This window comes from Odontesthes bonariensis, chromosome 24 (genome assembly GCF_027942865.1).
Source record: "Odontesthes bonariensis isolate fOdoBon6 chromosome 24, fOdoBon6.hap1, whole genome shotgun sequence".
In the NCBI taxonomy this organism is placed as follows: domain Eukaryota; kingdom Metazoa; phylum Chordata; class Actinopteri; order Atheriniformes; family Atherinopsidae; genus Odontesthes; species Odontesthes bonariensis.
Genome location: NC_134529.1, coordinates 10,983,255 through 11,114,485, shown reverse-complemented (window position 1 = coordinate 11,114,485; position 131,231 = coordinate 10,983,255). Strand labels below are relative to the sequence as shown.

The 131,231-nt window shown below is 40.4% G+C and overlaps 9 protein-coding genes across 17 annotated transcripts; 8 read left to right on the top strand and 1 right to left on the bottom strand.

Annotated features, from left to right (window-relative positions):
• Positions 1–23,164: 23,164 nt before the first annotated feature.
• apobb.1 (apolipoprotein Bb, tandem duplicate 1) lies at positions 23,165–39,042 on the top strand. Its single transcript, XM_075459796.1, has 29 exons — positions 23,165–23,219; positions 23,530–23,562; positions 23,763–23,875; positions 23,965–24,110; positions 24,220–24,367; positions 24,463–24,615; positions 24,761–24,885; positions 24,993–25,078; positions 25,480–25,924; positions 26,056–26,170; positions 26,651–26,797; positions 26,901–27,112; positions 27,202–27,397; positions 27,492–27,671; positions 27,784–27,987; positions 28,076–28,243; positions 28,337–28,542; positions 28,620–28,802; positions 28,891–29,021; positions 29,112–29,322; positions 29,414–29,586; positions 29,949–30,109; positions 30,187–30,299; positions 30,391–30,764; positions 31,323–37,349; positions 37,444–37,555; positions 37,649–37,672; positions 37,778–37,964; positions 38,050–39,042. The coding sequence occupies exons 1-29, from the start codon at positions 23,165–23,167 to the stop codon at positions 39,040–39,042; spliced, it is 11,421 nt and encodes a 3,806-aa protein (XP_075315911.1).
• A 10,341-nt stretch (positions 39,043–49,383) lies between these two features.
• On the top strand, positions 49,384–63,324 carry LOC142375167 (apolipoprotein B-100-like). Its single transcript, XM_075459096.1, has 26 exons — positions 49,384–49,438; positions 49,774–49,818; positions 50,460–50,572; positions 50,673–50,818; positions 50,950–51,097; positions 51,504–51,656; positions 51,919–52,043; positions 52,182–52,267; positions 52,371–52,821; positions 52,913–53,027; positions 53,130–53,276; positions 53,402–53,613; positions 53,697–53,916; positions 54,053–54,226; positions 54,310–54,513; positions 54,606–54,773; positions 54,919–55,124; positions 55,303–55,470; positions 55,573–55,694; positions 55,814–56,015; positions 56,138–56,310; positions 56,432–56,607; positions 56,712–56,827; positions 56,927–57,300; positions 57,410–62,103; positions 62,206–63,324. The coding sequence occupies exons 1-26, from the start codon at positions 49,384–49,386 to the stop codon at positions 63,322–63,324; spliced, it is 9,912 nt and encodes a 3,303-aa protein (XP_075315211.1).
• Positions 63,325–64,607: 1,283 nt separating this feature from the next.
• LOC142375170 (rho-related GTP-binding protein RhoB-like) lies at positions 64,608–67,406 on the bottom strand. Its single transcript, XM_075459105.1, has one exon. The coding sequence runs from the start codon at positions 67,242–67,244 to the stop codon at positions 66,618–66,620; it is 627 nt and encodes a 208-aa protein (XP_075315220.1). The 5' UTR covers positions 67,245–67,406; the 3' UTR covers positions 64,608–66,617.
• Positions 67,407–67,502: 96 nt separating this feature from the next.
• Positions 67,503–87,037, top strand: pum2 (pumilio RNA-binding family member 2). 8 transcript variants are annotated; one of them, XM_075459100.1, is made up of 23 exons: positions 67,503–68,109; positions 70,164–70,527; positions 71,368–71,436; positions 72,218–72,323; positions 72,809–72,996; positions 73,341–73,510; positions 74,089–74,383; positions 74,460–74,553; positions 74,715–74,822; positions 74,963–75,108; positions 75,696–75,816; positions 75,982–76,122; positions 76,227–76,532; positions 76,722–76,949; positions 77,033–77,300; positions 77,425–77,554; positions 77,645–77,779; positions 77,895–78,032; positions 79,143–79,268; positions 79,552–79,623; positions 80,537–80,658; positions 82,168–82,360; positions 84,438–87,037. In XM_075459100.1, exons 2-23 carry the CDS (start codon positions 70,177–70,179, stop codon positions 84,567–84,569), a joined length of 3,639 nt encoding a protein of 1,212 aa, XP_075315215.1. In that variant the 5' UTR covers positions 67,503–68,109; positions 70,164–70,176; the 3' UTR covers positions 84,570–87,037. The 8 variants fall into 8 exon arrangements, with proteins under 8 accessions (XP_075315215.1, XP_075315217.1, XP_075315219.1 ...); XM_075459098.1 differs by lacking the exon at positions 67,503–68,109 and adding an exon at positions 68,254–68,404 and having other exon boundaries at positions 76,230–76,532; XM_075459099.1 differs by lacking the exon at positions 67,503–68,109 and adding an exon at positions 68,254–68,404 and having other exon boundaries at positions 77,645–77,773.
• Positions 87,038–93,221: 6,184 nt separating this feature from the next.
• On the top strand, positions 93,222–101,175 carry laptm4a (lysosomal protein transmembrane 4 alpha). The gene is made up of 7 exons (XM_075459049.1): positions 93,222–93,455; positions 95,656–95,776; positions 97,524–97,600; positions 98,618–98,740; positions 99,342–99,437; positions 99,549–99,647; positions 100,235–101,175. Exons 1-7 carry the CDS (start codon positions 93,327–93,329, stop codon positions 100,307–100,309), a joined length of 720 nt encoding a protein of 239 aa, XP_075315164.1. The 5' UTR covers positions 93,222–93,326; the 3' UTR covers positions 100,310–101,175.
• Positions 101,176–101,734: 559 nt separating this feature from the next.
• matn3a (matrilin 3a) lies at positions 101,735–107,196 on the top strand. Of its 2 annotated transcripts, none has more exons than XM_075459134.1 (6): positions 101,735–101,982; positions 104,214–104,789; positions 105,791–105,916; positions 106,323–106,421; positions 106,621–106,690; positions 106,774–107,196. In XM_075459134.1, the coding sequence occupies exons 1-5, from the start codon at positions 101,808–101,810 to the stop codon at positions 106,674–106,676; spliced, it is 1,032 nt and encodes a 343-aa protein (XP_075315249.1). In that variant the 5' UTR covers positions 101,735–101,807; the 3' UTR covers positions 106,677–106,690; positions 106,774–107,196. The 2 variants fall into 2 exon arrangements, with proteins under 2 accessions (XP_075315249.1, XP_075315248.1); XM_075459133.1 differs by lacking the exon at positions 104,214–104,789 and adding an exon at positions 103,034–103,534.
• Positions 107,197–111,270: 4,074 nt separating this feature from the next.
• On the top strand, positions 111,271–112,602 carry ttc32 (tetratricopeptide repeat domain 32). The gene is made up of 3 exons (XM_075458976.1): positions 111,271–111,436; positions 111,655–111,821; positions 112,296–112,602. The coding sequence occupies exons 1-3, from the start codon at positions 111,321–111,323 to the stop codon at positions 112,421–112,423; spliced, it is 411 nt and encodes a 136-aa protein (XP_075315091.1). The 5' UTR covers positions 111,271–111,320; the 3' UTR covers positions 112,424–112,602.
• A 1,769-nt stretch (positions 112,603–114,371) lies between these two features.
• On the top strand, positions 114,372–118,628 carry LOC142375076 (uncharacterized). Its single transcript, XM_075458997.1, has 21 exons — positions 114,372–114,391; positions 114,477–114,565; positions 114,632–114,727; positions 114,801–114,925; positions 115,018–115,161; positions 115,235–115,318; positions 115,386–115,550; positions 115,619–115,715; positions 115,785–116,002; positions 116,083–116,239; positions 116,307–116,515; positions 116,600–116,717; positions 116,795–116,994; positions 117,064–117,178; positions 117,246–117,415; positions 117,480–117,568; positions 117,645–117,775; positions 117,862–118,051; positions 118,127–118,268; positions 118,352–118,469; positions 118,540–118,628. Exons 1-21 carry the CDS (start codon positions 114,372–114,374, stop codon positions 118,599–118,601), a joined length of 2,739 nt encoding a protein of 912 aa, XP_075315112.1. The 3' UTR covers positions 118,602–118,628.
• A 3,916-nt stretch (positions 118,629–122,544) lies between these two features.
• LOC142375084 (uncharacterized) lies at positions 122,545–126,807 on the top strand. The gene is made up of 21 exons (XM_075459005.1): positions 122,545–122,564; positions 122,650–122,726; positions 122,808–122,903; positions 122,983–123,107; positions 123,200–123,343; positions 123,414–123,497; positions 123,565–123,729; positions 123,798–123,894; positions 123,964–124,181; positions 124,262–124,418; positions 124,486–124,694; positions 124,779–124,896; positions 124,974–125,173; positions 125,243–125,357; positions 125,425–125,594; positions 125,659–125,747; positions 125,824–125,954; positions 126,041–126,230; positions 126,306–126,447; positions 126,531–126,648; positions 126,719–126,807. The coding sequence occupies exons 1-21, from the start codon at positions 122,545–122,547 to the stop codon at positions 126,778–126,780; spliced, it is 2,727 nt and encodes a 908-aa protein (XP_075315120.1). The 3' UTR covers positions 126,781–126,807.
• The last annotated feature ends 4,424 nt before the right edge of the window (positions 126,808–131,231 follow it).

Genomic DNA, 131,231 nt, shown 5'->3' with positions numbered 1-131,231 from the left:
CTGATTTCAGTTGTGACAGTCCACTTTATGAAAACACAGAAACATTTTGCATTGTGTTTTAACTCAATTGTGCAACCTTTGCAGATTTGCGTGTGCAAAATGTATTTGCATATTTGCAGGAACACCTCAACAATATTGAGTGAAAACGTGTTTAAATGTAATCAGGTTCATCTGTAATGTTACAAGTGAAAGGACACGATTACGCTGTAATCAGTCAAATCACATGTAACACAGATAAGCTACATGTGCTATAAAACTTGCAGCCTTCTTATCACTTTTGTTCTACTGCATTTTTTATTGCTCTGTGATGATAGTATCAGTGCTGAGCAGACTTTCTCAGAAGTTTCTAGCTGAAGTTACTGTAGGTGAGTTAATGAAAATGCTTTGATAGTGGTATTTTAGTTTGACTGCGTTTATTTGCCAACAATCATTCTGTACATGTTAATGTCTCAAACCGTCTGCTGATAACAACACACCACTGACTCCTGATACTTGATTTGTGTTGATAGCATCGAGTATGACTGCACCTGTTGATAGTTTTTGTTTTTTAAAATTAGATTAAACCCTGTTAATAATCCGTTATTGACAAAGAGATTTTTTTCATTTGATGGCTGCTAAGAATTGCTTAAACACTGAAAATTCATGAGCACCTCTTAAAAATATTGAAAATGTAATGAGTAATGTAATCAGATATGCAAATGATGGCACAGTTTTATGCCTCATATTTACCCAAAAGTCTCCTCTTTTGAAGTGCTCCGATCACCCGTGTGTCTCCCCAGTCAATGACTTATCATTATTTACCCTTCCTGGTTATGAAAGTCTGTACACATTGCAGATGATTACGTAGACAGTTAATGTGCTGTTTCGAGCATCTTCTAAAAATGGTCTGGTTAAACAATGTTTTAGTTGATTAGGATTAATTATTACCATCAGTTAAGCTTTCTTTTTTGACATGTTTTTATATCCTTAAGTAGAAATATTTCTACACTGTTGAACAATACAGAGACCAAACTGCCTGCTGGAACTTCCTTACTCCTTGATTAATGCAACAGGCTTTTGATTTATCTCTATAATAAATCCATAAACCGATTCTACATTGTACAGAACTCAGCTGCCAGACTTTTAACAAGAAACATGAAATATGACATGGTTAATTACACTGATTTTTGGCTTGCTTGAACTGGCTTAATGTATGTCTTTGAACTGATTTTAAGATTTTACTTTTCACGTTCAAGGCTCTTAATAGGCCTCCATAGTAGCTTAATATCTAATAACCTGGTTTTACACAGGACTAAAAAGTTGTGACTCACGCCAAACATTACAAACATATCAAATGTTGAAAGTGAGACATTTTACTATTTCATGAAAAAATAATAGCTCGTCTTGAATTTGACGGCCGCAACACAAATTTTAAAAGTTAGGTTGGAGCCAACAGAAGGTTGGAAAAGTAAGTGGTGTTTAAAATAAAACAGCTCAAGGAACACATCACAAGTATTTAGTTTAATTGGCAACAAGTCAATGGTATGACTGGGTATAAAAAGAGTACCTTAGGAAGGCAACATCTCTCACAAATAAAGAAGAGCATAGGTTTATCAATTTTTTGCAAAACTTCCCTTTGTGAGACAAAAAATGAGTGCCTATGGAACTGACAACTTGCATTGTTAAACACAAAATACAACAAAGAAGACTCAGGACTGTTGAGCAGCTCGAATCTTATATCGGACAAGAGTGGGACAACATTCATATTGCTGTATGAGATTTGCAAATTATTGCATTCTGTGTTTATATACATTTTTGCTTATGTGTCATAAGCAAGTCTTTGTGGTGGTACTCAGAGATCCTCTTGTGGAATACTCTTATTCAGGCCTGAAAAACTGGAGGTGAAATAGTTTTTTGCTGAGCCAAAGTTGAGGAATGATCTGATGGTTTTTCCTTACTTTATTTGATTTAGTTTACTTTCTGGATTTTATATCATAAAGCTTTTTCTAATTTGATTTATTCAATTTTTATCTAAAATTTCCATGCATTGTTTTATATTGCTTGTTGTTTGTATAATTATTGTTGTATTTACTGGTTTCCTCGAATTGATTGTTTTGTAAAGCACTTTGTAGCATAGGTTTTCAAATTGTTGTATAAATAAAGACAACTATTATCACTGCTGCAGTTGTTTGTGATGCTAAACCAAATTCAGGACATTCCAACACTGAAAATCCTAAAGTAGCATGGTAGCACTCACATAAAACTTTAGGACAAGTTTTTCTAATCTTAATTTTACCATTTTATTGCAGCCATATAAATAAAAGGAAATGCTTTAGCGTTGTGTCCTTTATCAGAGCATGAGAGAAATCTGGAGGTCGTGTTTACATTTATATGTAAAAATAAAATTAGATGGAAATTTATTTCAAGAGAACAATTCAAGGATTCATCAATCTCAATCTGTGATGGACCAACAACCTGTCCAGAGTGTGCGCCACCTCTCGCCCAATCGCAGTTGGGATGTGCTCCAGCACACCCATGGCCCACGAACTGGATTAATGGGGTCTAGAGAATGGATGGACAGATGGAATGTTGTATTAAATACAACTGTGAATTTCCTGTTGGCATAACCTATCAAAGTACATCAGTATCCAAACAAGGAATCCCTGATTTTGTGTGGTTGTTTCATACCCTTGACACTGTTGATATCAAAGTATAGATCTATGTTATAATATGTTTCCCATATGTATGGAAGGTTAGGAATTCACCATTTAGCATTTCTGAACTGGTACAACATAGTAAAACTATGCAGATGACACTCAGATCTACGTGTCACTGACGGCAGGAGAACACGGGCCTGTAGATACAATGGGCCTCATGCAAGAACCGTTCGTACGCGCAGATTTGTTCTTAAACCGTCCGTACGAGTGATTTAAGAGAATTTGCGCATTCACCAATCTTTTCATATTTTACGTTTTCTTTCAGGTACGAACAGAATTTACGAGTGATCCAGACCTGTCGTAGGAGTTTCGTAAAATAGTCCGCTGTTATCCAAATCAAGTTTGCTTGACTAATGGATTGTATATTTAATTACTTTGAAGAAAAAATATATAAATAAATATACATTATACCCCATAATTATGCTGACATTATTCTGTTTGACTTAAATTATGCACTAATTGAAGGTTCATTTGAATCTGTATATAACAAGGTCAATGGGAAGTGTAACCAGCGGCTGTCTTGCTACTTTTGGATGCTTTAGTGCGTCAGGCTCTTGAAGAGAGCGTGTGGAGACAGAGGAATGGCTGACATCGCGATTAAGATTGCCAAGGACTGTGCTGCTACAAATATGCAGCTTGCTAGAGCCACAACTCCAGAGAAAAACACGCCGATCAAACCCAATTCCACCACACGTCCAGGTCCTCACCACCCTTGGATTTTTGGCCACTGGAACCTTTCAGAGGGAGATTGGAGACAGATCGGGGGTGTCCCAGTCCTCTGTGGGTCATGCGCTCTCCTTGGTCATCAAAGCTCTCATCAGTTTATCACCCATGGTACATGAAATTCCCATACACCGCTGTCCAACAAGTACAAATTAAGAGGGACTTTCATGCCGTGGCTGGACTGCCAATCATAATTGGAGCACGGGACACATATACGCATCAAAGCACCCGTGCTGTCGTGGAGCGCACTGAGCTGAAGGCCAGGTGGGTGTGTCTTGATACAGCGGGGGGCAAACTGCTCTATAGCCCAGAGAAGGCATGCCAGATTAGCACAATATTGCCATGAACGAGGGTCTCCTACTACCTGAACCAGCACAGGCAGACCAGAAGGTGTGGTGCCAGAAGACCCCCCTCATGGACCACCCCATCAAAGTGCCATCATGATGAGGCAACAACTGATTGCACGGCTTTAGTTGCAGTCATTGAGCGCCTGCCCAGGGCGAGACTTTTTTTTTTAAGCCATTTTCATATCAAACCGTTTATTTTTTATTTCGGTGATATTACGAACTACAGGTGACACTGAATTAACATTAACTCGTAATTGCTTCCCATTTCTTCGCTTTAGCAGGTCCCGTAATTACATTACATTACATTACGGTCATTTTGCAGACGCTTTTAACCAAAGCGACTTACAATAAGTGCGTTCAACATCGGTAGGCAAAAGAACTTCAGGTCACAAGAAATCATAAGTGCATTTCCTTCCAATACCAAACAGCTAAGAGCAAAACTAGTGCTAGAGTAAGTGCGATAACCAACCAGCCTCTCACCAACTGCACACCAGTCACAGCGGGGTGGGGATGCAAACCCTGGTTCGGGTAGGGGAAGAAAGAAAAGAGGTAAGAAAAGCAGGAATGGGATGCAAACCCTGGTTCGGGTGGGGGAAGACATAAAAGAGGTAAGAAAAGCAGGAATGGGATGCAAACCCTGGTTCGGGTAGGGGAAGAAATAAAAGAGGTAAGAAAAGCAGGACTGGGATTCAAACCCTGGTTCGGGTAGGGGGTAATGAAAATATAGAGGGTGCCAGTGGTGGAGGAAACAATAAGTGCGTAAGGAACTAGGACGGCGCAGGTGCTGTCCTAAGAGGGCGGATCAGGGTAAGGCAAGGCAAGGCAAGGCAATTTTATTTATAGAGCACAATTCATACACAGGGCAATTCAAAGTGCTTTACAGCTACATAAAATCACAAGAAGGCAATAAAACCATTAAAAAGGAATACAAAAAATAAAAGAAAGAAATTAAAAAAGAAAGAAATTTAAAACCCATTAAAATAATCATTAAAGGAGCACTAGGTAGCATTTTCACCTAAAATTATAGCCTTCAGGAGTTTAACAAAGGTTAAACAAGTCAAAGGTAAGCGAATGAAGCCTGTCTCGCTCCCAAAAGGGGTCTGTATGCTGAAAATCCCATATGTAACTTCGGCAGGAGCGACCCGCTTCTGAAGTGTCGTGATGCGCGAGAAGAGTCGTTTGTGTTTACGGCACTTGGCTAGGTACTGTATGCTAGCTGTAGCTGTAGCTATGTGTTCGCTTGCGTTGAAGAGTCAACACCAAGCGTTTCATATTCTGCCTTTCACAGACTGAATATGAAACGTTCGATGTTGGCACTTCCCATCTTTGTGAAATTTCTCCAAGCGTGATCTTGTTCATCTACCATAGTGATCTGCGTTTTAGATCGTGAAGAGACAGGTGATGACGGTGCTCTAATTCCTCCTGAGTTCGAGACGTAGCCTAGCTTCAGAAATACACGGACTGACCTGATTAGAATAAGAATAGCGTTTTGATCCGAACAAGAATTGTTATCTACAAATGAAAATGGATTAATTTGTGATTGTAATCGGAATAGTGTAGAGCTAGTCTGCGTTTATTGCAGCGTGTGTTGGTAGTGCCTGCGCGCATCTGTCTAAGATGTAAGTTTTGTAAGTGTCTTCTAATACAAAGGAATCACTCCACGAATACACCATGATGAGGGAAGAATCCCATTCAAGATCAGCAACAGTCCATCCATACATCCATACATCCATTATCTGCCGCTTGTCCGGGGGTCGGGTCGCGGGGACAGCAGCCTGAGCAGAGACACCCAGACGAGCTGTCCCCGGCCACTTCCTCCAGCAACAGGATTATAGCATATTATCTTGAGTTCTCTCTACAGAAAATCTCTGATTATAGTATCTTACGTGGGCAGTCTACACTTGTGAATTAGATGACCTAACTGCACTGACTAAATAACACAACGGCAGCATTCGCCACGATGTTTAGTTAGTGGATGTGTATAATACAAAGGTGGGCATTTTTACGACAGTGTAGAATTTCAGTTTGACCAATAGAGATCGCTATACTGCCGCTAAACTACCTTGTATCCCTTTAAGTAATTAAAAAGTGAAGAGTGCAGATAAAATACTTTCAGGTGTCGTATGCACAGCTAAACAGAACTGTTTTCAGCCTGGATTTAAACATTGTCAGAGTTGAGGCCTGTCTCACATCTTCTGGAAGACTGTTCCAGATTTTAGGAGCATAAAACTGAAACGCAGCCTCACCTTGTTTAGTCCTGACTCTGGGCACCAGCAGGAGACCCCTCCCTGAGGTTCTCAGAGCCCGAGTTGGTTCATATGGCTCTAACATGTCAGAGATGTACTTTGGCGCTTGACCGTGAAGAGACTTGTACACAAGCAGAGCTGTTTTAAAGTCTATTCTCTGAGCGACAGGAAGCCAGTGCAGAGACCTGAGCACTGGACTAATATGGTTGTATTTCCTGGTTCTAGTCAGGACTCGAGCAGCAGCGTTCTGGATGTACTGCAGCTGTCTTATAGCCCGTTTAGAGAGCCCAGTGAGCAGGCCGTTACAGTAGTCTAACCTGCTGGAGACAAACGCATGGATCAGTCTCTCTAAGTCTGGTTTAGACACTATTCCTTTGATTCTGGCAATGGTTTTTAGATGGTAAAAAGCTGCTGATGTTACAGATTTAATGTGGCTGTTAAAGTTCAGGTCTGAGTCCAATATTACCCCGAGATTTCTAACTTGATAGTTAGGTTTTAGAGAGAGAGTCTCAAGGTGACTGATAACACTTTCTCTTTGTTTCTGTGGGCCACAGACAATGATTTCAGTTTTGTCTGAGTTTAGCTGGAGGAAATTGTTTTGCATCCACACACTGATCTGTTCGATGCAGCGACACAGTGTATCTACAGGCCCGTGTTCTCCTGCCGTCAGTGACACGTAGATCTGAGTGTCATCTGCATAATTGTGGTAGGACACATTATAGCTGCGTATTAGCTGGCCTAGTGGAAGCATGTACAGATTGAACAATACGGGTCCCAGGATTGACCCCTGGGGAACCCCACAGGTCATAGCCATTTGGTCTGAGACACAGTTACCAATTTCAACAAAATATTTCCTGTCCTCCAGATAGGACTTGAACCAGTTTAAAGCACGACCAGAGATTCCCACCCAGTCTTCTAACCTCTGTAATAAGATCGCATGGTCAACTGTGTCAAAGGCAGCACTCAGGTCCAGCAGAACTAAGACTGTGACTCTACTTGCATCTGTGTTCAGGCGGATGTCATTTGTCACCTTGATCAGAGCTGTCTCAGTGCTGTGGTGGGGCCTAAAGCCTGATTGGAAAGTATCAAAAGCATTGTTAGACAGGAGAAAGTCACTAAGCTGTTGGTATACAACTTTTTCTAGGACTTTGCCTAAGAATGGCAGGTTTGATATGGGCCGGTAGTTGTTCAGTACTGTGGCATCAAGATTGCTCTTCTTTAGAAGAGGCTTAATGACAGCAGTTTTTAAGGCCTTTGGAAATGTTCCAGTCTGGAGTGAGATGTTGACTAGATGAGCAAAATGTGGTAACAAACTGCTCAGCACAGACTTTAGGAATCTAGTGGGCAACTCATCAAGGCAGCACGTTGATGAACTCAGACTGCAGATGGTCTCTTCGACTGTTTTGTCAGTAACAGGTGTCTAGCTGGCTGCAGAGTAGTTATTTGTGTTGTGGAAATTATTGCATTTTTAATGCCTTGAACTTTGTCATTAAAGAATATTGCAAACTCATTACACTTGGATGTAGAAATGAGTTCTAAAGGCAGTGAAACTGGAGGGTTTGTTAATCTGTTTACTGTAGCAAACAGGACACGAGAGTTGTTACTGCAGTTTTTGATGATTTCAGAAAAATAACTCTCCCTTGTTCTACGCAAAGTCTGGTTGAACAGGTGGGTTTTCAGCCTACGGCGAAAGTTGGGCAGCGACTCAGCTGTCCTGATATCAGTCGGGAGATCGTTCCACCATCGGGGTGCCAGAACAGAGAAAAGCCGTGACCATGTCGATCGTGCGCAGGGACCCCTGAGTGACGGGGCAGCCAGGCGCCTGGTGGCCGCAGAGCGAAGTGGTCGGGCGGGGGTGTAGGGCTTGACCATAGCCTGGAGGTATGAAGGAGCTGTTCCTTCCACTGCCCTGTAGGCTAGCACCAGAGTCTTAAACTGGATGCGAGCAGCTACAGGGAGCCAGTGTAGAGAGCGGAGAAGGGGAGTGGTGTGGGAGAACTTGGGGAGGTTGAACACCAGACGAGCAGCAGCTTTCTGAACTAGCTCCAGAGGTCTGATGGCAGAAGCCGGGGCGCCAGCAAGGAGGGAGTTGCAGTAGTCCAGGCGGGAGATGACAAGAGCCTGGATGAGCACCTGTGCTGCCTTGTCAGTGAGGAAGGGGCGAATCCTCCGGACGTTGTAGAGGAGGAATCCGCAGGAACGGGTCACTGATGCGATGTTTGGCGAGAACGACAGTTCGTCATCCAGGGTCACACCCAGATTCCTCGCGGTCCGGGTTGATGTCACCACAGAGTCATCCATGGTGATGGCCAGGTCTCTGAATGGGCAGGCCTTCCCCGGGAGAAACACCAGCTCAGTCTTGTCCAGGTTGAGCTTAAGGTGGTGCATCGACATCCACCCCGAGATGTCTGCCAGGCACGCAGCAATGCGTGCTTCCACTTGGGTGTCAGAAGGGGGAAAAGACAGAATCAGCTGGGTGTCGTCTGCATAGCAGTGGTAGGAAAAGTTATGGGAGTGGATGACAGAACCAAGAGATGATGTGTAGAGGGAGAAAAGAAGAGGACCCAGGACCGAACCTTGGGGAACCCCGGTGGTGAGCCTCCGTGGCTTCGACACAGACCCTCTCAGTGTGAACTGGTAGAAGCGATCTGTCAGGTAGGATGAGAACATGGAGAGTGCAGAGCCAGAAACCCCCATTCCCTCCAGGGTAGAGAGAAGGATGTCGTGGTTCACTGTGTCAAATGCTGCAGACAGGTCCAGGAGAATCAGGACAGAGGAGAGAGAGTTAGCTCGAGCAGTTTGGAGTGACTCAGTTACTGCTAGGAGGGCCGTCTCAGTTGAGTGGCCCACCTTGAACCCGGACTGGTAGGGATCCAAGAGGTTGTTCTGGTGGAGGTAAGAGGACAGTTGTTTGAAGTTCAAGAGTTTTGGACAGAAAGGGTAGAAGGGATACCGGTCTGTAGTTCTTGATCTCTGAAGGGTCAAGAGCTGGTTTCTTTAGAAGAGGAGTGACTCTGGCAGTCCTGAAAGCAGAAGGAAAAGAGGCTGATGTCAAAGATGTGTTAATGAGGTGGGTCAGGTAAGGAAGAAGATCAGGTGCAGCAGAATGAAGGAGAGGGGAAGGGACTGGGTCAAGGGAACATGTGATGGGGCGGCTGGATGTTACAAGGTGGAGGACCTCATTTGCAGAGAGGGGAGAGAAGTGGGACAGAGAGGGAGGTGAGGGAGAAGGTGGTAGGGAGGGAGGAGTGGGAGGGCGACAGGTGTGGGTGGTGTGGACAGCTGGGAGGTGAGGGAAGGAAGATCGGATATCGTTAACCTTCTTGTCAAAGAAGTCGGCGAAATCGTCAGGGAGGAGGGAGGAGGAGGGGAGAGGGGATGGGGGTTGGAGGAGGGATGAGAAAGTTTGGAAGAGTTTTTTGGGGTTGGAAGCAGAAGTTTGAATTTGGTTACAGAAGAAGGCAGTTTTTGCAGCAGAGAGAGAGGAGGAAAAAGTGGAAAGCAAGGACTGGAAGGCAAGAAGGTAATTCCACTGCTGACACTGCTAAAAATGACAGATTTTCCTTTTTGGATCTCTGAAAGCAGAACTTCAATCTCAGAGCGCCTAAAGTTGTTCTTTTTGCGCCTTGATGCCATTCTCATGACTCAACACTCAACACTTCCTGGCACAGGAGCGAGGAAGCACAGCCTTATATGGTATTATTTTGGGCGTGGAGTATGCAAATCTACTATCCTCGTGCAAGTGCACTTAGATACGCACGAGTGGGATTCATCATTTACGCAGGTCGTTTACACACTTTTTCCGAAGTTAAAGGTGGGGTATGAGATGTTTTCTGGAGCATTTTTTATCATATTGTCTGAAAACCTCCTCACGACCCCATTGCACCCACTAAAATAGAATGTTTGGAAAAAAATATATATTTTAGTCCATTGTAGAGGGTGTAGCAAGAGGAAATGTCTGACCAATAGAAGTAATGATGAGAGTTACTTCTATTGGATTCTGACATACCAATCAACCGTCAGCCCCCCTCACCCCTCCCCCCTGCGCGTTCACAGACTCGTGACTCGTTCATGTGTTTTGAAGGCGTGGTTTCGAGGGGTGGGCTGAAGGAAGAGGCAAGGTTGTGTATTTTCAAAAATATAGCTTGCAGGAACCGTTTTTCCAAGATCTCATACCCCACCTTTAAGAGCGTATGTTGAATCTGACGTGGCGTGTTCGTACGAGACCTTCGTAAGAAAAAAGTGAGAGAAATTTAGAATAAAAATACGAAAATGTTCTTGCATGAGGCCCATTGTGTCACTGCATCAAACAGATCAGTGTGTGGATGCAAAACAATTTTCTCCAGCTAAACTCAGACAAAACTGAAATCATTGTCTAGCCTGGGAAATCCCATGCTGCTTTGCGCTCGATTTCATTCTCACTGCAAAGTCAGCCTGGAAACCACCGCCCTTATTTTTGCCAGAGTTTGGGAACCAATCACAGAACGGGGGGGCGGCGGCAGCAAGCCGATGACGACGTCCATGCGCTACACCGAAGCTTGTAGAGTGTTAATCCAACATGACAGCGGACACAACGTTACCGTTCAATGCAGCCTTAGAAAGTGTTTCGGAGTAGATTCACCCTGGGGTCATTTGAACCGTGACATCCAGCCAAGTAGCCCACCCGCAGTTTTTTTGATATTGGCTGAACACCAGCTGAGTTACAGAGTTATCCCGAATAGCTTCGTACAAGCGCTAACGGACCCTGGCAGTATCTCCAAAATTACCACACTAAAATCACATGTCATGACACCAAACTTCTACAGTAGTACAAATATGGTCTGTACTCACAAAACGATGCATTTGGAAGTTTGTACATAGTCCAGGAGTTTATTATTATCAACACAAGCCTAATAGCTTCTCTGCTGCTAAAGCTGCGTCGACGTCACTTCAGGGAGCTGGGAGCTTCAATGTAAGATGAGGGTTGATCTACTACTGTAGACAACAAAGCAAGGCTGCTCAATTTCTCCATTGATAAAATAAATTCACAACTCTACAACATAAAAATTCATGTAGAATATAGCATATAGGCATACTTTGTTGTTAATTTAAGTAGCTTAGAGCGCAAGTTTACTTTTATTTTACTTTTTTTTCTTCTTCCTCGTCGAATTTCTGTCGTCATCTGGTATAAGTGATACAATTGGCTATTAATCGCGCGCAAAGCAGCATGGGAAGAACCTGACGTCATTTGATAGACATTCGTAGCGCCCAATAAACGGCTCCAGGCATTCGTAAACCACGCCTCAAATACGAGAAAATGCACACCTAGTTCCCAGACCACCATCTCATCGAGATTGTGGACGCGTCAGCCAGGCTAATCATTGTCTGTGGCCCACAGAAACAAAGAGAAAGTGTTATCAGTCACCTTGACACTCTCTCTCTCTAAAACCTAACACACATTAAATCAGTAACATTAGCAGCTTTTTACCATTTAAAAAACATTGCCAGAATCAAAGGAATAAGGTCTAAACCAGACTTAGAAAGACTAATCCATGCATTTGTCTCCAGCAGGTTAGACTACTGTAACGGCCTCACTTTTAAATCAATTAATTAATGATTATTTTTATCATTCTTTGGAATGATTTTATTGCCTTCTTGTGATTTTATGTAACTGTAAAGCACTTTGAATTGCCTTGCCTAAAATGTTCAGAAATGCAGATATCATCAGTTTTCTGGAACGACTTTCTGGTCATGTCTCCCTAATGCTCAATTTCTCTGTTGACCAATTTACTGTAAAGACTAATGGGGAGATTAGAGTTGGGTTTGTTGCACAAATTTGTGCTTGTAAAATAAATAAACTGCACCATTCTTGGTCTTCAAATGTGTTTCATGGGGTTACATGCTGCCATTCCGACATACTGACGGTATGGCGGGATGTCGCAGTGGCGTCATGTCTGAGTGACGGGATGTCGGAATGCCTACCTACGGTTGCATACCGTTTCATGGTAGAAATTAGCTTAGCACATTCGTGCAAAATGTATATTACAGCCAACTGAGACTATCTTGGTAACTTTGTGTACATGAGTTTCATGCAAAAATTGTGAATCTTCTTTTTATCTGGTATGTAAACTTTGACCTGTCTTCATGGAACTGATCTATCAGTGCAGTTAGGTTTGGTCTAAACTGCTATCTGTCCGTTCCTGATAAAACTGGAGAACAATATGGCTTCAAGCTAACATCTTTATGACACAGCGATACCCTGTGCATGACTTCATTGTGTCTGGACTTTCAGCCAGTGTTTGCTCAACCAGATTGACTAATAGGTCAGTAAACTGTAGGAGAATGCATGATGTTTTTAGCAGCGATACAGAATAGTCTTTTTATTTTACTTGTGTTCGTACTAACAGGTGGCATACTAACCACATAAAAAGATGCTGTCAATATGCACAAATGGCATATATGTGTAGAATATAGCTTGGTCTATGGTGTGTATATCTCTGTCTTTCACTATAACAGATTAATGTGAAAATGAACAACACTCAACTTACTTAGAAACTCCCTTTTTGTTGCTAATTTGGTGTATAATGTGATTAACACTTTTTCAGTTTGGGTAAAAAACAGTGACGGGACAACTGCAGAATTTATTTTATGGAAAAAAATCACATGATATCTATTTTATAATTATATGATCTATCTTTTCCCTTTTTTTCATATATAAGTAGCAAAAGAACAAATGGAAAGAACGCAAACAAACCTGCAAAACAATTGACTTGACATAAGGTTTTAATTTAGCAAAAGACCTAAAAATAGTCTTTCTATATATACAAATAAGCATTTTTTGTCACTGAAGCCAATTTTCCATACATTAACAACATGCATCTTGGCCCAACCCTTAACAATTTCTCCTAAACCTGCACAATACTTCATATATGTCTCAAAATAATCTGATTTGTTAATCACACAGGCAGCACTTCTCACTCACAAAACACATCTTGTCACTTATAACCCGCTGACCCAAATAAAACTAACAAGAGAGAGCTTTACATACATAATGAACTTCTGTTTTTGAATAGTGAATGATTTTAATTGAAAAGATTTCAATTAATAGAATAATGAAAAAAGTGATTCCACAAAAAAGAAAAGCATCAGCAGCATCCTATGATCAGGATAGTGAGGGCATCACTTGTCATGTCCTCTCCCGTTCGATGCCTCCCAATCAGTTGTCCTTCATCTAAGTTTCTGTTGAATTTGAGGGCAGCAACACATCTCAAAAAAATTGGAACAGGTCCATATCTGCCACTGTGGAGCATTACCAGTTCTGGGTCTTCTTTGTTTCATGATGCTCCAAATGTTTTCAGTTGGTAAAAGGTCTGGACAACAGGGAGGCCAGTCCAACACCCAGACTCTTCTACTGCAAAGCCATGCTGTTGTAATAGATGCGGTATGTGGTTTAGCACTGTATTGCTGAAATATGCAAAGTCTTCCCTCAAAAAGACATAATTTAGATGGGAGCATATGTTGCTCTAAAATCTGTGTATACCTTTCATTATTAATGGTGTCTTCACAGCTGTTCAGGTTCTCAGTTCCATAGACACTAATGCATCATCAGAGATGCAGGCTTTTGAACTAAGCGCTGATAACAAGTTGAATAGTGCCACTCTTTTTAAGTCCAGAGGATGCAGCGTCCAATGTTTTCCAAAAGAATTTCACATTTTGATTTCTCTGATCAAAGAACAGTTGTGCACTTTGCCTCCATCCATTTGAAACGAGCTTTGGTGCAGAGAAGACAGCAATGTTTCTGGATCATGTTCACATATTGCTTCTTCTTTGAATGGTAGGACTTTAAAGTGATAGTTCGGAGTAGATTCACCCTAGGGTCATTTGAACCGTGACATCCAGCCAAGTAGCCCACCCGAAGTTTTTTCGATCTACTGTAGACAACAAAGCAAGGCTACTCAATTTCTCCATTGATAAAATAAATTCACAACTCTACAACATAAAAATTCATAAAAAATCATGTAGAATATAGCATATACTTTGTTGTCTACAGTAGTAGATCAACCCTCATCTTACTTTGAAGCTCCCAGATCAAGGAAGTGACGTTGACGCAGCTTTAGCAGCAGAGAAGCTATTAGGCTTGTGTTGATAATAATAAACTCCTGGACTATGTACAAACTTCCAAATGCATCGTTTTGTGAGTACAGACCATATTTGTACTACTGTAGAAGTTTGGTGTCATGGCATGTGATTTTAGTGTGGTAATTTTGGAGATACTGCCAGGTTCCATTAGCGCTTGTACTAAGCTATTCGGGATAACTCATTAACTCAGCTGATGTTCAGCCAAGATCGAAAAAACTTCGGGTGGGCTACTTGGCTGGATGTCACGGTTCAAATGACCCTAGGGTGAATCTACTCCGAACTATCACTTTAACCTCCATTTGTGGATGGCACGGTAAAGTGAGTTCACACACAATGATTTCATGAAGTGTTTCTGAGTCCGTGCAGTCCATGGCAGAATCATGCCTGTTTTTAATGCAGTCCCACCAGAGAGCTCAAAGATCATGGGCATCCAGTATTGATTTTCAGTTCAGTGGGCACAGAGATGTCTCCAGATTCTCTTAATCTTGTGGGTTCATTTTGATCAGTAGATCATGAACATTCAAAGCCTTCCCAATTTTATAAAACATATGGGAAACAGATGCACTTTTATGCTGGAAGACACTTTCTCACTTTCACCATTTGATATGCTCTTTGTGTTCTAATATGAATGAAATGTTGGTTTACGAGATTTGTATATCATGGCATTCTGTTTCTATCTACACTTTAAACAGCTTCAAAACTTTTTTCAGATCTAGGTTGTAGTTTCGATACATTGTACTGTTAATACTTAGGGACTACAACTATTTCTTTTTCCATTTGATAAAGTTAGAACATAAAAGTAAAAGTTATTAGTTTGAGTTAGTTTTGAAGCTGAACCACAATTTCTAACATACTGAAAGCCTGGTCATCATGTTTTCCATTTAAGTGAGATCATAATGCAGCATTCAGAACTTTTTTAGGAAACTACTGAGAACAAGCCATGCTGTAGGGTTGTCAAATGTGATTTAGGTATCTTCAGATAAGCACTCACTATCCAGAGTGAAGCGTACAGTTGATAACATCTGAACTACTGTATGTCTCACAAACTGTCATCTGCACATACAGTTTGAAATGCGTTTTACAACATAACATAAATCAGTAATAGAGCGACAGTACAAAAAGAAAAGGCGTCAGTGGTCTCAGCAGATTAAACCATTGACCTTTACACCAAATGACTGATTGGGCAAGAGTCCTTACAGCTGCTCAGTAGATCAATGTTAAAAATCACTTTCAGGAGTTTTCTTCTTTTTTGGTAATCATCTAGTATTAACAAGATTGGATGAATCTAATTTGAGTCCTGTTTTTTCTTTTTTCAGCTTCATATTTTCATCAGCGGTCTTTGCCAGACGTTAGCGGCTGATTACAACAGAGGCAAACAAATGGAGTGGCAGTTTATCAAATCTCTGACGAAACAACAGAGTCCAGGCTACCTGCGGCCCACAGTATTATAATCCAGAGGTGGTTACTGAAATAGAAGAGATTGCTTTTCTTCATACAAGAAGACATTATGAAAGAGACCACACTGTGCTTTGGACGTTTTTGCCTTTTGTTCTGTGCGGTAAAGGTGTTTTGCATATAAAGAAAAAAAAAAAGATCTGCTAAATTTTAAAAGCCCAAAGTTAATTTCAAATGGAGTTTTACTCTCCACCAGAAAACACAGCTACTTGTTGGCAGTCCAGGCTTTGCTTTATATATTTATCAACATCACCAGATGATAATTCTGATGCCCATCTACTGGCAAGTTTCACAGGCCCACAAAGAATCAATCTATCAATCAAGCTTTATTTGAAACACTCATACAGACAAGTGCAGTAAAACAACAATAATAGAAAAAGAGAGATGATAGACAGTGCAGGACTGACGCACTCCTGTGACTTCCTGCATTTTTTGACCATTACCACCTGCTCCCATTCATCTGCTTTTTCATGCAATAGTTTAATTCATTCTGTACCTTCTCCCATCTTCCATTTAATGTATTACCCCTCGCTTTGTTACATAAAAAAATGATCCAGATGTGAGACTCACCTAGCTTTCTTTTTAAGGCTTGCTTTAATCTCCTCAACTTCACTTGTTGACTTCATCATTGTGGTTAACGATAACAGAATCCGTGCCAGTGCCACATTGGGACAGGTTATTTTTTTTTTGCCACACACAGCAATGCCCTGGCTCCTGTGTGATTTGCATCAGTTTCCATAGAACAAGCAGGTCCAGTGTGATCCCAGTTGCAATGTAGTCCTCTACCTCACCCTAACATTCCAAATTAAGAACATCTGTCCTCCTCCCCAAAACATGCCCAAGCGAGAAGTGAGAAAGTTCTGCTGTAATGTGTTGTATTTACATGTTACCAAGGAAACCAAGTGGTGTCCATGACAGTTCTAACAGTAACCAAGTAATGTTATTGCTTGAATCCAAACAGCTAGTGACAACATTGTGTAGAGGAACATCTCTTCCTGCCTCAACTCTGCTGCTCTTTCAAAAGTAGTAGCACCGTTGAGCTGCCTGTGCATACGTTGTGTTGTCCTTGAGGTGCACTAAGCGGCCGTGAACCTTGTCAGAAAATATTTGGAGACATTCTGCTGCGTCTAACTTTTTCACTGGAAAATCAACGTACATGTAATTATAGGTGACATCACTGCACAGATGTTGTCTCTAAATGTCCTGGTACTTTTGATTTTTGTAAGAGTTTAAATCAAGATTTTGCCACAAGAAATGCTGAAAATTGAGAGTATGAGCCAACACATAATGGGCCACAATTTGAGAATACTTTTCCCATCTGACAAAAGAAACAGAATAAGATGTGAAAGAAAGCAGCTTTAATGGGAATGTGCCAGCAAATGAACTAAATATGGACTATTGCCCCAATATCATACCACGCAATAACAACAAAAAAATGCTAAAAATTGAAAGCTAACATTTTCAACAGATTTAAGAGAAAGTTAGGGGGGTGTAATTTAGAAACTCACAAACTGTTGTGATAAATTTATCAAACACTTCTTTCAAGTTTTCTTCTTTGAATACTGATGAGGGAAACACAGGTCATCAAGGATTAAAATATTGATCTGTTGCTGATTCTCACATAGAATTAAACCCTTGTTATGATCTCTGTCCAATAAGTCACTGTTAGTTAATGACTTCATAATTTCACACAATTTAGATTTTCTTTTTCTGACAGAAACATGGTTAACAGAGAGCACAAGTGCTACTGTTCTTAATGAAGCAGCCCCCCCAAACTTTAGTTTTATGGATAAATGCCGAAATGGTAAGAAAGGTGGGGGTGAGGCCTTATTTAAAGATACAATCCAATGTAAAGAGATCTCATTTGGTGATTTCACTTCTTTTGAATATCTGAGTTTTATTTTAAAGGGTGTTCCTAAAATCCTGTTCTTAATCATTTACATACCTCCAGGATACTGTGCAAGTTTTATTGATGATTTTTCTGAATTATTGTCTGTTATTTCGACTGATTTTAACCATTTTATCTTGACCGGGGATTTTAACATTCACATAGATAATATGACGGATGGTAATGCCAAAGAATTTTCTTCTGTGCTGGACATGTTTGGTTTGTGGCAACATGTAACAGAACCTAGCCACCTTCGAGGTCACATTCTGGACCTGGTCATTTCTAAAGGTGTTGATATTTCTTCTGTTGTGGTTATTGATTTGGCCTTGTCTGACCATTTTTGTATTTTATTTGATTTACATATTACTCAGAATGTTCAAACAACCAGCTTCTCAGTTAAGAAGAGGAACATTAATGAGAACACAAGTGCTCAGTTTAGGGAGGCCATAGCTATGTTACCAACAATGAGCGCAGAGTCAGTTGAAGGACTGCTGGATCATTTTAACTTGAAAATTTTTAATGTAATGGAAGCTGTTGCACCGATAAGAATCAAGAGCACCTTGATCAAACAGAAAACTCCATGGAGAAACACCACTACGGTCAAAAACCTGAAAAGAGAATGCAGGAAAGCTGATCGTAAATGGAGGAAAACAAAGCTTCAGATTCACTATGAGCTGTACAAACAAAGCCTGCGCAGTTATAACAATGAGCTGTGAAAGGCCAGACAGCTGCATTTATCTGAAATCATTAATAAGAATGTCAACAATTCTCGAACTCTGTTTGCTATGGTTGAAAAACTCACAAATCCTCCTAAACAGTCAAACCCAGACCTCCTCTCCACTGAGAAATACAACGAATTTGCCAACTTTTTTAGCCAAAAAATCAAAACAATTAGACAAAACATTCACGCAACACAGACAAACAAGAGAACTAATCTGTGTCTAAAACATAGAAATAACTCTGACGTTATGTCACAATTTAATATTGTTAATTTAAAAATCCTAGAGGAAACAGTTCGGTATCTGAAATCAACAACTTGTTCTCTGGACATAATACCATCCGACTTTTTAAAAACTGTTTTTACCTCAGTAGAAAGTGATCTCCTACGAATAGTTAACAGCTCACTGGCATCAGGCATTTTTCCCAAGTCACTAAAGACAGCTGCCATTAAGCCACTCCTAAAGAAGAGAACTCTAGACGCCTCTATGATGAACAACTACAGACCTGTCTCTAATCTCTCTTTTATGTCTAAGATTACTGAGAAAGTTATATTTAACCAGCTCAATGACTTTCTGAATGAAAGTGGAAGTCTTGATAACTTTCAATCAGGCTTCAGACGTCATCACAGCACTGAAACAGCTCTGGTCAAAGTGTTAAACGACATTAGGTTGAATACTGATTCTGGTAATGTTTCAGTCCTGGTTCTGTTGGACCTCAGAGCTGCGTTTGATACTGTAGATCACAGAATCCTGTTGCACAGGCTGGAAAACTGGGTTGGACTTTCTGGAGCGGTCCTTAACTGGTTCCGGTCCTACTTAGAAGGCCGGAGTTATTTTGTTACTATTGGCAGCTATGAATCTGAGCGAGTGGCCATGACTTGTGGAGTCCCCCAGGGGTCAATTCTTGGACCTCTTCTGTTTAACTTGTATATGCTCCCTTTGGGTCAGATATTGCAGAATTTTAACATCAATTATCACAGTTATGCAGACGATACACAACTTTATGTGTCTCTGTCCCCAGACGACTGCAGCCCAGCAGACGTACTGTGTCAGTGTCTGGTGGAAATAAACACCTGGATGAGAGAGAATTTTCTACAATTAAATGAAGACAAAACTGAGATCATTCTGTTTGGGAGCAAAGAGAAGAGGGTCAGCGTTGGTAAATATCTTGAGACTCGGGACCTTACAATCACTGACCAAGTTGGTAACCTCGGAGTGTTGATAGACTCAGATCTGACTTTCAGCAGCCACATCAAAGCTGTCACCAAGGCAGCTTTTTACCATCTCAGAAACATCAACAGAATTAAAGGTTTCCTCTCCCAAAAAGATCAGGAGAAACTCATCCATGCATTCATCTCCAGTAGACTCGATTACTGTAACGCTCCTTTAACTGGACTTCCCAAAAATAGCATTAAACATCTGGAGCTCATCCAGAACGCTGCTGCTAGAGTTTTAACCCGGACTAAGAGATCTGAACACATCACACCAGTTTTAAAATCCTTACACTGGCTTCCAGTCAGTCACAGAATAGATTTTAAAAGCCTGCTGATGGTTTACAAATCCCAGAACGGTTTAGGCCCAAATTAGATCTGTGATATGTTCAGAGAATATAAACCCAGCAGAGCTCTTAGATCCAAGGACTCAGGTCAGTCCAGAGTCCAGACTAAACATGGAGAAGCAGCATTTAGCTGTTATGCTGCAAACAAGTGGAACAAACTGCCAGTGGAGATTAAACTTTCACCAAATGGAGACATTTTTAAATCCAGGTTAAAGACTGTTCTCATGTGTCTATGCATGAAATATATTTTAACTTAGAAAAAAGGGAAAAACGGAAGCGCTACGAGGATCCAAGTCTTAAACACAGGTGCTCAAACAGTCTTTGTGGGTGGTAAGTATCATAAAAGAAAAGGCAGGAAACTGTGGCACTCCGGTTTCATTATTTTTTACTTATCTTTAAGGCAAAGGACTGACCGACGCGTTTCGACCTTTCACGGTCTTTGTCAGGGTGCAGTCATTCAATCACAAGACACAATATATCACAGCTGTTAATTAGTCATTGGTGGTGGGCGTGGCCCATCCACTTAACCAAAGTGAACAGGTAGTTGTGAGACTTAGTTGCACAAAGCATTAACAAAATTCAAGTTGCACAAAGCATGAATAAAACAAGTTTACACAAAGCACCAGTCATGACTGAAAACTAATGTTCAGTTAAGTATGAGATTAATATACACAGATCATAACATTTTTTAGTTGTGGGTCCACTGAGTAACAACAAGCACTACACTTTCTTTGAAGGCTAATATTCACACACTGGTATAGGGCACATTCAGAAGAACAGATCTATCAAGGAGGTTTTTGTGTGTTTTTTTGTTTTTTTGTCATAAGAATGGTAAATAGTCCACTTCATCATTAAGTCCTGGTGGTTTGGTAGCCTGTAAAGTAACAATCCAAAATGTTTCTCTTTGTAGAAGTTTTTTTACTCTGTCTCCTCCTCTTATATTAGGAGGTACACTCTAAAGAACCACTGCTCTTAGGGAAGATGGGCTTCCATGCCCTGCCTCTTCGTAATGCACAGCCATAGCATAGTTCTGGTTTATTGTGCGAATTGCAGTCTTATGTTCCCCGAGGCGGTCTTTGAATCTTCTTTTAGTTCTTCCAATGTAAAAGTGGCCACAGGGGCATTCCAGACGGTAAACTACACATTTGGTGTTGCAGTTGGCAAAGTGGTTCATTTTGTATGTTTTTTGTTTGAATATGTCTACAAAGGTGTTGCTTTTGGAAATGTTCTCACAGTGGCAGCAATGTCCGCAGGGGTAGGTGCCCTTTGGTTTCTGGAGCCATGAAGTTCTTGGGGCAAGATGACTTTGGACCAGCTTGTCCTGTAAAGTAGGTGCTCTCCTGGAGGCAAAGGAGGGTAGATTAGGAAACAGTTCAAGCAGCATTGGATCTCCATGTAAAAATATTCCAATTATTTTTGATGATATTGCATATTTGGTTGTACTGTTTACTGTACTTAGTCACAAAATAGACATTTGAATTGTGCGGTGTTCTTTGTGTTTTTTGTAGGAGATGTTTTATGTCCATAGATTTCACTCTTCTGTATGCTGTTTGCAGATTATCCTGTTTGTATCCCCTCTCCCTAAAGCGTAGGGTCATTATATTTTAACTTATCTAGACTGTTGCGTGTTTTTAAATTCATTTAAATGATTTAATTTGTTTCTCTTTATATTCTTTTATGTATTTTTAATGCTTCTTGCACTCCCTGCTGCAATGCTTTTATTTTATGTAAAGCACTTTGAACTGTTTGTACATGAAATGTGCTATATAAATAAATTTGATTTGATTTGATTTGATTCAGACTGTATGTCTCAGGTGGTGAGTGAGTCTTGTCAGCCTTGAGGACACATGTCAGACTGTCTGCAAAAAGCTTGTGTCACCATCAACAAAACCATAAGAATAATCCAATATTATGTGCACCCAATCCCCCATCTTTATGTAACTGTAAAAAAAACTTAAAAAAATTTAAAAAAACTGATAGTTTCACCTAAAGCCTTAAAATGCTGCATTCAGAGACTTTCTTTTCATGTCTGTACTTTTAAATAAGCTGATGGGGATATAGTCCAGCAGGCCATTACACAACATACACCCTGTGCACCATGTGCTGTTCCTGCCACAGAATGAACTGCAGCCCCAATTCAAACAGCAAATCAAACTCAGCATGGACCTTTGAATCTTTGTTGATCAAAGTTCAGTCTCCTAAACCCAAAAAGTTTGGCAAATGTTTTCTCTGTCTTCATTTTGGACATTGGAAGCAGAACAACAAGCATCTAGCTCATATACCAGAGGCAATACTGTGAGTATTATAACTATGGTTATTCTTATTAGAAATAGTCACTTGAAAAATAAGTGAGAAGAGTAAGATTTAAATGTGTTCTGTTTACTATTAAATAAGTACTTATAAATGTTGTAAAAATGTTTGTCTTATTGATCCCAGATAGATAAAAAGTAGTTTTCTGGCTGATGCTGGTGCACGTCAGCATGTTTTAATAATTTGCACTGTCATAAAATGACCAAACCAACAATAAAGGACCAATCAAACATTGTCTAACAGAGGAAATACTGCTGTATGGTTCTGTTTTGTCTTTGGGTCAATATTATCAACAAATAAAGCAGCTGATAAGTCTATCTTTTTTGACCACTAGAGGAACTTTGTGTTGGGAACATGCTTTGATCACTCAGTGATCACTAATGAGTATCAATCAGTGACCTAATTCAAACTGCAGCTGTTGGCTTTATTGACTGAACTTCAATTTTTGCAGCAAACATTTTAAGAATATCTTCTTCCTCCTTGTGAACTTGATCTAATCTGTGTAATATTCCATTTGTTCAATCCGAGAAATGATTCTAACCTGATTTTAAAGTCAAAACTGTTTATTTTTTTCGTCTGACCCTTGGTCACATGAACATTAACAAATGATAATTGCAAATATGAATAGGTTATTAGCCAGCTAGAACTAGCCAATATATAATCAGAAAGGGTCAAATAAATGTGTGCAATATAACTGAGCAAACAATCCTAATGGATGTCTAGATGCATTGATGCAGGATAAAAAAGACCAGAAAAGACCAATAGGAGTTACCCTAAATGTTCTTAAAATGAAAATAAAAATCTCCACACAAATTTAAGTAACCAAAAGGACATCTGTAACCCAGTTAAAAGGAGAAACCCTCTCAGTACAATTTATCAGTTTTGCACGTAAGCTTGGATCTATAAGTATCTTTCTAAACCTTTTGCCTTTGTCCCTCCACAGAGGAGGGTGTAGTGGACTTTGAGCATTCAAAGCTCTGTCTGTGCCTCCCAGTCCACTGACAGAGTCCAGCTGAGAGTATAAAACGCTCAAGCTCAGGCTGAGACATCAGTCTCGTCCGAGTACTCGCCAACCCCAAGGGAGAGAGCTTTAAGGAACCCATCATGGGAGACTCAAAGCTCTGCTTTTTGCTGCTCCTCAGCACATCTGCCTTGGCTTGTAAGTAGTTCTTCCCATCTAGATTTTAAACATTTTAAACAAGTTTTATTCTTTTTTGTGTTTTTGATTTACCGGTTGTAGTAAACTTTTGATGGTAAATCTTAAGTTTTCTAATGTGCCCTGTGTTTTTTTTTTTTTTACACAGACCAACATTAAACTTGTGTTACTCTAAATTAGGTGTTACATACCTGTGTCTGGCTATATTTTAGTGCATTTTATTTAAAACAATGAACATTTAACTGCATTGTAATTAACATTCATCATATCATATATCAGAAAATGACCTAATAATCTGATTCTTTCGGAACAGTTGCCCAAGAAGAAGAACAACCAACTTGCCTGCGTAAGTAGAGCATGTATTGAATAAATACTTTATTCAATACATTTGAACATTCTATTCTATTTCTATTCTAAGTTACTGTTTGCTGTGATCGTGCTTGGGTTAACAAGTTTCATTTGTACGTTCACATCCAGTCAATATTCATTTTAACAGGACTAATTATTTGATATTGCATGCATATTTTTTCCTTTAATCTAATCTAGTGGCACAAAGATACAAGACCCTGCACAAGTATGAATACCAGTATGAAGCTGAATCTCTGAATTCAATCAACGGAGCCTCGCAGCTCAAAAACGGACCCAAGGCTTCCTGCAAGGTACAACAAATATATTTCACAATCATCCTTAGTCATCAGATCATCCCATTCCATCTCATGTGCAAAGAAAACTTTACCTTCTTACTCAGGTTGAAATTGAAGTGCCACAGACATGTAGTTTCATTGTCCGCACCACCGGCTGCACGCTGAGAGAGGTGGTGGACATGGATGCAGAGGGCAACCCTGTGTTCAGTCCTGCTGCCAGCTCTGATGCCTTTGCTGCTGAAATGGAGAGGTACAGTACTCCATGAAAATGGCACAATATTAAAGAATCCATAAATAAAAACTGCCCTGGAGTGTGTGTGCACTGAAAACTGATGTAAATGTCATACAATTTTGTTTAGATATCCTCTGAAGGTTGTGGTTGAAGGTGAGTACGATGTGAAACTGTACCCTGAGGATGGGGAGACAACAACTATCCTGAACTTCAAGAGGGGCATCATCTCTGCCTTGGCCGTGCCTCTGGTGGAGGAACACAAGAACAAGAACATGGTACAGTGTTTTATCAGGAAAAATGCTCCAAATTAAGACAATGGTCAACTTCTATTTTTTTACATGATAAATGTGTTTATTTCTTCTTATTTTAGCCTACCATCCATGGCAAGTGCAAGACATACTACGATATCAATGCTAGAGAGGATATTGCAACCGACATCACCTTAAACAGAGATCTGTCCAGATGTGATAAATTTGTGCCAATGAGAGATCACAACAGCCCTCTGGCACTTATCACTGGCATGGTAAGACTAAGTCATGATGTAAGGTGGCTGCATGAAAAAGTTAATCATTATCTCTTCATGACAGCTCTAACTATAACTACCTTTCTTATGCTATGAAAGCATTTCATATTCATCATTTTAAATGAACACCATTATCTCTCTCCAGCACTACCCTCTTTCTCAACTGGTCAAAAGCTCTCAAACTTGCAACTACAAATTTGACAATGAGAAAAAGCACATGACCTCTGGATCCTGCACTGAGAATCACATCCTCATCCCATTTTCGCACAAGTAAGTCTCAAGACTCCATAGAGTGCTCTTTTGCATAAGGCTACTGTACACACAAGCACTAACATTGTACAACCAGTTAAAGATTTTTCTTTTTTTTGCCGCTGCAGAGGAACCAATGGAGTTACCAATGTTGGAAATCAGGAGCTGACTCTGATTGAGGTTTCTCCTCACAACGACAGAGTCTTTGACCGCAGTAAGTTTTTTGTTAAACCCTAATTGCTTTGATTATTTAAACCAGGTTTCTAAAAACAACCTGAAGACTGTGTAATATGGTAATGTAATCATTTAAGTATTTGCAAATTCAGATTTTAATGAGGGCATTCATTTCAAATGAAGTTTGAACGGACTTCTTTTAGCAAAAAAATGTAGTCTCATCTTGTGTTGCTGAAAAATAAGTAAAACCTTCCCAGAAAAAGAAGTCATCTGGTTGGCAGAATATGTTGTTCAAATACCTGTATGTATCATTAGAAATGTGGTATTTTGTCTAAATTGAAAATTAGGTTTAATCCATTTTCCAATTTAATCAAAATCTGCTTTAGAGCAGCCTCTGACAACAGCAGTGTCTCATCATAGTCTTGTTGTCTGTGATTCAAGGTGATAACGCCAAGGGTCTTCACATGGAGACTGTTGAGGACAAGAGTGCCATTCAGGATAAAGAAGCAGCTCTGAATCTCTTGAGAGAACTGGCCGCTCTGCCCGAGACCGAAGGCGAGAGGAGGGCCCACCTCTTCCAGAAGCTTGTTTCCGTGGTTCGTGGAATGAAAACTGAAACCCTGAGCCCCGCCATTCCTGAGGCTGTCAGCGTGTCCCGCCTCCTGACCTACCAGGTTCTGGCCCAGTGTGGAACCCCTGAGTGCAGCAGTGCCATCATGCAAATCCTCAGGACCTTCGATACCACCTCCCTGGAGGTTGATGCTACTATTTTTGCCTTGGGACTCATGTCCAACCCTTCCTCCCTCCTGATCCATGACATGCTTGAGATGGCCAAATACAAACACAGCAAGCCCATCATGTATGCTCTGAGCAACGTCGTCAAGAGGTAAATAAATAATTTATCTTTAAGAGAAGCATTCCTCAACAACACTTCATCCAAGAGAGTTTCCACTTTGTGTAAAATAAGGTTTTCAGGTTTTCAGGGTTTCATTTGAATTGTTTCTTTCCCTTCAACAGGCATTACAAAGCTGAAGGAGAAGTGACTCCTGAGATTCAGTCAGTTGCTGAGTTCATGGCTGCTGAGTTGGGCGACTGTACTGGAGAAAAGGACCAGACTTTCATGACGCTGAGGGTAGGCATCCAAAGCTATGAAATTGATTAATTTTGCCTCATGATGTAGACTCTGTGGTTGTGTATGAATGTTTGTGTTGTGCAACACTTTATCCCCTCAAGCAAAGGTAATTCCAAAAACCTTTCAGTATCAATTATTCTAAGGAAATACATTTCAGGTAATTGCAGTAAATACAATAATTATTATTTTCTAAGAAGGCATTTAGCCTAAAAGATAGTAATGATTATGATAATACAAAATAAAACATTTAATAGATAAATGCATCTAAAGATCCAAAAATTCAGAAATGTAAAAGGTTTTAGTGAACAAGTTGAAGTTTTTTTTCAGAAAACCCAAGAATTTTCTAAAGGTGTTTTTAAAAAATGCCTTTAAAGGATGTATCCTTTACAGGCCAAACTTAAAACTGACCTATTCCAAAGCATTTCTGAACATGGGTTATAGCTAATGAAAAAATCTAAATTACCTCTCCTTTTACTATAGGTGATTGGAAACATGGCCCCAGCCGTGATTCGTGCTAGTCCTGCACTCAGAAATGCTGTGATCCAGTGTGTGAAGCAACCCGCCGCCTCCCAGAATGTGCAGCAAGCTGCTATCCAAGTGTACAGGCAGATCTCAGTCCCTCAGGAGGTTGGTCAAGCAGTTAGTCGAACGGATTGTTGGATTGTTGTTCTCAATATTTCTAGTGTAAGATTCAGTTGATGATTCATTTATTTTACTCTTTTGGTCACAGGACAGAGAAGTTTTCATGCAGGTGCTTATGGACAAAGGTAACCCTGTGCAGGAGCGTATCGCTGCATACCTGGTACTGATGAAGGACCCCCAGCCAAGTGAGCTCACCCAGCTGACTAGCGCTTTGCCCAGTGAAGAGGACCAGCAACTAAAGAGCTTTGTCATCTCCCACATCAACAACATTAGGTTGTCAACTGATCCTGAGACGTTTGAGTAAGGGAGAAATAGTGCAATTTCATGATTCGTGGGAGCACTGACTTCATCACCACCTGCATTTACAATATTTGTTTTCTTTCTTACAGACTGAGACAGAAGATTCTCGATGCCATGCAGGTTAATGACATTGGGTCCACTGACGAACCCATTAACTTTTCTCGCAACTACAAGATCGGATCCCTGGAGGGCAACATGATCTTTGATGGTGCCAGCTACCTGCCCAAGGAAGTCATGCTTGACATGACTCTGAAGGCATTCGGCTTTGAGATTGACATGATGGAGGTAAACATTTCAAAATGTCTAACCCCATATTATGCCTGTAGGCTTTTTGTTCATATGTCAAGTTTTACTTGTGGAAATATTTGTGATTTTGCAGATTGGCATAGAGGGCAAAAGATTTGAGCCAACGGTTGATGCTCTGTTTGGAGAGAATGGATTCTTCCCTGATACTGCCCTGAAGACAATGTACTTTGTCTCTGACAACATGCCAGACTCATTCAACGACATCATGCAGAATATCGTGCCTGCCCTGAAGAAGAACAGTATGAGGACCGAGGTAGTCAGAATGACCTGCTTTGCATGCATTAATCAGACTAAAATAATTTGTTATTGCCTGTTCATTTTCCCCATATTCAAGTATTCAAGAGACTGTACTCATTTGTACTCAGGCCTCCCAGAACCTGATGAAGGAGATCGGAAACAATCTCGGCAAACTGGTGAGGGAACTGAAGGCTGCAGAGTCTCCAGAGGCAATGGTTTATCTGAGACTCCTGGGAAATGAGCTGGGCTATCTGAGGACCAACGATATCGAGGAGATGACCTACTCTGCTGGCATGATGATTGACAGCATGTTAAAGATGTTCCCATCTGAAGTAAGTTAGAAGTATTAAATACTCAAAATTAAAACAAGTCATTTATTTAGAGATGCCTTATTTATGTGCTTGATTTTCCACATCACAGGTATTAAAAGCCCTGCTAACAAAACATGACACCACAATCTTTGCCCATTACATCTTCATGGACAACGAATTCTTTCTTCCGACTGTCACTGGTGTCCCTCTGAGGATTGCACTGTCTGGCACATTCACCCCTGGTTTCAAAGGCGGATTGCAGCTTAATCGTGACATGGTAGTTATCCTTAAATGCATTTGAATGTCACCTGTGATTTTCTTTTCACTGCATCAACACAGTCGTTAACCAATCTACCGTAATTCCACACAGACCACAGTGACCTTCATGCCATCCGCTGGCATTGAGTTTGTCACTCAGGTTGGATCTCACTTCCCGGAATATGTCAACTCTGGGCTGGAGATGCACACCAACATTTTTCATGAGAGTGGAATCAGTGCCAAGATCTCCATGGGACGTGATCAGGTTAAGCTGACCATTCCTGCTCCAACAAACCCTACCAAGCTCATCAAAATGACGTAAGTCCATATAACTGACAATTTTCAGACATCATCTAAGAAAAAAATATCTAATCTTTGCTATATTTGAAATTTAGAAACACCTTGGTGGCAGTGACTGGATCAGAACTAAAGACAATCCCTCCAATGGTTATGGACAAAGTTGATGTTAACGAGTGCACCCCAGTCTTTGCTGGAATGAAATACTGCACTGCTCTGCAATACATTGATGCTTTCTCTCAAGAGACAGCCCCTTACTTCCCGTTCACAGGAGACAGCAAGTGAGTACAACTTCCTAAACAACCAACTGACAATTAATATTTAAATCTAACTATCCTACTCAGAAATGCTGTCAAATTCTCTACATAGATTTGCTTTGGAGCTCCACCCTACCGGTGAAGTAACTGAGTATACAGCCACTGTTGCCTACGAGCTCCTCAAGGAGGGAGAAGAGGGTCGGCAGAAGGTTGACTCTCTGAAGTTCATTCTGACGGCTGAGGGTAATGTCTAAAATTCACTTATTTTCCCATCTTTTTACTGGCTGTTTGGAGAGGCACTAAGGTTTAAACCATTCAAATTTGCAACAACAGGTGCAGAGCCAACTGAAGCCAGAGCAGTCATGAAATACAACAGAAGGAAGAATGTGATCACTGCAGACATCCAGATCCCTGATTTCGATGTGGAGGCTGGGCTGAGGCTGGGCATTGTTGATGGAAGAACAAAGGGCAAAGGAACTCATTCCATCTCTCTTGACTTAGTAAACAAGAACATCCCAGAGCTCTCCCTGGTTGGCCGTGCCAAGTAAGAGATCAGTCACGAACCCTCACAAAATAACATTAACATTATCCGTATGATACACAGTTTGCTGACTAATTAACTGTACATCTTTCAGTCTGAAGGACACGAAGGAAGGTATGCTGCAAGTCCAGCTTCTGGTGCCCTCAGTCAATGTTGATGCCACTGTCACAGCTAACGTAAAAAATGATGAAGGACTGGAACTGGAACTTGCGAGTGAAATCAAAGTCATGGATGCCGTCTCTGAGCAGAAAATTGAAATTAAATATGGTAATGTAAATTTCAAACTTATCTTTCTTTTATTTATTAGTTCATTTAAATATGAATAACATGCAAAACATAGAAGACATTTGGGGATTTAAAAGTCTCAAACCAATAAAATGGCAATTAACCATTTAAATGCAATTCAGTATGAATACGAAGCATGACAGAAGGAAAATGCCTCTCGTATGTCCTTGCTATACTCTAGATTTATCATGCAAGGCACCTAGTTTCTTGTTAGACCTTGTCAAACCTGTCATTTTGTTAAAGAGGAAACGCCTGATAAGATTTTGTTTTCTTTTTTTTGTATTGTTTAGTTATTTATTTTATTTCTGTTGTAATGTGTTTATTCTTTATTATTATTGTTGCAGATGCCACCAAGATTGAGGTTGAGGTCAAGTCTGATGTGAACACCAAGACCACCTCCCTGCCAAATGGTGAATTCATTGAGAATTATGGCAATGAGATTCTTGACATGCAGGTGGGACAGACCGACATGAAAGTCCGTCACATCTTCACGAAGTTTGTTGAGGTATATGTTTTTCCTCACTCGTTCAGATTTTCTTTGTAAAACTGGAACCAAACATAAAACAATGCCTCTCGTTTTAGGCTGCAAACAATTACATGGAAAATTGTGGAGCTCAAGTGCTCCCTTACATGCAGAACTTCAGACTGCCCGATATACCTGAGATTTCCCTGCCAGAGAAACTCTTCATGAACACGTAAGTGTGAACACCTCCACCACGAATATCAAAATGAGCAGATTTTTTTTCCCAAAAAAAGTTTATGTATTCATTTCTGTGTTTCAAACAGCGAGGCAAAGGCTGTGTACCAATTCAACAATGAGCGCTTCACAATTGTTATTCCTCTGCCTCTTGGAGGAAAGTCAACAGAGGAGCTTAACTTCCCACCAGCTCTGAGCACTCCTAGTGTGTCTCTACCCAAGTTTGGCCTTGAAATTGTCTCCATGGAGATCCCCATCCCAGAGCTTGTTGTTCCAGAGAGCTTCACTCTGTCTGTTCCTCTCTTTGGCCAAGCTGATCTTTCAGCTACGATGACAAGCAACCTTTATGACATGGAGGCCTCACTGGCTGCTGGCAAAGATGTTGTGGAACCACCAAGCTACTCAGCTAAGTTTGATGTGAAAGGAACTTCCCCGATTGACATTCTTTCCATGGCAATTGAAGGTATTTCATAGTGATGATTTTTTAAAGTTGTAGGATTTGCAGTATTATTACAATCTTTAACTAAGTTAAAATTATGCCTTGTTCTTTTAAGTTAGAATGTTTGAAATGTTTGTACATGACCCGTTATGCATTATTTATCATCAAAAGGACAGTATCTGGCCCAACAATGACAGAAATGTCAGTTTTTAGGTATTGTTAAAGGAATTTGGCAGTTTACATATTCTTGAAAAACAATAATTGCCCTGCTCTTAGTGCATAACTAATTTTGGATAAAATAAAAAGCTTTTTAAGATTAAAAATTTCAACAGAACTAATGCAGATTTGTGTGACCAATCAGAGAAGACTTTGGAAATTTGTAAATATTGAGATGCAAGTAGCACTGTTCTCACAATTTTTTGGGGACTTTCATGTCTAGTACCATGTTGATATCTTATACTGAGCCATACGTTGTCAGTTGTGTATTTCTGTGTTATATTGCTTTTAAGGTTTTGCTGTAAAGTAGTCACTCTATGAATTTATTTGACCTCAGTTATATTTTCCTCTTTTTTTAACATTTAGGCTCTGGAATGGTGGCCACCACTGATTCCATCAAGGCCCAAATAAAAGGTTCTTTGACCCATAAGTTCATTGAAGCCAGCATTAATATTGAAGAAGAGGCAGTCATCTCAGATAAAGTCAATTTGAAATCAATCAGCAAGATTGAAGCCACAAGTCCATTTGGTCTCGATATCAAACTAGAACACACAGGTATGGCTGGATTCAACACTGAAGAGATAACTGCTGACAACAACTTTGAGGGGATGATCAAAGCCGGACCCATCTATGGCAAGACTGTGTCAGAACAGTCATTTAATATTGCCCCATTCAGACCAGAAGCAAAGATTGATTCTAGTGTTCAGTTTGACTCCACAATTGTTAAGGCCAAGAACACAATTGCAGCAACACTTGCCAATGGCGAATTGTCAGTTGTGTCTAACACCAATGCATTTGAAGACATCCTCACTCATGCAGCCGAACTTACCTTCAAAGATAATAAGCTGTCCATGAAATGTGATGCAAGTGCTCTTGCTCTTGGTATGAAGATTCGCAACCAGGCTGAAGCTGCTGTTGGTGCTGGTGAAGTCACAATCAGGCTGGAGACAAATGGAGACCACTCTGAAAACCGTGTTTACTCTCTCCTGACTGCCTCTCTTGATGCTGATGGTCTAGCTGTAAATTGTGATGCCAATGTGAAACTTCTTGAGAATGAGGCAATGCACAAGAGCACACTTAAAATGAACAAGGATGGATTGATCACAAGTGGAACAACGACCCTCCAAAGCCCCCTCTCCTTGGAAAACACCTTCAGTGCTGGGCTTGATGCAACAGAGGGTACTCTATCCATTACGAATAAGGCTGCAATGGGTGACATGAAGGCTGATAATTCCAACACTTTGACCATAACTCTCTCTAGCCTTGACTTCAGTTCAAAGGCTGAAGCCAGTGCAAGTGAGTATGCTTCTTACACTCACGATATCATATTTGACCTAAAACCCTACACTGCTTCCGCAAATGTTAACAACCACCTGAAAATTCTGGCTGCCAGCTTCATTAATGAGGCTCAGCTGCAGGCAGAGCTTTACAAGATGGACCTGACTGGAAGCCTGAAGGCCATTTATGGTGAGGAAGAGATCAAGCACACCTACCAGATCAACTATGCTGATTTGAGCGTTAACGCAAAGTGGAGCACCACCGAGAAACTCTTTGGCACTCACATGAACACTAATACCGAACTCGAAATTATTGGCCTCGCTGCCAAGATCAACCATAATTCCCGCTTCAACTCACAGCAAATGCGATTTGACCACACCGTTCGTTGCAGCATTGTTCCTTTTGATGTCAACCTTGATGCCATCTTCAATGGTGATGGAGACATAACCATGTACGGAAAGCACAGTGCCCAGTTCTATGCCAAGGTCCTCCTCAGAGCACAGCCCCTGGCTATTGTCAGCTCACATGACTGCAGAGCATCTGCAACCCTAAAGTTTGAAAATGACTTTTCGCTTGAGATGACTCATGACAACAAAATGGATAGCGTCCTGACACCTCAGGAGCAGAAGATCAGTTATAAAATTAAGTCTAAAATCAATGAGCATGCCTTGAATCAGGACTTTGAAATTTACAACACTGCTGAGAGAGCTGGAGTTGAGGTTTCTGGCACCATCCTCACAAATATCATCAACACAGCCTCCACAGAGAAACAAGAGTTCATCATCGCTGGCTTCCTCAAGTATGACAAGAGCACAGAGAGTCATGTGATTCATTTTCCCCTGATTGATAATCTACCAGTCTTTTTGGAAAGCATCAAGGGATTTGTTGTGCATGTGGCAGAAGGACTGCAAAACTTTATCAACAACGAGGAGGTAAGAGCTAGACTTGAGTCTCTTCCCCAGCACGCAAGTGACTTTGTTGCTCAAATGGATATTGAAGGAAAGATAATTCAACTGCAGCAGTATTTCAGTGACGTTACCCAAAACTTTGCCATCTCCATGGATGATGTGGAGGCCTCTTTGGAAAATCTGAGCATTACTGTGAAGAAGCTTCTGGCTGATATCACTGTTTACATCCAACAATTTGCTGATATGATCAAGGACACTATTGTTAGCAGCAACTTCCCCGAAAATATCATTCAGAAGGTCCAGGAAGTACTGAATGCAATTGACATCAAGGCTACAATTTTGTATGTGATTGATACCATAAGAGAGATGATCCATGAGATTGACCTGGAAAAACTGCAGGGTAGCAGCATTGCATTCCTGCAAGATATTGATGACAAATACCAAATCAAAGCTACACTTCAGGAGATCATAGCTTATGTTAAAGATATTATTGAGGAATACGACATGGCAGAATTTGTTGCTGATTTCAAGAAAGAGCTCACTTCCATGAACTTCGAAAATATCATTAAGCATTTCGTTACTGTTATTCCCACAGAGTATCTCAATAGAATAACAAATAACATTAAGGAAATTATCAAGGACCTTGACATCATTGGCGGAATCAACACATTCTATGCCAAGTTAAAAGAGTTGTTTGTACAGCTTGAGGTTGACAATAAGATACAGGCTGTCCTGAAAAAAGCTGTGGAACTCATTAAACAGTTGAAAATTGAGGAAACCATCAAGGCTGCTGTCAAAATGATGAAAGATGCAGACATACCCACCAAATTTATGCAAATCTTCCAGGATGCTATCGACTTCTTAAAAGCAACTGAGATTAGAGATGTCATTGGACAACTTAACGAACAAATTGACACTCTTGTGCAAAAGCTGAAGTCTCTGGATTACAATGAATTTGTTGAACAGACCAATGAAATTATCGCTGAGTACACAATTTACGTGAATGAGATTATCAGAACACTTGAAGTTCCCCAGAAACTTGAGGCAACACGAGAATTTGTCAGCGTGGTCTTATCCTCTATTCGAGGCTTTGTGGAGCGTCTGAGAGAAATTAGAGTTGCAGAAGTTATTCAAAATGCACAGGATGTATTTGAAAAGCTTGTGTGTGATCCCCTTAAGAAGTTTGCAGAATACATAAAAGAGAAAATCAAAGATCTAGATACCATACCACAGATTAACTCTTTTGTTGAGTTTGTAAAGGAATTCTCTTCAATGGCCAACATCATTATCACTGAAATGTTCAACGAGATTGTTCACATGTTTAAGAATGTGTTCCCTGATCAGAAAATCATTAGCGAGATTCAGCAGATCATTGCTGGTCTCCTCACTGAATTGAAGAAAGCTGAGCTCATCACGCCATCCTTCACCATTCCTCTTACGGATCTTGTTGTGCCTTCAATGAAGTTTAACATGGATGCACTGGAACAGTTTGAAATCCCAACACAGGTTGACATTCCTGAATTCACCATCATGGGTGTCTACACTGTGAAAGCAACCACAATTTCCTGTGATGACATCAAGCAGAAAATCAATGAACTCATTGATTTCATAGTAAACTTTAAGATCGAATTGCTTGATGTAGATGCTTTCTTTGGAGACCTGACTTTGAACTACCTCCCTTCACTGCCTGAAATCACATTGCCAGAAATCACTCTTCCTGAGATTGCTTTCCCAACCATCCCACAAGTTCCTGTGGAAAAGCTTGTTACATCTCTTCAGGTGCCTGAGTTTAAGCTGCCAACCATTCCGAGTGAGATCGCGGTGCCATGCTTTGGTAAACTCTATGGTGAGTTTAAATTCGTAACTCCCATCTATACCATCAAAACATCTGCTGAGTTCAAGAACTCCACTGAGAATAAAATTACACCTCTGTTCACCGGAGCCTTTACTTCACAGGGCACAAGTTTAGATTCTCCAAGTTTAGAAATATTCAATTACAAACTCGACAGCAGTACTCGTATTGCAGTCCCAAAAAGGAAGCGTGTTGTCCTTGCGGAGACTGTCAAGTTTATCCATGTTGCTCTGGAAGTTGAACATATGGCATCAGTCAGTCTCTATGGCAAATCAGCTCAGGCCCAAACAAGGACTACAGTTAAGGCTACCACTGCACCTTACACTGCCGAATTTATGAACACAGCCTTTATTGGTGTGGAAGCGGGAATGACTGCCACTGCTGATACAACTTACTCTCATGTAGTGGACATTCCAATTGCCAATGTCAAAAGCGAGGTTACAGTAAGCCAGAAATCAGTTGCTCGCCAACAGGGCTTCACCTTCACTCTAACAGCTGACAGTACAGGCAAAGGAAACTTTAATGCTCACGACAGCAGCCATGACAGTAAGCTCGAGTTGTCATTAACTCCCAGCCTTGGCAGCCTATCTTTCATTGGTGACACAGACTCTTTCATCCTAAAGTTGAAACAAAACATTACAGCTGAATTTGGCACCCTTAGCTACTATAAGTTCAATATCCGCAATGAAGCAGAAGCTCCACTCATCAAGAACAGTCTCATTGTTGTATATGGACATGCCTGCCGTCGGGATATGAAGATTGAACTGAAAGTAAACCATGACACAGAACTACATGGCGCAGACAGTGGCAAAATCTCCAACGCATTCAACTCCGTTATCAGTACTGTTGAGTTTCTAATTGAATTCGAAAATAAAGGAAATGCCAAGGTCAACCTTTTTAATTTGCTGACTGCAAAGATGGACCTGCAGAATGATTACTTGGTCAACTTCAACCGTGATATCCAAAAGATTAACACAGTCTTCCAGTCTCGCCTCAATCAGTGGAAAATGTTCACCAACTTTACTCTTGACAACAATGGAAATGAAGTTGACATCTATGTTGCCATGGATGGTGAAGCCAATCTGGACTTCCTTAGAAACCCCATCAGCATTCCAGAGATTGATCTGCCTTTTGTTGACTTCCATACTCCAGCTATCAGTGATCTGAACCTGTATGAGCAGACTGGACTGGAGAACATTTTGACCACCACTGAGCAGACAGTTAGTGTGGATGCCAAGATTGTTTACCAGAAAAGCAAGGCTGCCCCACTTGTTGATATAATGGATCTGATTCGCATTCCCTCTATGGGTAACTTGATCACAGAGCTGTCTTTCAAGTCTGCCATCATTAATCTGAACGCCAATACTGGACTGTTTTCTGAGGATGATCTTGTGTTCCGTCTGAGTGCCACCACTGTCTCTGTGTTTGAGAGTCTGGTAGCCAAACTCGATGGCACCACCAGTCTGACCACCAAGAGAGGAATCAAGTTGGCCAACTCCATGTCCCTTGAAAATCGTCACATTGAAGGAAATCATGACAGCACCATCAGCATGAGCACTGAGACTTTTGAATCTGCTGTCTCTGTGGCAACAACTGCAAAGATTACCCTCCCTATACTCAACCTGGAAGCACAGCAAAATCTGGTTGCAGACACCAAATCAAAAGCAAATGCTGTATCCACCTTGAAGATGAAGGGTGATTTCAACATCCCTCTAATCAATGCAGTTGGAAAGGCAGAGGCAGACCACAGTCTGAAGGTCGAAGGAACCTTTGAGTATGTTTCCATGGAGTCATTCATTAAGTCAAACATGGATGGCACAGTGTTTGAAAACTATCTAGTTTTAGGAGTCCTGGATAATGAGGCAAATCTATTCCTGAAAACAAATGAACTTCGCTCTACTTTCAAGGTTATTGCTGATACCAAACTTAACCATGACACAACCAAGATCATTGGCGTGGATGTAAACACCAATCTGGCGATTGAAGCTTCCATGAGCCGTTTGTATGCAGAGCTTAAGCATACTTGTAACAACGAGGCAAACCTATTCAACTTCAACACCAATGGGAAACATAATGCCCAGGCTACAATTGACTTTGCACCAATCTCCTCATTGTTAGCTGACATTGAGATTAATATGAATCAACCAAGCAGTCTGGGTGACTTCACTATCTACGAGAAGACTGTTGCTGAAGTGACAACTTCCAAGCAGATGATCTCTATTAAGGCCAAGCTTGTTAGCCCACTGTACACAATGAACATGGAAGCTGAACTGGACGGCAATGCTCCTGTCTTCAAGGTTACATTTAAGTCATCTGCCTCCTCTCCTATCATGGTCTTGGAATACGACATCAATGGTGAGTTAAGAAAAAAAAAATCATTGAACATAACAATTATCCTCTCACGTTGCAAGACCAGTTCAAATCTCACAATTTGTTTCTCATCCATTAGCATCTACTACTGCAAACTTTGACAATGACCTTCTGAACTTGGTTAGCAAGCTTGTCCTCACACATACTGACCTTGCCATGGAGGTTAACCATGTCATTGCTCAAGCTTTGAGGTAATGTCATCTGTGTGTTTAGCCATATTTAAAGTTATTTCCAGTAATTTATAAAGTTATAAGTTATTAACTGCTTTTTTTCTCACGTTTTAGGAGAAAACGCCAAGCTGATGAAAGGTAAATATTCACCATTTTTGCACACATTCATATGTCCTTGGCATTATGTAACAGTTTAAAAAGTAATTCTGATTTTTCATTTGAAATGCTCTCTTTTTCATCTAGTGTCTCTCGCCATACACTGAACATGGACATCACCAGTCCTACTTTTGCTGATTTGAACCTTCGATACGCTGCAAACAGAGATGCCATCAGTGCCTCAGTTTCTACTCCCACTGGAGGCTTCCTTGGCCTCCAGTTCAGTGGCAGAGTCCCATCTCAGATGACTGCCAGAGTCTATGGCCGTTTCCCTGTGAGTATGATTTACCTTTTGACATAGTGGAAAATTAAAGCCTGAAATCAAGAAATGGCTACAATTATATTTTTCCTTCATCTAGTCTGCCCCAGAGGTTGATGTCGACGTCTTGATCATCAGATCTTATAGGACATCTGATAAGACAAACCTGCAGATTGTCTACAACATGGAGGCACCTGAGGCCATTCTCAGTGAGCTGAAGGAAAAACTCCCCTCCATTATCTCTACAGTCAGAGCATTTGCTGACAAGTACGATATCACAGGGAGTGTGGAGATGCTTAAAGACTCTGTCAGTAACCAAATCAGCGAAGCTTATAATGTTGCAATCAACTATGATGTTCAAATGAGCCAGCTGTCAATTTTCTTTAGGAACACTGTTGTCCAGTACCAGAAAACTGTCCAGAACTTCCTTGATGCTGTCATTAAGGTCTTAAGAGAGACCCGTTTCAAAGTGCCTGTGTCTGATGAGATTACCACTCTCCCTGAACTCCTAAACAAACTGACCAGCAGCATTGCTAATATGCTAGATGTAACATTCCACATTGTCCATGATAACATGGGAGAGTATTACAACTATTTTGTTGAGAATATAAGCAATATCAAAATAGAAATGCCAGTTGGTGATGGTTTTACTGGAGGCCAGGTCATCGATCAAGTCAAAACAACAGTCAAAAAGATCTTTGATGAAGTCGTGGACTTTGTCAAAAATATGGAGAATCTTGATACAATGCTAGAAAAGATAGGTGAGACCCTGAAGGTTGTTGTTGAGAAAACTCAGGAATTTGTTGACTCTGTCAATTCTGATTATTTAGATGATGTGTTCATCAATATCAATGGGTTCTATCGTGAAGTTGTCTCTAACATTAAGTACATAGTCGACCAGATCCCTGCTGTCAATATGGAGGAGTTCAACAGAGTGTGTGAGTCCATTATGAACATGCTCATTCAGGTGGTAGACCAGATTGGTAATGCAGTTAATAGTTTTCTACAGGAGACTTCAGAGGATGTACAAGCCTACACGAAGATTGTTGATGGAAAGCTTGAGATCAACCTTCCATTTTACTTACAGTATTAAGTAGGTCTCACAGACTGAAGGCTAAGTCTGCATGAGACACTACTATCTGTTCAGGAGACTTGCTCGGAAAACGTATGGACAATTTAAGAATATTTATAACAATGTGTTTCATAGAAACACCTGTTCTATGATTGAATTTGTCATGGTGTGCTCTGTACAATGACCATGTAATAGTACATGATAGTCAACTTACAACCAAGAGTGAGAAGCGAAAATAAAAGCTCTTGAAAACAATCTTTATGAGTCGGCTTTACTGCTTCATGGTGTTTTCCTTATTTAAATTTGCAATCCAACTTAAATGAGAGTCACTTTGTACCTACACAGGAAAGGTGCATGGTGCTACACAAGTAATTAGTTATTAGTTAGTTAGCTGATAAAAGTTGTAAATTCTGAACTATCGAGTCAGCTGTCAATGAATGTAGCAGTTTGACACAAAAGCTTTAAAACATCTTCACATTTAAGGGCAGGTTTTTGTTTACAACTACTCAGTGTTGAGACAGGGGAAAGGCAGACAAAACACTTATGATTCAGAAATATAACAGCGGGCAAGTACTTGCAGCCATCATTTCCACAAACTCAATATGAAATGTATAGCTACAGCTGCTGCTCAATGGGGACACCTTAAAGGCAAATGTTGGAAGGCTTTGCCACTAAAAGATGTGTAATCATATTGGATGAATCTAACTAGTATATTCATGATCAAAAGAAAGATTTTTGATTCATTTGACTAATTGCATTGTCTCTGTCCTCTTTCAGCGTGATGTGATGATGTTCAAGGTTATAATATTAAAAATATTAAAAACTCTGTACATTCCAAAGTGACACTGTAAACTGAGAAAAAGTATCAATCCAGAATCTATCCATGAAGATCCTCGAAAAGGAAAACTCGAAAACTTTAAAAGTTCATTAAATGTGATAACTAGAAGCTAAATCAGTCAACCTGTTGGTGGCATGAGAAGCAAGTCAGGAATCTGAAATTGGGAATTTACACACAGCTTTTTAGCACAATTTGGAAAACAGTTTGTGTCTGACAAAAGAGAGGCAACTAGTGGAGTCATAAGCTGGGTCTTTAGAGAAAGAATGCATTTAAACTGAAAAACCTGAGACTGCTCATCATCTGATTAAAGGGAGCGCTTCTCTCTCATGTGGAGGTATTCTCAAACAGCCATAAAAACAGCCTGGTCTCATGAAATAGTGCATTAAAACAGATACAAAGCCAAGCCACATCATGTGTCATTAACCTTGTATGCACATTCTCTTTGCAGATCCCACCACAAACAAGTCAGATCAGATACTTGTGGTAGAACTGCAATTTTAAATATGAGTTTACTTAGTAAGACACTGATAATTAATGTTTTGGCCTGGGACGTTATTTAATAGAATTCCTTCTATATTTAAAATCAAAATAAAGATATATTCAGCATTAAATGGGCCCAGTGGTCTGTATTTCTTGATAGTCTCATGTGACAACTTACCCACTAATGAGCCAACTTGCAACTTACAGTGTGCACACTGTATTCAATCATCTACAGCTCTGTACTGAGGTTACATATGAAGATCTAATGAATACATAATATGTACCCAATAACTATAGATGTGACATTTATACCACTGCAATATACTGTGCTTAATCATAGTATGACAAAATGCCTTAGTCTCCCCCTTTTTGCACCCTCTAACATGTAGAAGCTGTATTAATGAGCAAGCTCACTGTAAAGCTAATTCATTGTCATCACATATATCACATTTAGCTCTTTAGTTTGCCTGTTGGAAACAAACTTCACCAGCTTTCTAACCAATAAAACAAAAACCTGTAACAGGCTGTCACAAACACCTGACTTCTCATCCCTTGACAGAGGCATGTAAGCTAAAGGTGTTAACTCAGTAATCATCGGGAGAGTACGGTGTGAAGAAAAAAAAAAAAAAATCACCCACCAGGAGGCAGTAATATCAGGGTCATAGCTGGAATTCTATTGGCTTGGATTTTAGTTTCACAGCAATCTGAAGGTGAGTAAAGAAAAGTTTCATGAGAATACAAAAGAAGCGTAAGTGCAATGACAATATCTTAATGTGTTAAATAAGGAATACTGCTCTCAAATAGAATTTTCTTTTTTTTTTTTCAATATCAACTTTCCTCTGGCAAAAAAAAAAAGGTCTGATGTAGTCTTTTTCCAAGATGTGACATTCTCTGTGATTCAAAGATGCATTTTTGTTGTTCTAAATGCTTTTTTTTTTATCATTTAACTGGATACCTGCATTGGTGTTTTGAACATATATAAATCATGACTCCCCCGTCGGACTCAAGCTTATTTAGAATGTAAAAGGAGAGCAAAACCATCTTATTTTTTTATGACACCATTTTGTTTTAAAGTGGAATTTGAGATTTTGTTGATTATTTTTTGGGGGCTCAAGACTATTTTTCAGAGTGACTCTTGTTTTACTAACAAGTTAAACAAACTAAGGTCCTCAAACAAAAACCTGCAAGGTGTTTCAATGGTCGATATCTATTTTAGAGACAAGACAGAGCCTGTCAGTGCACCTGACCGTGAGGAGCTCTGACTCATTTTCTTTTTAGATGATTTAAAACCACCTCTCAGTTTTTTCTTAGTGTCTTATCACTTAGTCTATGACTTTTTTATGGTTTTCTTATATGTAACAACTTATTAATTCATCATTGTTGTTCCAGTTCTATTATTCATTTCTTTTTATATAATAATACTCTGTATCTGTCTTCAGCGTTTGCTACATAAAGCCCTTATTATAGCTTTGTTATAAAAATAAGCTTTTCATTATATCATTGTAGAAACAGGTAGCATTGTTATTTACATTTGTCTAACATTGTGAAGTTAAGCTGTTTTGTTTTGGTCTCTGAATAAAATCATATAATGTCCAATGTTATGTGTGAGATTGAAATCTTTGCAGGATTAGGCTCCTGATTTATCATGTATGTTTTGATCACTTTGAGTTCTTCATGTAGACTGACATCTTTGTGTTTTCAATAACAAAATCAATTTTGCATGGACCTCAAATTAAAAACAAGAAAAGCAAAGCATGACTACATCTAAAATTCTAATGTTGCCAGCTTCACTTTTACGATCAGAGGCATGGACAAATTGTAGTGCCCATTGGCAACCAGAGGAGGTCCCTGGAACATCCATCCATCCACCCATTTTCTATACCCGCTGAATCCGTCGGTCGGGTCGCGGGGGGGCTGGAGCCTATCCCAGCGGTCAATGGGCGAGAGGTAGGGTACACCCTGGACAGCCCGCCAGTGTCCCTGGAACATATTCTTCATAAAATAAAAGTAATGCTCCTATTACACTTGTGAGGGTTGATGAACTGTGAGCTGTGAACTGATTTCTCTGAACTATATAGTACAGCAAGCAGCACATATCTAGCAAATCAACTGAGACTCATCACTTAAAAAATTATTAAGAAACTGGTCTAATCAAGTCCAGCAATCAAGTCTTTCCTAGACTTGATTAGACCAGTCTAGGAGAGCTAGGCCTCTGATTGAGTCTTTATGAGCCAGTGTTAGAAATGAAAACCTTTGATCCATGACTGTCTTTCCTGGACAGTACAGGAACATGTTATCAAGTAGCTCCGAAGATACTCATCAGTGAGATCTAGGGCAATGTTTTCAGGGTCCTGCCCTTAGACAAGCACAGTATGATAACATGTGCCTTGAAATAATCAGTGCTTACTAATGGCATATTAAAGATATGGGTGGATAAATCTGGTGTGGAATATCAGTCAGTTCCACTTACTTATCATTTCTACAAAAAATGTACTCTTCATTGTTTCTTTTCCCGGTTCTGAGTTCTGATGCAAAGCAAGTGCCTATTCTCAGTTTTTTCTGTTTCTACAGTCAAAGTGATTAAGGATTTGGGGGTTTGGTGTGGTTGTTAGCTGTCATCTCACAGCAAGAGGGATTCAATTCCCGGCTGGGGCTTTTCTGTAGGGAGTTTGCATGTTCTTGTGTATGCGTGGGTTCTCTCTGGGCACTCCAGCTTCCTCCCACCACCCAAAAACATGCATGTTAGGTTGATTGGTGGCTCTAAATTTTCCCTAGGAGTGAGTGTGAGTGGGAGTGTGGATGGTTGTTTGTTTCTATGTGGCCCTGGGATGGACTGGCAACCTGTCCAGGGCGTACCCCGCCTCTCGCCCAATGGCAGCAGGCATAGGCTCCAGCTCCCCTGCGACCCTAAATTGGATTAAGCGGGTATAGAAAATAGTTGGATAGATGGATGGTTTTGCATGTAAATGCTGTCTTGCTTTTTTTGTATTTCTTGTAATGGCAAAGACAGACGAGAAGACTTTTTTTCTTTAGTGAGATTGATAAAGCAACATAGTAAAGTGTTGTCAAAGAAAACATAATGCAACGTAATAAAAAAAAATTTAATCTAACTTTTATAATCTAAAATTGCAGAATTAAATTGATGTTTCATTGGTTTGTAAAAATGAAATACAGTAATATGATCTCTTGATTTGTTTTGGTTTATTCTCTGAAAAAAATGAACAATAACAACTGATAAGAGTACCACTTAAGTACCAGACTGATAAGAGGCAAGAGCAACTTTGGAAGGAACCATTAATGTCTTAAAATGCATGAATAGATAAATACATGTGCATAAAAGACATACTGTACATATACAGTATATGGCGCATATCAAAGGTCATATTCTGCTAAGAGTATTCAACTTATTACTCATCTGCAGAGTCAGAAATCTCCACCAGGAGGCTCACCTGCACAAGCAGCAGCCCCTGCAGACAACCATGGCAGAGGCCTTGTTTTTCTTCTTTCTTATGACTCAAACGTGTGTTGTGTTCAATTTTCATTTCTCTGCTTTTTTTAATACAGAAACCATACACACAAAGACATTAACCAGCAAAATCAACAAAACAATAAAATAAAAATGCACTGTCTTCCCTTATCTGTGAAACTTACATATCAACCTTATCCGATGGCAAAAGATGAAACTGTCACAAAACTATAACTTCATTCAGGTTCTTGGATAAAAAAATCTTTCAACATTAATCTATTGCAGTTCTCACTCTGACAGCATCTACACGGCTCTGCTGTCAAGAACCTCTGATCTCACAAACCAGTGCAAAGACGGGTCTTTGACATAATGGAAATACTTCGATTTTACCTCTTGGCGTTGATAGGTAAAAAAATAAAAATAGAAAGTCAGGAACTCCTCTGGAGAAAAGCAAATTGGTTAAGATGCCAGCAGGTGAAGCAGCTCTCAACCTAACATAAGGAAACAAATAATCAACGTTAGTCCCACTGCTTACTGTACCTCTCAGAGACAGCTTTCAGAAAAGTCTCTCCAGCTCTCTCATACCACCTAAAAGAAGATTCATCATTATGAACATTCATCCAACTTATGAAATGTACTGGTTGCTTATGACAGTTACCTAATAGGTTGACAATGCTACATGAATTGTCTACAGAGAAAAAGTTTTCAAATGTATTTCTATGTTAAATGTTAAAATGTCCACAGCTTACAGCAACACTACAGCGGGTTGTATGTGCTGAACTGTCTTAACAGCACATGTATCTTCCATTGTTGGTAGGCTTTAAAGTGCAGCTGTTGTATTAAACTGCAAAAGTTTGTGGTCAGACACATTTACTGTGTAAAAGTTTGTACTTTCATTTATCACAAAGTACTCACTTAGCAAACTTTTATTCAATTTTGAGTACCTGTAAAATGAATAAAACCACATTATATCTTCGTCTTATATAGTCAGTGCTTATTTATTCAGTTGCTAGTTTATGTTTCAAAACAAATTTAACCTTTTCCTATCTGATATGATGACTTTGATATAATGACCTTTAACTGCCATTTTCTGAATTCAGTTGTCTTTTCTTCACTTTGTGCCTAGTCCAGTAGTCATGCTGTCACCACAGTCAGATAATGACCAGAACTGCTGAGCACTTTGAATGATGTAATGAGTCTGTCTCCGACTGGTCCTGTTTAAAGCAATCTAAACCCAGACATTCGAATCACATCAGTCTCAGACACTCTTTGGAATGTCTGGCACATTAAGGTGGGTCAGTAAGAGTTCTGAAATAATAGAAATTCATTCCTTAAACTTTTTTTTTTTGGTTGGCTGATTTACATAAAAGCTTAATTTCATCATTTATCAATTAATCACACATTTCAGCTGAAACTGGACATTTGTGACACCCACACTGGGTTTTTAGGTGCACTGCAGTAGCTGCACAGTGACAGTTTGAGCAGCTCAGTGAACCTTGTCCATTCGATGACCTCTCTCTTTTTTAGCAACACAACTGAATGACCCCTGTGTGGAAATTCAATCTGAACCTTGTCCTGAATAAAGACAATGAGGCAGCAAAATAAATCTGGGTAATAATTGATCAATTTTTTTAATTCAAATTCACATCTCTTTTTTTTTTTTTTTAATGTAATTGTTTATTTCTATGTTATATGAACACAGAAAAAAAGGTTCAGCTCAGATTTGTAATCACTCTTTTAATTGTTGCCCCTTTTTTATCTTTAAGGTAGCCTTCTTGAAGGATATGTCCCTGTTATGTAATGATAAAGAAGGTATTCAGAGACTAAATTTAATGGGGTCCTCCTTAGCTCTCCATATCTTCCTTTTTTATGAGCCAGATAATTTTGCGTACTTTAGCTGACAAACTACAACATTCACGTAATGTAGCTCAGTATTGGTGGATGCCTGTAATCTATGCAATACATACTGTATCTGCTCAGTGCTGATGTCAGTATTGCTCAACATCAGACGTTCTGTGTCTGATTAACTTATCTTGAGTTCACTTCTGTCATAACCTTGATCAAACAGCATTCCCAGACTTGTCATGAGGTGACAGGTTAGCTGAGACGACACCTGCGCAGATTTTCAACAAAGTTTATATCTATACATTGTTCCTGGATTCTGTTGGAGCCCCTCACCCAGTTTGAGGCTCACAATCCTGAATGTTCCACTTAGTGAACTATTGCCCTCCCCTCCCATACCTTTTCAATATCCTTCTTTAGTACTTGGTATTTTTTTAGCTTCTCGTGTTCCTTCTTTGTGGTGAATGTTAACTACTGCCTTTGCTGTGGTTTGCTGACCACCACAATGTCTGGTTAGTAAGCCATCACCAGTTTAAGAGTCACTCCCACAGGATTTGTCATTTTCCACCACTTTTGGCGGTATCTTATAAGATCTCTTTAATTGTCTATTTAATTCACTTCAACTGAGTGAAGAGAGCTCTTCACAGAATAACTAACAATACAAGTTCAATTATTGCTTGATTCAATAAGATTTGATTCACAAAATGCCAATTTGTAAAATAAAAAACATTTCTAAATGCGACCCAATCCCCGGACAAGCGGAAGATGATGGATGGATGGATGGATTTCTAAAAAGAAGAATTGTATCACGATGAACCATCAGTTTGATTTAATCCCATATCTTGAGCACATACATGGTTGTGGGCATCAGTGGAGAGGAAAGCTTCGACTTAGAAAGAGACCTACAACAGCACCAGACTGGTTGTGGGTAGGAGGACAGCACACAAACACAAAAACCCTGGGCCTTACGTGGCAGGAAAAACTCAGCTGTGACGATTTGTAATGATGCTTTCGTACCATTTGTTTTTTTCAGTAAGCTAAGTCAGTGCAGCATCATGGAAGAGAAGACTCATGAACTATAGTGAAGACCGTATCCGATCCTGTTGCAAACGGTACAGCTGAAATTTTCATAATCATACTCGGAGATGTAGAGCCAACCTTCTTTTTTAGTTTGTCCAGCAAGAGTAATGTAATGTGAGCCACTGGCTCTGATGCTGCAGCCCCAACAGATGGCTGAAAAGCAGATTACACTCTCCACCACAGAAGGAAGGAGCTAAGCTTCCTTCCTTCTACTGTGTTGCATTTACAGTCCATTATTTTGTCAAGCTGAACCCTCAGGTATCTGTAGACTTCCAACATCTCTTCCTCTTCTCCCTGAATGGACATATTGTTCAGCTTATTCCTGGCCCACCCAAACAATCATCTGTTTTTGTTGTGTGTTCCAAAGGAACAACGAATATTACATTTGATCTTATTCTAGCAGAGGGCAACAGTCCTTCAACTGAATTGGTCATATAAATTGTTCATAACCTCCTATATTAGTCATAACAGCTTCCAGTAAAGTACCACCCTTGCAAGTGACAGAAGGGAAATTTGAGTCATATGATTTTTTTTTCTCTGGAGCAAGGACATAATTCTCAAGTGTTTAATTCAAGAAGCCACAAAATCCTCAAAAGGGCCAAGGAGTGGATGACAGAGCTACTAACCATTGCCATTGTACCGTTGTACCGTTTACATGCATGTGCTTTCAATCACTGCTTGAAAAAGCAAATAGTTTGACCTGTTCATTAGTTGTATTTGCCCGCATGAATAAAACACTAGATGGACATGTCCCTATTTACCAAGACACTGGAATATTTTGTCACATTTGTTTGTTCAACAGTGGTATGTTCGTCATATCAAGGAATTACCACTGTATTCAAAATTACCACTGTATAAGAGATGTTTTACCATCAACTATGCCACAAAACTTGGCAGGATGGAAAACAAGAAGAAAAAGCCCTGGAATTATCTCCCATCTTCTTTGCAAGGCACAATATTTTTACAAGGCTGTCAGCCATCCAGGAATTTGCTAATTTAAGCTACATGTTGTCATACAAGCTTGCGAAACAGAGCAAACCTTGATCTTTGATTTATTTTTGTATTATTATTTGATTACTTTAACTAAGTCAATATGGACCCCTGGATAATAAGGTTGCTTACCTAAATGACCCACATGTTTGTTGGCCAACACTATTTTTTTCCCTAAATTTACTTTTATTCAGACTTTTTAATGAAAAAACACTTGAGAATGAAAAGTTTTGCTTAAATATTCTTTCTAGTTTCTTCATGGTACATCTGCCACGATGGCCAAAGTCGTGAAGGCTCCCTCTGATTGTAGATCCATTCACTTTTGATGCAAAGAGTTTTATAGTTGTCACATCATATACTGACTTTATAAGGTTTTTAGTTCTTTTGGAATCAAATGCCTTTTGGGCTGAATTTTCTGGGACCACCAGTCCAGGAGGAATTTTTAAACACCTCTTTTAGATGATATGTCTATTGTTCTTCATTGGAACAAGTTTATTTTTAAACAGTTTGTAAATTATTTTAATACCTTGCCAGACACAAAATATCTACAATATATTTTCAAAAGGGTTTTAGAGAGCTCTTTATTGATAGGTAGTTTTAAAGAAGGTAGAATGTGTACTTGTTCTATTATGTGAAAAGTGAAGTTTTGCAGATGTTTTACACGGCTGTAGCACACCCACATTCAGTGGGGGCTTACACTGTTTTCATATAAAACAGTTTATGAACTGTCTTCTTAATAATCATTATGGCCCTGAACTGCCTCAAAAAAACAACGTGTGAATGCATGTAATAAAAGACTCAGCGACATGCTGTAATTTGTACTGATAAGACTGTCCAGGCTGCAGCAGGCGACTCGGGTTTCAATTCTGCATCAGAGTGCTTCAGACTGCTTGGCGGTTATGGGACAAAGGTCAGCTAACTTTAAGATGCCTTACTGTAATATTTGTAGATGCTTAAATGAGCAACATAGCATAACCTTTGTCCCAGAAACTTTCAGCGAAGAGCTCCATCGTATGGTATCTCTTAAGATAGGTTGAATAGTGTTTTTTTTTTTTAGCATTAAATCAAAACTTTGAAACAGTTCAAATGGCATCTTGCAGTTTTCAGGATTATAGCTTTGTGACATTCAAGATGAAAAACAAAATGGCAAACAAAACTAAGTGACTGTGAAATAAATCCCTGATAAATTTCTTTATTTGTGTGCTGCACTTTGAACACAACAAACAAGCAATAAAAGTTAGTGATTGAGGACGTATTAGCCATTATATGACACTGATCTGATTAAAAAAGGTTTGGATTTATTGATCTCTGAGGTAAATCTTGATAAACATTTTATTTTTTTAAAACAACAAATACTCATATGAATTAATTGTGTCGTTCTCTATCATAGACCTCAAAATAATCCCAAACCTCGAATGACAAAACAAAAGTAATTTAACATTATCATGCAGACTGCCCCCACCCAGTGCTGACAGACAAGTCTTTTTACCTTTGGCCTGCCACAAGGACTGATCAGACTTTGGAACCAGGGCAACATATCTACAGGTCACAGTAATCACCTACAGTGAGACTGGAGGTCTATAAAAGCCTGAAGACGAAAGAACAAGAATTAGTCTTCAGAGAAAGAGGGAGACTCTCCATAACCTGCAGGAGCTAAAAGCCCATCATGTGGGGTTCCAAGCTCTGTGTTTTGCTGCTTCTGGGCACATCCACACTTGCCCGTAAGTACTATTGTTTTATTTTGAGAGAAATGCAATTTCAGGACGTAGTTTTACATTTTAGGTTAATCTTTCTGGGATAATATGAAGTGTTACTGAGATATATGAAGTATGTTTCTTTGCATGTAAAAATGCTGACGGTTTCATCCACGATGGGACGTTCTTCTGTGTGAATATTTTATGACTACATTCATGGGTGCTAAATAATTATAGGGCAAAATAAACATAAATAATGCCTTCTTGCTAATATGTCTTGCAAATACTGAATTGTTCTCAGTTACATTTATACAGTAGATTTTCAACCAAAAACAAAAAAAAAATCTTGTCATCCCTCACAGAGCAAGATGTGGGAAGTGTTGAAGAAGAATCTCCGGTTTGCTTTTGTGAGTTTCTTTTTTAATTCTTTGTTTCTTGTAACTGTTTTATACATTATACATTTTATACATTTTATAAAGCTTGTGATTTGTTACATTCAAATAATTGTATTTTGTGTTGCAAGTTTTCCAACATTTTCACCTTGAATATGTGAATTATATATTATATATCTAAATATGCGCTAAATTCTTAGGACTAAATAAAACTCTGGCCACATTTAGTTCACTCCCGCAAAATCAAAGCTTCTTACAGAGATAGTTTTGGATATCTCTTTTTATCCATTTGTATCTTTTTATCCTTTATAAACCAGAAAATTGTTCATAGGACAGAAGAAAAGAAAATTTTCTCCGTGTTTTTTTGGCACAAAATGTTCCATCAATGAATAATGATGATGACAGCTGTAAAAACCTTCAGAATATAGATAGGAATTAAATTGGTGATTATAGGCTTCAAACTCCACACATTACATCACTTCCAGAGTCTGAGTAATTACATGACATTTCATTTTTTATCAAACATGTTTTCTGAAATGTTGCGTGTCAATATACTGAAAGAACTCAAATAATTGTTATCAATTAGTTTTCCAAAATAGCAAGGTGTGTCAAACAACATGGAAATGTTCTAACTGACACTTTGAATTGTTTTTTAGTGGCTAAAAGATTCAGGAACTTCAGGCGGTTTGTGTACAACTATGAAGCTGAGACCTTCAACAGTGTAAATGGAGCGACAGACAACAAGAGCGGCTCCAAAGTCTCCTGCACAGTAAGTCACACACCCTGCAATCATGACTGCAAAAACAACACTCTCAATGCCCTGAATGCGAAAGAGGAAATCCAATAAACATGTTTAATGCGCTGCACAGGTTGAGGTTGATGTGCCCCAGACGTGTAGCTTCATCCTCCGCACGACAGAGTGTTCTCTGAGTGAGATCTCTGGTGTGGATGAGGAAGGGAAGCCACTGTATCGTCCTGCTGCCGAAGCTGAGGCTTTCAAAACTGCAATGGCCAAGTAAGTCCAGGAAACATTTTTTTTCATTTTCTGCATTGTGTTGTGTGACAACTGGGCACAGTAACTGACTAATTAAAAAGAGAGCGTGACCTAAATGAGAGGTTGTACTTTTAATCTGTGCATGTCAAAAGGAACCCTTTGAAGATCGCTGTGGAAGGACGGACTGATGTCAAACTCTACCCTGAGGATGATGAACCCATTAACATCCTGAACATCAAGAGGGGAATCGTCTCTGCTCTCATGGTGCCTGAAATGGATGAGGAGAAGAACAAAGAAATGGTAGCTTCTTTTTCTCTTTTTTTCTTGCTTACTTATTATTTATGATTGCCAACTAATTGAGGCCAAGTGGAGCTTGACTTTGTCTGTCCTGTTGTCATGTACTGTTAAACAAGTTGCACAATGAGCAGATAAGCTGGCCCAGTCACAGGTGATAAATCCCCTCCTGTAACATCATGTTCTCACTGTGGACATCATCAGTTGCAGGTCAAAGTCCTAGATAAGTTTATCTTGCTATTGGCATCACCTGCTTTGAGAATGGGGGGTGTAATCGTTCAAGTCCATTGATTATCTGATTTAGGGAGATAACAAAGGACAGAAGGCAAATTCACAAAACCAGCTCTATAAACTTTGATTTTGAGTTGCTTCAGACATTTTACATATTGACAAGGCTTCTCATCATTTTCAGCCCACAGTTCACGGAGTGTGCTCCACCGATTTCACCGTCAACTCCAGAGAGGACATTGCTACTGATGTGACCGTCAAAAGGGATCTGTCCAGATGTGACTGGTTCATTGCCCGCAGACAAGACACCAGTCCTCTGGCCCTCGTCTCTGGCATGGTGAGAAATCAGATAACAACTTTATGCTGTCATAGTTGTCATGTCATGTCATTTAATTACATTTGAAAAAAAGCACCCACTTATCACGGTCATATATTGTCAAATGAACTGTATTTTTATGTTACTTTAACACAAAAGCAAGTATTCATCTAATCTGAAATCAGAAGTTAAAGACATCCAATAGATTTTCTGTTTTTCAAACAAGCTGTATTTTCTTATCATCTCACAAATTATCCATTTTTTGTTGTCTTACTGCTATCAGAACTACCCCCTGTCCAAGATGATTAGCAGCACTCAGACCTGTAACTACAAGTTTGACAACCAGAAGAAGCACATGACCAGTGGAGCCTGCACAGAGAAACACATCTTCCTGCCCTTCTCCCACAAGTAGGTTTTAAAACAATGAAAGAGGAGTTGTGCACCATTTAGCAATTTTTACTCAAATATGCTTTGGAGAATCAATATACCTTTTGCTGTTTGTGTAAATAACTTCTAATAATTTTCCACCTTTCCTCTCCATAATAGGAATGAATATGGAATTTCTGCAATGGTGAAGCAGACTGTGACTCTGATAGAGACTGCTAAGATCAATGACAGAATCTTTGACCACAGTGAGTGCTTCAGTGTTTACGATCGGATATGAAAATATTTCTCGGTGTGTAAAACATGCCCATGCTCCTGTATTCTCACTCTTTGTGCTGCAATTCTCCACAGATGAGTCCAACCTCAAGGACCTGCCAATGGATGTTACTGATGACAAGTCCCCAGTGCAGACCAAAGACGCTGTTATTACCACAATAAATAAGCTGAACACCCTGTCACAGACCTCTGAGGGCGAGAAGCGTGCCGGCCTCTTCCACGAGCTGGTTTCTGGGCTCCGCAGCCTGAAAGCCGACATCCTGAGCACTGCTGCTGATGAGATGATGGACATCTCCAGCCCTCTCACATGGCAAGCTCTGGCTCAGTGTGGTACTCCAGAATGCACCAGCGCCATGCTGAAGATTCTCAGGACTTTTGATGACTCTGCCCTTGAGGTCGATGCTGTTGTCTACGCCCTGGGACTGCTACCTAACCCATCTCGTCTGATGGTGAAAGACTTGCTGGCAATGGCTCAGTACAAGCAGAGCAAACCCATCATGTATGCTTTGAGCAACGTAGCCAGGAGGTAAATGAATAAAACCTGCAGGAAAGTCATCTTTAGTGCTGTTTTTTTGTTTGTCATGAACTAGTTTACTGATGTCTATGTTTGTTTCCAGAGTGTACAGATATGAAGGAGTCACTCCAGAGATCACCGCTGTGCATGAGTTCATGACTTCCCTTCTGGGTGAAGACTGTGCGGGAGAAAAAGACCTGACCTTCCTGACCCTAAGGGTAGGCTAGCAGCTGTGAACAAACACCTCTCATATAAAACGTTCTTTTTGTGGCAACTTCCACTTCCATTATATTCATAATTGTCTGTGCTATTCTATACAGGTTGTTGGAAACATGGGAGATGCCATGGATTCTGCTGACCCTGCTATTAAGACCACCATGCTGAAGTGCATGAGACAGCCTGCAACCACTTTGTCCGTGCAGCTGGCAGCCATCCAGGCTTTCAGGCGAATGTCTATTACAGATGAGGTAACTAACATCCCAGTGTACATGAAAATGCCCCTGTTTTTCCAGTTTCCCAGTTTAAGCTTTCCAAGAATATGTCGACAAATTGTGATCGTAGAAAAAGAGTTAGTTGTTGTTGTTCTCTCCAGGTCCGCTCCAACCTCCAGAGGGTCTGCCAGTACCCCAAGGGTGCTGTGCAGAAGCGCCTGGCAGCTTACCTGATTCTGATGAGGGATCCCCAGGACAGTGACATTGAGATGGTAGAGAAGCTACTCAAGCAGGAGCAGAATGAGCAGATCAAGGCTTTCGTGTCCTCCCACGTTTACAACATCATTTCCTCAACTGATGCAGAGACCAAAAAGTGAGAATAAACTGCCTTTTCTCACTGTTTTTTATTTTGATTTCATTACATGTCTAATTTTTTGACATTTACCTTTACCACAGGCTCGGTGAGAAAATAATGGCTGCCCTGCAAGACACTGATGTTGCAACACACAATGACTATACCACAAAGTCTCGCAACTACAAGCTGGGTGTGGCACACGAAACCCTGCAAGCCAACATTGAGGGCAACGTCATTTTTGATCCGAGCAACCAGTTGCCAAGGGAGGTCTTGCTCGAGACTACCCTGAAAGCTTTTGGCTTCAGCATGGATATTTGGGAGGTATGTGGAGTACTGTACAGTTATGATAATTATTTCCTTAAAAGTAATGCTAAATCTCATTTGTAAAATACTTCTCATTCAATAAACTAAGCCTGCTCTGGTTTTCTGATCTAAATGTGTTATTATTTTTCTGTAGATTGGCCTAGAAGGAAAGGGCTTTGAGCCAACCATTGAGGCTTTGTTTGGACAGAATGGATTCTTCCCTGACACTGTATCCAAGTCTCTGTACTGGGCTGAGGACAAGATGCCACCAAAGATCAGAGAAGTTCTGGAGAAATGGGTTGCACCACTTAAATCAGAAGGACTAAAGGTATATCATTATTCATCTTAAACACTCTTATTATTTTTAAAAATGTTTCCACCACAACTAACATACTGTCTCTCTTTTCTAAGGTTCCTGAAAATCTTATGAGAGAAATTGTCAACAACTTCAACAAGCTGGTAAAAAATCTGCAGAGTCAGGAATCCCCAGAGGCCACGGCCTACCTGAAAATCATGGGAGCTGAGCTTGGCTACATCAAGGGCAGCGATCTGAAGTTTATTACTGAAAATGCAGTAATGTATGCTGGAATTATCAAGAAGCTAATTCCTACCAAGGTATTATCACATACGCTTTAATTTATCCCAATTCACTTCATAGTCTTTAATATGACAGCATGATTGCTAAAACTACTATTCTTTTCTGTCAGGTCATGGCTAATCTGATGTCAAGCACTGACAATGAGATGTTTGCCCACTACATCTTCATGGACAACAAATTCCTCATGCCAACTGCATCTGGCTTGCCTCTGACATTTGCTCTGTCTGGCACCTTTGCTCCTGGTGCAAAAGGAGGTCTTCACATTGTTCCAAACATGGTACAGCTGAGCTGTTTTAATGCTTAAAAACTTAAAAATACGACTAAACTCTGTGACAACTGATGATAATTGCAGTTTGGTTAGCATCTTACAATTTTCACAAATGCAACTTATTCAATTTCATGTGATCTGTTTTTATTCACAGAAGGAGCTGGTGTTCAGTCCTTCCATTGGAGTTGTGTTCATGACTCAGATGGGAATCCACGTCCCTGAATTTGTTGTCTCTGCTGTTGAAATGCATACCAACGTGTACCTAGAGAGCGCCCTCAATGCCAAAGTCACCATGGAGCAGAACCAGGTCAAGCTCACCATCCCTGCTCCACAGGGCACCACAAAGCTATTCAGAATCAGGTGACAAATATCACAAAACACATGAATATCTTATGTTTAATAAATTAAACAGCAGTGGATGGTAAATGCTATTATTGGTTTAGTTTGTTTTATGAGTTTTTGAGTTCTTATAATTAATGTTGTCTATAAAGTTACTTGAAGATTAAACTAATTTTCCTGTTCTTTTATTTTTTGATAGCAATGAATTGCTGATTGTGGGTGCTGGACAGGCTCAAATGATCCCTCACACACAGGGTGAAGCATCATGCAGCCCTTTCTTTTCTGGAGTTGAATACTGCATCCAAACATTTTATGCAGATGCTGGTGACAAGACCGCTCCTTACTTCCCTCTGAATGGAGAGACATCGTAAGTTGTTGTTTAAATATTCCATGTTTAGTGTTTTTTCTTACAGTATATTATGATAAAAGATTTATGTAAAGACTCATTGGAAACTTTATTTCACCGCAGGTTTGCTGTTGACATCAGGCCCACCAAAGATGTGTCTGAGTACACAGCCACCGTTGCCTACGAACTCCTCAGTGAGGAAGAGGAGAAGGTTGATTCTTTGAACATGATTCTGAGGGCTGAGGGTAAGACATTCAATTTTAGAAAAATATAATCATGAAAGCCTTTTTTTTTTTTTTTTACTTGATGTTAAATTGTTCGAGAAAAAGCTATAGTCTTTTTTTTTTTAACTCTGTGACTTTAGGTGCTAAGCCTACAGAGGCTACAGCCACCATGAAATACAACAGGGACAGGAATGTATTCACCACTCAAGTCCAGATTCCTGACTTTGATGTTGAGGCGGGCGTTAAGATTGGCATGACAGACGGCAGCACAAAGGGCAAATCCCTCACTCTTGAGATCTCCAACAAGAAAGTGCCCCAGCTGACTCTGATTGGCCGTGCCAAGTAAGTAATCCTTTTAAATACTATTAAAATAGTTTCTTACTTAAAGATAACACTGTCACTTCACAAATGTCAACATTTATTTTAACAAGCAGGAACTGACTGCCTTTTTCTATTTGTCTCAGGCTTCAGGCCATGAATGATGGCATGGTGGAGGTTCAGCTGCTGGTCCCCTCTCTCAGAACTGATGCCACCATTAGTGCCGCTATAACCAAAACTGATGGACTCACCATGCAGATCAAGAGTGACATCAAGCTCCCAGAGGTCTCCTCCATTCAGACAGTCACCTTCAAATATGGTGCGTTTGTAAAATGAAAATAAGATTACATTTAAAAAATCTAATAGTGGTAATTGTCTATGAAGATTCACAATCTCAGGTTTAAATGTGAAATCAAAATGCTAAATCTTTTTGATATTAGGTGAAGACCAGGCAGAGGTTCATCTGCTGTCCAACATGAATGCTGATACTAAGATCGCAGTTGACTACACTGAGGCCCTCGGGATCTGGCTCAGACAGCTTTCAGAGGATGTCATGGACCAGCAGGTTGTTAACACCGACATGAAACTACGTCACATCCTCAACAAGGGAATTCAGGTGAAAAGAATATTATTATAGCAACTATTTTTTACAGATACATACATAACTTGTTCCTATTTTTTAGCAGTCTAAAGCAATATAAATGTTTTTTTCTTTTTTAGACCAGCAACACCTGGATGGACAAGATCTCCACTGATGTTCCTTATCTTCTGAATCTGAGGGAAAGCATTGCAATGTTGGAAATGCCATCAGTGCCTGAAAACTTGTTTGTGAATCTGTAAGTACTTTTGATTAAGCATGTACAAAATGATCAGCTTTGTCCAGTTAAGATATTAGATTTCACAAGTTTAACATATATTCTGCTTTTTTTCATCAGTGAAAGCACATTCAGATACCAGTTCAACCAGAACCGCTTCATGATGAGTGTTCCACTGCCTCTTGGAGGAAAATCCTCTGAGGAGCTAAGAATACCCACTCTCATCACCTCCCCACGTATTTCAGTGCCTCAGCTGGACATGGATGTTGCCCCAATGGAGATGCAAATCCCAACTTTTACAATTCCCTCTGAATATGATCTCACCTTGCCCCTGATGGGAATAGTGGAAGTGTCTTCCAAGGTCAACAGCAACTTTTATGATTGGGAGGGAATAATTACTGCTGGTAACAACACTGCAGAGTCCCCTAACTACATGGCTAAGTTCAGCATCATGGCTGAAAGTCCAATCAAACTTCTCTCCTTTTCAGCTGAGGGTAATTTAAACCTTGTTCCCTTACATTGATTTATTTGTTTTATAACATCACAGATAGAGCACAGAAGGTAACACTTATCATTAATTGACTGATTTCTTCTGCATTTTAGGAGCCAGCAAGATCACTGACACAGCAGAGGAAACTATTGAAGTCACGTTCGAAGGACTGCTGAAACACATGCTATTAAACACAGGCTTTAGTGTGGTGGAAAGCATTGCTGTCACAGATAATGTATTGACAACCGGTCGCTACAGTGTGAATGCTAACTCACCTGTTGGTCTGGACATCACTACGACCATCACCACCCAGCTCACCCTTGACTCCAGCCAGCTCTTCGGAGATATTAACGCAGACGGAGGTGTGTCTGTTGGACCCGTGAGTGCCACCACCACCTATCTCCACGCCTTCTCTGTTGAGCCTGCCAAGAAAGAAGCAAAAATGGAGAGTTCACTGAAGTTGAACTCCGAATTGCTGAAGCTTGCACATAAGATTAAGACATCCTATGAAAATGACGAGTTTCTGTTTGAATCTAACACCAATGTGAATTCTGACCCCATCAAACACAACACCAAAATTACAATTAATTACAAGGATGTCAAGCTCACAATCCTGTCTGATTCTGTGACCAAGGCTGAAGAGAGAATGCTTCGTAACCAGCTGGAGTTCTCTGCCTCTGACGGGCAAGCCACCCTGAGGATGGAAAACCAAGCTGATGATACACAAAACCGTGCATACTCTTTGCTAACTGGAGTCTTGAACCCCACTGGTTTGGAGATCAATGTCGATGCTTCCATTAACATCTTCTCAAATCTTGCCTCCCACAAAGCAACCTTGACCATGGACACTAATGGCCTGACCACCAGCTGTACAACCACTGCCCAGCACAGCCCCATGACATTTGAGAATATTTTCCATGGTGGGGTTGATGCCTCTGGTGCTACTTTGTCTCTTAAAACAAAGGGAGCCATTAAAGACAACAATGCTGCGCTCAGTATTGAGGGAAAGCTTGCAAGCACAGAAGTCTATCTCAACAGCATGTCTGAGGGTAACCTCTTTGGCATCAACAGCAGAAACAGAGTGAATCTCAAACTAAATGAAGATGGCTTAGTACTCTCTAACAACATGGTTGGATCTTTCAGTGAGATGAGGACCGAAAATACCAATTCATTGTCTCTTACACTTAGATCTCTCACCCTCCAGTCAAAGACCGACAACTTCCTTGACAAGAGCAACTCCTACATGCATGACATCACAGTCACCGTGGAGCGTTTCACTGCCTCAGTTATTGTGAAAAATGACCTGAAGGTGATGGCGGTTAACTTTGTAAATGATGCGGAGTTCAGGGCAGAGCCATTCAACATGAGGCTGACTGGAACACTGATGGGAGTCTTCTCGGAGGAAGAGCTCAAGCACACATACGAAATCAGGTTTGCTAACATGATCCTGTCTGCAAAGTGCAATACCAATGGAAAACTCCTTGGGTCCCAGATGACACATTCCACTGACATGGAGATTGCTGGTCTGTCTGTGAAGTTAAGCAATGTGGCTAACTTCAACTCACCATCTCTTCGCCTGGACAGCACAGTCAAAGCAGTAGCTGCACCCTTCACTCTCAATATTGATGCCATTTTCAACTCAAATGGTGGAGTGTATCTGTATGGACAGCAGAGTGGTGAAGTTTACAGCAAATTCCTCCTGAAAGCAGAGCCCATGCTGTTCACACAGTCATTTGAGTACAGAGCCTCAACCAGCCATGAAATGGAAGGCAGACCTGCTATCAAGACCAATATGGACAACAAGTTCAACAGTATGCTGAGCCTCCAAGAGCAAAGTGTCACACTGAAGATGACATCCACAGTGAATGAGAACACTTTTGACCAAGAAATGAGTGCCTTTAACAATGCAGAGAGAATGGGCATCGAAATGAGTGGAGCAGTCTCTACTCCCTTCTTCAGTGAGGCCAGTCAAGATTATGCCATCTCTGGTTTTGTGAAATATGACAAAAACAGTGAGAGCCACTTCATCCAGATCCCATTCATTGAGCACCTGCCTATAGTCATTGATAACATGATGACCACAATGGTGAAGTTGATGGACCATAGCATTGAGATGCTGAAAGATATCAGTGCCAGATATGAGATCAGTGCCAAGTTTCAGAGCAAAGTGGCAGAACTGAAGGAGGTCATCGACAATTTTGACTTCAACCTCTTTGTTCAAGACCTGAGAAAGTTTATCAACCCTATTGAGAATTTCATCACCAACCTGACAGCCAAGTTCCCAACTGACAAAGTTTTGAATATGCTGAAATCCATCAGAGACACTGTGAGAGATATGATTAAGAAATATAACATTTCCAACAAGATCAGTGCAATCTACACTAAAATTGAAGAGTTTCTCTCCAGCTACGAGGCTGAAAAAATGATTGGAGAATTTATGGATGAGATTGTAAAAGTTATGAAGCAGTATCAGGTCAGAGAGAAGATTCAGAACGCATTCAATGCCATCAAGACAATTGACATCCAGCCTTTGCTTAAAAAACTTATGGTGCCTGTTCAGGAGCTTGTGAATGAGCTATATTCCTTTGACTTCAAACTGTTGATTGATGATATGAATGACTACTTCATGAGAATGATCCAGAAGCTCAGATCTTTTGATTATGACACATTCACTGTGGAGCTGAAGGAGAAAGTAGCAGAGATGAGCAAGATTCCCTGTTTTGGAAAGCTGTATGGTGAGTTCAAAGTTACCTCACCTCATTACAACCTTAGGACTACTGCTGACCTGGAGAACACTACAACCACATCCACACCAGAGTTCAAAATTAACCTCAACTCACAGGCTGAGTCTACTTTGAGAGTCCTTGACTTCACCGTGGATGCCAGTGCACATTTTTCTGCGCCCGAGATGAGCAGTTTGTTCATCTCTGAGAGTATCAAAGTTGATCAGTCCTCCTTTACACTTGACCACAAGGGAACAATGACTCTCTGTCGCATGTCAGCTCAAGCCTCTGCTGAAACTACTGGAAAAGTCACAACTGAACTCTATGTTGCAGAGCTTGTTAATAATGCAATCTTTGCCATGGAAAATGGAGTCTCTGTCACCATGGACACAAACTACAAACATGACCTCAACATGCCACCCCTCAACATCTTCAGCAAGACAATGATAGATCAAAAGAGTCTCTTTGAACTTGAAGATGGCACCGTCCGTCTGACCTTTAACAATCTGGCCAACTTGAAATATGAAGTTCAAGATGTCTCTGATGAGGCAACTCACAAGAGTGACATGGAAGTGGTCATGGATCTCCACACAACCAAAGTCACCATCACCGGAGAGACAGGCAGCAAATACTTCAAGATGAACCAAAGAGCTGTTGCTGACATATGCATTTTCCGCCATGTCATTATTGATGCCAAGGCTGAGACAGAAACACCTTTCATTAAGAACAGCGTTGCAGAGGTCAAGTTTCAGGCTAAGGTTGAAGACATGAAGATTGATTTCACTGCCTCTCACAGCGCAGAGCTGGTTGGTCAGGTTGAAGGAACTCTCTCAAACTCTGCCCTTGCTTTGATCTCACCCACAGATCTCATGTTTGATACCAAGAACAAGGGAAATGCCAAGTTTTTTCTCCCTTTAAAGTTGTCTGGAAAAGTGGATCTCCAGAGTGACATTGCTTTTAGCCTGAACTCTGAGGTGCAACAAGCCAGCTGGACAGGCCTTGCTCGATTCAACCAGTACAAATACTCCCATTCCTTCTCCATGGACAATGGCGAGAGAGAAATTAACATATATTCCCAAATCAGTGGGGAAGCCGATCTTAATGTGCTGAAGGAAACTATCACCATTCCTGAGATAAGTGTGCCATTTGTTGGCATGAAAACACCAAGAGTGGAGGGCTTCTCACTGTGGGAAGATACTGCCCTGGGCTCCCTCCTTATCACAACTCAGCAAACATTTGACCTCAACTCCAAGCTGAAGTATATGAAGAACCCTGAGATGATCACCATTGACATCAATGTGGAGCCAGTCATCTATGCCATTAATACCAACATCAACGCACTGCACAAGAAAGCACTCATCGGCAAGGACAAGGCTGCCGCCATCCTTGCTTCATCTTATGACAAAGCAAAGGCAGAGTATGAGAAATACAGCATTGAGCTTCCCAAAGTTATTCAAGTCCCTGCTTACAAAGTGCCAGTGATGGATGTTGAGATCTCCTCATTCACAATTCCCCTGCCTGATATTACTCTCATCACAATGCCCACCCTGCATGTACCATCTGCCCTCAGCAAGATGACTGTCCCAAAAATCACCCTGCCCAAAATTCAGAACATCAAGATCCCTGTGATGGGTGATCTGACGTATGAGTTCTTCATTAAAACATCACCGATCACACTCAAAACCGATGCCAGCATCGTAAACCAGGACGGCCTCAAGGTCAAACTCGATGCCTCCTCATCCTCTGAGTGTGAGATGCTGACCGGAACGATTGAGGGCAACACTAACATAAACACAGAGGGTGAATTCAAAATGGCCTCTGTTGTATCTGTAAAACATTTACTTCTAGAGGGAAAGCATGAGAGCACCATCATCTTAAGTTTTGAAAATGTAGCTACCTCTGTCACCAACTCAGCAAAAGTCAATCTACCTTCCGGAACTATGGAAATCTACCAGGTGATCACTGGAAATTCAGTGGAAGGCCTTGCTGTCTCCATGTCCTCTCCATCCGCTGGACACATTGCTGTTCAGATGCAGACCAAGCAGCCAGCACAAATTAAAGCAAGAGTCTATGGTCGCTACCCGGTAAGAGAAAATCTAAATACTGATTTACTTTCAGATAAGAGTTGATTTAGATCTCAATATTCTATAATTTATATTTTTGTTTTTTGTTTACCTTTTCAACAGACTGAGCCAACAACAGACGTTGATATCTTTGGCCTGAAGGTGTCTGTGATGGACTCTGAAAAGCTGAACCTTCAGACAACCTGGAATATGGAGCTGCCGTACGAGATGATGCTGGAACTGAAGAAACATGTGCCCACAATTATGGATATGGTGTCCGATTCTGGTGTCAGGGTAAACAACAAAATCAAAAGGCTTGTTAGAGGCCTTAAGGGCTCATTTGAAAAGGCAAGAAGACAGGGCAAAGCAATGTACAGGAGGGCTATTGACTACTTAGCTCTAGCAGATCTTTCTGATGTTATGAAACCTGTCTTAGATAAGACCACTTTCATTTTCAGAGAGTACCAAAAGAAAGTTGAACTTGTTCTTGATGCTGTTGTTAAATTCCTGAGAGAGACCAAGTTCCGAATTCCTGGCTACAAACAGAGGCTCTCTGGACTTGAGGTCTACCAAAAATGCAGTGCTTTTGTAGCTGATGTTTCTGAGGAGGCCGTTCAAAAGATTCCAGAGTATTTTGCATCCACATTTGCAACAGTCCTTGATCAATTCCAAGCCATTAAATTCACCATCCCAGGCTCTGACCACATTGTCAGTGGAAAAGAAATTCTCGATGACTTGTTGGTAGCTTTGAGGAAAATTCAGGACAAGGTTATTCTTATTGTGAGGAAACTTGGAGACATCCAGCTAGAGGATATCATTAAGAATTGTTCAGCATTCATGCAGTTTATCACTGAGGAAAGTGTGAAGTTTATCCAGGTTCTTCAGTTTCAGGACATTGAAAGCCTTTCCAACTTTGTGAATGATGTGTACAACGATGCCATGAACTCCCCTGTCGTGGCTGATGTTGCAGAGCAGGTTAAAGAAATCCACAGAATCATCATGGAGTATTTCCAATATTTGAGCGATAGAACCTACGCTATTATGGGTGACATGTCTGCTGAACAGCTTAGAGCTGACATCCAGTCCTGGATCGACTTGTCAGTAAAACGCATTAACGCTTTCCACAACAATGTCATCAGGAGTCTTAAACAAAAGAGTGAAAGTCTTGAGCCATATGTGAGAGTAAGTGAAAGACAGATAGAGGTTGACATCCCCTTACCATTGGTTGCCAGATTCAACTAAGTTACTATGACTACCAAAGACATAAGACAGTGTTTGTATTAACTATTTCATTTTTTAACCAACAACATAATAGCTAATGCTTTCTCATAACAAAACATAAACCATTTGTTAGCAGTGCTTATCTCTCTACTGTTTTCTGCATAATTTTGTTTACTATTACACAGCAGACAATTGCTCTAATCCTGTTTCCTTCATGTATTGTACTATTTAAAAACCTAAATGAGTATCAATAAATACAATTTGTACTGCATTCATCTCTGAGCCTTTCTTACATTTAAGTCAAAAGTCCTTCTATCTCAGCAAAAATGATTTGTACACTTGTGAAATTTCAATTAGAAAGCTGTCTCATAAAACTCAACTCTTTAAAAAACATACAGAACACAATACACCCCTCTATATGCCCATCAGTCATTTGTCTCCTCAGCTCTAAATTTAGATGAGACAAAAAATAGTGTCTGTGACATTCATGCCGTCTTACCATTAAACAAAGAGAATAAGAGCATAATATACACTGTCAGTTTGGAAGCTGTTCAAAACAGTAAATGGAGATACCCAAAAAGGAACTTTTTGCAATATCTTATCTTGGAATAAATTACCAGAAGGGGACCTGTCCAGGATGTTCCCTGCCTCTCGCCCAATGACAGCTGGGATGGGCTCCAGCCCCCCGCAAGCCTGAGTTGGATTAAGCAGGTATAGAAAATGGATGGATGGATGGAATAAATTACTATATTTTTCTAGTTATGGCTATTGTGTCCTTATGGGATGTGATTGTTTAACAAAAACAGCACAACAGCTAAAATTCTAGTTTTAACAGGGCAGCCGTGGCCTAGTGGTTAGGGAGGCGGACTTAAGATTAGGGGGTTGCAAGTTCAAGCCCTGCCATTACCTCTCCCTACACCTCTATTCATGGCTGAAGTGCCCTTGAGCAAGGCACCTAACCCCACATTGCTCCAGGGCCTGTAACCAATACCCTGTATCTAAATAGATGTAAGTCGCTTTGGATAAAAAGCGTCAGCTAAGTGTAATGTAATGTAATGTAAAATCTTATGTATGAAAGTATCAGTAGAAGAACTTAATATCCATGCAAAGTAATATGAAAATACTAATTTTGTCAGTGGCTCAGTTGAGACTATCTTTAACCTTTCCGGGCTAAAGTACTAATGCAACAAATTTATAATAAATACCATTCACAATCACATATTTGTCAGTAAAAATATGTGTCTTGACTGGATGCTGAAAGCGATGTCATTGTGTGTGTGCAGAAAAAGAGGCAGAAGAATGGAAAAGTGGACAAACATTGATTCTTTTATTGGCGTTTCCAGAACGGCACCACTTTTTCCCTTACTCTGTGCATCGTTTTGTCCTCACAAAATTTCCATCGTTTCAAATGTACCACTTTAACATGGAAAGTCTCTTGCAAACTGAACAGTTTGGCACATTCGGTGTCTTTCTTCGCTGTGGTTTAGTCAAATAAAGAAAAGGAAAACTGCACCGTCTGATCCATGCAACAACACTGCAAATCAGAGGCACAAGAAGGGGGCCAGTGTGGGAAAATTAACCAGTCCAGCACAATGCATTCCTATCCTGTAAGTCAGCAAAAAAACCCAGCAACTGAAGGCAGAGGGGAATGTGACTTTTATACCATCGTAACTCTGGGTGGATTTATAAAGCATGCACTGTTTTAAACTTAAAGTATCCTCACTGTGGTTCATAACTCAACAACAGAAGAAATACATGTTTAAAATCAATCTTTTTTTTTTTTTTTTGGTCTCAAGGGACCATTGAAAGAACAAGTAGAACAGTAAATCCGAGGTTTTACCCTGGATCGCCAGTGTAGCAACAGTGTCTGTAATTGATGTTCATAGCTGTCATTTGAACAGGCACTCCCACCACCATGCAAGAGGACAGTTACACAATACTTACAGCCACACGTGAGCTGAACTTATTTCAGAACCCTGAAAGGTTAATAACTCAAATACATTAATTTCTGTCCACATAAATTTTTTGATCAAAGAAGTCTGAGGTACATTCACTGTCGTAATGGAAGACACTAAGATTCATATCAATGGATATCTCTGCTTATCACGTCAGTTTAACAGCTTTTTACAGAAAAAAAGGTTTATTACTTCACATTTAGTTTTAAAACCCCTCTTGTTCAAGTTAGCGTAACAGCTATAAGACAGTGCTATCAATAATCTACCATGATAGACCAAATCTGAAGTGTTCAATCGCCATCAGATCACTTAATCCCGAATAAGCATGTGCTGTTGGCTCAAAAACTGAAGTTAGAACACAGATTGCTGAGCAAAGCTGTCACAATACTGCCAGCATAATTATGAAATGAGCTGTAGCTAAACAGAAAATGTTAAGTAGGTCTTCAAAGTCACAGCTGAGACACATCAGCCTCCTAAACAGCTGTACTCACCTACTGTATGTGCTTCAAATGATTTGTTTCCTGTGAGCTGTAAAATAACATTACTGCCCAGCTGTCAATATGGCCACTGCTGAGCATAAAAAGCACCCTTAGGAAACTTTAAAAAGTATCTATGGCAACACATATTACAATATGTTTAGCCCTTTTCAAGACGGCAAAATGTGTTTGGGATGAAATCGTTCCGCTTTCATGGCAACTAAAAACCAAACATTTACTACTGTGTGCTCTACAACAAACTTTTAGGATTTAGTAAAACAGATAACAGTAAACTGAAGCTGTGCCTTGTGTATTCAAAAGCGATGTAAAACTTCACCAGAAACAATGCAGAACACAACTGGCATTGATTTCTGTGAAACACTGTCGTGACAGGACACTGTGCAATTTCACCATCTTAATACAGTTATGTTATAATACAAATTGGACATAAATTACAGTGCAATGTTTCTGCTTTGCTTATTATTACAAAGTGTAAAGGCCGTGACATAGCCAAACTCAAAAGGAGAAGAGTTTAAGTCTTAGCCAGCAAGCAGGCCTTTGGTAAGGCCATGTACACACAAGGGGGGGGGGGTTGTATAATTTCCCGATGTGAAAAAACGATTTGTGGGCAGACAGGGATCATGTGACCCACAAAGGACATGCTGTAACCATTGCATTTCACACACACACACCTCGATATCAGATGATTTTCTAGTGTGCTCAGAATAACCTGCTAGCAGTCATTGGTTTTGGTTCAGTCAAGGGCGTATGTTTACAAGGGAGTGTCCAAACCACGGTCACAGCCCCCACATGTCCAGACACAGACACCCCGGCGGAAATGAACGTTTTGTCTGCGCGTCAAAGCCCCCCAGACAAGGTTGAATCACATCAAAACGCAGCATTTGAAACAACCGTCCGGTGGCGTTGTTCGTTTTTGGAGGGCTGCGCGTGTTGCAGTTTCGAACACTTCCCAGATCCCCTCCTTGGTTTTCGCAGAACACTCCAAATAGTCATATGCGCCAATGCGCGCGGCCATGGCTCTGCCGTCCTCTGTTTTCACAGGCTCCAGCTTCAACCGAGACAGCTCGTTCTTGACGTTCTCGTCGTTGCGCAGATCTTTCTTGTTGGCCACTAATATGATGGGCACATTAGGGCAAAAGTGTTTGACTTCAGGGACCCACTTTTCAGAGATGTTTTCCAACGAATCCGGGCTGTCCACGGAGAAACACATCAGAATGACATCAGTGTCCGGGTAGGAGAGTGGGCGCAGCCTGTCGTAGTCCTCCTGTCCAGCTGTGTCCCACAAAGCCAGCTGGACTTGCTTGTTGTCCACTTCAATGTCCGCCACATATGTCTCAAACACAGTCGGAACATACACTTCAGGAAATTCGTCTTTGCTGAAGACTATCAGTAGACACGTTTTCCCACATGCGCCGTCCCCGACCACCACAAGTTTCTTTCGTATGTCTGCCATCGGGGCCATTTCCTGTCTCCTCATCAGGCGTTCCATCCAAAGCGCAGACGTGCCGTTGTTATCGTCCTCTCGCTCCCCTCTGCTTTTAAACTCTTTATGACACAGAACAAGCCTCCCCAGCAGGAAATATCCTGTCAAAACTCCACAAGCTTCGCCAGTCTCTACTGCGATCTCTTTATAAAGCGTAGGGAGGTTTCCTAAATATAGCAATCCAATCGGAAATAGAGAGGTGAGATCACAGTCCGTAAAGGAAGAAGTGATTGGATCTCATCGGTTTTCCCTATGAAGAGGAGGGTCATAGACCACGAGGATCCACCCGACTCAGGACCAGCGAAAATGAACCGAATCCCACTGCATGACGATGTATCACACGGAGTTTTTGTTCAATTCGTATTCAAAGTGTCAACTATATGAGTTCCTCTTCTAGTTTGAATATGTAGACGAAACCATGGATTAATTTGGTTACTTTTCTTATCGACTTGTCAAAAAAAAAAAAAAAAATTGTCACTATACTACAAACATTCATCAAAACTAAGACATAATTCATGGGTTATACAGCAGCAATGTGTGTGCTTTCCGGGGACGGATCAGCGGGATATATCACCAATTTGATATACTGAAATGCGAGTCGGTAAACACAATAATAACCGTTTTCAGCTGGTTTCTATCTGGTATGTAAATGTAAGTGAGACGTTAGGGAAAGGTATTTTTTTATTGTTAATGATATACGCATGTCTACGTAGTTCACGCTATTTACAGGGAGGGGGCACTAGCGGAGGCAAACTCTTAGCTCTGACTATCAAGCCCTGCTAAATCACCGCTCTGTCCAAGGAAACAAAACAATATAGAATAGGGTTGACGGCGTGCAACAAGCACAGACCCTTTCTCGACACGACAAGGCGTGAGTATTTCCATTTATTTGTTCATAAAGAAAGCACAAGACTTGTAAAGTGGATGCTTTGAAGGCGGTCGCCGTGGTGTGAGCATTTCCCCTTTTGTTTAGCGGTTAAGGCCCCTCTGTTTGGAACTTGAGGGGGGCCATGTTGTTTAGCCGCTGAGTGTTTGGCTGATGTTTTAGCTCACAACACCAAGTAGCACTTAGCGCTAGCTGTCATGGTTTGCAACGATTTTTTTTTTGTTTGCTTGTTTTTTTGCGTATAGCAAATGTGATAGGATGATTCGAGAAAAGAGCTCATGTGAGTCAATCGCGGAACTGTAAAACAAAACTCAGCTTACAAATCTACTTCGATGTCCAGCGTAACAAACCAATAATAAACACAGCAGGCCCGCTGCCGTTAGTATTAGCTAATTAGCCATGGGGGTTGCTAAAGCTCACTCCCGTGAGTAACATTAGCCAGAGTTAATGATGTCCATCTCCTACAAACGCACGTAGTTATAATAAATAAAGGTAATGTTAGACACCAACATTACAAGCTACCATCAGCCGTTTAAATCAAATATCTGAGTAGATATCCTGTCAACGTCCGTAAGTTAGCCTCCATATTAGCAGCGGACTTGTTAGCATTCTTGCTAAAGGTGTGCACTTAAATTTGAACACAGCCACTAAAAGTTGATGTTGGATGTTGTGTGCTAATTTCTGTCACATATTTCTAACATTCTACCGCAGTGGTTATTAAGGTTAATATTAGCCATGTTAGGTGGCTGCAATTGTCTGTCTGTTTAGCCATAATTTACGCAAATTTAATGTCAGCGAAACGTTAGCTTTGAGATAACAAACTAGCTAACGGCTAACGTTAAACAGAGGTGTCGGTTTTGTACGCTATCAACATCTTAACAGTTGTTTGTTTTTGATCATTTTTGTCGGCTTATTGTTATATTAGACTACTATTGTCATCACAGTACCCTACTATAGACTAAGCGATTTAATTAAATTAGACTTGAACAGACAGGGTTATCTTGTCGGGAATTAGCTCTGATCTGGCGAAGACAATTAAATTGTACTCTATTCAGCGTTCTTCTGGTTGAATCCTTTGATTAGGCCTACTTAAATAGTTTAACTCCCTAAAGCTCCACAGAAGAATTGTTTGTTTGTTTTTCCTTTCTTTTTATTTTCAAACGATGATGGTCACATGTTGTAAATTACAGCTTCCATTAACTGAAAGGCCAGGACACCGCAACTGCTTAGTTGCTACACTATCTTTTTTTGGAGGATAATGAAATGGCTCAAGTCATATCAGATAGAGGATTACCTAGTATTGTGTCATATGGAGAACCACACAGGGCTTTTTTTCTCTAACAAGAACATACTTAATGTCAAAGGTCTTTGCTTGTTTAAACTTGATACAGGTGAAGTGAATTGTAAGTCTGGCTCCATCTGGAAGATCAGATGATTAACAGAAGAATTTTATTATTCAATTTATCCTTTCTATTAATTCTGCACTACAGCCATGGACACTAGTGATGCAAATAAATTATGATGCTCTCCCTTTCATTTAAAACCAAAATGTGTCTATTATGGCTGTACAGTGTCAGTACAACATCATTTTTGAACGTTGTCTTAACATACGACTTGTCATATAAAAACTACTTCAGTGTATGCTGCTAATCTCGGATGTATTGATGTGGCTTGTGTTCCACATGGCGCATGCTGGTTAACTGAGGAATATGTTCAAAAGCAGCACTTCCTCCAAGTGGATTCCAGCCCTCAATAATACACCACTGCCTGTCCTGTTTCTCGTCAGAATGTCTTTGGAATATGGATGTTGTCTTACGATATTGATACTGCACGTGTATGTATTGCAATGTCCAGGGAGAAACACATCAGGATGACATGGCAATTTTTATTATTTTAGAATTGTTAATATTAGAAACTAAGCAGTTCAGGATTAAACGTTTGTGCTGTTAAGACATGGCATAGAAAGTGGATGCACACTGTAAAATGGTTTGGAAATATCAATATTAATGTTGTTTTCCTTTATGTTACGCCTTGTTTAGGCTTTCCCGTGGAATGAGCGTTCCATGCAGCATCCTAGGTATGAATGACGTGGCCTGGCAGGAGACAAGAGGTGGGATGCTGCATGCAAATGGTGCTCCTGAGTCTGGAGGCGTGCGAGTTCTTGCTGGAGGGCCCCTGACCACAGTTGGGGGAGCGGGGCAGGCTCCAGGAGCACCACATTTACAGGGCATGGACAGAGGTCCTCACCCCACCCCAGGTACGCCGCAGCCTCCGCTGAGTGGAAGATCTCAGGATGACGCCACAGTCGGATACTTCTTTCAGAGACAGCCTGGAGAGCAGCTTGTAGGTTTTACACCCAGCAAGCATCGCTGGCCAACTGGAGATGCTAACCATGTTGATCAGGTGAAGAACCTTTACAAAGAAGACTCCTATTGCAGTGATATTAAACTTGATAAAGTTTACACAAACAGATATCATTACACAAGACACCAAATTTATCATTATTTGTTCTTTTGGCAAATAGCAGAGTTCCACAGAGATGTCAGGTTTTGCTCCTTTTTCATAGTTCAAGAAATGTTATTGCAACACCAGAGAACAACAACATGAAGATCAAGATGTACAGGACAGGCTCATTTTAGGCATTCAAACTCTACTGTCTTGTTGTGTGTCTGTAGCATGGTGTTGTAAGGTTATGTTTACACATTTTGTGTTGGGCAGCCAAAAAAGGTCTAAGCCACCTCTGACACCACATCATGTATTGCACATACTCGGTGTGTGATGGCTTATATCGGATACTTCAGAAGTCCTTCATGATGGCGACATTTGGTTTCTGGCTCCATGCATATTTGTTAGTTCTGTGTGTATTAAAGCAAGGTACCCTCTTTGTTCACATGAGGAAAACCGATACAGGGACGGTATGGTCATTGTGATGGTACAGAACGTCTGGGATTCTCACCATGTTAACCAAGCCGGAGTTGTAAAATCCTGTTTGAGATTATTTGATAAACTGCTGTGTTTTGGCATCTGATATCCCTTTAAATTGATGAATTTCTTGCCTGTACTGAACTTCCTGGATTAGATTTGATCTTCTTCCTAATGCAATAAACTCTTTTTACCTAAGCTGTAAGGCTCTGTATATCTGATAGTTGAGCCTTGTGGTGATGTGGCAAGAGTTTTCGTTGTTTGTTTTTAGAACGTTAAGCTGTTTCTCATAAAACTCTTCTCCTTTTGTTTGTGTCTTAGGTCCGAGCTGTGGATGAAATGAATTACGACTTTCAAGCTCTTGCTTTGGAGTCACGGGGGATGGGGGAGGTAAGGCGTTTTGATACTCACGGTCGGTCCTTATCTCTACTTGCTCTCTTTTTTTTTTCCCTACAACTGCTGTTTCCTGGAGAACAGATTGATCCAAGATAGAGCAGGCATGGAGATATTTTAACATGTGTACAGATGTAGAATTTCAGACCTGATTTTAATATTTTATATACAATTGCATTCAAATATATATATTTTTTTCTTTTTTCCAAGGGCTGATATTGATTTAATACAAAATTGTGCCTCGAAATAACTTGTTTTAATGAACTGCGTGGACTGTGTAAAAAAATAAATAAATAAATGGTTACGAACAACAGAGCTGGAAAAGCTAACTGAGAACAGCCCAGAGTTTTACCATCTTGAGCTTGTGGATAAAATAACGCAGCTGCACTCATTTCACATCTGTAGCAACAACTGGGACACGAACTGAGACAACAATTCCACTTTTCATCTTTGAACGGAAAAAGAAAGAAGAATCAGAAAAATCTAGTGTACGAAAACAGCATGAAGAGCTTGCTGGATTTGATGGTTTAAAAAGCTGTCTGCCTTTTATAATATTCGGCTTTAACAACCTCAGGGCATCATTTATATTATTCCTCTTGACGGACGCTGCAGTCCAAGTCTCAAAAGCTCCCAGACATCAGCTCGTCCCAAGATTTATAGCTGATATTCACCAGCTGCATAAATTACAGTGATGTGTTTTATTTACCTTCTCCTATGCTCTGATTTTAGAATAACTGATCAAATGAATTAATATATTTTGCTCTGTTTGCTGTTTTAGCTTTTACCAGCTAAAAAGCTCTGGGATTCTGACGAGTTGGCCAAAGATGGAAGGAAAGGGATGCTTCTTGGTGAGGAGTGGCGGGACAACGCATGGGGATCGTCTCGTGAGTGGCTCTTATATATATATATATATATATATATATTTATATATATATATATATATTTTTTGTCCTTTTTTATTAATCTATACCCTTACAGAGTAATATCAGATTTGCTGTGCACCAGCTAACTCAGTTGAAGTTCAGGCAATACTTCAGGAGCGTGGACCTCAACGTTTAGTGTTGAATGCACCACACAATGGCTTCAAACAAAGATGAAACACATTTGTAAGCGGTTCAGTCAAAGCTCAGTCTTCAAATGAAGAGAGATGCTGTAAAATAACCCTTAGCTGTTCACTCAAGACATCCCAACAGTTTGGCAGAGCTGAAGCAGCTCTTTGGGGATACTGTGCAGTGACAGATGATCTAAAATTATTACTGCCACAAGAGGCTTCATAAATTATAGATACAATAATATTATCAAAACAACTTTTATGGCTGACTGATTTCCTCACGGTTTACCTTCCCTTTGATTACTTATTTTCATTTAGATCATTCAGTGTCTCAACCAATCATGGTGCAGCGGCGGCCAGGTCAAGGTTTCCATGGCAATGGTGATGCCAATTCCGTGCTATCGCCTCGCTCAGAAGGTGGAGGCCTGGGGGTGAGCATGGTGGAATATGTCCTGAGCTCCTCTCCAGGGGACAAAATGGACAGTCGCTACAGGAACGGTGGTTATGTAAGTCAACAATCTCTGCTACTTGTAACTATAAAAGTAGGCGTTGCCTTTCTTATTTCAACTTTATTTTCAAGTTTTAAAAAAAAAAAAAATAGAAATAAATGAGCGTATCGGGGCGGGCGGTGGCGTAGTGGGTTAAGCAGCCGCCCCATGTACAGAGGCTACAGTCCTCGCTGCAGCTGGCCCCGGTTCGAGTCCCACACCGGTAAGCCCTTTGCTGCATGTCTTCCCTCTCTCTCTGCCCCCTGTTTCCTGTCTCTCTCCAACTGTCCTATCATTAAAGGCATAAAAAGCCCCCCCAAAAAATAATAATAACAAATGAGCGTATGGGTTTTTGATTACAGGGTGGAGGAGATGTTGACCAAGACGGGAGAGAGAAGAATGATGCCCAGGAGAAGGTGTCTCCTTTTGAGGAAAATAAAATCCCAGAGAAGGTGGGAGAGGATGGTGATCCTGCTAAGGCCAATGGAAGAGCTCTGCTGAATGGCATGGACAGAGACTGCAAAGACTTTAAGTAGGTCTTCCTGTCACAGCAATTTAAAATGAATAGATCACAATTGTTTTCTTTATAATAGGGTTGTCAAAGGTAACACTGTTAACCAAAGAAATTAGTAAGGTTAATGGAAATCGATGGATATTTAGATTCTTATCCCACACTCATGCACACCTGCACAGTTTTGCCGTACAACTTATAAAGAAGAAATTGGTCTGCACTCTTTGAATCAGAAAGTTTAGTCATCAACAGAGTATAACCAGCTTATAATAGGTGAGCCAAATACACATCAGACACTTGGGTCATTAGAACTGGGACTACGCGACAGAACGGTTGACACTGCACACTAAATGGTGTCTATAGTGACGCCTGGATCTTTGCTGGTGAGTTTCTTTTCCTGCGTGGATTAAAAGCAGTGATGAGTAGGGACACTAGTAATTTGCTAAAACAAATCAACCAAATCTGTATTTCAGTTTCTGAGATGCTGAACACCGAGTAAAACATTTTGATAAGCAACTGTCGAACCTGGGTCTATATAGACACTTAAAGGCTGATTGTAAGGGATCCAATTAGCCCTTAGCTACTTTGATTTTTTTCAGTCCAACCCCTGGAAGCCGTCAAGCTTCTCCCACCGAGGCTGTGGAGAGGATGGGTCCCAGTCAGACAGGTTTGGAGATGATGGGACAGCACCACGTCCACGTCCTCCAGCAACAGAATCCTGCCCAAAACAAGGTCCAGGCGGAGGACTTCCATAATCAAGAAGCGCAGAACATGGGTGGCATGGAGCAGCAAGCGGGTGTGGAGTCATTACAGTTCGATTATGCTGGGAACCAGATCCAGGTGGACTCCTCAGGAACTCCAGTCGGATTGTTTGACTACAGCTCTCAACAGCAGGTCCGTTGCAGCACGAAACACATTGATGATACCATCTAACTGTTGCTCAACAGATTGTGATCTTTTGTTTTTTCAGTTGTTCCAGAGATCTAATCCCCTGACTGTCCAACAGCTCACTGCAGCTCAGCAACAACAATATGCCTTGGCTGCAGCTCAGCAACAGCATCTCGGTAAGACGGGCTGTTCGTCCCAGTGGGTTTCTAGTACTTTGTATTGTATAATACAGTTTAACTACATTAGTCCAATGTGGTCTTTACATGTCTGTTGTATAGATTTTTGAATGAGGCTTGATGTGGAAACATAAATTGTATTACTGTTCCTTATTACCTAGCTGGCCTTGCTCCTGCATTTGTGTCAAACCCTTACATCATTAATGCTGGCCCCCCTGGAACTGATCCCTACACTGCCGCTGGGCTGGCAGCAGCGGCCACGCTTGGAGGTGATCATACAGCTTATGTTCATTCAATTTTTGGCTTTTCAATTTAAGCTTTTGTTGAAATCCAGCAAAAATTTCATGCATTATGCTCTTGCGCCAGCTTCCAATCATGAAAAAGTATAATGTCATCCTTTTATTCTCAGGCCCCACAGTTGTTCCTCCACAGTACTACAGTGTTCCTTGGGGCGTGTACCCAGCCAATCTTTTCCAGCAACAGGCTGCATCTAATGCCAACCACTCGGCTAATCAGCAAGCATCCAATCAGGGACCAGGGCCCGGCCAACAACAGGTCGGCATTATTTATTTATTCTGTCTTGGGTGTTTCTTGTAGATTTTGTCCAAATTTAGATGATTTTATTTCAATTTTTCGAATGTGTAATTAATTACTTGTACCAAGATGTCACACTGTGGGATGTCTCTTGAGTGAGCTTTCTGTTTTGTAGGAAGAGAAGAATTACTTGCATGTAAAGGATTGTGGTTGGTAGAAAGGACCTTGGAATAATATAACCATGAGTATTCATACTTTGTCATAACTCCTTAAAGAAAATATTTTGTCGACACATTTATGTATTCGATTGATGGCTTTTTTTTTTTATTCTTATTCTTGTTTTTCTCTTTATAAGTCCAGATCATTAGAAATCTTTGTCAGAAAAGCTAGTTTCTCTATCACTCCCCAGGGCCAAATTTGCTATTGATCTCTGTTTTGTTTCAGTAGTTTTATGGTAAGGCAACAACGAATTGAAAGCAATGTGCTGTGACATAATTGCCCATTCTCTATTTTCTAAACGTTGGCTGTTCCTCATTTACTCACATTTTCTAAACCTTGGTGCAAGTATGACAGCACCTCTACTTTCTTTGTTGTTGTTCTTCCTCCAGGTGATGCGCACAGGGACCAGCCAGCGACCTCTTACACCTGGGCAAGGCCAGCAGAGTCAGCAGGAATCTTTAGCAGCTGCAGCTGCTGCAAACCCTGCACTAGCTTATGCAGGAATGTCTGGTGAGAAGATGACTTCATTTAACCAAAATGCCACAGTTTAGCCCAACGCATTAACAATTAAATGCATATTTTCACTCTTTGATGTTGTTTTGGATAGAATCTGGGGGTCGATGGAACATTTGAAGCAAGAATATTATGCTTTTTCCTTTTGTGTTTTGTCCCCAGGTTATCAGGTGTTGGCCCCTGCTGCCTATTATGACCAGACTGGAGCATTGGTGATGGGCCCTGGTGCCCGAACCGGCCTAGGTGGGCCTCTTCGTCTCGTCCAGACCCCTCTCCTCATCAACCCTGCAGCAGCACAGGCTGGTAAGAACTAACCCTGTTCTGTTGCATACAACATCATGGATGCTGGGATTTCATGTTGATGGTGAATTAAAAATTCCAATCTTGGATACTAATCTCTCCAACAGCAGCAGCAGCAGCGTCTGCCTCTGGCTCCGGTAACAACATGTCTGGCCCGCCAGCCAACGGACTGTACCGCTCCATGGCTCAACCTCAGCCTCAGCAGCAGCAGCAGCAGGCTCCCCCGCAAAGCAGTGGCCTGCCCTCAAGCTCATTCTATGGCTCTGGATCGGTACCCAACACTTCTCAGAGCAGCTCCCTTTTTTCACACAACTCTGCGGCGCCACCACCAAGTTCCTCCCTGGGCTTCAGCAGCACAGGCGGCTCTCTGGGCGTGGGTCTGGGCTCTGCTCTTGGAGGCTTTGGCTCTTCAGGTCAGTAGCTGAACTACAAGTTACCCAAAGAAAGAAACGGTCTTTTAGTTTGCAGATCATCAGTTGCAATTTATCCCTGCTATTTTTTGGGAAACTGTCTCTTCCCAAATATACAACATATCTCTTACTATTTTTTTCTAAATCAATTCCTCTCCTCTTAAACTGGCTCTCCAATATTCCTTTTTACAGTATCTAGCTCTACAAGTAGCAGTGTATCTCGCAGGGACTCCCTGTTGGCAAGTTCTGACCTATACAAACGAGGTGGTAGCAGTTTAACTCCCATTGGCCAGCCATTTTACAACAGCCTTGGTTACTCATCTTCACCCAGCCCCATTGGCCTAACACCAGGTCACTCCCCACTGACTCCTCCACCTTCTCTGCCATCGTCTCATGGATCTTCCTCCAGCCTTCACTTAGGTAAGCTTAACGACCCCTTTGTTTGCACATCATTTTCTAAATCACAGCAATGTGCTGTCATAATGGTCATGGTATAATTCTAGGTGGCCTGACAAATGGCAGTGGGCGTTACATCTCTGCCGCTCCTGGAGCTGAGGCCAAATACCGAAGCACCGGCGGTACATCCAGTCTGTTCAACTCCAGCAGCCAGCTGTTCCCTCCGTCTCGGCCCCGCTACAGTCGCTCTGATGTCATGCCCTCTGGGCGCAGCCGTCTACTGGAAGACTTCAGGAACAACCGTTTCCCGAATCTTCAACTCCGCGACCTGCCAGGACACATGGTGGAGTTCTCCCAAGACCAGCATGGATCCAGGTATCCTCGATCTGCTTTCTGGTGTTAACTAGATTCCTACAGTTTCCTGTTTACAACAGTCTAAATTGCCTTGTTGAACTGAAATGTTTTTTTCTTCATCTCTTTTCTTGTCTTTTGTTTCTAGATTTATCCAGCAGAAGCTGGAGAGGGCCACTCCTGCTGAGAGGCAGATGGTGTTTGGAGAGATTCTGCAAGCAGCATATCAACTGATGACTGATGTATTTGGGAATTATGTCATTCAAAAGTTCTTTGAGGTTTGAGCGATTTTTATCTTTCAGTAGAAACTTTGTTTTTGTTTTCTGTAGCATATATGTAAATGTTTTTTTGTCCTTCAAATCATGCAGTTCGGAAGCGCAGACCAGAAGCTTGCTTTAGCAACACGCATTCGTGGACATGTTCTCCCCCTGGCTTTGCAGATGTATGGTTGCAGGGTCATTCAAAAGGCCTTGGAGTCCATTTCCTCAGATCAGCAGGTAATTGTAAGTGAGCTTTCACTTCTCTTTGAACAGTTTTTACTTTTATATTTGTATCTTTTATCAGTTCAGCATTTAAAACTTTAGTTTAAACAGATAAACTGTTGTATGTTTATCCTAGGGTGACATTGTACGGGAGTTGGATGGCCATGTGTTGAAGTGTGTGAAGGACCAGAATGGTAACCATGTGGTGCAGAAGTGCATCGAATGTGTCCAGCCACAGGCCCTGCAGTTTATTATTGATGCTTTCCAAGGACAGGTGAGATAATTATTAGTACAGTTATTGTTATGTTTGATGTTACAAAAAGGTTTGGTGTTCAATCATCTTTCCAGAGCAGACCAGTCAGGCCAGTTTATTGAAGCACGTGTCCTTATTGTTTATATAAAGAGAACAAAATTAAGTAGTGCGAGGAGTACTACGAAGCAAAACAAATGGCTTAGTCAGGTGTGTTTAAGCTATGGACCCACCATGGTTTTCAACCTGAACTAAATATAATTTCTTTTGATAAGAACATAGTATTGAATTAATAACTGGCAGTATAGATTCTCAGCTTCTCCAGTCAAACAACCTGGTCTTATTATCAATAAAGCTTTGAGGGATTTTTGTGCAGAAGAAGCTTCAAATGATGTGTAAACCCCCTCATTTTGCGTGTACACCCAAACAGCCTGAAGAGGAAAGCCTTGGATAATAAAGAAAGATCGGAACTGTCCCATTAGTATTCATTATCTCTGATTTGATTTTGTTGAGCCAGCTAATGCTGAGAAAAACTGTGTTGAGCTTGCTTTGTAGTACATAACTCTGTCTGTGAAATAAAATGTCCCTACTGAAAGAGAATCTAACATATAAACAAGAGTTACACGTCCATTACATCCACAAGTGCGATATCACAGGGATGAAATGTAAAATAACTAGCTTCAAATGATTTGTTTCTTTAAGAAATCCAAATATTGAAGTTCTAATTAAAATAAAAGATGACCTCCTTTTTTTTCTTTTAAGTGTATTTAAGGATTACATTATTAATAAATGGGTCACAAGATATGGAAAGTATTGTGGAAAATACTTGAACCTTGAACAAATAATACAACTAAAGTTTGGTTTGATTCATAATGGATTCACTATAGTTTGTGTGGCTAATCTAATTTTTGTTTGTTTTAGTAAACATGGAACCTTTTTTCTTCAGAATTTGAGCTGCATTCACTTTGTTTATTATAAAGGGTGTATTTGATCACGCTTATTTAGCTACGCTACAGACTGAAAAGATTCGGTCAGATTTCCTTTCAGCGCCGCATTATCGTTGCGGTTGTGCTGTGATCTTTGTGAAGCCGTCTCATTGTGTTGATCTGTTCTTGCTTTTCCCCCGTTCTGCAGGTGTTTGTGCTTTCCACACATCCCTACGGCTGCAGAGTTATCCAGAGGATTTTGGAGCACTGCACTCAGGAGCAAACGCTGCCCATCCTGGAAGAGCTTCATCAGCACTCTGAACAGCTGGGCCAGGTGAGCACAGCTGTCTACCCCAGTTCAAAACCCACACTGAACTGCTGATGTAACTTCTCTGTTTGCTAGATGCGGCTGATCACTGTTCAGATGTGTCTTGAGTATTGGCATGATCCCTTCATGTTTGAGCATTTCATATTTTTTAGCCTCTCATTGTTCCTGTGTATTTGTGGTCTGCTAAGTGTAAAGTGTAAGGATGAATGTAATTGTGCTGTTAGCTGTCATTACATCTGACATGTGATTATTTAAACATCCACCCTGCCCCCTCACTTATTCCATCTAGAAATATCAAGGCGTTTCATTGGAGATGACACCCAAAACATATTATACAGTGTCCCGTGATGCACTGTTCAAGGTCAGAGCAATTTGCCTCTCTCTCGCGGATGTCCCCGTCTTTCCCTCCTGTTTCCCCCTCTCATCTCTTCTTTTGTAAAGAGTCTAACTTAACATTTAGTTGTCCAATTCCCACCTTCTACACACGTCTCCTAACCTTCTGAGCTGCCTTTTTCTTGTCCTTTTACCCCCACTCTTGCTTTGTGCTACACAGGATTCACAAGGCACATGCTTATCTTCTGTCTGATCCCTCTTTTTGCCGACAGTATTTTCTGATCAATCTGTTTTTCTCTTTTTAACTTGGTCACACCGAATTGTATTGGTTTAGTTTCCTGAGATCTGTATCTCTCAACCAAAGTGTCCACAAGTGTGTTTAAGTCACTTGTAATTCACCTTAAAGTCCAAAAAGCAGCACAATTCAGGTTTGGTTAAAACGGATTGACAGAAAATGGTTTCGAAGGCAAACACTTTGAAATAAAAGGTGGAGATCAGATTACCTACCCAACAAATTACTACTTTAACAAGATTGACTGTTGAGTGGTGTTATTTGTTGCTCGGTCAGGTGAGTTTTTGTCTCCATCTTGTCTCACTAAAGTCACACCCATAACTGTCTATCACCCATTTCTGAAGGGGCAAAGATGCTATTGGTTGTATTGTCTGGTCAGCAACACTCCAAACCAGTAGCATCTGTTTTGTCTGACCTTCTGCAGTGATGACGTGAGGGTATTTTCAATGCTACAAATGGGGGTGTCACTCATTCGTCAGCCTGTCATTGTAGAGATGCATGATTATCTCACACCAGCTGAGACCAGTGGTGAAAATTACTGCATGAGTATCAATCGGATCAAAGGTTGTCTCACTGAATCATTGTGAAAAAACACTGAGCAGTTTGAAACTGCACCGCCTTGCACTTACATCTCCGCTGCCTCCCGCAGGATCAGTATGGTAACTACGTCATTCAGCATGTTTTGGAGCACGGCAGGCCAGAGGATAAGAGCAAGATTGTGGCAGAGGTTCGAGGAAAGGTTCTTGTCCTGAGCCAACATAAATTTGCAAGGTAGGTGGTTATATGCTTAACCTTGGCGGTTTACATGGACAACAATACTCTGATTATGGTGTTTACAGGAATTGAATGAAGGATATTCCATTCATATTCCTGTTTTTGAAGAAGCCTGTATTCCGTCCTACGTGGAGCTAAATTCAAAACCTTCATTATAGCCATTTCCCTTTGAAAATAAGAACCATTACTCAGATTTTTCCATCACCCTGGGACTGCGATTTCTCTTGTCGCAGTGTCTTATTAAAATGAAGGTCTTATTTACGGCAACATTCGAATATGGCTGTCTACGTAAGTGTGTCCAGTCGTTGCTGATAGAATCACTCCAGTCAACTTTGAATTCAAGAAGTTTATATTTGTTATTATCATAAGACTGTCTTAATGAAATGAGAAGATGTTTTCCCTCTGCTACACAAAAAGGCACTGAAAAAATCCAACAGTCTTTTAGATCAGCCTGGAGTTGAAGCTAAAAAGAATTATATAGTTGATTGATAGCAGATTAAATGAGAGGATCTTTATCAGACTTATCTGTAATATCCAGGGTTTGTCTCACACACGGGTGAGGAGGTTAATGTAGCTGAAACAGTACTGAGGTCTGCGCAAGCCACATTAAAACACCAGCTAGTTGTTTTGTTATGTGACTGCTGTTCACCTCATACAATCCTTTGGGGGGGGTTCTTTCTTTAATTTGCCCCAGGAGAAATGTAAACCACAGGGGTTATTTGGAAAAGGTTTCAAATAAGAGCCTAGGCTTTCTCTGAAGCAAACATTTGCACGTACCATAGCAGGATTTGCACAAGTGTATTGATTCAGGCTGGTAAAAGGTTGAGCTAATGTTTGTGTGGCTTTGGTTAAACGTGTGCTTTTCATGCCGTGACAATTCAAGATTATCTGCTCCGAAATAGTTGTTGCCATCCATAATAAGCCTCCCAGGATGAACAGACATCACAAAAGAGAAACATTGAATACAAGAGGTGCAACAAAATAATGACACACTTGGAAGTTCACCACAAGCACATTGCAGAGCCACATTAGAATAGAAGCTTTTGTTATCGTTTGATTCTTCACTCAAAAACGTCATCAAGATAAAATATGTACCACTTACAGTCTTAACTACTCTTTACCAACTTTTGTTTCAGAATAAAGGAATAAACATTGTCACAAGCACACCCATTAATTTGCTCTACAGACTTTTGCATGTACTGTATTCATGTCACCAACACCTGCAATGAATGCACATGCATTGATCTGATACATTTGGATTATAGGAGGCTGTCTTTATTGAAAATACGCAGGTTTATTTATGTCACTGTTCACAACTATAACCATGAAAGTGTTTCACCAACTCTGTTATCTCCTCCAAACATTTTGTATAATTCTTTTTTTTTTTTTTATCATTTGTTTACACACACCCTTTAAAAACAGGCATTAATCCTCTCAAGAAGCCCATAGGATGAATATGAGTCCATCAGGTAATTTGTGTGTAACAATTGGGTTGTTTTTCCTCAGTAATGTCGTGGAGAAGTGCGTGATCCACTCCTCGCGTGCAGAGAGAGCTCTGCTGATAGACGAAGTGTGCTGCCAGAAGGATGGGCCCCACAGCGCCTTGTACACCATGATGAAGGACCAGTACGCCAATTATGTTGTCCAAAGAATGATCGACATGGCAGAACCTGCTCAGCGTAAAATCATCATGCACAAGGTGAGTTCAAAGTTACCTGTGCACGTGCTCGGATATGGCAAGTCTATGTTTTTACCCTAAAAGACTCCACATTCAGCAAAAGAGTTCCTAATAGGGCTGAAATGTCCTATTAGGGGGGGAACAGTCGTGTTGCGGTTAACGAGGGCATGATTCACCTTACTTGGTTACCTTGAAAAATGCACACGTGAATTACTGAATTCAGTTTTTCTCAACTCAAAGATACAACAACAAGTAGATAATCCGATTTTTTTTAAAAGTAAAATGTTTTTTACAAAAATTTTATTCAAAAAACATCTTTGTATTAGTGAAACTTGCCCCAAACAGGGATATTTAAGTAGGAAGTAACTTCAACTTTAAAGCTGAAGTAGCATTAACTTACACTTTAAATAGATATTTAAAATGGTTCACTCTAACCACTTTTTTTTTTTTTTTTTTAATAAACCGTTTGCACTTACAAATCCTCCCTCTATAGAGGTAGTGTTCTTTTTGGCCACCAGTTTTGTGGCGCTCAGCTCAACTTCCATCTTCACCTGGTCCTCGCTGGAAAGTCATGTGACCATACACGCCACACTCCCTAAACTGAGAGGAGCTAGTCATCTTTTTATTAGCAGTGTAGAAAATTGGCAAACTTCTCTAAGACAGAATGAGCCGTCATGTTCACATAGACGAGTAATGAAATGAACAGGCTGACATTGCGACTGCACTTGCAATTAGTCACGCAGCCGTAGCTTCTTAGGAAATTGTTGAATGCCCTACTAAACCGCACACAGACGCCAGTTTTGTGGCTCTTTGCATCCAAGTTTACTTTTTTCTCAGGAACTTAGATAAATGTTTACCCGTCATGATTTACTCCAGATGAATATTTGTCAGAAAATATTCATCATGTAAATATTCCGACCACATACGGCCTCTGTTAAAGCCTTTAAGCAGCACCAATGCAACCACTTGTATGGGTTAAAAAAGCCTGTAGATATGACAAAGCTCTTTGAGTGGTGTTAGAGCTGTGGGATATTTGTTTTATCTCCCCTTTTGATTATTTACAAGTGACAAAGCACAAATGCACTGTTTTAGGTATAAAGAATCTTAGTGTGTGCTTGAATGTATTTATAGTGGTTTGTTTGGCACGCCTCCCGTGTGGCTTTAGAGGCTGAGCTCATTCAAATGAACGAGTTTGTTTACATGTCTGTATGCGTTACCAGCTGTGACTGCGTGCCTGTTAATGTTTACAGTATGTGTTGTCATAGCAAAATGTGGTCAGAGAGTTGCCGTGAGAGCCATCACAAAGACCGCCTTTGGTACATATGGAGCCAATCCCAATCTTTACCCAAAGGCCTGATTATTAAACCCTCAGAGTCGACTGACACTTCAACTGTATCGTTTCGTGCGACATCATCATTTTCAATATTTAACTCCTAAGATATTTTGTGGGTTGTTTGTGGGTTTTTGTAAGCTGTGTGTCCTGTAATTTATGTGACTTAAACACAGAGTGATCTCAGTTTACCTTTGAACATTAAAATGTGTACGTTCATCTCTAAGGCCGTTCGAAATGATGATACTCTTTTGACTTAACTTTTCCAACTTTCCACGCACCTCAGCCACAGGGAGGTGATCTTTGTGCCCCACACCAGTCTTTGCTTGTCTCATCTCTCATCTCTCCTGATCTCCTCTGTCCTCATTTTGTTTTCTTAAAATCTGCTCTGGACCAGCTTATCTTGGAAATGTGTCTAATATATTAATATAGTAATGATTACATGATTAAGACCATGTGAAATTTGAACTCCCACACTCAAAATAACTTTTGTTAATAGTAATAGTTTTGGGCGTTTTGTAAGTGGGAAAGGATGTCAGCATGTTGACTGGTATCACAGCTGGTTTGATGCTTCTCCAGTTCGTCTTTTCTTCTGTTGTTCATGCACGACTGAACGTTTGAGTGCAACGATAGATTATATCTCGTTAAAGTAAATTGGTGTTAAATTACTAAATTATCTGATGGTTTTGCATCATCTGCTGGTGGAATTTCAGTTTGGTAGATGATTGAAATGAGATTCAGACGTTATCCTCTGCTCTCCTTTCTCAGATCCGGCCTCACATTGCCACTTTGCGCAAGTACACATACGGGAAGCACATTCTGGCCAAGCTGGAGAAGTACTACATGAAGAGCGGCTCTGAACTGGGTCCCATTGGTGGCCCCACGAACGGCCTCATGTAGTCACATTGACATCTGGATCCCTTGAAGAAGTTGAAGAACCCCGATTTTTCTTTTTTTTTTTTTTTTTTTTTCCCCTGTTCTGTGAGAGATTCTCCTTTAGCCTTAGGGGTTAGCCTTTGACACACTGTCGTCCCTTTTCTTTGGAGGGGGTTTGAATTACCAAAAAAAAAGAAAGATAGAATTTAAAAAAAAGAGTTAAATAAAAGACAAGTCAACTTCACCTAAGAACGCTGTGACAACTGACCCCTGCCACTCTGCCACCCCTGATGCAGGTCCCCTGTGAGGCCCTCAGGGGACGCACAGTCAGCAGGCTGTAATGTTTTTCTTTATTTTTTTTTCCCCTGGGTAAAGCACAAGCCCATTGTTAATGATGTTATTGATGTATTTGACTGGTTTTCATATGACCTTGTACATTTAGTTTTTTACCTTGTAAATTCTCTGTAGAAAAAAAGAACTTATTACACATTTGCTGAAATTTACAATTCTTACAATTAACACCAGCAAGTGACTTTATAAAAACTATTCTGAGGGATCCTTTAAAACACAATTCCATTTGCTTTTCTAACCAGACTTACTGTGTCAGCTGTTCTATTTAAGTCCAGGCAATTGAATATTATATTTGTATCTCACATGCACAGTAAAAGTGTTTCCCATGCCAAAGCAGCTGATGGATTAGCTTTCAAATAGCACTACACAGTATGGATGGGTACGTAAACCCCTCGTTTCACAGGTGAGCACTATGTGCCACAGCCACACCCAGAGGTCGTCTCGACCATTTCGCTAGCTTGGTGTTGGGGATTGGTGCTTTAGGGTAGTGTTCCAGTTGTGGCTTTACCTTGCCTCCTTTTCCAGACTTGATGGGAGCGTGTGTTTACTCCAACAGCTCGCAGTCTGCCGCATGTTTCGGTACTACTATCTATCACAGACCGGCAAACCTGAGCTGCTGCATTCATTGAACCCCATTCTGAGCCGTTCTCCTTTCCCTCATCCAGGTGATCACTCGGGTTTTTTACAAGAAGAAACGCTACCGTTAGCTTAACGGAAGCGGAGCATGAGGTTCGTATGTACAGCGGGCGTGTAACCTGGTTTAATCTTAAAATTAAATGACCATAGTGGGGAGGCTTTTTGTGGGGATAGTGGGTAGGGAGCGGGGTATGCGTGGACATGCTGTGACAGGTTTTAATCTTTGGAATGATTTCCTTTTCTTTATCATGTTTCGTGTAACATCTTATGTGTCTTGTAGTTTGAGATGAACACTGCCCTAGAAAACAGTATCTTTATGTACTGAATATTCATCTCTCGCGTAGAAGTAGTTTAGCAATGTATAGCATCTTTATGTATGAGTAAATTGTTGCTTTTGGGTCGGGGGGCCGGCTGCAGTGATGGGACCCCCACCGCCTGAAGGTCAGAGCAGTCCAAAAGAAAAAAATTTGGTGAAGTGGAGTTGATCCCAGCTTTGTATCCTGAGGTGAAACGAAGAAGAAGTAGTGGAATGAGTTGAAGAAAGGGATGTTGAAAGAACCTCTTTTCTTTTTCTTTTTTCTTTTCTTTTTTTAATGGTTCTGTTTTTAATTTACATTATTTTTTTCCCTCTTTTTCATTTGGTTGGGTATGCAAGTGCAGCGGTGGAGGCCGGTGGGGCCATCAAAAGCTATACAATTCACCTGTAACGCTCGTAGTGATGGCTTCTTTGCTTCATATGAATTGTAGATTACATGTAGTATATGTGCAGTTAATATGTGTAAGATTGTTAGTTGAATTGAAAATATATGTCTAGTCGTGGTGTTTGACAGGCCTTGCTCTAAATTTGTAGTGATGCTTTTATTTCGTCTGTACAGTTGTACATTTGTAAACGTTGATGCTGTAAATGGGATGTCTTTTACACTTTTTTGGGGAGAAAAAGGCAAAAATGTGCATTTAGATGTGTGTATATTCATCACTCCTTTCCCCTTGAATATAATGTATACAGTTTTATTTGATCAAGTGTTATTTTAAAGAAAGAAAAAAAAAATCTTTATGGCTTCACAATCTGGCATGGTTTTTTTGTTTTTAATCTGTTATGGAAAGGCCAGCCTCTCTTTGTACTGAAGCTCTAATATCCACTGTTGATAGTCTCTCTGATGTGTGACAGTTTAAAAAGGAGAAAAACACAAAAAAAAACACTCTGAACTAAAACTGAGGCTGCATTTTAGTCCTCTCTGCTACCATGGAAACTTCACAGGATATGACGAGAATTATTTTTGTACAGAAGAGTGCTGTATTTTGGAACAGCTACAACCTTGTAAGCAAAACAATGTAAAATATTGTCAATTATATAAATATGAACATATGAGTTTTGTCACACTGTCAAAGTCATGTACATTTTCAGGTGGCCTTATGTACATTTCCAGATGTTAGATTAAGAAAACAAACTCATTTTTGGAAGCAGAATTGTGACTATGTATGATTAAACTGTTCTTCTAACATTTCATCTGTTTCTTGTGTTTTTTTTGTTTGTTTTTTTCTCATGTGGTGTCATGATCTTTTAAATCAATTCTTAAGAGCTTAAGTTAACACTACTTGCACTGGTGAGCGATCCATCAAATACTAAAAAGTTCAATAAAACGTATCGCTCTAAACGCTGCATTTCTACTCCTAAACATACTTTTCTTGTATCTAAGGTAGAAGAAACATGAATGTGGGTTAATACTGTTTTAACCATGGAAGTTTTTTTTTTTTTGTAACTACGCTTGTTTTACTTAATTTCAGAGGGAAATGGGGGGTCTTGTACAATTATTTAAAACTCATCCATTAAACTTCTGTTCCTTAACGCAGGGAAGGTGTTAGAATGTGCTTCTGTACCTATGGAAATGGATATTCCCAGCACATTACTGCATTCATTACAGTATGGTGTGCATATATAGTTTTTTTTTCATCCGTTTTCACTATTTGAAGCACATGCTCCATCCTCGTCTGTTCTGTGACGGAATGAATGTGGCAGGTGCAAAATGACCTCAGCATCACCAAAGCAGCTCTGGTTGATGGAATGGGAGCGGTGTACATTTACTGTAGAGGTGGTGGCCGCCGTCTCCCTCGGCTTATATAATCAATGACTGTGGAAATTTGTTTCATTGGATCTGCACCAGAGAAAATTTGCCAAATGCAGGTTGGTAATTCATTACTGAACATCACTTTCATCCAATCATCAAAAGTCCATGACTGCTTCTCTTTAACCCTCTAAACTTTTCTAGCATGCAGATCCCATTTCAATCAACCGGCTTTCTAACACTTCTGCTGCAAACATGGATTCCCGTTCCTGACCATTTGGTTATTATCTCTTTTGTTGTGCATTACCTATTTTTTTTTTTAAGTCGACCTGAATGTTTTCCTTTCCCAACCTTCCCATTCTGTTTGTACTTCCTCCGAATTTCAAACACCCTTTTCCACACCTCGACTTGAATTACCTATTTGAATGAGCTTTATAATGCTTTCCATTGTTTCCACTGGCAGCTCTCTCGCTGGGGTCATGTTTTCTACTGATGCTTCCGACTCGTTTACATATTTTTTTTTACGTAATTAGACTTGTGCAGGTATTTGTTTTAAAAAAAAATGCAAATTTCATGGTGTTTCCAAAAATGTGAAAATATAATTTACAAAACATTACAACAATTACATTTTTTTCTTAGGTATGTTTTACAAAGCCAGAATGTTCAGTTACACGATGAAATAGTTTCAGTACGATACACTTTTTCTTTCTTTCTTTGTGTATTCATTCATTCGTATTATTTTACTTTACGCAATAAAAAGGCTAAATAAGTGTTGTGATACCTTTAAAATATATATATATATATATATATACACATACATACATACATACATACATACAGGGCGGGGTTTTGCAGCCCACACCTGCCGAGGCTTGAGATGTAACCGTAGCACTTCCGCCAGGCGCTTGAAGACATCGGAGACGAGGACAGCTCGCGCTTACCTCAAACATGCGATTATCTTTGTCATCCTCTATATTTTTACTTTTCTTACGTCCTCTCAGTGTGTCGGTGAGTCGTTTAAATTGTCTTTAACTGTTTTAAAAAAATAAAAAAAAAAAACAACTTAGACATGACCTTAGTCTCGTGCTCACCTGGCTCTCTTCCTGATGTAAACCGACCGGTTCCACTCGTAAATGTCAAGTGCTCTGTGGTTTGTTTCGGGAGGCTTGTGTATTTATGACTTAAAGTTGACAAATGATAGAAATGACCAAGTGGGGAGAAAAAAACAAGAACACAAAAAGTTTATTATTTGGCATTTTACAGAAGTGAAAATGTTGTTAGTAGTGGTAAAAAAAAAAAAAGGACAGTTCCTGAGGCAGAAATATCTCGGTGGATACTATAGTCCACCCGCAAGTTTAGAAAGTTACACTGACGCATTTAAAGTCAAACTACTCAGTCTTTTTCAGTTATTTATATTCTTGGGCATGTCTTTTTCTTTCTTTTCCCAGCTTTAAGGCTGGAAAAAGAATTTTATCTACGATACTGTTTGATTTATTTATTTTTTTCTCTTACGAACCTTTTTTTTTATAATATGATTTCTAAATTATAGTGAGGAGTTATGTGCTTTGAAACGCTAGAGAGATGGAATTAATTAAAATGGAGCAAACGGAAGTTACCTGTGCATAAGAGCAGTAAGGCGTAGTGGGTTGAGCAGGCGCCCCATGTACAAGAGCTGCAGGGAGTTCGAGTCCCGCATCGGACGGCCCTGTGCTGCATGTCATTCCCCCTCTCTCTGCCCCTTGCTTCCCGTCTCTCTGAACTTTCCTATCCATTAGTCATAAATGCCCCCCCCCCCAAAAAAAAATAAATAAATAAAATAAAATAAAAACTAAGTGCAGTAACTGAGTCTGGGTGAACTTGTAGGTGTGTTGTAAGATTGTTGTGCAGGTGGGGGCCATGTGAGAAAATGTGTGCAAAATGAGACCATATAACGCTGTCCTGATAAGGTTTTACCACATCGTTTATGTCAAGGTATGTGTTTAATATCTCCGGTCTAACATGGATGAATTGACTGTAACAACTGTTCCCAGGCTGAGGTCATAAAGTTTTTCCATCAGTGTATTGGTGGGTTTTAGGTGTTGTGTGGGTAGTATAAATAAACTTCATAAACTCAGTTCAATGCAGAAACACTGGCAGCTGACACGTGATCGCCCTCCAATCTTGATTTGATGGACCAGAAGAATTCATTCTTAGCATTATAACTTTATATCACGCATTTTTAGCCTTATTCTTTAAATGTATATGTATGATATAGATATTACAATTTCTGGTTGTATAAGTTCTTTACTGGTCCAACAAAGACTGACGGATAAATCGGCTCGACACGACATTCCCATCTTGCTATGCTTAGTCAGAATTTTCTAAAAAGTATTATGATTCAGAAGTTGACTCACCAGAAGGGTGGAGTGCTAGGGCCGCATAATGTTTTTATGTGTGTTAACAGATGGGTTTGTCAGAGAGTGTTTGCGTCACTGCTGTGGGACTTTGTATCTTTGACCCGATTCATTTCTTTACTGCCCTCTTAAGAGTATCTACTTCATTATCATCCTTCACCTGTTTTTTTTTTTTTTACGACAGACAGGAAGTAGCACTGTCCTCTGCATCGTTCAATATCCATGTTCATTTTTCTCCATGAAATTAGCTTTCCGCCCTTCCAGAGGACCTCGAGGCATCGGGATACGACCTGGACAGTTCTGGCTCTGGTTTCGGAGATGGGTCAGAACTAGGTAATTCTGATCGCCGTGGTAACTGATTGGGTTGATCGGCCTCTGTTTGTTGTATCCCTTATATGTGTTCTCCGTAGTATATCCTGTCCCCTCTCTCTGATTGCAGTTTCACCTGGCGAAATTAAAAACATCAAAAATGAGCTCAAAAACAAAGATGGAGGAGTGTTTACAGCAGACTCAGGAGAGGGAAACGACAATATTCTCCAAGTATGACTCATTTTAACAGGTTGAACTCTTTCCATACCTTAAAATGAGGAAATCACATGACTTCCCGTTTTCCTTTTTTTTTTTTTTTGCTTTAGGGTTCCTCAGACCTGAGCTTTGACCACACATACCGGCTTCCAAGATTTGATGCAACTGAATTTGTTTTGTTGTCAAACGGCAAGAGTTTCCTAAATCACCAGGAAATCCATGCAGGTGCTTTGCAGTACGCATACGCTCCCTTTGGCAAAGTTGTGACCTGTGAATCTTCACCGCAGCTCATATTTTTGTTTATGTGCACAGGCATTATTGCAGGGGGAGTAACAGGAGCGACAGTTGGAGCTGCACTGTCGGCGATATTGATCTACACACGGAAGAGGAAAGACAGGCAAAAATGCCAGAAAAATGCGACAAATGAAGATTGTCACAAAGCCAACAGGAAAGAAGCTTTTGTTTAATTGTCACCTCAAGGTTGGTTTTAAAAATTCATACCACTGGGCCACTTTCTGTTCCCAGAGAGCTGCTGTAAATTATTCTTTCCCCAAGTTTTCTGGGGGAGGAGGAGTGATTTTTCTTTTTTTTTCCTTGCACTGAATCCTGATGTATCTGTTGTTGGTCACTAATGATTTTTTATTGTTTATATATATATTTATGATAAAACCAGAGGAATTGTTTTTATTGACGTCTCAGTTGTGTCTAAGATTGCTTTGTTGTACGCAGGGTAGAAGTGGCTGACAGTGAAAGTCTTTTTAAGAGGTGATGTAACAGACTAATTCATTCAATCTGTGCTGTCTGTTGTGACCCTACATGACTTCACTGTGTGGTTAAAGGAAGATTCATAGAAATGTGCATTGGGATATTTGTTTGATTCTTTAATCATCAAGATATGGCAGTTTCCATTGCTTCCATGCAGACATTTGTGTAGCACTTAAGTAATAAAAAATATACGTAGCAGGGAAAACCCTGCTTATCCACTGAACTCCCCCACAACGTTATCAGTTACTTGTATCTGCTTTGACCTTCTTTCAGGACCCCTTTACTTGAAATATTTTGAGAGTTGTGATTTTGAAGCTGCTTACAGGTGCATTTTGACAGGGAAACCTCATTGCTATTGCCTATTACAGTTATCTACAGGTAGTTAATCACTTATATTTATGGTCCTATGTATGTAATCGTGAATATATTGGACATGAAAAGATGAAGTCACATCAGGTGGTTGGACTGAAGTATCTGCATATATTTTTGTATCATATAGTTCTCAATAAACGCTTTGAGACTGTTATAATTCTTTTTATGAGTAATTTGTGTACATTTGCACCCTGTTGTATATGTACTGTGAAATGGAGTGTGTGTGTGTGTGTATGTATGTATATGTATATATGTGTGTGTGTGTATACATTATATATATATAATGTATACATACTTCTGATTGGGAACTGTAAAACCAAGCATTTAATTATAGCAAAGATTGGTTATTTTGCAGCTTCTGTGTTGATGTATCGGTTATGAAGTAATCAGAGCTGTTGCAAGTTATACCCTGGATGTATTAATCTAATACAAGAATTATTATAATTACTATCCATCCTGTTTTTTTTTTTTTTTTACATTCTGCAAAAGAAAACAGGATCTGAGGACCTGAAAAATATCTCCTATCCTACTGTTGGAGAAACGCAGCAAACGTCAGTTACAACGTGCTCGTCTCAGGCCCTATTCTTACCTTGGGTAGATAATTGGGTGAATTAATATCTGACATCAGCATGCCTCACTTGTATGATGAAAGTTTTTTCCTATTTCAGAATCTTTATTTCAAAAGATTTAAGCGTTGGGATTTCTCCAAATATTACTGGACCCAGAGAACTTGGTTTCAACCCACGCCATGCCTGTGAGATGTCGCACATAAACAGAAATGCGTGGATTGGAGCGAAGGACAGCGCTCACAGACAACATTATATCGTTATCTCATCTGACTCTGCTCCACATCACACTGGGCATTCAGACCATGTGTCTATCCCTGTTTTGGACATAGAAACCCCCTCAAGCCTCCCATCACAATCACCTCTTAAGGGATTGGTTAAAGATGTCGCATAGACCCCCAAAGTAGAAAATGCACAATTATTCGATGATGTTTTCTGGGATGCTGTCAGTTACATGTTCTGATTTTACTTTCTGGATTTTAGGCAACTTGTTTAACATTCATAAAGTCATTTTTCATTCCATTAATAACTGATATAGACCTTGCATTATTTGACTAATTCAAGCACGTGAATGACCTTAAACTCAAGGTCACTCTGATATTCTTGCTGTTAATGCTAGATTTCGGTGTGCCAGATCACTACTCCTTTTCTTTCCCACAAATGCACGTTAGATCTAGTCTGTTACTCAGACATTTTAAGGGAGCCTAATGATTGGATTTGCAATTATTACCCTCTAATGTACTTGGTACAGTAATATTGGTTTAGTACTGGAAAATATGCATTTAATTTACCCTTCACTTTAAATATAGCCGTTTTATATCGATTTTCTAATTTGCTATTCAAACCATGATTATTCAGCAGGAGGTTTGTTAAGGTAAATTTATTGTCGATTGAAGCGTGCCTTGTTTTTTTTTTCTAGCCTCTTCGCGGCCATTGGTTAAAACTCCTGTCAGTCAATGATATTGTCCCCGCCTCTTCTGGTCTGTCATAGCGTTTGTTTTCATCCGCGGTGTGCGCAGGTCGTCAGGGAAGTGGTGGGCGTTCCTCCGTGTTCGTTTGCTGACTGTTGATGCTGAGAATATTTTTCTGCTCCTCAAACCAGCTCTCCAGATGTTTCTCCCTACGCTTGTAGAGGACATGCATCATTTTAAGCCAAGTCGAGATAGATTGTACACCACTCGGTGTTGTGGATGTTGCCACGTTCGAACGGGGACCATCATCCTGGGAACATGGTATATGGTAAGTAAAATGGTTCTCGATAGCGGTCAACACGCTACCGTTAGCGAGTACTGTCATTAGCTCCGCACAAATAACGGGTTACATAATATTTGCCGTCCAGGCGAGGTGAATGGACTTTGAAAATTTGTTTTTATGTTTTTTAATATAGGCTACAGATATATTATCTGGGCTTTCGGTTGGAGCAATAAAATAGCGGTTACTAGTTCGTGTAATGCTAACAGGATGCTAGTGTTAGCAGTAACCTATCGGGTTAGGCTTTAAGGCGGACTGTTTCTATCGGTACGTGTCGCTTAACTTTTATGTCGTTGTTACATAATTAGCAAACAGGCTAAATCGAACGAGTGTGTGTTAGTTACCAGCACCTTTTTGTCATGAATAATTGTGAATGTATGACATTGGCCGACATCCTGCTAACTTCAACATAACGGTTGGCAAATCAGCTCAACTGAAAGATTCCGCAGTGTCAGAAAGTACACGTTTACATATTACTGGTGCTGTAAAAGGCTGTTTAGATTATGATTATTACCATGATTAAGATGTTATTATATATTGCATCAGGGGACTTGCGAACTGTTTGTTATCGTTCGCTGCAGCAACCTTTACTTCCTTATTTCACATCGCGCTCTGAATTAATCTCCTTTTTCGTTTCCCCACAGCACACAACAGATGTTTCAGATTTCGGCTGCGTTTGCAAATCTCCCTCTTTGAGTTTCCAGCTTGACAATATTAGATTCATCAAAAGAAGTGAACCACGTGTCTCTGTTTCCACTCAGTCGCAGAGATTTTAGACTCTAAAACGTGCTCTGAATTGTGCAGTTGTACAGTTGCCATTAAAGGTTAAACCGCTGCTGACATGAGCTAGTATAAATACTCATAGATAACGTGGACAGGGGCATTGGAGTGTGAAGGCACATCAGACTGAGAGACACAAAACAATCACAAAGCATGTTGTGTGGTTTTCTTTCCATCTTTACCCACAACACCCCTTTATTCTTCTTCCTTTTTTGTCTAATTTTCTTTCATCTCTTTGTAGTTGTTTCATGTCCTTATGTCCTTCATCATGTGTCTCAAGAACTTGATGTTTCATCTAATTGGGGTTGTTTTGAATCCGGTCATCTTGTGGCAGGAGCTGATTGTTTTGGTCTCACTTAATTGTCTTGCAGTTCTTTGCAAACATTCAGTGTCTCTTTGCAGCAGCTTTTGCATCTTTTGTTGGTTATTTTTGTCCCATTTTCCCACTTGCTTGAAATCTATCTGTCGCATTCATATTATACCAGAGTTTGGCTGGTTGCTGGTGTTAACATATCGGTGCGATTTCAGCCAAAAATACCTCTCGGAACCCGCGATTGCCTGGTGAAATATTTTTTTGCATTTTCATACATCTCAATAATTGCGTATCACTCCTGTTTTGTGCTCTTTGCATTTGCATTCGATGCCAATAGGCTCACAATACTCTGACTAAACCTCGGAAAGCTGAAATGGTTTGTTTACTAAGTAGTGATGCTGAACAAAAGGAGAGTATAGGCGTTTTCCTAGATTTCAAACATGCTAACTCAAGAGACGGTCTCAAAAATGCTAAATCCTGCACTGTAACATAAAGCTGTTTTGGCAGCTTCTAATAAAATTAAAAACGTAATACTCGCTTCAAGAAAACTCACCCAGCTTCCACCACAGTAATCATGCAGGTAAGGCCTCGTTTTCAAAGCTGCCTGTGCCGGTTTACAGTTGAAAGAATGGCGTGTTTACACTAAATGAAGGTGGAGACGGCGGTGTTTCCAGGACTCAAAAAAGAGCAGGGTAGCTATACGTGGCCATCATTTTTATTTTAAAACAAACATTAGTTTGTTTATAGTCCAAGTTACAGCTTGGACCTGAAACTCATCTGCTTTGTTGTTTTCTGTCAGCTCACTAAAGTTATTTTCTCATTTAAAGAGACTTTGCAGTTAATGTTTTTGTACACCAGATTAGATTTAAATGGCATCAAATTAACAACATTGGCAGCTTTGTCATTAAACCAGCGGTTTCAGTTTATTTCAATTTCCTTTTCATTTATCACAAAGTTTTTCTTTGGGAAAGTTTTTTTCTGCATTCTTTTCCAGTAGCGTGCTATTTACCAACGCCAAAGTTAGACCAACGCCTGTCTGAAAAGATAAATGCTTAATTATTTAAAAGCATTTTCCCCCCTCTGTCGTGATCTCAGGTGGTCAACCTGTTGATGGGCATCCTTCTGACCGTGGCTGTGACCCACCCGGAGAACGTCCCCACCATCGACCTGCAGTATGAGGTCATTGACCATTACTTTGCCTCTGACAGGATGTCTGGTAAGTGGAAAAATCTGCCTGAGAATCATCCTCCAATAAACCTGCTGCTCTTTGTGCCGTCTGTTAAGTGTTTATTCTTCAAAATAACATGTTATGTGGAGGCTTTGAACTCGGCAGTGTCCAGTGGTCATAATGGTTCAACCACAGAAACATCAGTGGATAAATATTCCCTCTGTTAGATCAGGAACTGTATCCCTGCTCTCTCTCTTTAGAGATGTTTACTCCCACAAGCTCCACTGGGAGATCAGCTCTCCACAAACTGGATGAAACAAACCAAAAACAAAGTCGAAACACTGTTAAACCTTTTGGTGCTAGGGGTGTTGTTCTAAACAGAAGTCCTTGCTTTTAGAAGATTTATGTCTGACCTGTGTAGGTGTTTGTATATGCGTGTGTGCTGGGGCACGGCTGGTGCGACGGCCTGAGTGCCCGTTCTCTCTGTCTGGTAGTTGCTTGTTGAAAGCAGTTGACTCAGTGTAGAGGAGGGGAAATCACTGCTGTGAGTCGACCTTCCCACAGCACAATTATGCCAGCACGCAGGGCAGTGGAGATTGTCCACGGTCTGCTGAAACAACGTCAACATTCAGACTACTTTATTTGTCACTGTCTCTCACTGGTTTTGCAGCTTCACTTGTCAGTGTTCATTCTTTTTCCCTGTGCGGGCCAGGTTTAATCGTTACGTAAGTCGTGGAAAGAACATTTGAAAATGGTCCATGGTATTAAGTTCGGATTAAGTCGAGGGTTGGTCTATAACCCCACCCCCAAACAGGTTGGTAGATACACAAAGTATTCTGCTTTTAGTAATCATTTATATCTAAACTGGATTATTTTATTTTTTTCTTCCAGTGGCTATAAATATTAGAATGGCATCTATGCCTCTTATCTTTTTAAGAAACAATCCGGAAATTGTGAACAAGTAAAAGGAGGCCTTAGATGTCCACAACTCACATCTGATTTCTGTTGCATTAGGGTCGTCTAACACACTCGTAGACATTTTGCTGCTCCTCTTTTACCTGAAGAATTTGAAAACAGCAATATGAGGGTGTCTCAACAGGCAAAAAAAAAAAAGGCTCTGTTGGAAAAGTGTGATTCTCACTGTTTTTGGGGACATTTTGTAGATAATTAGAGACAAATTGACCGTGAAAACCGTGCCTTGCGACCCTGTTCAGTCATAGCATTTAGCATAAAAAGTAGATTATGTTAAGTCTTTCAACACCACTAACTTTCAATATTTGGAATAACATAACATACTTTGACCCTGCCCATCAAACTCTTATGACCACAGACATTTCAAAATATCCCCTTCTTTAGTTGTGATGGATTGGACATTATGGCTGGAAAAATGATGGTAAAACAAAGGAGTTTGTTTGGACCGCATTACTGCAGAAGCTCTCGCACAATGCAACAGGCAGAACAGCTGAGAAAGCCAGAGAGTGAGTGATGGGGAGGAAAGAGGGGATGGAAGGTAGAGCATTTAATTATCCCACACTGAATCTCATTGTTATCTTTATTGATGCTGCGTAGCTGAAAGGGAGCAGCTTAATGCTCCCCTTGAAAACAGACCGAGCTGGAAAGATATGCGCCCTGGAGACCGTCCACTTAGCGGTGTATGCAAATCACAGCTGCTTCTAAGAACACAGGCAAACATCAGTTCATCCACAGTCATTTCAGAGTTTCAAGTGCGACCAGAGCTGTCTTAAATTGTACCATCACTTGCATTTATTCGTTGTATTTTCTTTCCCTCGTACAGAAAATGCCTGTGTTGGATTTGCCATCTCTCTGCTGATGCTCACTATCAGCGCCATGATGGTGTACGGAGCCATTACTGTAAGCATGCACTCCAGATACGACGAGTTTTTTTTCTTTTTCTCTTTTGAAAGCATGTACTATATTAAAAGACAATGTCGTGGTTTCTTATGCAAATGTGTAATCCGGAAATAGACGCGTGCAAAAGAGGGCCAGCTTTAAAGTTGTCTAACAATAGCAGCAGAGTTGAGAGGTAAGTGCGCTGGAATAAGAAATAGAAAAGCACCCTGCCTCTTTTCTTTCTCGCCCACATTTAACTGAATGTTGAAACAAACTGGGATGTAGTGGGACTGTAGCGCACAATGCTTTGTTCTTACTCCATGTTATCTCTTAAATCACAGGCCTGCCTGATGGCATCAAGACTGACAGGTTTGATAGTTGTTTGACGTGGACCTGCGTTAGGCTGCTAGTTAGGATAGTTGCACAGATGAAGTATGACGCATATCTGTAAGCTGGGAGCGATGGGCATGCAGAAAGTCTCTGCAAGAGTCATGCTTTAGCTGTGCGCCGACATCCTTCCAGTTACCCTTTTCCCACTGTAGTGTAGCAGGTATCTATGATGTCAAGAATATTTGCCATTTGATGTAAAAAATGGAGCGTCCTGTGTAGAAGGGACTTTCAGAAAGCTTGTAGCTACCAAAGGAAAGGACCACTTTGCTGACTTGAAACCTCCTCTGTGTACATGTGATACTAACACATGGTAATGTGCAGATTTTAGTGTCCGCTTAACCCAAACAGCTGAACATCCGTGGGAAAATATTTTAAGTCCTACAAGCAAGACGCTTGAGGTTTAGACTTTTAAATTTGGAAAGAAAAAACAAACCAAGAAAAAAAACAAAGCTGTTTTTCTTGGCCCTCACATGAGGAGTGCACTCCCAGATGTAAGAGTCGTTGACAGTGATGAATCTAACCTCATGTAAGAATGCTGCTCTGTGACAAGCTTCTGGAGAGATGGTTGAAATGTTGCATTGTGGTCCTTTCAAAATCCATAAAGCTTTGTCCACGGCAGTAAGTTTTCCTCCTGTCGTCAATCCTCAGCACCGCGACGGCTGGCTCATCCCGTTTTTCTGCTACCAGCTGTTTGACTTCGCTCTGAGCTGCCTGGTGGCCATCAGTTCTCTCACCTACCTGCCCAGGATCAGGGACTACCTGGACCAGCTGGTCAGTTCCAACATCCAATCCCTCGGTTGGCTTCACCTCAAACAAAGTGCACCCCTGTTGACATTTTAAAGGGAGTGTCTCTGAAATGATGCCAATTGTTCACTAAATAGTTCTCTGACTTAACTAGCATTAAAGCCATGTGGTGGACACTGATTTCTGCAGCCTCACTGACACTTTGTTGTCAGGGAGTAGAGTACAGGTTGCGTAAGCAATTTTTATTCATCTTTATAATTGAGTAATTTGGGGTTTTAAATATAGTGCTTTTTATGTTGAATTGGGAGTCATTTCAGATACATCTGTACTCTGTTAGTTTGAATAGTTTATATAACCAACACAGCAGAAAAGAGAAATATATTCAGGCGTTCCTGTAAGTCTCACATCCTTACTTACAACACAAATAAATTCTTTCATTTAATAACATTTTATATTTTCTCATTTGCTTTTACTTTTGTTGCTACATCAGCTCCAAGCCCCACTAGAGTCCATAATGGTTCAGATGTTTTCCTTTTTAAATTGACAGCGTGGACGTGTTTTTGCATTGATCTGAACTTTTAATGAATATTGGCCAATAAACACAGTTCTCTGTTCTCTCCGTGCTCAGCCGGATTTCCCGTACAAGGATAATCTCCTCTCTATGAACTCCAGCTGCCTGCTGCTCTTTGTGCTGGTGTTCTTCGCCTTCCTCATCATTCTCAAGGTGAAACTTATCAGTTTGTCATATATGGCTTTTGTGCAGTGTCCATTCAATCTTTGCCCTTCATTTCCTTGTCAACTGTGTTACAAGTGGGGTCTTTCCTCTGCCTTCCAGGCTTACTTGATCAACTGTGTGTGGAACTGCTACAAGTACATCAACAACAGGAACATGCCAGAGATTGCTGTGTACCCCGCCTTTGAGACACCCCCCCAGGTATGTGAGCCACCTCAGACCAATATAAAGGACATACTGGCACCAGTATGTAGTGCTCAAGTCCAGCCAACAGATGGCACTCTGATCACAGACTGTGACATGCTGACAACACAATCTGTGTATTTATTAATGATACTAAACCATGTCGGAAGAGAAATATTTTCTATTTAAAGAAATAAATAAATAAAAAAACTTGGGAAGTTCTGGTTGTTTCCATAATTTCCGGTTCAATTCCACAAATATTTAAAATTCACAGAAAAATCATGCTATTGTAGCCAAAGTTTAGACATTGTCACCAAGTTTTCTTTTACTTTAAGTTAATCTAACGGGTATTGCTCAGTTAATACTATACATTTTCCAGAACCCAAGAAGATGTTTTCCATCCTTAAAGACAAAGAAAAGCACAAATATAATCTGAGGAGCTAGTATTAGTTTTTCTTGGCCGATTGAATCTGTTTGATTTAACTCGCTCTTTACAAATTACACATCAGCGAGAGTTTGTATGAGTTTGTACTGAATCAGCTTAAACTAATAGAAGACGACTGCTGAATCTGACTAGTTTTTTTTTTCATGCTTTTCTTCTCTAGTACATCCTGCCCACTTATGAGATGGCAATGAAGATGCCAGAGAAGGACCCACCTCCCCCCTACATGCCAGCCTAAGCACCAGCCCTGTTGTCTAAACAACACACAGCCATCATGCATTTCTACATTCCCTCACTAACCCTTTCCCAACACCATTATGCCCTTATGCCCCTCTCTGACCCTCTGTGTCTGTGTAAGGCCTCTGAAGATGTCTTTGTTTAACTTTTCCGCTGTATTTCTTTAGAGGGTCTATCGACCATCCTGGAGATGTGAGAGGAAGAAGGAGGGAAGCTTAAATCTGTGTGAAAATGAATGAATGAATGTGGTGCTTGAAATGTGACAGACGGAACCCCCTCCACCCTTTCCTGCCTACAAGCCCCAGCCTCTATTTTTTATGTCTTAGAAAGAAAAAAAGGGATATGTGAAAATTAAAATGGCTTGAAATGCTATCATCAATCCAGCACCATCCTATCGATAGATCAATATCTGTATGAAGTGTTTAAATGATAAAGAAAAAACTATGACAATCCACTTATTAGAGTCCTTATTGTTGAGTTGTGTTGAGATTCTCCCCGGTTTGTCGAGACTATCCCACCTCAGTCTTGAATTGAGCCTGTAGCACTTTTTTTTGTCTGTTATTTATTTAGCTTTGTTGTGGTTCAGTTCGCCACCACCACCCCAGACGTCCTCACCGTTCTGCTGCCCTGATGTTTGAGCAAAGCTAGTGAATCGTTTTCCAGCTGGCACAGAGAGAGCCGAAGGCATTAGTGATGGATCCTTCCCTCAGCTTCTCTTCTACCTGACACCTGGAGCAAACAGCTAGTCTTGTGAACATTAGTTTTTTGCATGCTTATTGACACCCACTTCTCCATTACTTTATTGGTAATATCATTTCATCCCAGTGGAATTACATTTGACTTCAATAAACGTCTCAGAAAAATTCAGTTTTGACTCTCATTTTCCACTCCAGTCACATGATCTAAATCTACAATTTAACCCTGTCAAATGAAGGAGTTCGCTGGACTCCTTCAATGTGACTGACTTAAAAACAAACAAACAAACAAAAAATGTAATTAATATTTTACATGAAGGGCTAATCACTTCTAAACTGGGCAATGTTTATATGATCTATGGCCTTGATAAATCATGGGATTAGAGTCTGACCACTGATTAAGGGCAACATTTCTAAACCTCAGATCACCTTTATTTATTAAGTTTGTTGTCGGCTCTCTTAAATGAAGTCTTAACAGCTCTTGATGATTTTTGTCCCCTTGAGGTCAGGTGGTAAGCATTTCATTTCAAGTTTTTTTTCAAATCAAATGATTAACAAAAGTGGTTGTACAGGAGAAAGAAGTTGAAATGACCACAATAAAAAAAAAACACACGGTAGCTCACCGTATCCTGGCTCCTGTCATGTTCCACCTTTGGATTGGATGGACAGTCTGACGTGTCTTTCGCAGATCTCCTCATATGTGGAGGCGGTCGGACCCCCGCAGAGCTGTGCGGGATCCTGCTGAACCGCAGACACGGAGAGGAGACAGAGAGGTCCTGCTGCCGGGAGACTCTGCATGCTGATATGAGGATGAAGCCTTTTCCCTGGAGCGTCCTGTTCAGCGCTTCGCTGCTGCTGTCTGATGTGGTGCAGGCCACCTACAGCATCAGGCCGGGGGATCCACAGCTGATAGCCGCGCAAAGTTATGCTCAGAGCAGAAACAATGGTCGACCACCGCTCAGGACCCTGAATCCAGCGAGTAAGTTTTCTAAAAAAAAAACTTGTTTCTTTTCTGAAATATAATCTCAGGTGGAAGGCGACTCTCTTGGTGAGAAATCAACAGAGATGTAGTTTTACTGTATTTGAGCACTTTTGGAGCATGCACCGCAGGGAGAAAAACTGGACTTCTCTCCTTCACTTTTTTTTGCAATACGAGTTGTAAAATCGTGGGTTGCTGAGGCCCCCTTTTTTTTTTTATCTTTAAGATGTGCAATTTAAAATAGCTGTAATAAGAGGTAGAAGTGCAGTTAATCAAATATCTGATCAGCATTCAATCATAATGTATACTATTGAAAACAATCGGGTAACAACTGCTTCTTTTATAAGATAGTCATATATAATTGTAATTATAACAAAAAAAACTAAAACTATATGCATTTTTTACTGCCATGAAAAATATGCTATCCAAAAAAAAATAGTCATCAAAATATTTAAAATAACACCTTTTTGCAGAAAATGTCTCCCTGTTAGTTTTATTTGACTGTTTTTACTCGTGTATATAAAGCACCATTTTCGAGTTTTTTTTTCACTAGTTGTTTAATCAGCAAAAATGTTTTTGAAAAAAACATAATTAAACTGGCATTTTAACTATGACCATATAAAATGTAAATCAGTGAAAATTGTTCCTCCCTAATGCAGGGATGTAAAAAGTATAGGCAGCCTCTTTGGTTTCTTTATAGAAAAAAAAATGTAGGCTGAAAATGAACATTTAAGGCAACTCACAATTTACCTTACAATGTTTTATTCTAACAATTTTTTTACTCTTTTTTTCAAACACAACATGCATGATGTCTGTAATCTTGACTGGGGGTTTCACAATCGCTGTATTGTATAATCCCATCCTGTCAAAAACAACCCACACGGCTGAACATTCACTCATGCTTCCACTAATCATGTGTCCATGCTGTGAAAATAAATGGGATTGTTGTCTAATTCACTAGCACTTAATACACAATGTCAACTTACACAACTTTTAAACCTATCAACCTACTAATGTTCTCTATCACTTCTTCTTTCTGGTGGGCCTGTAGATCACAGAAGTGATTACACGTATAGAGGAAGGTATCACTACCACTACCAGCCACCAAGGATCCCTCCACCGGTAGGGTATCGACACATTCCTCTATCTCCACCCGTGACTTACCACAGACCCCAGGTCGCTATTCCACACTACCAACACAGCTTCAGTGGGCCAGTGGCACCACATCCACATATGCATCACATATACAAAGGTCTATCTCCCCCTGTTGTTCACCCCCATCCCCATCATAGAGTCAAGGGCCCATTCCATTACAAACTGAAAGGCCCATGTCCAACAAAGTCAGACCCAACCGTACCAACAACACCTGTGGTACACCTCCCTTCTACCGTCATTCCAACCCCACCAGAGCCAACAGTGCAGCCAACTCTGCCAGCAACTACAGTGACAACCGTCATGACCACTGTGCCGCCAGTGGAGACCCCCGCTCCGTGGACGCTACCGGTCAGTACCCAAAGCGGCTTCATCACCACCGTCAGTCCTGTGGAGACAGGTAGAATATTACCAGTCAGGTTTGCTTTCCACCCCAAACCGATGCTCCTCAATGTTTTCCAGGATAGATGTTTTTGTTTCCATTTGGTCAACAGTGAAAACTGAGCAGAAATCAGTCATTTACACAGATAGATAGGAAATACACTTCTCCCTGCTGCTGAGAGTGAGACAGGAAAACCGGTGCCACTCTCATCTATGTTAGGTAGCTTAAAGATATATCATATAGAGCTAAAACTGATCTCAGATTTCATAAAACCAAAAAGAAAAACAGAGGATCTGATGCTAAACTACAGACTACAAGTTTGGTATATGTGCATGTGATATGACAGGCAGGGTTCCTAACACTGTCTCCATGTTCAGGTATGATGTCACGTGTTCGTGTTTGTGTGTTGGGCATCAAGCATCCTTTTCATTAAGGAAAATGAGATGAACGGTTGAATCTCTGAAATGATGCATTGTATGTCATCGAGTATGCAGTATCATCTCTGTAAAACCACAAGCTGCAGAGATGCACAACAGTTTCATTTTGTTGCCATGGGAGCATGTGTTGTGCATCTCAAAGTGTTTTGGATGATTAACTGTACGACTCTCATTATGAAAGTACAAACAACAAGCTGTAATGTTTCTGTTTTTTAAGTATTAAATGGACTTATTCCTGCCATGGTTTGGTTGATCACCAGAGACAGACTCTGAGTGCAGGAGCCGTCCCCTGGACCTGGTCTTCATCATTGACAGCTCTCGCAGCGTGCGTCCTGCTGAGTTTGAGAAGTGCAGAATATTCCTGGCCGACATGGTCGACACCCTCGATGTGGGCTCAGATGCCACCAGAGTGGCTGTCGTCAACTATGCCAGCACGGTGAAGATCGAGTTCCTGCTCAAAGACCATTTCAACAAACTCGACTTGAAGAAAGCCATCTCCCGCATTGAGCCCCTGGCAGCCGGCACCATGACCGGCCTCGCCATCAAGACCGCTGTGACCGAAGCCTTCACCGAGCAGTCAGGAGCTCGGCCTCGCTCCAGGAACATATCCAAGGTGGCCATCATTGTGACAGACGGTAGACCTCAAGACCAAGTAGAAGAAGTGTCTGCTGCAGCCCGGGCCTCGGGCATCGAGATCTACGCTGTCGGAGTGGACCGCGCAGACATGCGCTCCCTGCAGCTGATGGCCAGCATCCCTCTAGAGGATCACGTCTTCTACGTGGAAACCTACGGTGTTATCGAGAAGCTCACCTCCAAGTTCAGGGAGACCCTGTGCGGTAGGACAAAGAAAGGCGTGCAAGACCCTTTCCCACCATTAATCCCGGTTCTAGTTCCTCAGTAAAGACACCTACAGTCTACAGGGGGGCGTTGTAGGAGAATATGGATCATTTACTAAGTTAATGGTGAACTATAACCTCTGAAATGATGAGGAAAAATACAAGAGCAGATGCTCTCAACCCCCACATGGACTGCAGATGTCGGCACTAGAACCTGACAGTTATCGCCAGTTTTAAACCCTGTAAAGTTTTGGGGCTACAGAGTCCTAAACTTTCAATGTTCCTTACATAATCAAAAGTATATATATTAGGGGATTTGTTTATGTAATCAAAGCCTTTTTATGCTTTGATTTTACCTCTTTGTGTTTAAGATTATTTAAATGTACAGTAAAATCTCACTTTTCTAAACAGTAAAGGAGTAGTTCAATTGAAAAAAATGTTCCACATGCTCATTAAAACCATCCTCTTGCCTGTGGAAGAACTTTCTCAAAGTTTTCAATGATTTCCATCCACCAAGTTTGGAAAAGTGAGGTTCTGCTGTAAAGTTGATGTGTTGTTCTTCAGCGTTACTGTCTGATGTTTGTCTTGTCTCCTCATTTCTGAAGTCACGTGTCTATGTGCTGTCACTGTGGTGCTTCAGGGTTCTGTGATTTTACCTGTGTTGTCCAACACACACACACGCAATTGGCCTTGGCTGAGATGTGGTGAAGCTGTTTGAATGGACAGTTTCCCACCACAAGGGTGGTCAAGTACAAACAGGAAAGCTTGTAAATGTAATTACATGGCAAATGTTCTTTATTTGACGAAAAATAGCAACATCTATCAACAGAATTCCATTTTTAAGATTGATGAGTAAACATTAGTGCACTTTTGCAACTGCAGAGCACAACCTTAGTTATCACAAGCCACCTACAGTACCTACCACTCTGTATGCCAGCACATGAAACTGTACCAATGCTGCCATCTTGACAGCACCATCCCTTAATCCCGGCTTATTCTAGGTTTGGACCCCTGTGCCATGGGACATGACTGCGAACACATTTGTGTCAACAGCAACGCCTCCTATTACTGCAAGTGCCGGATTGGTTATATCTTGAATGCGGACAAGAAAACATGTTCCCTGAAACGTAAGAACATACTGTGTGGATTCCTGCAGCTTTTTTGCTGTGATACTGATGTTGCTCAAAAAGTAGAAGTAGGAAAAAAAAGCAGGAAATTGTTGGCCTCTGAGCATGGCTTCACAACATCACAACCAACTGGTGCATAAATCAATGACTCTATAATTCACAGTAGCATTTGTTGGACAATAATCGGGTAATATTATAGAATTTATGTTGTGGCAAAATTATAAGTAGACTATTTGTTTGCAGGGTTTTTACTTTTTAACCTGCCGGGAAAATGTGCTCCCATTCCTTTGAGCTTTGGTTTATTCTTGCCTAGTCGGAAAAAGTAACGTGGGTGGTACTCTGTGTGCTTTTTCACTCTCAACATGAGCTGTTACGCTGATGTGAAATTTGCTTTCTCTTGGTGAAGAGGTGAAGGTGGAGGTGTTGGAGGATCCCTGTAAATGTGAGGCCAGACTGGCTTTCCAGAAGCAGACACAGGCGGCCATCCAGCAGCTCACAGGCAAACATATCCTTCCTGTTGTTTCAGATGGGAGACAGTTTAATATAAACAGTCTCGGCTGCACGTGTGACTGAGCCGACAGGTGCTTATTTCTACCTGCTGTGACTATTACAGCGATATAATTCAACAGTGTATACAGCCCAAGTCTCTCTTTACCTTTTCACTGTCTTTTAGCTGTCAAATTCGTTTCCTTAACTAATCAAACTAGCCGACATCTCTGGGAGAATAGAGCACCTGGAGAGCATGTTGGGCCGTGCTTAAAGCTCCACACAGTGGTGAGTGTTAACAGCTTTTTTCCTCAGTGATCTTTTGTAAAACTTCCCACCCACTGTGCACCATTTCTGTTTGCTTTTTGCAGAGGCGGCAGACTTCCACGGACTACTGCATCATGGGCATGTGCTTCCGGTCATCTTCCCCCACTCCCACCCCCAACCCCCCCATCCATAGCTACTGTACAGGGTTCTGCCACAGAGTGAAGCTGTGATTCAAAAACCAGCAGTTGAGCAAAAAAATATCTGCAATCAAATATTATTATACATTCTTATAAACACTAAATGCAGCATCGTGTGATGTTTTTTGAAAACAATAAACGCACGCTGTTTGAACATAGTGTGACATATTTTTGCATCCTTTTTGTACAAAGATGGATATGTATATAGTCAAATTTATGCTACAGAGCATCCACCAAGTAAATGTTTTTACATTTCGTATTTTTACTTATTTTCTATATAGTAATCTGTTCAAACTGTTAGATCATACAGGTTTGTATTATAGCCTATGTTAACGATGATAAATGTTCATCTTTTGCATCTTTGAATTGCTAAGATCAATAAATGTAACAAAACTGAAAAAGGATAATAAAATCCCATGACATAGAAGTTTGCTGTTGTTTTTAATATTTTGATCTGATGTATAAATCGAACTGAATAATACTTTATTAACCCCAAAGGTGAATATGATTTTTTGCTGTGTAATAGTGACCAAAAGAAAAAAGATACTAGAACAAGCAGTCAGAATAGAGAGTCGTTATCCAGTTTAAGACTGTTGTACTGGGCAGGAATACTTGGTAAACTAATCGGATAAGGCCAGCTCAGTCCTGGGATGCCCCCTTGTGTTTATATCCAATCTATCCTCGCTCCTTAACAATGCCACAGTAGCCTTCAAAGACAAACCACGCCAGTCTGAGCATTTATACTTGTGCATTTTACACTTTCAAACCAATCAGAACAGTCATAGTTGTGTGCTGCATCACCACAACTTGTAGCTCCATTTATGGAGAGGTGCTCAACAAGCCTATGCAGGTATGTAAAAGATGAACAGGGTCACTCCATGACAGTATTGAAGCCAGTACTGAAATGCCATAAAGTGCAATGATGGAGTCATTAACTTGTTTGAGTTTGCTGGTGATATTTTTGTGTCAGAATTAAATACACATTTAGCCTTAAAGGTTTTAGATAGCGCTCACCAAATTCACTCTCTTTTCATTTATAAGCTTTTGCTTAGAAATATCATAATTCATCTGTTATACAAGAAATATACTTGTGAAAGAGCTCATTTGATATATCATTTGAGTTTTGATACATTGTGATTGTTCGCGTTGACTTGCCCAGATGATTTCCTCTCAATAAAAGATACTTTAATCTACTAAGACCAAGCACTGTCACAGGACCCAGGATGGGCCCCCATGAGTACATATCTTTTTCTCAAAAACTACTTCCTGTTAAAAGGGCAGTGGTTAAGTTTTATATTTATTTGGTTCAACTCATTAAAGACAAATCAAATGCATACTATAGTATTCAAGCTTAGGTCTTAGGAGGATAGTGGAATATGCGTGTCTCTTTGTAAAATCTCATGACATTCCAGCAGACTTACCTGAAATTCCTGGAAAAAAAGCATTTGCGGGTACAAAAGAGGCATTATATCTTTCTCTCTTACATAACTGTAAATTTATATGTTATTCATTAATATAAACGTTGACATAGAGCTATAAATGCAATAGTAGAGGTCTGACATTTCTGTTAACAGTGTGTTATAGTTCAAACTGCTCTGGCATCTGAGGTCACGGGGAGATCACTTCTTGGCCTCTTATCAGCAACATGCTGTCAGTCAATAATAACAAAACCTTCTGTAAAACTGAGTTAAAGACAGCTGTTCACTCAAGACTGATATATTATTTCACAGCTCTGAGCTGATGGTTTAATTAGCATGTTTCCGAACAGCCATCAATTTTTGCACACCGTTACCACCGGCATTTGTCTAACTCTGTCTGCGTTGCCAAAAAAAAACAACAGACAGGGGTCATCATGTAACCCCAGGAATGTGTTGGCTTATTTGAACGAAACGACGCTGACAACAGAGCGCCTCTGTCTGTGGCGTCTGCACGAGGCAGAGAGTCAACAGCCCAGCGTTTACCTCTGGTCTGGCTTGGATCCTCTCCTCCTTCCTTTAACCAGACAGCTTTTTTATGTTTGTTTGCTGTTTCAGTTCATGCTTACACACACACATGCAGTCATAAAGCTGAGCCCACCAGTGTTTCAGGGGGGGGGGGAGATGAACGGGGCTCGCACACCTCTGAGAAGTGGAAAAGACACATCAAGTGTGGCACAATGCTTCCCTGTTCAGGAGTTATGAGAGAAGCTTAGGATGAACTTGAATCTTCCATAGATGCCACTGCTTGGTTGTACAGATGCATCTACTGTTGTAAATCAATATATTTGTTCTGATAAGCAAACTATTACTTCAGTTAAAAAGGGGTATGTCAAGCTGACAAGTAGTAACACGTTACATTCAGCTTTATCAAGTGATTTAACTGCTCACTAAATCTGACTGAGTAAGAGGTTACTTTGCAGTTCTTTAAATTGTGCAAAGACAGAAGCTTGCTTGTGTCAATATTCCCCTTTAAATGGCAAGATCAACTCCAACTGTAGGAGACAAATGTTCCCTTCCGTCGGGCTTATTCATTTATTCATTCATTTTTATCCAAAAAAAAGTCTGTAGTCAAAAAACCAAAGACACTGTACTGAATGTTAGAAGCCAAATTATAAAATGTTTTATTACAACTAATGATATAATAATAATTATGATTGTGATTAGAATATTGATTGAAAAAATGTGTTTACTAATGCAAAAGTTTTTGTTTGCTGATGAGTTTGATCTCAGGGGTGGAGCTTAAGATGAGCAATGTGAGACACTTCCCTTCTGGATCATAGGAGTGAATAATATCTACATGCAGCACTTCTGTTTGAAATCTTACATGTAGATATTATATATTTTATGTATGTAGATATTATGCATGTTGTTATGAAAAAGATGCACACAAATACAACTGAATCTTCAGAAATGAAGCATTTGAAAGTTCTAGTGGATCTTGAGCTAAACCTTTTCACGAGTGCTTATATCCTTCCAAAGTATTCTGTTTCGAATACTTGGCCCCCAAATACCATATTAAAGTGCAAAAATGTACTCTGCTGCACTAAAGCATATCTCACCTGACAGCTTCTTGCCAAGCTAAGAAATGACTTGATGCGCTGAGATATTTGACTGTGGTGAAAGGTTAACTGTAGTATAACTGTAGTAAAAGTACAGTGCTGGGGTCTGTCAGTGAGAGGGACATCCGCTGCCCGAACCGATGTGCGTGATGGATGGATGTCTGTCCTGGCTCTGCCAGACCAAAGACTTTGATACTTTGTGTTAATTCTCTCAGCAAACAGCAACATTTAGGCTCTGGGGTTGCTGAACATAACAATCTTTGCTTCACTTTGCAAAACAAACCTTTTAAATCTTCCCTGAAAGCCTCAATGGCTTTAAATGACCTCATATAATAAGAATAGAATAACAATCTGAAATGTTATGTCTGATTTAGTTACATTTCAGTTTATGAAAATGGCATTAAATTTGAGCGATCTAACATGCGTTGCAACGATGACTTCTTTGTCTTAACATTTCAAAGCAATTGTGGCCTTCTGGATGTTTTGGGATGCAGAAGCTGATTGATTCATGTGACGTTAAGTTATTGCTGTACTTTGCTACATTTTCTCAGTAAAAAAAAGTCATATACTAAATCTGCAGCCGGAGGAGCGCAGCCTGTCCCTCTCAGTCATACCAAGCTCTGTTTGATCTGCGTCAACTCGTCCACAGAGCCTGGAGATAAATGAGCCGCTAAAGGGAAGTGCACGGTTGCTGACTGACCTCTTGTACCATAAGGTGTCATTTTTCACCAGCACAGTTGACTTTTTCACCTGGGAGATTGTATGAGAATTTCTCTTCAGTTTGTTTATGGGTTGCCATCTTTTTGTGCACTTTTTGCTATGAGCGACCACTTTGTCCCAATACCGGTGTAGCAGATGTTTGAGACTATGTAATCACACAGCTTTATCCCAAAACAGAAAAATGTATCCATTCCAGATTCCTTTGCTCGAATCATATTTCATTGATCTTGATTTCATTGCCTTGCTTTAATAAAATCTGAATAGAGTCTACCACCTGCTGATGCAACAAAATATTCTGTTTTAAGCAAAAAACATCAACATAACAAAGTATAATTTGTATTTCAACTGGTTTATGACTGAAGTAATCAAATGTTTTGGACCAGGAGGAAAATTGACTCAGAATCTGCAGAGTAGTGTGATATTCTTTTAAAGTCTGGTATGGCAGCTGAAATGATAACCATAGGGAAAAATGAGGGGAAATGACAGATACGTTTTTTTATATATATATATAAAAGAAAATCGTTGTGCCAAAGATGCCCTTACGTTAATTATTATTCACGTCTTGATGACTGCAACCTGGAGCCCATGAAGGGCGCTAAGCCACACCTACTTTCATAAACTCTGAAATATGGTTGGACTGTCTGTTTTGCGTCACATCCGCAGTTGAAAAACAACAACAACTTTTATCTTGACCCTCATGGAGGAAGAAAACTCCCAAATACTTGAAGATGCCCACTCTGAGTTCAACAAACGCCACTTTAAGCAGGCAGAGGAGCTGTATACAAAAGTAATCTCTTCCTGTTTACAGTCCAGGTACTGCTCGTCTTCCTGGGAAGTTAAACAAGCTAACGGTTGGTGCCTGTTAGCTAAGTTAGTGTTACGATGAATTTTGTTACCTGTTAAATTCTGACCTGAGTTTCGCTAACACGTTGACGACGTTCGTTTGTTTTCTTTCCCTATTTTCTTTCTTCATGATTTTAACTATCTGTTTTTATTTTAAAAAATAATTAAAAAGTTGTATTATTGTTCAGGGAATGTGAAGCTGGCAAGTTGGCCGCAGCTTATAACAACCGCGGACAGATAAAGTACCTCCGGGTGGATTTTCATGAAGCAGTAGAAGATTACAGCTCAGCAATACAGGCTGACAGCCAGTTTGAAATCCCTTTCTACAACAGAGGACTCATCCACTATAGATTAGGTAAGGATGCATCTGTTCTGACCAAGAAAATTTCGGTAAAATTGTCCAACTCTTATCAACAAGCCTGGCAGAATTAAATAATGTATTTCCGCCCGGGACCGTCAAAATAAATGTCTAATTTAGTCATGATTTCCTAACATTATTTCCTCAGGCTCACTTGTTTCCTGACAGTGTGCACCATCCAGACATATAGGGAATAAAGCTGCATCCATACATGCAGTGGATCATGTGATGGTTTGATGGCAGATCTTCCCCGTGTTAGCTCTTTTTGGCTAGCCATTTTTAGGTGTTGAGTCACTTTGGTGTGTTCTTCTGAAAGACACTAGATGGAGCTGTGAATTTACAATCAAAATGAGAGCATTTACTCTCACACTTCCCAGAAAAGGGAGCTGCTGGCTCATTATAAGTTGAACAGAAAAAGTAAGATTAGACTTAGACTGACTGTGTATTTATGCTGTTTGTATTGTCTCATAGGTTTTTTTGATGATGCCAAGAGCGACTTCCAGAAAGCATTAAAGCTCAATCCAGATTTTGAAGATGCCAAAGTGAGCCTTCAGCAGACACTTCTGGACCAGCAGCAGAAGATAAACAGGGGATACTGATGACCTCAGACATCCGTCTGATACATCAGTTTTTCTGATTGGGGGATCGACATGTGGAATTTATTAGTTGAAGATCTCAAACTGGATCCTGACTTTGAACATTTTTTTAAATTTAAAATGACACTGCTTTAAATGGATGATAAATCATGAATAATAAATAAATCTTATAATATAATTCAGTTTTTGTCCGGTGTCTGTCTTGCATTATTCTGCCTCTACTTCCTTGTTGATTTCTGAGATCAGTGTTTTCATTTTATAGATGGGTTTATGTTTTGTTCTGCCCGATATGTGTTGCTTTGTGGAGTTTAATGAATTTAGTAGGTCCTTCTCGGGATATAAATTTCAAATTGGCTACGGACAGGCATTTTCAAAGCCTGAGGCAGCAGCCCTCCTCACACACAAATCTTAAATAAAAACGATTTCCTGACTCCTTAGTTTACTTGCTTAGTTTAGCTGAATTTCTTGATGTATATGGGATCAGGATTTTATATTTGTAGCTATAAACAATGAAGAAATGAGCCAATATGGCCAAATACTTTTGTCTAACATAAATTCATGCTACAATGAATACATCAAAAGGTCTGTCCTAAGGCAAAAAATAAGCCTTCCAAATCTAATCTATCTCAGAACTATAACCAAATCCTTCATATTCATCTAATTATAAAATATAGTTGTCCTGAGGAGGCCCAGCTCCCGCTTTGAAAATCCCTGGCTTGAATAAATTTGAATGATCGTTTGTCTATACAAATATACATTAAATGAATGGATATCTACCCTGCAGTCAGGTTTTAGAATGAAAACTTGCAATTGGCCAAGTGCAGTTAAACTTTGTGTGAGATCAATATGTACCTCATTGTCCACCAAACCAGTCCTTACATAAATTAATTCAATCAGAACTGCTTACAACTGTCTGGCACTTCTTACTTTACATTGTTTTTCAAAGTTATGAATATTAATAAAGGTCTAAGTCTAAAATGATCTCATATTTGTTTTTCTCTGAGTGATGCAAAAGATAAGCCTGCATAGCAACAACAGGAGATAATTACACAGTTATTCAGAGCCTCGTGAAGCACCCAGCACAAACCAAGACAGAGCTGTAAATCAAATGTAAAATCTGTTGCTTTTAAAACATGACGGAAACTGAGAAGACGTCTCACAGAATCTGCTGCAATGCTTGATTGATTTTTATTAGGCGAATCATCAGTGTTCCTTCTCTAGACTGACTGAAGATCCTTTACGTTCTGCAAAAAATAATGTAATGGCCTCATAAAGGAAAAAGGTATTATCGTCTGTGAGCAGGCGGGGCAGTCTAATCAATGCAGGCGCAGAGTGAAATAAAGAGCCGGATATATGCTAGTGCACCATTTTGATTACCTAGTGGAAGATTTGTGACTATAAAAAAACTGTAAAGAGAAATTGACACAGAAACAAAGAGAAATCTCACAGCTGCAAAGTATAGACACTAATCAGCTTAATTTACACTTGATTTAAAGATTTAAACAAAGCAGGAAAGTATTATAGAATTAAAAAAGCACTTTGAGATTTTATTGTAAATGTAAAGTGCGTTATAAATAAAATGTATGTATTATTATTATTATTAAAAAAGCAATGATTTATAGGAAAACATAAACTTCCACAGATGAATATGTTTTAAAACTATTCTAACTATAAAGAATCTAATCACAAGCCACTGGCTCATGTATTCTCACTTAAGCATAGAGAGATTTTCCAATTTTCTCACAAGAAACAATTAAGTGAGAAAGTGAGTTTGTCATTATTCCTGATTGGCTTCACCTGTGCAGCAGTGCTTTGTAGCCATATAAAACAGGTGGTGGTAGGTCTAACAAACCATCAGCTCCTTCTGTTAAGAGCTTCTTTGTCTTTCAGAGCTTGCTGGGATTTAATGCAAAGTTCTTGTTACTTTGCTTGGCTATTTTCACATTGCAACATGCGGAAACCTGAGAAGATGTAAATACATGCTCTTTTAATTTCATTGTCTAGCAAATAATATTTGTCAAATGCTATTTCTATTTTTGTTTTCTTTCCCTTTTAGGTTATTTTGGAACTTGATGGCTGCAGTTTTTGTCTTGGGACAAGCATGGCAAAATGTGAAACGGGATTCACTGAGTAAGAACCGCTCCAGTAAACTTGCTTTAAGTTCACATAATAGGCTGAAACCCTGCTTGACCAGCTTTCCCTCTCCAATAGGCAATGGCTTAAAGTCGGACTGTACAGGTAATCTGATGAGGCTGTCATTGGATGAGGCTCTCGCTGTGGGGAACCAACTTGAAGTGGAAGCAATCAGTGAGTACAAGCACTCAGTTTTGGGCACATCTGCTTGGGGAGAAGTGACCCACTCCACACTTGTTATTTCCAGATGGCACCAAACGTATCGTCTTGACACCTGGTCTGGCTGCTCAGTGTGGATACAGCATGGAGTCTGACCCATGGGGCAACACCCGAATCTACTCCTCTCTGCTTGGCTGCTATGTAGACAACAAAGTATGTTGACTTGATGTGGCACATTTGCCATAAATGAGTTTAAATGTTGTCTCTGGTGGCTTGTAAAACCACTCTGAACTGTCACTTTTCAGGATGATGCAACATTCACAATTGGCTTGAAACTTCAAATGTATAAGCATAGTCCATCTGATGTGGTTAGTCACGATGTTACCCAGACCTGTAGCTACACTCGCTGGGCTCCCAAAGAAATTCTCTGTGAAAGGAACTACATGGAAGTGAGTTACTCTACACTTGTATATCTTTGTCGTGGGGAGGGGTGCAAACTAATGCCTTTATATTTTATTTTAGGTGTCAACTTACATGGCTGAACATGATCCACAATCTGACTCTAAGGGCCAGGTTCACAATGATGAAATCAACACCATTCCTGGGGTATGTTAAAATGTTCATTGCTTTCCATGGGGGGGGGCAAAATGCATAAACTTGATATACTTTGCAGGCCTCAGGTGAAGCTAGTGGAATCTGGAAGATGACCTTTTTCACTCCTGAACAAGTGTCAATGGTGCTCAAGGAAGCTGAACAAGCTGGCCACAGTGCCATGATGACACCTACCCGTCTGGTTATGCGAAGCCCATACAATACAGCAGAGACTTTTTCGGAGAATGTAAGTTTCCTCCCACCTCAAATTTCTTGCCTTAATTGCAGTCAAGTGACTGTAAAATACAATCCTAGGTGGCTGGTGTCCCAATGGAAGTCCTGAAAGTGAGCATTTACCACAAGGAACAACATGGTCTGAATGTTGTCAACTTGGCAGCTGCTTGTCCCACAGGTGGGTGTCAAACTGGATTTCAAACAACGATAAACTGTTGCCAATAAAACAATCTTTCTTTATCAACAGGTGGTGTTCTCTTCACTGAGGATCTCATCTCTTGGCATGTACCTCGCCGTGTTACCCCTTTAACCGATAGCAGGGTTAAGATCATAGAAATGCACATGGGAATTGACGGTCAAAGACTGGATAAATCTCAGATGGCTGCTAGGGGTTACTCACTTTCTACCACAGACTTCCACATTGTTCAGGAGATCCCAGTGGGCTCACCAGATGGTTATTACAAGGTCTGGAAATGTCTAGTTCTTAGGGGGGGGGGGTAAAGCCATGATCTGCATGTAACTAATGCTGCCATGAATAATTGCAGAGTCATGCCCCAGATTACCAGTACCACATCACCTACACTATTGAGCCCATGCTGGAAGTGCTGTGGCGGGCAGATGACACCCAAGATGACACCAGATACAAGATTTTGTTCCCCATTACAACCCCACCAAAACCTTGCCCTCCACATGCTGAAGATCGTAAGTCTTTCAGATAATTACTTAGAACCACATTTCTGGGAGAAATGACACTGTCTCTCTCTCTCAGGTACCGTTCCAGAGGACCGAGTTTTCAGTGTTCATGTAGGGACCTTCCTTCACGACGTGGAGCTGCGTAACATCACCTATTCCACTGGAGTCCTCTCTGTTGAGGAGAGCAATGCCAGAGACCTCACTGTTGAGAAGTACATTCTTTCCAATGGAACATCCGTCTTCTCTCTACAAGTGCCCTTTGCTGCTGATGTTGTCCTGAAGCATGTATGTAATGATGCACTATTCAAATAGCACCTTGTATGCTTTCTACTCTTGACTTTTTTTTTTTTTTTTCTCCCTTAAATTTAGAATCCTGAACCCCTGGTTACATCATACATCCTCTCTATGGTTTTTGGATTTGTTGTCCATCCTGAGGAGAGTCAATTTTCCCACGCAGTGGAGGTCCAAACTTCTCTGCAGGATGTTGGTAAGACTCTTGCAGTTGATGCCAACAATAACTTTTTTTTTTCTTTTAAAACTCAAAGCTTCTAAATTTGTTTTTAGTTCTGCCTACACTAACTGGCACCTGTGACCTGGAGAAGTTTAACATCAATGTTAAATATGGCAATCAAGGCCACAATTTCAAAACCTCAGTTGGCTATCAAGACATGACACCTGAGTTGGCTGAATCATTTAACTTGAGTGATAATGGCACACACTTCAGCATTGATGTCCCATACACTCATGGGCTCACAGAATTTGAGGTAAGTACAACAATTTCTATCAAAATCATCAACTTAGAATATAACAAACATCTAATCTTTCTCTGGTAGATGATCACCACAACTTCAGTCAGAGCCAGACTTGACATGCTGCTGTGGGATCCAATCAACCAGTGGGTGGTTGGTGACCTCTACCTGGCCTGCAACTTCCCCTTGTTGACAACTAGTAAGATCTGTAAGCATAGTTTTCCTCAGTGAGGGACACACTCCTAAACCACATCTATTCTCTTTAGGGTGCTACCCAAATGGAACAATTACTGCCCTGGCTGTGAAGGTGGTCTCTGTGCCCAATCTTGATCCAAGTTGGCTTACTTTGAGGGACAAGTCCTGCACCCCAGTCTTCAGTGACAATCGCTTTGCTCATTTTACCTTCAAAGCTGACTCTTGTGGAACAACTAGACAAGTATGTTTACACCTGGCACATTTTTGTTTTCTTGTTTCAAATCTAATGCATTCTTTTTGTCTAGTTCTTCAACAACTACATGCTGTATGAAAATGAGATTGGCCTGTACTATAACAACGTAGCCTACACATCACCTATTGATCCTGATTACAAGTAAGGAAAACTTTTAAGGATTCTCTTTAAACACTTGGTCTAAAAGAGGATTAATAACAGCTGCTTTGTTCTAAAGGCAAACCATCTCCTGCTACTACGTGGTCAACGACACTCAAGCTATTGCCTTCAGCTCTAAACCAACATTCTATGAACCCAGAGCTGAGATCGGGTCAGGGCAATTGACCGTGCAAATGAAATTGGCCCAGGGTAAGGCTTATCTAAACATTAACACCAATTCAGCTAGTCTAGATCACAACTTAATTGGATTCTCTTAAAATGTATTTCTTCTCCAGACATCTCATATGAGCACTTCTACCAAGTTGAAGACTATCCAGTGGAGAAATATCTGAGGCAACCTTTGTACTTTGAGGTGGAACTGATGCAGTCAACTGACCCCAGTTTGGAGCTGGTCTTGGAGAACTGTTGGGCAACTAATCAAGAAGACCGACGCTCTCTTCCCAGTTGGGACATCATTGTGGACAGGTAATACAGAGACTCAGTATTTCAAACCAAGTTTACAATCAGCTTGATCTGAGTTGTGGATGTTTAACCCACCAGCTGTGAGAACCCCGGTGACAGCTATGCAACCATCTTCCATCCTGTTGTAATGGATCCCAGAGTGTCAGTCCCATCCCACATCAAGCGTTTCTCAATTATGATGTTTACTTTCATTCAGGATGAAAAGGTTCTGCAAGATGAGGTGAGTAAATTTAATGGCCAGTATGAAGTCTGCTTGGCCATAGAAAATGGCTGCTTCTAATCCTGTGCCAAATCCATCCACAGATCTATGTCCACTGTGATGTTGTGATTTGTGACCAAAACACACCTACAGAAGGCATCTGCCAAGGCCAGTGTGCTCAACCTGAAGTTGTGAGGACTTCATATCAAGGAGTGAAAAGAGGTAAGTGGAGTTCTTGACATTTATTCAACTTGAAACTAGAGTTTTCATTTAATTGTCTCTTCCTTTGCAGAACAAAGAAGCTCATTGCCCAAAAGCAAGATCTCCTCTGGACGCGTTCTATTGCACAATTGAACATCCTAATAAAATTTCTTAATATTATTCTGTCAACGTTTGTGTAGTTTTATTCTGATTTGGGGTGTTAAAAGCTGTGAGCGCAAGTTTAGTTCTGGCTCTGGGAAAGTTTGTTTTAATTGACCTGTAGTGCTGGTCAAACACGTGTCAATTCTCAAATGCTGTTTGCTATGGCTGGGAATACTCAAATCCTCTAACAGTCAAACCCAGACTTCACTACAGAGAAATTTAAAAAAAAAAGCTTTTTAGTAAAACGATTAGACGGATTCACACTACAGAAACACAAGTAAACTGTCTAAAACCTAGAAATTATTTTTTTTTTTTTTAAAACCTTAGGAAACATTTCAGCATCTGAAATCAACAACCTGCACTCTGGACAAGCCATCTGACTTAAAAACTTCAAAGTGTCTCCTACAAACAGCTCACTGGCATCAGTTTTTTTTTTTTTTTTTTTTTTTTTTCCTTCCCCCTCTCGTCGCTAAAGATGGCTGCCATTAAAGAACTCTACACCTTGATTTACAGACCGGTCTCTAACCTCATCTAAGAATTGAAAGTTGTATTTGTCCAACTTTCAATCAGGCTTCACACCACAGCTCTGGTAAGTGTTAAACGACAGGTTGAATACTGGTTCTGTTGGCTCTCAGCACTGCGTTTGCTACTGTAGATCTCTGGATCAGTCCTTAAAACTGGTTCAGGTCCTACTTAGAAGGTCAAAGTTATTTTATTACAATTGGCAGCAAGTGACTGGAGGCCCCGGGGTCAATTCTTGGACCTCTTCTGTTTAACTTGTATATGCTCCCGCTGGGTCATATTGCAGAACTTTAACATTTATGCAGACGATACACAACTTTGTCTGTCACCGGACAACTGCAGACGTACAGTGTCTGGAGGAAGTAAACACCTGGATGAGAGAATTTTCTACAGTTAAATGAAGAACAAAACTGAGATTCTGTTTGGGAGCAAAGAGAAGAGGGTCAGTGTTGGTAAATATCTTGAGACTCGGGACCTTACAATCACTGACCAAGTTGGTAACCTCGGAGTGTTGATGGACCACATCAAAGCTGTCACCAAGGCAGCTTTTTACCATCTCAGAAATGTCAACAGAATTAAGGTTCTCTCCCAAAAATACCAGGAGAAACTCATCCATGCATTCATCTCCAGTAGACTCCATTACTGTAATGCTCTTAACTGGACTTCCTAAAAAGAGCATTAAACATCTGCAGCTCATCCAGAACGCTGCTGCTAGAGTTTTAACCCGGACTAAGAGATCTGAACACATCACACCAGTTTTAAAATCTTTACACTGGCTTCCAGTCAGTCACAGAATAGATTTTAAAAGTCTGCTGATGGTTTACAAAATCCAGAATGTTTAGGCCCAAAATGCATCTGTGATATGTTCAGAGAATATAAACCAAGAGCAGAGCTGAGATCCAAGGACTCAGGTCAGCTGGTCCAGTCCAGAGTCCAGACTAAACATGGAGAAGCAGCATTTAGCTGTTATGCTGCAAACAAGTGGAACAAACTGCCAGTGGAGATTAAACTTTCACCAAATGTAGACATTTTTTAAATCCAGGTTAAAAACATTTCTTTTCTCATGTCTATGCATGAAATCTGCACGGTATCGGTTAATTTATCTGGACTGTTGCTTGTCTTTAAATTTCTTTTTTAGACGTTATTCCATGAGATGTTTTCTCGTACTATCCCCTAAATCACACTACAGCCTTCCACCATCAGTATGACCAAAATATTTAGTTGCCAGAGGGCTTTGGAGCTCATATTTGAAGATAGTCAGGCACATAGCGATGAGGAAGATGTTTCCGAATATGAGGATAATTTAGATGTCAATTCAGAGTGTTCTGATTCTGAAAGTGAATTTGAAGATGGCCTTCACTCGGAAGCACAGGTGGCCGCTGGAGCAGCCCAAGAGCCAGCCAAAGGAAGAGCCTCACAGATATGTCTAAAAATGGACAAATTGAATGGTCTTCGTCCCCAGCTTCCATATATTCCATGTATTCTACTAGATAAGCATGATTTGACACCCAAGTCTTGAGTATAGTGGATTAACATAAATTATAACCTTATGGCAAAAAGAGTAGTCACGCTTCCATTGTTAATTGTGTTCTAGTAGAGACTGAAGTGAAGACCGTACAAGGGTTAAGGTGTGTGGATGGGTGGCTTTTTTTAAATTTTTTTTATTATATATAAAAGTGAGATGGATGACTGAAGATCTTTATACAGAACTGAAGGCTAGTTGCACATGCCTTTGAGCTCAGGCACCTTATCTTGACCAGACACTTTCCTGAGGGTCACTGACCTGAATACCTTCTGTTGGAGCTATTTATTCCTATCTTTCTTTACTTTAAATTTTGTTTAAATTTATTCTTGGGTTACTTTATATTTTGGGGGGTTATTTACAGAATTTATTTGAAGATTAATAGTTGTTTGTTTTTTGTTCCTTTGTTTTAAGTTGGGCAGAATAACTGTGGGTCCATTCCCTATAAAAATAGGCACTGGTATTGGACCAGGATGGATTGGGGTGGAGCTATGGTTTTTTACCAGAGTAGGAGAAGCAGCAGAGAACAAAGGAATGTTGTACCTGTATCATTTGCTTGCCAACTGGAAAATAAACCTTCAAAACGCAGTTTTCAGGTATTGGGCATTGGACTTCTTTTCTTTGCCTGTGTACGAAACCCAACCCCAGCCCAGTAGTGGCATGTTTCAAAGGATGTTTGATTTGACAAACAATTGCCACTACATAAAGTAAAAAACCTGCCCCTGGACCACAAAGGAATAATCCCTCATCAATGGACCTGTTGGATATATGGATCTTAAGGATTACCTTCCGACAAAGCTATTGGAGCTTCTTATGAAGAAATCAAACGACTTGGTGCGTTAGGCCTAGATCAACACGTCACTCATTCATCAAAACTGGTATGTGGCAATATTGTGCAAGCTGTAAAGGAAAACGGTGAAACTATTGGAGTTTAAAGACATTATTTCACTGTGTGGTGAACCGAGCTCAATGGGAATATAAGCTGACAGTTAAAACCCGACAACGCCACCCTGGGAATTTCACCCAGGGAACTAACTTAAAAATAAATTAAACAAAAATGTGATATGATGCTGCAGTTGCAACCCCAAAATCAAAGACACTCAGGTCCGTTTTACCCAAAGCAGTAGACGTGTTCCAATGTGAAAAATATTTTATTAAAACAGATATGGTTTAAAAACAAGTTAAAAACAATGAGGAAATGGCTGTAATGATAATGCTAAGGGTTACCTGTGGGGGAGGCAGGTTAGGAGGAAGACATCTCAAAATCACCCCACAGCACACATGTCACACTCTCACAATCACGCGGTGGTGCAGCCCAAACCCAAATGTGCGACACATGCAACCACAGGGAGACGATCTATCCGAGTGACAACAGTACATGGGCGGATGGCACTCAACACCCGAGTTCAATCGTAAAACATGAATCACCATCTAGGGTTTATAACTAGGATGGTGAGACCTGATTGGCCAATAATCTCAACAAGCCGGAAACTCATGGGCATTTCCTGCCACAACTGCAAAGACTATAGTATTATAGAATCAAAAAAGCAATGATTTGTAGGAAAACATAAACTTCCTCAGATGAATATGTTTTAAAACTATTCTAACTATAAAGAATCTAATCACAAGCCACTGGCTCATGTATTCTCACTTAAGCATAGAGAGATTTTCCAATTTTCTCACAAGAAACAATTAAGTGAGAAAGTGAGTTTGTCATTATTCCTGATTGGCTTCACCTGTGCAGCAGTGCTTTGTAGCCATATAAAACAGGTGGTGGTAGGTCTAACAAACCATCAGCTCCTTCTGTTAAGAGCTTCTTTGTCTTTCAGAGCTTGCTGGGATTTAATGCAAAGTTCTTGTTACTTTGCTTGGCTATTTTCACATTGCAACATGCGGAAACCTGAGAAGATGTAAGTACATGTTCTTTTAATTTCATTGTCTAGCAAATAATATTTGTCAAATGCTATTTCTATTTTTGTTTTCTTTCCCTTTTAGGTTATTTTGGAACTTGATGGCTGCAGTTTTTGTCTTGGGACAAGCATGGCAAAATGTGAAACGGGATTCACTGTTGAGTAAGAACCGCTCCTGTAAACTGGCTTTAAGTTCACATAACAGGCTGAAACCCTGCTTGACCAGCTTTCCCTCTCCAATAGGCAATGGCTTAAAGTCGGACTGTACAGGTAATCTGATGAGGCTGTCATTGGATGAGGCTCTCGCTGTGGGGAACCAACTTGAAGTGGAAGCAATCAGTGAGTACAAGCACTCAGTTTTGGGCACATCTGCTTGTTAATGGGGAGAAGTGACCCACTCCACATTTGTTATTTCCAGATGGCACCAAACGTATCGTCTTGACACCTGGTCTGGCTGCTCAGTGTGGATACAGCATGGAGTCTGACCCATGGGGCAACACCCGAATCTACTCCTCTCTGCTTGGCTGCTATGTAGACAACAAAGTATGTTGACTTGATGTGGCACATTTCCCATAAATCAGTTTAAATGTTGTCTCTGGTGGCTTGTAAAACCACTCTGAACTGTCATTTTTCAGGATGACGCAACATTCACAATTGGCTTGAAACTTCAAATGTATAAGCATAGTCCATCTGATGTGGTTAGTCACGATGTTACCCAGACCTGTAGCTACACTCGCTGGGCTCCCAAAGAAATTCTCTGTGAAAGGAACTACATGGAAGTGAGTTACTCTACCTTTGTTTATCTTTGTGGGGAGGGGTGCAAACTAATGCCTTTATATTTTATTTTAGGTGTCAACTTACATGGCCGAACATGATCCACAATCTGACTCTAAGGGCCAGGTTCACAATGATGAAATCAACACCATTCCTGGGGTATGTTAAAATGTTCATTGCTTTCCATGGGGGGGGGCAAAATGCATAAACTTGATATACTTTGCAGGCCTCAGGTGAAGCTAGTGGAATCTGGAAGATGACCTTTTTCACGCCTGAACAAGTGTCAATGGTGCTCAAGGAAGCTGAACAAGCTGGCCACAGTGCCATGATGACACCTACCCGTCTGGTTATGCGAAGCCCATACAATACGGCAGAGACTTTTTCAGAGAATGTAAGTTTCCTCCCACCTCAAATTTCTTGCCTTAATTGCAGTCAAGTGACTGTAAAATACAATCCTAGGTGGCTGGCGTCCCAATGGAAGTCCTAAAAGTGAGCATTTACCACAAGGAACAACATGGTCTGAATGTTGTCAACTTGGCAGCTGCTTGTCCCACAGGTGGGTGTCAAACTGGATTTCAAACAACGGTAAACTGTTGCCAATAAAACAATCTTTCTTTATCAACAGGTGGTGTTCTCTTCACTGAGGATCTCATCTCTTGGCATGTACCTCGCCGTGTTACCCCTTTAACCGATAGCAGGGTTAAGATCATAGAAATGCACATGGGAATTGACGGTCAAAGACTGGATAAATCTCAGATGGCTGCTAGGGGTTACTCACTTTCTACCACAGACTTCCACATTGTTCAGGAGATCCCAGTGGGCTCACCAGATGGTTATTACAAGGTCTGGAAATGTCTAGTTCTTAGGGGGGGGGGGTAAAGCCATGATCTGCATGTAACTAATGCTGCCATGAATAATTGCAGAGTCATGCCCCAGATTACCAGTACCACATCACCTACACTATTGAGCCCATGCTGGAAGTGCTGTGGCGGGCAGATGACACCCAAGATGACACCAGATACAAGATTTTGTTCCCCATTACAACCCCACCAAAACCTTGCCCTCCACATGCTGAAGATCGTAAGTCTTTCAGATAATTACTTAGAACCACATTTCTGGGAGAAATGACACTGTCTCTCTCTCTCAGGTACCGTTCCAGAGGACCGAGTTTTCAGTGTTCATGTAGGGACCTTCCTTCACGACGTGGAGCTGCGTAACATCACCTATTCCACTGGAGTCCTCTCTGTTGAGGAGAGCAATGCCAGAGACCTCACTGTTGAGAAGTACATTCTTTCCAATGGAACATCCGTCTTCTCTCTACAAGTGCCCTTTGCTGCTGATGTTGTCCTGAAGCATGTATGTAATGATGCACTATTCAAATAGCACCTTGTATGCTTTCTACTCTTGACTTTTTTTTTTTTTTTTCTCCCTTAAATTTAGAATCCTGAACCCCTGGTTACATCATACATCCTCTCTATGGTTTTTGGATTTGTTGTCCATCCTGAGGAGAGTCAATTTTCCCACGCAGTGGAGGTCCAAACTTCTCTGCAGGATGTTGGTAAGACTCTTGCAGTTGATGCCAACAATAACTTTTTTTTTTCTTTTAAAACTCAAAGCTTCTAAATTTGTTTTTAGTTCTGCCTACACTAACTGGCACCTGTGACCTGGAGAAGTTTAACATCAATGTTAAATATGGCAATCAAGGCCACAATTTCAAAACCTCAGTTGGCTATCAAGACATGACACCTGAGTTGGCTGAATCATTTAACTTGAGTGATAATGGCACACACTTCAGCATTGATGTCCCATACACTCATGGGCTCACAGAATTTGAGGTAAGTACAACAATTTCTATCAAAATCATCAACTTAGAATATAACAAACATCTAATCTTTCTCTGGTAGATGATCACCACAACTTCAGTCAGAGCCAGACTTGACATGCTGCTGTGGGATCCAATCAACCAGTGGGTGGTTGGTGACCTCTACCTGGCCTGCAACTTCCCCTTGTTGACAACTAGTAAGATCTGTAAGCATAGTTTTCCTCAGTGAGGGACACACTCCTAAACCACATCTATTCTCTTTAGGGTGCTACCCAAATGGAACAATTACTGCCCTGGCTGTGAAGGTGGTCTCTGTGCCCAATCTTGATCCAAGTTGGCTTACTTTGAGGGACAAGTCCTGCACCCCAGTCTTCAGTGACAATCGCTTTGCTCATTTTACCTTCAAAGCTGACTCTTGTGGAACAACTAGACAAGTATGTTTACACCTGGCACATTTTTGTTTTCTTGTTTCAAATCTAATGCATTCTTTTTGTCTAGTTCTTCAACAACTACATGCTGTATGAAAATGAGATTGGCCTGTACTATAACAACGTAGCCTACACATCACCTATTGATCCTGATTACAAGTAAGGAAAACTTTTAAGGATTCTCTTTAAACACTTGGTCTAAAAGAGGATTAATAACAGCTGCTTTGTTCTAAAGGCAAACCATCTCCTGCTACTACGTGGTCAACGACACTCAAGCTATTGCCTTCAGCTCTAAACCAACATTCTATGAACCCAGAGCTGAGATCGGGTCAGGGCAATTGACCGTGCAAATGAAATTGGCCCAGGGTAAGGCTTATCTAAACATTAACACCAATTCAGCTAGTCTAGATCACAACTTAATTGGATTCTCTTAAAATGTATTTCTTCTCCAGACATCTCATATGAGCACTTCTACCAAGTTGAAGACTATCCAGTGGAGAAATATCTGAGGCAACCTTTGTACTTTGAGGTGGAACTGATGCAGTCAACTGACCCCAGTTTGGAGCTGGTCTTGGAGAACTGTTGGGCAACTAATCAAGAAGACCGACGCTCTCTTCCCAGTTGGGACATCATTGTGGACAGGTAATACAGAGACTCAGTATTTCAAACCAAGTTTACAATCAGCTTGATCTGAGTTGTGGATGTTTAACCCACCAGCTGTGAGAACCCCGGTGACAGCTATGCAACCATCTTCCATCCTGTTGTAATGGATCCCAGAGTGTCAGTCCCATCCCACATCAAGCGTTTCTCAATTATGATGTTTACTTTCATTCAGGATGAAAAGGTTCTGCAAGATGAGGTGAGTAAATTTAATGGCCAGTATGAAGTCTGCTTGGCCATAGAAAATGGCTGCTTCTAATCCTGTGCCAAATCCATCCACAGATCTATGTCCACTGTGATGTTGTGATTTGTGACCAAAACACACCTACAGAAGGCATCTGCCAAGGCCAGTGTGCTCAACCTGAAGTTGTGAGGACTTCATATCAAGGAGTGAAAAGAGGTAAGTGGAGTTCTTGACATTTATTCAACTTGAAACTAGAGTTTTCATTTAATTGTCTCTTCCTTTGCAGAACAAAGAAGCTCATTGCCCAAAAGCAAGATCTCCTCTGGACGCGTTCTATTGCACAATTGAACATCCTAATAAAATTTCTTAATATTATTCTGTCAACATTTGTGTAGTTTTATTCTGATTTGGGGTGTTAAAAGCTGTGAGCGCAAGTTTAGTTCTGGCTCTGGGAAAGTTTGTTTTAATTGACCTGTAGTGCTGGTCAAACACGTGTCAATTCTCAAATGCTGTTTGCTATGGCTGGGAATACTCAAATCCTCCAACAGTCAAACCCAGATCTCACTACAGAGAAATTAAAAAAAAAATTAGCTTTTTAGTAAAAATCAAAACAATTAGACAAATTCACACCACAGAAACACAACTGTCTAAATTATTATATTTGTTTCTCTTTATATTCTGTATTTTTAATGCTTCTTACACTCCCTGCTGCAAAGCTTTTATTTTATGTAAAGCACTTTGAATTGTTTTGTACATGAAATGTGCTGTACAAATACATTTGACTTTAATGGCTAATGTTTGTGCTCTACTGGATAAGCTAAAGTGGTGAAAGTTCTTGGCAGCAGTTGAGACAGGCCTTTAACCTGTTGCAGGTGAATGCCAGTTTACAAAGTGTCTTATGGTGTTCAAATATGAATGCTATAATCACTAAATGCTAGTATTTTAACTTCGCTACCTGTTCAAAATGGCTCAGACAGTATGTTTATGGCATCTCTGAATGTGTTTGCAGAGCAATCAATTCCATCCCTTCAAATTTATGACAGTGACTGACTATGATATAAAACCCTTATCTCAAAGCACTGTAACCCTTGTATGGTATTTGGGTCAAATTGACCCATTTTAAAAGAATGCTACTATACCCCACACATTTACATCCTATATGGTCTTCGGGTCAGTTTGACCCACAGACAGTGTTACATTAATATCATCAAAGCACAGAGAAGCTGTTCTCACTTTCTTTTTTAGATGTTATTCTATGAGATGTTTTCTCGCACTACAGCCTTCCACCATCAGTATGACCAAAATATTTAGTTGCCAGAGGGCTTTGGAGCTCATATTTGAAGATAGTCAGGCACATAGCGATGAGGAAGATGTTTCCGAATATGAGGATAATTTAGATGTCAATTCAGAGTGTTCTGATTCTGAAAGTGAATTTGAAGATGGCCTTCACTCGGAAGCACAGGTGGCCGCTGGAGCAGCCCAAGAGCCAGCCAAAGGAAGAGCCTCAGATATATTTGTCTAAGAATGGACAAATTGAATGGTTTTCATCCCCAGCTTCCATATATTCCTTGTATTCTCCATGATTTATGACACCCAAGTCTTGAGTATAGTGGATTATTAACATCAACTAGAAATTTGCTGTTCCTGTGAGAATGCATATGAGCTGTGATATTCAGTCCTGTGAAAGCACAAGTGAATACTACGTATATCAAAATATGTCCTGAGTGAGAGAAGTTAATACACAGCTGCGCTTAACGAGCTGACACACAGCGAACTGCAGCTCCTCCTGCTCCATCTACTGCAGTTCTGGAAAAAACTGCAGAAGTCTCAGTTGAAGAAGCTGAAGAGTTAAAAATAAGATGTATACTTGTAGATGTTACATATGTATGAAGGGTTGAAGGAATTTGAATGTTAAAAGACAAGAGTGGAATGATTTCAAGCTATTTGAAGATCCATGCTAAAAGCTCAAATATACCAAATTTGTTGAAATGACTGAAAGTCTGCTGACACACACAAACAGCGAACTGCAGCTGCGCACTGCAGCAAAAGGCTGAAGCGCAATACTCTATGCTATGACTTCGTTTGAGAAAAGTATAAGAGCGAGGAAAATAATTTGAACACCGTCAGAAGCAGAAGGCTTAGAGGAACGCGGCAATGTAGTTTTTATATAAGTGGAGTGAAATATATTTAAATGGCAGCAGGTTGAACACACTTGAAGCTGATTTTTGAGTGCTCCGAAATGTAACATTGGAATGAATGGGGGAATTCGTCAGAATTTGAGAGATTGTTCTCACTTAAAGGCGAATAGCTGAAATTCTGTCAATGTGAGCTCCTTAGTAGTTACATTGGCTGAAAGAGGACATTGTTTCCTACATTTTAAGGTATAATTGTTTCTGTCAGTTAAACTGTTTGAAAGTTATAGTAAGTTGTTTGAAAAGCTGAAAAAGTTGAAACTTATCAGCACGCACTGCTGAATGTCTCATTCATAAAAATCCCAGAAGGGGCAAAATGTTCATATTTTTTAAACTGGCATATTTCTAAATTGGCTGTTGAAACATTTGGTAATAGCTTAATGTCTTGTGAACATTTTAAAATTTGAATGGCTGAAAGTATTCTGAAGTAGTTAAGTTTTTAAAGGGGAGGAAGCTTTTTGAAAGGATTTGAAAGGATTTACCATTACTTTTAAAGGGAGAAAAACTTGCACAAAAAGCTTAATAGCTTAAAAAGTTTAAAAGTTAGAAACACCAGAAATAATTGCAGTAATGTGCTGAAAGAGCTGAACATTTTGATACCAAAATTGTTGAAATGGCTGAAAGTATGCTGAAGTACTTAAGCGCCGAAAACTGGCGGAATAATAATAATAATACAGAGAAACAGGAACTTAAAGTGATACTCCGGAGTAAATTCAACCTGGGGTCATTTGAACGGTGATATCCAGCCAAGTAGCCCACCCGCAGTTTTTTCGATATTGGCTGAACATCAGCTGAGTTACTGAGTTATCCCGAATAGCTTCGTACAAGGGTTAATGGATCCAGGTCCGTATCTCCAAAATTACCACACTAAAATCACATGCCATGACACCAAACTTCTACAGTAGTACAAATATGGTCTGTACTCACAAAGCGATGCATTTGGAAGTTTGAAAATAGTCCAGGAGTTTATTATTATCAACACAAGCCTGATAGCTTCTCTGCAGCTAAAGCTACGTCGACGTCACTCCAAGGCGCCGGGAGCTTCAAAGTAAGATGAGGGTTGATCTACTACTGTAGACAACAAAGCAAGGCTGCTCAATTTCTCCATTGATAAAATAATTTCACAACTCTACAACACAAAAATTCATAAAAAAAACATGTAGAATATAGCATATACTTTGTTGTCTACAGTAGTAGATCAACCCTCATCTTACTTTGAAGCTCCCGGCGCCTTGGAGTGACGTCGACGTAGCTTTAGCTGCAGAGAAGCTATCAGGCTTGTGTTGATAATAATAAACTCCTGGACTATTTTCAAACTTCCAAATGCATCGCTTTGTGAGTACAGACCGTATTTGTACTACTGTAGAAGTTTGGTGTCATGGCATGTGATTTTAGTGTGGTAATTTTGGAGATACGGACCTGGATCCATTAACCCTTGTACGAAGCTATTCGGGATAACTCAGTAACTCAGCTGATGTTCAGCCAATATCGAAAAAACTGCGGGTGGGCTACTTGGCTGGATATCACCGTTCATATGACCCCAGGTTGAATTTACTCCGGAGTATCACTTTAATAGTGAGAATGCCTTAATGCATTCTCACTATTATAACCGTATGGCAAAAAGAGTAGTCACGCATCCATTGTTAATTATGTTCTAGTAGAGACTGAAGTGAAGACCGTACAAGGGTTAAGTTGTATGGATGGGTGGCTTTTTTTATTTTTTATTTTTATATTGTATAAAAAAGTGAGATGGATGACTGAAGATCTTTATACAGAACTGACGGCTAGTTGCACATGCCTTTGAGCTCAGGCACCGTATCTTGACCAGCCACTTTCCTGAGGGTCACTGACCTGAATACCTTCATTTCATACTCCATTTAGTGAGTGGGTGGAACTGGTGTACTTGCCTGGGAAACTTAATTTTCTCTGAATAGCCTTTTCTCATAAGCAGAATGTATGCTTGGGTCAGGAGCAGAAAGATGTGGTCTGGCTGGCCTAGGTGAAGTAGAAGTATGGCTCTGTATGTTGGTAAATACATAATCCTGTGAGTCCTTGTTGAGCACTTTCCCTTTTGAAGAATGTAGACGGTACATATTTGAGGTTTGCTTGGAAAAAGTCCCCAGCTAAAGATTTATAAACTCCAAGTTTGACACATGGAAAACACTTCATGGGCTCAAGAACACTTCCAGAAATTTAAAAAACACAGCTCATCCTCAAATGCAGGTTAAAGCTCAAGCATGCAAAGAAACTGCTCTATTTGAACATACCAAAACACTGCCACAGTCTTCTCTCGACCAAAGCTCATTTAAAATGGAAAAATGTTCTGTGGTCAGATCAATTGAAATTTGAATTTTTTTTTTTCTAAAATATTGGACACTATCCTCCAGACTAGAGGTGAAGCACCATTGAGCTTGTTATAGTTAGCTCTTCAAAAGCCTGCATCTCATATGGTATGGAGGTGCATTAGTGCCGATGGAACTGTCAACTTACACAGGTTTTGTAGCAACATACTACCAGTCAAAAGTTTAGACACCTTTTCATGACCATTTACATTATTGTACTGCTGGAATGCAGTATTGAGGCTCCACAGGGTACTGTTTTAGCTCC

What these genes read in the sequence shown, in the direction of transcription:
- LOC142375076 (XM_075458997.1), top strand. Translation starts at nt 114,372, where the DNA reads ATGCGGAAACCTGAGAAGAT. An exon ending in ACTGAGTAAGAACCGCTCCA is followed by an intron (nt 114,566 to 114,631) that starts GTAAACTTGCTT and finishes CCTCTCCAATAG; the next exon opens with GCAATGGCTTAAAGTCGGAC. An exon ending in AAAAGGTTCTGCAAGATGAG is followed by an intron (nt 118,269 to 118,351) that starts GTGAGTAAATTT and finishes ATCCATCCACAG; the next exon opens with ATCTATGTCCACTGTGATGT.
- LOC142375084 (XM_075459005.1), top strand. Translation starts at nt 122,545, where the DNA reads ATGCGGAAACCTGAGAAGAT. An exon ending in ATGCGGAAACCTGAGAAGAT is followed by an intron (nt 122,565 to 122,649) that starts GTAAGTACATGT and finishes TTTCCCTTTTAG; the next exon opens with GTTATTTTGGAACTTGATGG. An exon ending in CTTCCCCTTGTTGACAACTA is followed by an intron (nt 125,358 to 125,424) that starts GTAAGATCTGTA and finishes TATTCTCTTTAG; the next exon opens with GGTGCTACCCAAATGGAACA.
- LOC142375167 (XM_075459096.1), top strand. Translation starts at nt 49,384, where the DNA reads ATGTGGGGTTCCAAGCTCTGTGTTTTGCTGCTTCTGGGCACATCCACA. An exon ending in GGGCACATCCACACTTGCCC is followed by an intron (nt 49,439 to 49,773) that starts GTAAGTACTATT and finishes CATCCCTCACAG; the next exon opens with AGCAAGATGTGGGAAGTGTT. An exon ending in AGGAGAAGAACAAAGAAATG is followed by an intron (nt 51,098 to 51,503) that starts GTAGCTTCTTTT and finishes CATCATTTTCAG; the next exon opens with CCCACAGTTCACGGAGTGTG.
- apobb.1 (XM_075459796.1), top strand. Translation starts at nt 23,165, where the DNA reads ATGGGAGACTCAAAGCTCTGCTTTTTGCTGCTCCTCAGCACATCTGCC. An exon ending in CAGCACATCTGCCTTGGCTT is followed by an intron (nt 23,220 to 23,529) that starts GTAAGTAGTTCT and finishes CTTTCGGAACAG; the next exon opens with TTGCCCAAGAAGAAGAACAA. An exon ending in GTCATTGCTCAAGCTTTGAG is followed by an intron (nt 37,556 to 37,648) that starts GTAATGTCATCT and finishes CTCACGTTTTAG; the next exon opens with GAGAAAACGCCAAGCTGATG.
- matn3a (XM_075459134.1), top strand. Translation starts at nt 101,808, where the DNA reads ATGAGGATGAAGCCTTTTCCCTGGAGCGTCCTGTTCAGCGCTTCGCTG. An exon ending in CAGGACCCTGAATCCAGCGA is followed by an intron (nt 101,983 to 104,213) that starts GTAAGTTTTCTA and finishes GTTGATCACCAG; the next exon opens with AGACAGACTCTGAGTGCAGG. An exon ending in GTTCAGGGAGACCCTGTGCG is followed by an intron (nt 104,790 to 105,790) that starts GTAGGACAAAGA and finishes GGCTTATTCTAG; the next exon opens with GTTTGGACCCCTGTGCCATG.
- ttc32 (XM_075458976.1), top strand. Translation starts at nt 111,321, where the DNA reads ATGGAGGAAGAAAACTCCCAAATACTTGAAGATGCCCACTCTGAGTTC. An exon ending in TCTTCCTGTTTACAGTCCAG is followed by an intron (nt 111,437 to 111,654) that starts GTACTGCTCGTC and finishes ATTATTGTTCAG; the next exon opens with GGAATGTGAAGCTGGCAAGT. An exon ending in ACTCATCCACTATAGATTAG is followed by an intron (nt 111,822 to 112,295) that starts GTAAGGATGCAT and finishes ATTGTCTCATAG; the next exon opens with GTTTTTTTGATGATGCCAAG.
- pum2 (XM_075459097.1), top strand. An exon ending in ACTACAGCTCTCAACAGCAG is followed by an intron (nt 74,384 to 74,459) that starts GTCCGTTGCAGC and finishes TTGTTTTTTCAG; the next exon opens with TTGTTCCAGAGATCTAATCC. An exon ending in TTCCTCCAGCCTTCACTTAG is followed by an intron (nt 76,950 to 77,032) that starts GTAAGCTTAACG and finishes GTATAATTCTAG; the next exon opens with GTGGCCTGACAAATGGCAGT.
- laptm4a (XM_075459049.1), top strand. Translation starts at nt 93,327, where the DNA reads ATGTTTCTCCCTACGCTTGTAGAGGACATGCATCATTTTAAGCCAAGT. An exon ending in TCCTGGGAACATGGTATATG is followed by an intron (nt 93,456 to 95,655) that starts GTAAGTAAAATG and finishes TCGTGATCTCAG; the next exon opens with GTGGTCAACCTGTTGATGGG. An exon ending in TGGTGTACGGAGCCATTACT is followed by an intron (nt 97,601 to 98,617) that starts GTAAGCATGCAC and finishes GTCAATCCTCAG; the next exon opens with CACCGCGACGGCTGGCTCAT.
- LOC142375170 (XM_075459105.1), bottom strand. Translation starts at nt 67,244, where the DNA reads ATGGAACGCCTGATGAGGAGACAGGAAATGGCCCCGATGGCAGACATA.